Raw genomic sequence first — 122134 nt, forward strand, 5'->3', positions numbered from 1 at the left:
TTAGGAGACAAAATTATAAAACTTGAATTCCCACACTTTCCCCCAAACCTACAAAGAACACTTGAGGAATTGTAAGCAAGTCAGGTTTGCATTTGCAAAAGATTACTCTGGTGAGCAGGGTTGTTGAGTGTGAATGAGAGGGAGCATTGCTGGCAAAAAGGAGTGCAGTTACAAAGTATTGAAGACAGGATGAGTTTGAGATATTCGAGAGATGGAAATGGTAGATTTGGCTAGTGTTTGATGAGGGTGGTGAGAAGAAGTTATCTAGAATGACTTCCAAATTTTTCAACTGAGTGGCTGGAGAATGTTGGGGCCATTTCTAGATAATGGAATAGCAAAGGAGAAGATTTGCTGGAATACTGCTGAATCCACTTTTGAATAAGCTCAGCTTATGATAGAAACATCCAGAGGGGAGTTAGAAGGAGCTGGAGCTTGGAAGAGTATTACTTGGGTTGGCAATTGCAGTCATCTACGTATATGTAATTAGCTAAGAACATGATGCCTTATGTGGGTCTCATGTGGGATGCATTTTCTCAACCTCAGTGGAACAGGAAGTCATGAGATCATCTTAGAATGGACATCAGCCCCATTGAGGATGTTATCACCAATTTTAAGATGCCACAGATTCACAGACTTTCTAAATTATGAAAGGAGCTGGAGGAGCTTTGAAAGGATAAAGGGATAGGACAATGGCCCAACTTTGTCACGTTCTTCTTAGAAGGGCTATTTGGTGTTTGACGGAGGCTCAGTAGGCAGGTAGAAGCCAGAAATAATAGAGCACTAGTGAGAACATTTCAATTTAGAAATCAGTGTGTGAAGAAAAATGAGGGATGGCATCTATGGTCTGGAATTTCAGCCTTTAAGACAAGTGTAGCCTTGATATTTTAAGGGTCAAGCATCATTCTAAAAACCCTGTAAATATTAAGTCATGTAATGCTCTCCACAATCTAATGAGGTGAGTACTATGATTAGTTTGATAGGTGAGTAGACAAAGATCTTGCCAAGGCTGTACAGCTGGTATACAGCAGACTCAGGTTTCACCCCTAGGCAGTGTGGTTTCAGAGCCTGTGCTGTAACCATCACATGAAGAAAATTTTAATGTAAAGACAGATGCAAGGTATTTAGAAAAGCAAACATGTCAACTCCACAGGTTGTATTTTCTTTAGATTAAGTAGCAGCAGCTGGAGATCAGGAGAAAATGATGGGCGTTCAGAATAAATGAAAGATGACAGAAACCTTGGGTAAGCAAACTTTTAATGTAGAGAATAACTTAAGCTGACACGTATGGGGGAGGAAAGGATAAAATTACTCTTAAATAGTCACTTGTTCTTAAAGTATAGCTTAAACTCAGCTGAGTTCAGTATTCATTTGTGGTTTAAACTCATCACTTTGTAAAAACCTGGGACTGCCACCAAATAAGGTAAGTATCAGGGTGGGTAAGGAGAACTCCTCCAGGGGATTCAAGGGACCTCAAACATTTTAAATGTTTAACCACTTTAGACCTTTTGTTTTCCCAAACCATAAAAAAAGATGCAACTCATTTTATAACACTTATGGAAACCTGGTAACAATGCCTGACAAAGACGGCACTAAAACAGTGAATACATCAATATCATTTGTAAACAACAAAATAATAGCTAATAGAGTTTTTTCAACTAGGATGCCAAGATAATTCAATGGGGGAAAGAATAATCTTTTCAGCAAATAGTGCTGGGACCACTGGATATCTATATGCAAAAAAGTGAAGTTGGGTCCCTACCTCACTCCGTATGTAAACATTAAAATGAAAAAGACCTAAATGTAGCAGTTAAAACTATAAAGCTCTTACAGGAAGACAAAGGTATAAATTTCTACAATGTTGGGTCAGGCAATAGTCTCTTAGATATGAGACCAAAGCACAAGGAAACAGAAAAATATAAATTTTTATTTAATATCCTGGAAATTAAAGTCAATAAAAGCATGAACATAAATAAGGGACAAAAAATCTCCATTTTTGGAAGAAGACAATATAGTTACCTTGTAAGTGCAAATGAATTAACTTGAGATCATTAAAGGTAAAGGGCTGAGACACAAAGTGGATATCGAAAGCTTTCTTGTGAATTAGGTGTGGCTAATTAGGAAATAACATAGACAATGCTCCATTCACTAGGTAGGCAGATATTAATGTTAAGTGTTGTGAAATGTCAATGTGATTACCTCTAGTTGATAATTATTGATAAATTTTGTTTTCTCTGTAATGCACATTTTTTTTTTTAAGGTTTTCTAGATGGGGAAGTGTGGCTTTTGTAGTAAAAGGAAACATTTAATCATTTAAATTAAATGTGATTGAATTTAAATGTAATTAAAAAAATTACTTCAGGTGAGAAGTGACCTTGGGGGCCTCCCCGTTCACATTTGTGGTCTACAAGCTTGAAGAACCCCAACTTCTAACATCACACTCCTTGGTCCTTGCAAATGACATTAGCTTTCATTCTAAGACTAACTTGTAATGGAGAAGGACCCAGCCAACTCCCTGAGTTATGTTACAAAGCTCTTTTTTTGGTATGTCCTTATGACTTATGGTAGTTGATGAAAGCTCTGAGTGAGAGGGAGATCTTGAAAGAGAACCAGGGTGGGAGCTCAGTTGAAGGAAGGAGTAAACAGTGAAGCTGGGAAAGGAATCAAGGGCCCTACAAACAGGGCCCTGAAGGGAGACCCAAAGGCTGTGCAAGAGGACAAAGGGAAAAAGAAGTTGGGGAAGGGAGACAAAAGGGTAGAGAAAGAGGAATGGCAGATATTAAGGAATACATTGACTGTGGAATGTGACATCACAAAGGGGGTCCAGGTCAGAGGCTGGTGGAAAAGGATGGAGGTCCCATCAAAGATGGCGCTGAGGTGCTCAGTGATGGATGCTATTATGGGCTGAATTGTGTACCACCCATTTTCATGTGTTGAAGTCCTAACCCCCAGAACCTCATGATGTGACCTTATTTGGAGATAAGGTCTTTAAGGAGGTAATTACAGTAAAATAAAGTTACAAGTGTGGGTTCTAATCCAATCTGACTGCTGTCTTTTAAAAAGAGTAGATTAAAACACAGATGTAAGAGCATGTGAGGAAGACACAGGGAGAAGATGGTCATCTAGAAGCCAAGCAGAGAGTTTCAGAAATACTGGTCCTACAGGCACTTTGATCTCAGACTTCTGGCCTCCAGAATTTTAAGAAAAGTAGTATATTGTTAGGCAGACCTAGGAAATAATTCAGATGCTGATGAGGAGGAATTAGAGACAGGAAGGCAGAAGCCAGAAAAGTCCATGTTTCCAGCGGGGAGCCTTCTGCGTCCCAGGTCCTTAGAAGAGCAAGCACAGAATGCGTGGTTAATCAAGGTTTATTGATTTAAATGCCCAGAAAGGCATAAATACATTTGGGAAAAAACCAGTTGACTTTGGACAAACACAGAGTGTCCTACCAGTCCCTAGGACTCTGAGGGCTTTGGGCATCTGTCAGAGGGTTTGGCAGAATGAATCTGGTGCATGAGTGCACAGTGGTGTGGGAATTAAGAGAGCCCAGTGTGTTTTCTCTGATTTTCTTCTATGCCTCTAATGTTTCCCCACCCAGTGTAATGGAGCTGAGGCCCCACCAGCAGATGGGCTGGGCACAGGGAAAATGGGGTCTTGGGTGTGCTGAGCTGTAGGGAAGATGGAATAAGCAGTTTATGAAAATACTATATCTAGAGCTCAGGAGCCAGACTCTGTGTGTCCATGCACACATGCGTGTGGGTATGAGCTTGTGAGTGTGTGAGCCTGTGGTGCATGCCACTCAGCCCTGGGCCCTGCTGTACTGGGCTCGGAGCAGAGCACAAGGACCTGGAGAGAAGGTCAGGGGACAGGGTGGGATGGAAACCATGAACATTAGGTTCTGTCAGCCTTCTTGACGCGCCTCCCAGTGCTCACCCAGCACCGCAGACTGAGCTGCCTTCGGTCTTAGGAGAAGGGAGTGAGAATGCCCCATTGCAGTGTTTTCTCCAACTTGAGTAGTTTCCTTGCAAAGCACAGAACCTTCTTACACATCCGTGTTGGCTTAAATTATGGCCGCTGAAAAAATTCACTCATGTAAACATTCAGATTGATAGTTGTTTACAAGTATAAAATAAGCATGCATTTATAAATTAAATACAGTGACAACAGCCATAAAAACTCAAACTAACAGCACTGATTTTATGTGACTGTTGAGCTGAGTGTTTGTAAAATCCACTTGCCTATGGGACTCAATGGGAGGCTGACTCCTCTGTGGGAGACGGGTTCTCACTGTCATGGGCAGAGATGACACGGTCTCCCAGTGTGGACACTATGGATACATAAACTCATCCACTTGAGGTGGTCCTGATTGCCAGCCTAATGCGAACTAGGGCATAAGACTCGTGTGCCACCTGGGGTTTATAAGGTACCCAGATTATCCACATGCTTTAAAATTTTTTATAGATCTTCCTAAAGTTTCAAGAATTCAATGACAGTAAAAGCCCTGGGGTTGCTCATGTTTTTCCCAGGAGAAAAACCAGAGAGCACTCATGTAGAATGTCCTTCATTCCATAGACATTCACCGGTTACTCCCACTCAGGCCCCAGAGCTGGGCTCAAGCAACAGGGACGTAGAGATGACTGAGAACCAGTGTCTGGCCTTGGGGATCAAACAGGGACATTCACTTAAGTATTAATGATGTTGCACATAGAGGTTTGTATAGGAAACCATAGGGGCTTGGAAGAGAAGATCCAACAGACTTTGGGGGCTTGGAGAGCTTCCTGGAGGAGGTGATGGATGCCCAGCAAAGGAGCTGAGCACAGGGACAATGAGGACTTGGATATGCTGAGAATCTTGAAAGTCCAGTTGTGTCCTTGAGGGGCAATTATTCCAGACATCCCAAGTTAAACTAAGACTGGGACTCTGCATTTCTAGAACAAAGGCTATCCTAATGAACAGAGAAAGAGGGTCCCCCCACCCCGAGACCTCACCACTTGTTCCCACAAGCTCTTCTGAGAGGCTGGTTAACGAGTCAGCAATTTCATCATCAGAGTCATTCATCGACTTAAAATTTTTCCTTCTGTACTACAATAAAAATATCCTTGCAAAGCTCACATAGTAAGACAAAAACAGCATGAAGTAATTCGTCAGTTTGCTACAGGGTCAGAGAAACTTCCTGAGGGCATGGAAATGCAGTTGGGTAGAACTGTGGAAGAGGAGTGGGGCCAGATGTTGGCCCTCACCTGCTGCGGACTGGGGGCCAGGAAGAGGGGCATGTTCTCTGGAGAGTTCTCAGCCCCCATCCATCCATGTGTGGGATGAGGTACATGTATATGTGCAGGTAGGGGAGTAAAAGGGCGGGAAAGATGGGCTGTCTTCTCGCTCACTGGGTAGCCTCAGCTTTCTCTGCCTCGGCAAGTTACCACAGTTGCTGCACAAAGAACTAGCTCCTTGTATCCTACCCTCCTCCAGCCGGGAAACCTGAGCCGAGCAACCTGGCTTACCTGAGATGGAGACCAGAGCTTTCTGTCCAGCAGTTGCCTGGGCTCCTCCTGTAGCTACCCGCCCGGTTTCCCCCTTGTTCAACCCTGGTGCTCTGAGTGAGCCAGTGTTTGGGAGGAACATGAGCAATCTGAATCTGATTTTCCTGGTTGGTTCTCCGTCAAGGTCGAGGGTAGCTAAGAGCAGCACTTAGCCAGCCCTGCTGACTCCCAAGGGACGTAGCCTCCCTCTGCAGAGGCAGAGTAGGTGTGAGGGCAAAGCCAGGCTGGCGGTGGGAGTCTGGGCTGACAGATGCCTAACCTGAGAGCTGCATGCAAGGTGGGTGCCGAAGAGCATGCTGTCCTGGAGTTGGCATAAGACAATCAATGGCCATTTTGTATTTGGACAGGATTCTGGATCTTGTCAACCTTCCTCTCACAAAATCCCAGAAGGCATCGATTGCCCCAGAGTACTGTATCAGCAACTTCCTTTCCCCTTGTCTCTCAATCTCTTGGCGAGGATACCACTAGTATTTTGTGCAGACTGGTACCTGGGTGCAGGATGGCCTATTACCCTTTAAGGCATTGTATCAGAGCCCAGTTCCCTGATGTCAGTTGTGGCCGCACCCCAAGATTGTTGTAACAGTCAAAAATGCCCCACACGTGCCCAAAGCACTCCTGGGGGGTCACACTGCCCCGTGACTGGAGCCACAGGTCATGTCCCTTAGGACAGGCTCTACTAAGCTCCACTGAGACTTCTTTCATTGGCCAGTCCGAAGCACGAGGGGGCATAATGCCAACGCAGCAGGAAGAGCGGGACCGGTGTGAACACTGTGGGGTATGACAGAAGGCTCAGGGGCTCGGTGGAGACCTCTTGGCAGGGTTCTGGCATGAAAGCTGCTCCCCACTCCAGATCCCCCTGGCCCAGTAAAGCCTGTTATTTACAAACACCGGGACGTGCCAAAGAGATATCTCTTCCGGAACTACTCTTTGTTAATTCCAGGTCAGCATGAGAAGATTAGAGATTTTTCTTGATTCTCCTGTTGCCGTTTGTTTTGGGATTAGTTGCCTCTCTCTGATAGTCGAGACTATCAGACTCTCAGAGACTGGGCCTGGTGGTGGGAGTGGGAGACCACAGCACAATCTGCTGGCTTCCCCCCATCTCTCTTTGCCAGCTCTCCTATTAGCTTCCTGTTTGGCGGCTCTCTCAAAAAAATCACCTGCCCTTCCTATCTCCGCTCTCCCTCTCTCCTTCCTTTATGTTAGGAGCCAAACTGTGGTCCTCAAAATTTGTATATCGATGTCCGAGACCCCAATACCTTGGAAATTGACTGTATTTGGAGATAGGGTCTTTATGAGGTAATTAAGTTAAAATGAGGTCATTAGGGTGGGTCCCAATCCTATATGTGTAAGAAGAGGAGGTTAGGACACAGACACACATACAGAGAGGACACCATGGGAAGACACAGGCCATCTACAAGCCGGGAAAAGAGGCCTGGTGCACCCCTGAAATAATGATCAATGACTTACCACGTGTTGTGCACTGCACAGGACTGCGTTTCTAAGAGCTCAGTACTCGGAGCTCCCCTTATCTCAGAGAACTAACCCTTTGGCAGTGGCATTTATTCCCAAGACATCCCGTGTAGGCTCGAGGATGAATCAGTTGTCTTTCCCTGCTTCTACTTTCATTGTGTTAGAGATCCTAGAATTCAGTATTTCTCATGGATCTCCTATCAGTGGTATTGGACATATTAGGCTCCATATAGCCCCTTCCTCCAAACCTGCTCTTCCCTAGCAGTCCCTTGCTCTGTGGTTCCAGGGGACCCTTGTGACATCTCCTCTCCTTCAGTGGGAACCACCACTATTGATTTGAAGTTCAAACTCCTGGGTCTACATCTCACTTCCCAGACACAACTGCTTTTCTAGATCCCCAGAAACCATCTATGAACTTTGAAAGTCCTGTGTCCTTTAGCCTCTGTGCTTTGACACACATTGCTCCCTCACCTGGAACAAGCCCCTCACCCCCTTCTTGGAGGACTCTCCCAGTGTCCTTCCAAGTTCAGTTCAAGGGCTACCTTCATTTGAATGTTTCCTGTTTCCAGCAGATAGTAAGAGGAAGTGGGCAAGGTCTCTATTGTGGTCAGAGATATAGATAACACATCTAGTTCTTTATCCCTCCCTCATTCCAGTCCTTTCCTTCTGGAGCCTTCTAGAATCTGGGTCCGCTTCTCTCTGCATCCAGCCAGCTTGCAGAGTCCCTAGTACAAAGCTCACAGTCAATGCTAAAGTCATGGAATGATCCCAGTTTATCAGGGTCACCAGTGAGATTGGTTTGCAGAAGCTCTTTCTATATAGATCTACTGTCAGGCTTACAACCTCACATTCCTTCCCTTTAGGGAATAAATACCCAGTGCGCCTCACAGCCCTTTCCAAGTCTCAAAGGGGACAAAATGCTGCAGGGTTCGTGGAAGTTCCACTGTTGCTAGTTCATGGCTTTTCCTTCTGCTTGGATGGACGCACCCCCTGTAAACATGATCTCTTCTTTCATACCCTTCCCCCAACCCCATCAGTTAGAGGTAAAACCCTTTTAATCCAAAATCCACTCCTTGTTCATTCCCTCCCTATGATAGTTCAAGTGTGCAACTGACTGCTTTTGGGGGTGAAATGCTGGCAAGCCATAAGGAGGAAATCTCAAAAATTACTCGTATAATCCCAGACTGAAAAAGCAACCCAGAAATCTGCCCAACACCATAGAAGGGGGTGTTTACTTTTCCTTGGTGCTTTAATTTAGGGATATAGTTGCTGTACACGAAATCAAGCTAATTCTTGAACCATGCCATACTCTCATCTCAGACCCAGGTTTTAGCAGACGACTGTGTAAGGAAAGAGGAGAGACCAGCTATTTGGAGGGAATTTGGATTTCTAAGATTCTTTTGGTGGTGACTGATAGAATCCAGATTAGCTGAGGAGAGCTTCCACATCGCTCAGTGTCCACAGGGACCTGTATCCACTTTAGAATAGTCTGGATCCTCATCTGGAAACTCCAGATAGGGATTCTCAAAAGAGGTAATTAAAAAAATAATTGGCTTGCAGTATTAATTCTTCTAATTCAAAACAGTATTATTCTTCTAATTCTAAGTCAGACCTGATAGAGTCAGGGACTGGACAAATACGTCAGTGGAGGATTTTTACATCTTAAGCTGGTGAGGGAGTACGCAGGTGGCAGGGTGAGGGCCTTTGCTACTGTGGTCCAGAGCCAACTGAAATATCTAGTCTCCTCTGGGTCGCTGATTGCTTCTACCATGGGAAATGGGTGTATTTTCCCATTCCTGTGCCATGCAGCACAGATCTTACCAAGATGGTCTGGTAGATTATTTGGCAAGCTGAAAAGTACTAAGAGAGCACACGGTTGAAAACAGAACAATGTCACATATCACAGTAGCACACAAAAAGCACTTTCCAGCCCCAAATCTCCAGCATAGCACCAGAGAAAGTAAAGCGAAGAGTGGGTACTTAAGTCTAATGCTGGGCTGAATATCCACTCAATCCTTTGGGGAGAGACTGATATTTAGAAAAGATCCAATAATCAAAGCAGGAATTGACTCCTTCAAGTGTGACCAACATGTATAAGGGGCTCCTTCTACTTTCCACTGACTAGAAGAGTAAATTGCAAGCACGAAGTGTGAAGGGAGGTCACAGCAGACACCGAGCAGTCCTGCCACCCCCTTAGCTCACTGTCCACATCCTGGACGGTCACGTGGACATGCCATTTTACATACGTCGCCTTCATCTGGAAAGTAAAGCGCAGAGATATTACATCGCCAAAGGACCCCACACTGTCACCCAGGGTCAGGTGCTGGTTGGCTTTCAGAGCCAACACTCTTCCTCCGACACAAAGGCAGGGTCGCATGTCAGACACTTGGAGGCCCACAAAGCCCTGGGCAGGTCTGCAGTCCTCTTTTTGAGCCTGAGTTTACTAATCTGAAAAATGAAGCCTGGGACCTCACAGGGAGGGGGAACAAGGCTTATTTACTTACGGTTTCCAAGCTCTGGTCTGGAAGCCTCCTAGGAATATTTGCCTGGGGTGATGGATCCAGTTGGACACAGAGTTCTCGTCCTTACTTCTTTCTTGTCCTTGGCTTCAGACCCAGAGACCTTGCAGCCAGCTTACCACCGACTGCTCGGGACATTTTTTCAGCAGTGGGGGGCCGCTCCCTCCAGTCTGGCTACCTTGACGGTGGGTCCAGTCACTGCAGGGGCCTGCTCTATGGAACCGTCTCCCAGCTAGAAAAGTCCTTGGGGACCAGGAGCCCCATGAAGTGTCTGGGATTTGGAAAGATCACAAAGGCTTGTACCCACTGGTCTTGTACCCACTGGGGCTGTGGATGGTCCCTCTGGGACAGGCCTTGTGGCTCAGCACCAGGGGGCACCACCACCTCTCTCTCCACACTTTCCCCATCCCTCTTCTGTCCTTACAGGGAAGGAGTGGGGACCCTGTTCTTCTGTAGGGGTCCACTGCCAAGCAGGACTCACCTTTTCCCCACAAAGACCGCCCTTGACAGACACATAGAGAACATAGCTAATATATACTGTTCTTGCTCTAGAGATACTGGACTAAACATACCAGTTGGGCTCAGACCCCAAGTTTAGAACCACGGTGAGGAGACTGGTATTGGCTCAGAGTGACCTGGGCTGAGGGACCTTGTCCCCACTCCCTCGCTGTGTGACTGAGTCAGCTCTTTCGTCTTTCTGACTCAGCTTCGTTATCTATAATGACAATTGCAGTGATAACTGACATTCATGGGCCAGGGGCCAGGGGCTGTGCCTTAACTGGAGCTGTCTCACTTGATATCAAACACCCCATGATGGATGTGCCTATTTCCCCACTGCACAGATGGAACAAATGGAGGCATGGAGATTAAGGAACTGTCCCCGGGTCTTACAGTGCCAGGATTCAGTAACATGGCACTAAGTACTTAGCCCAGGGGCGCCTGGGTGGCTCAGTGGATTAAGCCGCTGCCTTCCGCTCAGGTCACCATCTCAGTGTCCTGGGATCGAGCCCCACATCGGGCTCTCTGCTCAGCAGGGAGCCTGCTTCCCCCTCTGTCTCTGCCTGCCTCTCTGCCTACTTGTGATCTCTCTCTCTGTCAAATAAAATAAATAAAATCTTAAAAAAAAAAAAAAAAAGTACTTAGCCCAGGCTGTGGCTGAGTGGACTCTGAGTGGTCATTGGTTTTAACAGTGTCCACACACACTCTGAACTTACCTGTTGTGGACCCTCTCAGTTCCCCAGGATTTTCCAGCTCATTCCTGACACCCCCCACACCCAGTTCAGGGCAGCGGAAGAGGGCTTTTTCCTCCCTTAGCTGCTCCTTGACTCGCTGTGGAGAGACGCTGGGAATCCGGTTAGCCTCAGGTTCCAGCAGCCACCTCATTTGGTGGCCGCAACCCCCCACCCCCCCGTCCCAACAGCCCCAAACTCCAAGCATCTTTCCCTGTAGCAATAACCGTGGGTGATGCAAAGGGGCCGCGAAGCCCACTCCATCTGTGCCTTCCCGGGTCCAGCGATCCCCTCTCAGAACCTCAGTTTTCTCATCTGTGAAGTGGGGGTGGCGACAAGGAGCCGGCCACAGGTCGCTGGGCAAGCCGATGGCAGGGGGGACCTCCTGGCCCCCTGTGTCACGCGGCACCCAACAGCCAGGGGCCAGCGGGAGGGGCGGGCCGGGGCCCGGGCCGGGGGCGGGCGCGGCACGGGGCGGGCTAGCGGAGGGGCCGGGCGGGCGGCGGCGCTGCTGGGGCGTCACAGCGCCGGGCGGCGGCGGGGAGATGCGGCTCCTGGCGCTGGCGGCGGCCGTGCTGCTGGCGCGGGCTCCGGCCCCGGGTAAGCGCGGCGGGGCCGGGGAGCGCGGGTGGGGCGAGGGCAGCCCGCGCCGGGGAGGCCGGAGCTCTGGGCCGGGGGCCTGGCGGGGAGGCCCTGCCGCCTCCCAGGCCGCCCCCTCCCCGTCCGCGCCCGGCGGGGCCAGGGTTCCGCGGGTAGCTGTAGCCGCGCCAGCCCCGCGGAGCGCGGCGGCGCCTTCCCGGCTCCCAGCGGCCGCCGTGCGGGGCCCCTTCCTGCCTCCGCCAGGGCCCCGGGGCTACGCGGGCACTCGCCACAGCCCCCGCGCCCTCCCGGGGCCGGGCCTTAGGGGGCTAGACTGAACCAGGGGCGCGCCGGCCCTAGCTGTTAGTTTGCTTGCTTGCTTTCTCCAGGACAGCCAGGACCAACAAGAGTTGGCAGGTTGGACTAGCAGCAACTTTCCTCTACTTCTGCGGAGAGTTTTCAGAGGGGCTGGATGGGCCCCGGCAACGCGGGGCTTGTCCGCGCGCGGCTTGTGAGAGCAGGCCGAGCGAGACACCGTGTCGGCGCCTGGAAGAAGTGGGACCCTTTCCCGGAGCACCCTGCTTTAGGAAAGCCCCTACCTGTACTGCCGGCTCTCTTGGGGTTGCTGCCCTCGTTTCTAAGTTGATTCCCCGAGCCCTGCCCGCCTGCCTCGGAGCTGGAAAGTCCACGTAGGCTAGAATAATAGTTAACAATGACTGTTTCGATGGCTCTTACATTTCCTGGGTGCCTGTTGGGTGCCAGGTGTCCCGCTACACATGATCTCATTTAATCACAGCAGCACTTTAAATTAATCACGACAAAAATCAAATATATATATCCAGCTGCTTTGAAAACATTAACTCAATTTGCCAGTAATCTGAAGGAGATGCTGTTAGTATGCCCATTTTATAAATGAGGAAACTGAGGCCCAGGCCCAGAAATCGGCTTGGCTTAAGTTACAGGTCTTTTGAGTTGTGGAGCAGGGATTTGAACCCCGGGAGCCTGGTGCTAGCCTTTGCTCATTCCGTCGAAGGTGTGTTTTGTCAATAAGGAAGCTGATGCTCAGAATTAAGTGATTTTCCAAGGGTGACACAGCTACCAAGTGGAGGAGCTGGCATCTGACCCAGCATAGGTCAGAGTCTGAGCAGGAAGAACTTGGATCACAGTGGGCAGAAATTCACCCGTCGGCCCCTGGCGTCCAGAGCAGCCCGGTTTTCTGGGGAATCTGAAATCGGTGCTGTGGGAAATGCTTTTGTCATCCTTGTCATTGTCTTGACCAGCTGTGACTGGAGGTTTGACTGGGGCGTTGATTGGGGTGGCTGGACCAGAACAGCTCTGGTGGAGTAGCCAGCAGCAAACAGGAGGCCCACGGTCCCCAATCTCAGCCCTCCAGGCTCCCCGACCACCTTGATCACGGGTGTTATCAAGGAGGCATCCCCAGAGAGTGACTTTGCGGGGTGGTGGGGTAGTCAAGGACATTTTTATGGTTTCAGGAGACGTCAAGAGGCTTGAGAGCTGCGGTTTGGGGTCCTTTAGAGTCTGCCCTGGCTGTGTCCAAGGCCATGTGGTAGCTCATCACGACAGTCCTGCTTGTGTGGCACAGGCTGAATGCCTCCCCCTGCTGAGCATTTGCCCACGACCCCTGGGCACGAACCCCCACGGCGGACCTGGCAGAGAGCCGCCTTACACATAGGTCCCGACTCTTAGCCGCTGCCCTTTCCTACTTCTTGTTTTGGGGGCAAAGGGGGGCCTTAGCCATCACCTGGTCCAACCCCTCATTTTACAGGAAAGGAAACGGAGGGGCAAAATATTTCCTAAAGGCCAAGCTGTGGTCCGGAGTGGTGGTTGAGAATTGCTTTGAAGCCAGATGGCCTGTGTTCAAATTCCAGCTCTGCTGAGTTCTGTGTGCTTGACCAGTGGGCTTAGTGTCTTCAGAAAATGAGGATAAACATGATATAAGGATCAATCGGCCAGATAAACCTAAAGTGTTTGGAACAACGCCTGACCTGGAGTTCACACGCAGCTCATGGTAGCTTTTGTCATTGGTCAGGGTCCTGTGTTTGTCCCCGATGACAGCTATTTTCAGGTGATGGGTTAATGTGAGTGCCACAGCCCATAGGCTAGGTCTGGTAGCGCCTCTGCTTGGTGCATGATATGTACAGGCTCCCAGTGCCATGCGCTTTTAAATAATACAATTGTATTTCTTTCAAAGATCTATTTGCCAGGAGTTCAGGCTATCTTTTTGATAAGAATGAGATTTTTGCTGCTGATCGGTACCTACCGTTTGCATTATTTTTGTTTGTTTGTTTGTTTTAAATTTTTTTCAGTGTTCCAAAATTCATTGTTTATGCACCACACCCAGTGCTCCAAATACAGAAACTTCTGGCCGAGTGGGGTCAGGGAAGAAGGAGACCCTGGGGCCCTGAAGGCTGAGTTGGAGTTAAAGGCATAAAATTCAGGGCAGCAGCGAGAGGAATGATCTGAGCGAGTGGGAGCCGTTTCTCCAGGACAGAGAAGGAGCGCGGGGCACAGAGTCACCAACACATTGCTGGTGGCCCTACCCCTGTCTGGGTCCCAGGCCATGTGGGCGCCTTGTTTCTGTTAGAAGTCCTACAATTCCCTGCAGCTGGAAATTGCCCTCCTCCACTGCGTGGCCAGGGCTGGAGGGAGAGGCCCAGGCTTTATACTAGATGAGTAGGTTGTATACTGTTTGTTGGAGGGATGTACTTTTAAGCTGTTTTCAGCGCTGCATTAGTCCTTCTCACGACGGTATACAAAAGGGAGCAAGAGGGTTAGACCCCAGAAATCCTCTCTGCAGGAATTTAATTCTTAGATTGTGGAATTCAGTGCAACATGAAAATGCGCGGTCCCTGATTCAAAACTTCTAGAGAGTGACAACAGAGATGGAACCCAGCAGTGGGCCCCTGCCAGTGCAGGGTCCCGGATAACTGTGGATCTCACACACCCTGGAAGCCCGCCCTGCTCATAGGTCGCCACGTGTCGCTCTCTGTTGCCTTCTCCTGCCTGGCTTTCAGAGCTTAAGACGAATATTAGTATTTGAAGGTGTTTCCTCATTGGAGCTGACACTCACCTTGCCAGGCATCATTTTCTAGATTTTCAGAGGAGGAAACTGAGGTTCTTAGGGCCTCACACCTAATAGCACCAAGTTTCCAGCCCTGCTCTATTGAACCCCAGCTCTCCCAGCTGGGGTTGGCTGAACCCCAGCCAACCCCCAGCTCTCTGCCCAGCCCCATTAAGCCTCTGCGAAAGGCTGGGCCGTGAGAATCCCAGTGCCCAGCCCACTTGGGGGAAGGATCCTTGTGGCCAGAATCCCGTTTGCTCTGTTTCATTCAGCCTCTTCCCTGCCCATGTTGTCGTATTCCTCCTTTAAGAACTGGCCTCAGAGGGGTCCTTATTGGAGTAGAAAGTTCCCTCCTGAGATCTACCAGCAGGCCCGGTGGCTTTCTGGGCCATTGCGTAGTGCCCTTCACCAGATGACGCTGTGCTTTCTCCCTCTGCCCTGCACTACCTTCCTTGTGCCTCAGGGTCTTTGCACAGGTGGCACTCCCTCTCTCCCAGGAAGGTCACTCCTTTCTATTCTCCTGAATTTAAAAAAAAAAATTATTTATTTACTTATTTATATGACAAGGAGAGAGAGAGAGAGAGCACGCACAAGTAGGGGGAGTGGCAGGCAGAGGGAGAGGGAGAAGCAGGCAGCTGGATGTGGGGCAAGATCCCAGAAACTTGGGATCATGATCTGAGCCGAATGCACATGCTTAACTCACTGAACCACACAGGTTCCTCTGCTCTCTTGAATTTTATGTCATTAACCCCACCTCAGCATTTAGCTCACAGTCACCTCCCAAGAGTCTCCTTCTTCCCTGACCCCACAGTCTAGATTGGGACCTTGCCCTGATTTTTAAAAGCCTTGCAACTTTTCTCTGTACCATGTGACACTGTTTGTCGTTCCTCCTGTATCGTTTTTCCCTGGCATCATCTGTCTTGCCCACTGGACCCTCAGGTCCATGAGGATAGGAATGCTGTCTTCTTTGTGCAGTGACTGGCTCAAGGCTGTTGCTCAGGAAGTATTTGTTGAGTGATTAAGTGAACAAAGCATAGGCTGGGACAGAAGCTGGAGGAAGTGGGAACCCTGGGCACAGAGGAGCCTGGGGCAGGGTGGGGTGTGGGGTGGCAGGGGGGAGGGTGGGGAATCTACCTCCCATCTCAGTTCCCTGCAATGCAGGGTCACAAAGCAAGAAATTCAGTTCTTCTCTGGGTGAGAGTTTTTGACAATTCTCCATCCTAGGCCAGGGGAGGGGAGACCGCCCTGCTTGGAGGGTGACACTCATCCTCCCTTCTTGAGCTGGCTTGGTTCTTGTTTGCTTGGCTTGCCCCTCTGCCCTGCAGGGTGGGTGTATGCTCTGTCATTCAGACAGATCCAGAAGAGAAAGGCCTGGACTCCCACGGGCACTGCCTTCTGGCCAGCCCGACTCCATACGTTGGTTGGTGTTGCCCTTGCTTCCTACCCTCCTGGCTCCCACCTGCTGTGTTCTCTGCTGAGCATGGGTGGGTGGGTGGGGGGGTTGGAGGGGTGATGGCTGCAGTGAGGCAGATGCCGAGTGATGCTGTCTTTTCTAGTATTTAACTAAATATCTAGTTCAGCTGGCATCTGCTAGGCATCTGCTAGGCAGTTTTCCCCCTCCCGACTCAGGCCTGCACAGGAGCTATTTGCTGGGTTTCAACTAGCCATCTCCAGTGCCAAAGAAAGGGTGCTACTGGGACCACCTGGCTTTCAAGGAAGGCTCACCGCAGGCCTGGAGACAACTGAGAGCCTGTGTTCTCTTGCAAAGCTTTACGCCTCTGAGGGGCCCTTGGCCCTGAATTTCAGTAACTCATGCTTTTGGGCTGACAGTGGGTGTAAATATTGGTTGGTGACAGGCGTGTGGCCAAAACGAGCCTTCCTATCAACAACGTTGTATGGCTTGCTAGGGCTGTCAGAACAAAGTGCCACGAACCTCATATATTTGTTCCCTGCAGTCCTGGAGGCCTGAAGTGTGAGTTCAAGGTGTCGGGAGGGTTGGTTTCTCTTGAGGCTCCCTATTTGGCTTGCAGATGGCCATGTGCTCCCTCTGTCCTCACATGGGCAGACTTCTGTGCATCCACGTGTCTGTGTCCAGAGTTCTTCTTATAAGGACATCGTGCATGTTGGATTAAGGCTCTCTCTAATAGCTTCATTTTAACTTAATCACCCCTAGAAAGCTCTTATCTTCAAAGACAGTCACATTCTGAGGAGTAGGGATTTGGGCTTCCAACATATGAATTCGGGAGCACATTAGGGTCTTTGCACTTTGCTGGGAGAAGCCTGCTTGGCCCATTTGTAAGAGGATATAGGGCTAAATGAAGGTGGAGAGGTGCCTTGGTAAAGAGAAAAGGAGGGGTCCTTTTAGGCAGACGGTTCATCCACTGGCTTTCCAGGGAGCTCCTGACTCCTGGTCTGAGCTGCAGAAGTGGAAGGGTTACTCATTTGCCTCCAGGATGGAATCTGGCCTCCCATGGGGACGGAGCACTTGGCACATTCTCCTGGTTTCAGTCACTATAAATAATCCCTCCTTCACCCAGCGTTAATGGGAGGAGACTGGGGTGTGGGGTCTGGGCTCGCTCATCCCACCCATCTTGTTTCAATTTCCTGCCTTCCCCAGTTCTCCGCTTGACTCCAGTGGGGGCCCTTGGGGGTGGGTAAAGCTGGGCTTTAGTTCTGGAAGCCAGCTGCCACTAGCTCTCTGCTGCTCTCTGTCTGCCGATCCCCGATCCCCGGGGCAGCTGCTGGAGTGGGTCAGCCTGGTGTCCCTGCTGTGGCCCATGGGGACGTCAGACAGGGCCTTAGCAGTCTGGAGGGACTTGGACTAATTTAATACCATGTCTGGGCTCAGTGTAGGGCAGATATAAGAGATGCAGGGGAGACAGCGAGAGCATTTCCTCTTCTTTTGTCCTACATGAGCACTTTCTGTCACAGGAAGATAGTTACTAGAGAACCCGCACTTGCCTTAGTTGCTGATGCTCTTTGTTCCCCAAGTATGTCCCAGGGCTGGCTTTGTCGTTTGTGGCCGTAGACAGAGACAGTCTCATTCTTTTCCACAAGGACAGTCCAGCCCAGCACCAACCTTTTTCTTGTGAGTTTATAACCGTCTGTTTTTCAAGGTAACAAGAGATTATCAGGATGTGGGAAAACTGAATGATGGCCCCCGATGAGGTCTGTGTCCTAACTCCTGGAACCTGTGAATGTTACCTTACCGTGGCAAGAGGTACTTAATGGAGGTGATTAAGGATGGACCTTGGAGTGTGCTTGAGTGTCCTGGTGGGCCTGGTTTCTGAGAGCTGGGAAAGAAAATGAGAGGAAGTGGACGCTTCCGTCCTCTCTCTGAACATATGCAATTTATGAACTCAACAGTGGAAGCCATTTAGGAGGATGAGATTGTTGCCTGGACTTCTACTGTGAAGAATATTTTTCTTGGGAGCCTTTCCCACCCAGACAGACATAGGGCCTCACCTTGTTGACTCACGGCCTCTTCTCAGTGGAAGGTTCCGGACTTTCCTGATCACTTTTTCATCCTTCCTCCTTGCTCACCTGCAGCGTTGGCCAGAGTTCAAAGCTTTTGCTGACCCTCACATCAGGACCCAAGCCCCTTCATGTGATCAGAGGTGACATTTGGGGCTGAGAGCCGTGGCTCAAGATGACCCCAGGGCCCCCTGCTGGTGTGGTGGGGCAGGCAGGGGTTTGGCAGCTGGCAGTGCAGAGGGAGGATGGGGGACCCGGGGTAAAGACGCACTGGCCGTCAGGTTCTGTGCATCCTCTGGGTTCCATCTGCCAGCTGATGGCTCCAGCGGTGAGCTCCAAGGCAGGATGGCCACATGGCTCAGTCCCTGTTGTCACCATGTAGTGAGTCTTCCGGGGGGAGGCCTCTGTGTGAGGTCTGCTGGTCTGGCTGCTTGGGGTGGGTGTTGGGGTGGCTCCCTCCAAAATCACCTTGGGGGGCAGAAGGGCAATTCAGGAGGGGCAGACATTGGAGTGGATCTAAAGCAAAAAACAAGGAAGGAGTAGACAGGTCTGGAATTTTGGAGCATCTTCTGAGTTGCTGGGGGGGTTCTTTCCCTCCTCCCTGTTCCTGGGTTCCTTCATTCTTTGTTCCTACACTGTAGCTCTGAGACCGTGGACCCTAAGTCTACAAAAGACTTAGAGTAAGACACCGAGAAACCTCTGCTGTTCCAGCTCTTTGGTCCTAGTTCAATGTCTGCCTGACCAGCACTGATGCTCTGCCTTGGTTACAGTGGAAATCACTGAGACAGGGCAAGGGACTTGGAAGGGCAGCTCCTGGACCCACAGCATTGCTGTCTCAGGCAGGCGATGAAACTGATCGGAAGTGGACCCTGGGAGGCAGGCTGGTGGATGGCATGTGCGCTGGAAATGTTTAAGGGATTCCCAAACCCCAAATCTTTATGTGAGATTTCCCAAGTGTTGAATGTCACCAACTAATTGAAGAACATTTTCAACTATGTCTGGGCCAAGTGGTCGGGGGCTTTTCATGTGGTGGGACTGTCCCATGGATGAGCTTGTGGAAGCCCACAGAAACCCCCTGTCCCTGCCATGCTCCAGAAGGGCTCCTCCTGTCCACCACAAAGGCACAGAGGGAGCGTGGAGGGGATCAGGGTGGCCTGCCCCTCTGGCCATACAGATGGCTCCTGGAGAAAAGACGGACAGTGTGTCCTTTCCAGAGAAAGGCGGCGTTCATGCTCATCATCTTCCTTTTTTCTCTGCAGAGGTGTGTGGGGCCCTCAATGTCACCGTGTCCCCGGGGCCTGTGGTTGACTACCTGGAGGGGGAAAATGCCACTCTTCTCTGCCATGTCTCCCAGAAGAGACGAAAGGACAGCTTGCTGGCCGTGCGCTGGTTCTTCGCACGCCCCAATGCCCAGGAAGCCTTGATGGTTAAGATGACCAAACTCCGGGTGGTGCAGTACTACGGGAATTACAGCCGTAGTGCCTTCCGGCAGAGGCTGTGCCTCCTGGAGGAGAGGCGCGGGGCACTGTACACGCTCTCTGTTTTGACCCTCCGGCCAGCAGATCAAGGGCATTACGTCTGCAAAGTCCAGGAAATCAGCAAGCACAGGAATAAGTGGACCGCCTGGTCCAACGGTTCCTCAGCGACGGAAATGAGAGGTAAGGGCCCCTCTGCTCTTTGGGGAGACAAGGGGGGCACAGATCAGTGGTCCTTCCTCTAATTGGTGAGATAGGGGCCCCCAGATGGCTCTGCTGGGCTAGAATGCATCTTCCTGGCCTCTGTGGGCCACAGCCACGTGAGCTAGGCTTGGGGATGAGGACAGATCTTTTTTTGGACACTGGGGCTACCAAGTGCCTGGCCCCATCCTGCCCAGCATGGCCCTGGGCAAAACCTTTATGTCTAAAAGATTGGACTGGCTGTGTGTGTGCTTTGCCTCCAGCTCAGATCCGTGTGGCCTCGGTTGCTCGGGCTGGAGTGGGAGGCCTGCGTGGGGAAATCCTGATGTCAGTTTCCAGGCCTGGGAGCAGGGCATGCTGGTGGCTCTGATCTGTTGCCCAGAGGAACAGATCCAAGTCCCTGGCAACATCTCACTGAGAAATTCATCCAAAAGTGGGCAAAGGACCAGAGGTAGCCCACTCTTCCTGGAGAAAGATAGGAGGTATCGGCTGTGTTCTGGAACATCTTATCTACCAAGCCCCACATTTGAAGGTTATCATTATTTTATCACAAATGTCCTACTGTTTTAGTAAGACTAGTTATGGTGTGCTAAATATTACATTTTTGATTGCTTTGAACTTGAATTTGGTCTGGTACAGGATTAAGAGGATCACAAACTAAAGCTGATGGTCTCAAGTGTGAGAAAGAATCTAATTTTATTATATACATGTAATATAATAGTAAAGGCATTAGTGATGTGGCTTTGATAAGCTTTTTTTTTTTTGAAAGGATAAAACTCAGTTGTGAAGGTTTTTTTTTTTTTAATGGAAGAAGAAGTATTTTTAATATCCTGTATGAATAAGGGATGTGTTAAAGCAGATAATTTATGGAGAGAGTGGTTAGTACAACTTTATTTGCCTTTGGAGTTTCCTCATTATAGTGTTCTTAAGCAGGGAATGATGCATTATCTGAAATGTGTATTTTTTTTCCCTAAGCAAATTCATTCAAGAAAACAAATGACTATTCGTATAAATATATCTTTTGGCACAGAAAACAGAAAAATGCATCAGATAACCGAGGGCCAAGGAGGGAATTCACTCTGAATATCACTTGGCTCTGAAACATAAGATTTTATACGTGTCCTTTTTATGTTTATGTCACAGTATATTCTGGAACTGTACATTACATCTCTTGGTAGTAAGGTCTCTGTGCCAATTAGAATAGATGAAAAGTTCCTTGCCTTCAAGTGCCGTCATCTGCACTTTTCACATTTAATGTGGATCTGCTTTCGTGGAGTGAAGATGGGTTCCTTCTAGAACATTTACTTAGGTACTTGCTCCCCAAACCTGAGGTGGTTCATAAGGTTTCACTCGAAATGTCCTCCTTCTCCCCCCTCCCCCAAGCCCCTTCCTCTCTCCCTCCTTCCTGTTCCCACTCTCTGAACCTCTTTTTTCTTCTTCCTCTCCTTTTTCTTTCCATCTCCCGGACCTTGCATTTCTGATTCTTCCTTCCCCTCCTGCTTCCCCTTCCCTTCACTTCCTCTTTCCCTTGTCTCTCTGTCGGTCTCACGCGCGTCCCCCACAGGCCCTGGAAGTGGTTCTAATCTCACAGCACAGCTGGACCTCCCGGGCTGCCTCTGCCCTAACTCAGAGCCTCCTGCTTCTCACACTGTCTCAGCCTCTGGGAAAGGCTGTGGTTTTTCAACGGGACGATCGGAAACCTTAGAAAGTGATGACCATACCTTCTAGAATATTCCACGTAGGCTTCAAGGGGACTACACCAGGAAGGTTAAGGAAAGACGACTCTACATAAATGACCTGAAAGCAGACTGGCTTGTTTAGGTTGGAACATGTCTGTCCCAGGCTGGGGGGAGAGTGCGGAAGCTTGGCTCACTGTCCTTCTCCCCAAGGCCCAAGGCAGGGAAGAGACCCCTGGCTCCAACTTCCCGGGGCACCATTTCCCCAGGCCCTTTTCCTTGCTCATTTCCAGGAGCTTTATTTTCTTAAATCTTCACTTCATATTAATAATTGTTATATGGAAAACCAGAACAAAAACAAACACAATGAAAAGTCCTGTGGGCAAATACTTTTGGGCTATAACACTGAATAGCAATTCTCACAAGTGTTTTTGGAGTGAGCGCCTTTCCTCCTCTGGGCTCCGGAGTCCCTCTGTTCTAAGGAACTCACTTTGCTCTCCTTCCTGAAGGCTTCTCAAGCCATTCACAGGAGCAGGACAATTTTCTTGGAAATACTTTTATTTATTTATTTGGCAGAGAGACATCACAAGTAGGCAGAGAAGCAGGCAGGGGGTGGGGGAAGCAGGCTCCCCGCTGAGCAGAGAACCCGATGTGGGGCTTGATCCCAGGACCCTGAGCTGAAATCAGAGGCTTAATCCACTGAGCCACCCAAGTACCCCTCGGGAATGCTTTTAACACTACCCCTGTCCCCTGCCCTTGACCGCGGACTGTCACACTCTTTCTTGCATTGTTCTCAATGTGAGATAAAATTGCTGGTCTTCCACTGTAAAGTCCCAGGAAGAATGGTTGACATGCCATGTCTTCTCATCTCACTGTTGCAAAAGGAGGTTGGCTTGTGAATGAATGAAATGCCCTTTGATAGCACTTGTTGCTACCAGTACATGAGGGAGGCAAGACTTGGTCGATAATGTCACCTTCTCTGGGAGAAGTCAGATATCTCTTTTTCCTTGGCGTATTCCAATTGTACATCTCGTTCGAGGCGCTTGTCTATCCTTCCTCCTCTTTGTGCATGCTAGCCCACTGAGATTACATCCTAACATCCTCAGGGGCACTGCTGTCCCCAGAGGTAATCATTGTCCATGGTGTGGTCTGCCTCCATCAGGTCCCTCTTCTGTGGGCATTCGTGCCTGCCCCCACACATATATTCCAATGACACCACAATTCATGCCTTATAAGTATTGCTGATGATGTTATTTGTGCTCTTTTTTGTAAGTGGTATTACATAGTCAGACAACACCAAACTGTATGCCATCATCCCTCTAGTGATGAAGTCTCAGAAACGCCCAATTTTTCATTAACATAACAAGTGCTTCAGTGAACATCCTTCTACACATTTTCAAGTGTGTCTTTTGAATTCCTGGAAAGAGAATTGCTAGGCCTAAGGCCATGCATATTTAAATTTTTAATAGACAATGCCCATATAGTCTCCAAAAAGATTTTACAAATTTATACTCTGACCATCATTGCATGATAGGGTCTATTTCCCTGAAGCCTCATTATCGATGGATATTATTAATCTTTTTCATTATTTATCCTGGTAATGGGAAAAAGAATATTTCATTGTTTTAATTTCCATTATTATATTCAATACAATTTAATTTTAATTATTGTATTCAATTATTAGTGAGGTTGAACATCTCATCATATGTTTATTGACTGTTTAAGAAAATTTCTTCTGTTGGGGTTCCTGGTGCCACAGCCAGTCAAGTGTCTGACTCTTGGTTTTGTCTCAGGTTGTGGGGTTGAGCCCCTTGTTTGTCTCAGGTTGTGGGCTCTGCGCTCAGCATGGAGTCTGCTTGGGATTCTCTTTCTCCCTCTCTCTGTGTCCCTTCCACTCGTGCTCTCTCTCACTCTCTCTGTTTCTCTCTTTAAAAATAAATACATAAACCTTTAAAAAAAAGTTTTCTGTCAATTGCCTGTCCCTAACCTTTGCCTATTTTTCACTTGCTTGCTGTCTTTTTCATACATATATATATTTTTCTGATCATTAATTCTTTAGCTGTTATGTATGGTACAAAATTTTCTTCCTATTTGTTACTTATCTTTACGCTTTATTTTTTTCAACCACATGGATATTTTACATTTTCAAGATATTTATTTTGTCAAATTTACCAGGTTTCTTTTTCCCTTTACGGTATTCCTATTTTCAGGTTTTTTTTTTTTTTTACTGAGATATAATTTATTCAATAAATTGCACATGGTACCTTGATTTCATATATTATCTGGGAAGGTATTTCCCACCCATGCTGACAAAAGTATTTTCTGTAATTTTCTTTAATATTTTTAAAGGATTAAAAGAAAGTTTTACTCCTTTAACTCTTTAGAATCCATTTTTTTTAAAAGATTTTATTTATTTATTTGACAGAGAGAGATCACAGGTAGGTAGAGAGACTGGCAGAGAGAGAGAGAGCAGGAAGCAGGCTCCCTGCTGAGCAGAGAGCCAGATGTGGGACTCGATCCCAGGACCCTGAGATCATGACCTGAGCCGAAGGCAGCGGCTTAACCCACTGAGCCACCCAGGCGCCCCTGGAATCCATTTTTTTGAAAGATTTTATTTATTTGTCAGAGAGACAGCGAGAGAGGGAACACAAGCAGGGAGAATGTGAGAGGGAGAAGCAGGCTTCCCACTGAGCAGGGAGCCCAATGCGGAGCTCGATCCCGGGACCCTGGGATCATGAGCTGAGTGGAAGGCACATGCTCAATGATCATTCATTCAGGCACCCCTGAAATCCATTTTTGTATAATTAACTATTTGTGGAATAATTAACTAACTTTTTGTTTCCAAATGGCTGTCTTTTTGTCCCTACATTATCTATTGAACAGATAAAATTTCCCTGTTTTGAAATGCTACGATGTCATGAGCAAAATTCCTACATTTTTTTTTTTTTTTTTTTTTTGTTTTTTTGTTTTTTTGGCGTCCCTGGGTGGGCAAATTCCTACATTTAAATGCAAACTCCTTACTCACAGATAAAGCACTATTTTAATTATTAGAGAATAGGGCAAGTCTCATTATTTTTTTAAATAAATGTTTTCCCTAGTCTCATTTAGTTTTTCCATCAGCTGATCTTACATAGTTTTGTAGAAATTATGTTGGGGTTTGATTTTATTGGAATTTAATTGACTTTATAAATTACTTTGGCATGGTCTTTATGATTTTTTCTTTTTCATTTTTTTTTAGAAAGGGGGGGGGCAAAGGGGAGGGAGAAAGAGAGAGAATCTTAATCAGGTTCCGCTCCCAGTGTAGAGCCCAGTGTGGGGCTTAAGACCTGAGATCATGACCTAAGCCAAAATCAGAAGTCTGATGCTGAACCTACTTAGCTACTCAGATGCCCAATGTCTTTATGATTTTAAATGTTCCTATCCACAGAACTAGTATATTCCGTCATGCATGCAGGGTGGGGTTTTTTTTTTTTTTTTTAAGTCTTTCAGTAAAAGATATCTTAACATGAGTCTGGAATATTTTTAGTATGTTTATTTCTAGGTATTGCCCACTTGTAAATAGGATCTATCCCTTCTCCTTTCATGCATACACACACACACACACACACACACACACACACCCCTCTTTTAAATTGGTTATTACTGATGTATAGAAAAGTTGTTGGCTTGCATTTGGCAACATAATGACTTACTTTTTTTGAATATAGACATTTTCAGTTGCTTCTCAAGAATGTCTGCAAATTGATATGTCACTGTTTTAGCTCACCTTATTGCATTGACCAGGACTTTGGGGGAAGTGAGTCATCTACCTGTACTCTTTTTGTTAACAGCGCTAGGAATTTTAATTTTACCATCTGGGCTTTTATCTTGACCATATTTTCCCGTATAGCTCACATGGCCACTGCTAGGGATGGTCAGTTCTCTACTGAAAAACCAGCTTTGAGGTGTCTGTGACTTTTTCATGATCCCCGCTAGTAAACCTATCAGAAAAGCAAGTGGGATTGACCTGCCAATGGCTCTTAGTAACTTACCTTTTCCTTTTTAAATTTCTTAAAACACTTTAAAAAATCCATTCTAAAGAAATGAGCTATCGAGCCATGAAGACATGGAGGGACCTGAAATGCTTTTTGTGCAGTGAATGAAGCCAGTCTGAGAAGCTGCATACTGTGTGATTCCAACCATATGTCATTCTGGAAAAGGCAAAACTATGGAGACAGTACAAAGATCCGTGGTTGCCAGAGGTTTGGGGAGGGAGGGATGAACAGGTGGAACCCAGAGAATTTTTGCAGCAATGAAAACATTCTGTATGAAACGATAATGGTGGACACATGTCATTACTAATTGGTCCAAACCTGTAGAACATACCACACCAAGAGTGAACCCTAAGGTAAATGATGTACTCTGGATCATTATGATGTGTCATTGTAGTTTCATCTGTTGTACCGAATGTATCCCTCTGGTGGGGGTGTTCACAGTGGGGGAGGCTGTGTGTATGTAGGGGCTGGAGGTATAGGAGATCTCTGTACCCTCCCCTCAGTTTTGCTCTGAACCTAAAACTGCTCCAAAAAAAAATTAGTCTTTTTTTTTTCTTAAGATTTTATTTATTTATTTGACAGAGAGAGATCGCAAGTAGGCAGAGCGGCAGGCAGAGGCAGAGAGAGGGGGAAGCAGGCTCCCCCACCAAGCAGACAGCCTGACACAGGGCTCAATCCCAGGACTCCGGGATCATGACCCGATCCGAAGGCAGAGACCCAACCCACTGAGCCACCCAGGCGCCCCTAAAAAAATTAGTCTTAATAATAATAATAATAATAATAATAACAACAATAAAATCCATCCTAGAAACTTGTCAGAGATAGCCTAAAGTTTTAAAAGCCAACTTTCCTATTCATTTTTTTTTTTTCTAGCCAAGCTGTTACTGACTTTAGGATTCTCTGACCCTCCCAGGTAGAAGCAGACACAGGCCAAGGTTGATGTGGATAGCCTTTACTGTAAGCTCAGGCCTGGGCATGAGGGAGACAGCCTTAGTGAAAGGGCTACCAGACTCCTCCCTGAGCAAGGGCTGGGCAAGTATCTGAAGGAGTTGGGGCAGGAAAGGAGTGACGTCATGTATATATGTCGCAGGTAAAGGTAGGGAAATGCAGGGACTTGGGTGCGCAGGTGCAGTTGGCAACATTTTATTTGCATGTTAAGTCTCTATCCCTGGCCATGATTTTTAGCATTATAACAAGAGGAAAAAATCGAAAGGTCAGGGCTGGCGTCCACTGTGGCTCTGATTGGTCTGGTCTGGTGTTTGTAGGAGCAAACTTGTTATAAATTGCAACCTGGAGCTTGTTTCAAGTTTGTGGCTTCTGGCTTCCCGATTCAGTGCAGCACCTTCGAAGTAGGTCAGAGAAAGAGATTATCAGACGGGGCTGAGGTTTTCTGCAAGTGCCTGGTCTGTAAAAGTCGTGCCTCAGAGAAGAGATGAACAAACCGGCAGGTGGATATTCAAAGAGCTTTTCGTTTTGAAATACCGCAGTTGTAAGGAGATTAGGTTCTAGGGCAATTTCATCCCATCATATGCTTTTCTAGGCAGGTGCCTCAGAATTCCTGTCTCAAAGCCTCTAGCGTTCTCTAGGACATCAGATTTTTCCTTAGTTGGAGTTCTTTCTGACCTGGGAGTGATCACCACGTACAAAAGGTCACATGTTGCTGTCCTCTGAGGAGGAAAGGGATGGAAATATGGCTAGTGGGCCTACCGGTTGGAAAGGTCATTCCTGGGAAAGTTCACTTGCCAGCTTGCTGAATACATGAAACTCCTGGATATCATGGTGGCACCACAACTAAATTTTCATGAATGCTGATTGAAGTCTAGCATCTTTAAATTGTTTATATGTGTTATAGTGGAGTCAAGGGTGTGATCATACATCAGTCCATATCACTTATGCTTTGATCTAATTTGCTGAAGGGGAGGAGGGATGCACTTACAAGGGGTGTTCAGGGATTTGTTCATAAACCACAACCTGTCACATCCCTGCTGTGTCCCTGACATGGTGGCTCCTTACAAAGTCTGGCTTGCTATCCGTGTGCTTATAAAATGCTTTATAAATGTGATACCAAGTAATAAAAGGAACAAAAAGCCCAAGACCAAACCAAACCAGTGCATCCCAGTAGCTGCGGTGTTATTTGTTTATTTTGCTCTCTAGTTTTTTGAGTTTTCCCCAATTTGGGGTGAGTCCTTGAGTATGTGTATGTGCTGAAAAAAAAAATAGCAAGTTATTGGGAAAAAATCTGCACTAACACAAGGATTTGTCATGGCAATTTCCCTCGGAGACATCGCTGAAAATGTGCGGCTAAGAAATGTAAGTTGTATGAATTTGAGGCAAAGCACAACTTGCCATTTTATGTTTTAACTGTGAGTGTCAGTAAAACATGATGGAGAAGTGTGGATTTTGAAGAATAGGGAATTGACAAATCGGGGCTTATCTGCAAATCATGTCTGTGTGAGATCATGGGAGGGAGGGCTTCTGACTGTAGGGTTGGGTACTGAGTGGCACAAAATGAAATGACAAATAATGAAAATTGAAAATGTATGACCCTCTAGAGGACCGTGGAGCCATGCTCAGTTTATTTTGGAGAAGTTGTCCTATCAGATGAGCCTGATGGTGTTATTTTTATTACACGGAGGTGGAAGGAAAGGTAAGGAATGTTGTGCATGAAGACTTGCCTGCAGAGAAAACGGATCAAAAAGTCCTAAGTGACACAGGGAACTGGAACCCTTTGGAGAAGCTTTCAGTGGAAATCAGGAGGGCCAATGTTAGGTCTGATTTCATTTAATCGTTTAATCAACGACATTGAAAAAGGCGCACACAGCACCCTAATGAACTTTACAGAAGATGCAAAATTGGGAAATGTTTTTCATGTCAGCGAGGAGTAAAAATATAATAAAAACGAATCCGGAGAGGTCAGAAATACAGGCGGGAAGTAACAGCGTGAGATTCCGTTTGGAAAACCGCAGAGCAATGCATGCGGGGAAAGCGCAGCCCCGGCATGGTGGGTTGGTCCACGAGAGGCCGAGAGGCTGTCTCTGCGAAAGGACCTTGGTGACAGGGGCCGTGAATGAGCCCCGTTTCTGCAGGGCCACACTGCAGGGCTGACACCGCCTGATGTCCGTCCACGTGCAGACTGGCCCGGTGCCCCCGAGAAGGAAGGCGGCTGTGTCGTGTGCGCTGCGCTGGTGAGACTAATGGGGACTCCAACAGAACGTTTGGGGAACCTCATTTTCAGAAGGATCGACTCAAACTAGAGGAGAGGGGCGAGTGTGATGAGGACATGAGTGGCGGCCTCCAGAGATGCGATCCGTTCGGCGGAGGAAGCTTTGCAGGTCTCAGTGAACACACTGCCTCGGGGAATCACGCGTGGGCGGCGGTGCTCAGCGGCGCTGTGTGGGCTCCTTTATCCCTTCCCTCCGTGGGCATTTTATTGAGTCCCTGCCCTGCTGGAAACTTGGGACACATATGGTAGATCTGTCTGTAGGGGTGGCTGATACACAAACAGGATGTTAGAGGGTAATGTATGTGCAATAAACACGGTGTGCACCGGGCATTCATTCAACACATGGGAGCGCCCCCAAGGATGGGGGAGAAGGCAGGGCCATTTCTGCAGTGGTAAACGGGAGGGGGCGGCATCTCAGCGTGTGGGCCGGCTATCACTGTGGGTCTGGAGTCTGAGCTGGGGAGAGGAGGCAGCTGTGGATAACTGGGGGAGTCAGGCAGGGCTGAAGGTGGAGGGGCTTGTCCTGAATATTAAGGAATTTACACTTGATTTTGTAGGCTGTTCTTCTCAATCTCCTCTAAATGATAAGAATCACCAACCCCAGAAAGTATTAGAATCTTCTGACAGATCCCTGTGTTGGCTGGTCAGGGCATGGATTTGAGAACCAGACTAGAGGAGGAGGAGGCAGCCTTCTGTAGCTGCCCAGGCTTGGAATGATAGAGGATGACATTTGGCACGAGGCACAGAGGGACGTGGAGAGGTCAGATGGGAAGTCTTTAGTAACCGACTGGGTGTGGGCAAGAAAGAGAGCTTGGGATGGCACGCAGAGGTCTGTCTCAGTAGTATGAGCAGGGTGGTGCCCAGCTGGTCCATAGGAGGCATTTAGGTTTGAGAGTAAGATGGCTGGAGGCCACCCTGTCTGGTAAGTACACAAGCATGAGGAGCTGACGTCCCTATCTGATCTGGCTAGTGAGAACTGATTTCTGAGTCAGGCAGCTGAAACCATGGGGGGTGGGGAGGAGGGAGAATATCTAAAGGCAGGGGTGGGATGGAGTCAACATTTGGGGCAACAGAAAGAGCTAGTTTGGGTCGGTGTTGATTCAAACACCTCCAGACCAGCCCGTCTAGACAAAGCAGAATATTCTTAGTAGAAGGCAGCACTGGAGGGAGAAAGTACAGTAGCTTTCTGCCCGGAGCCTCAGAAGGTCAGTATGTGGGATATTCAGAGAAGCACAGTGTCTAGGTGAGGACCAGCTGCAGTCACCTCGATCCCCAGGGGCCCTGTGAGCCTTGTGTCTTCTGCTCCAATGACAGTCATGTGTAGGTAACATCTTCTTGCTCATTCATCATGAGCAGGTGAGATGCAGATGCGGGCCTCAGTGTGGGTGAGACACCATGAAGTGAAGAACAAGGTAAGGTCCTGCCTGACCCCAGGGATAGCAGGGAGGTGGAGTCCTGAGTGCCTTGTACCCAGCACTATGATTTAAAAATGTTGCAGTTGGCCAAACAACTGATCAGAATGGAAATGAAAGAGTATGAGTAGAAGTTTGGGGGTACTACCCAATGGGGAGATGAAGCTGCCCGGTGAGGTCTTAAGGGACAGCAAATTTAATTCCCCAGACCTCATAAAAAGTTACCCTGGATGGCTTTTCAGCCCAGTCCTGCAACCCACAGACTCAGAGGCAGACTGATACTCTGAGCCAAAATGAATCTGCATACTTTCAGATGGAGATGTCTTCATTAACAGTGAAAACGCTAATAATAGAAGCAATTTGCAAAGGCTGTCCCCTGCAATTTAATCAGTATCTCAGTCTGACCCCAAACAACATATTTTAATAAGCCAAATGGCTATGTGACTCAAGATTATATAAATAAGCTTTAAATGTAGGGAGTGAACAAAGCAAATGGAAAACTCTGTTACCCTAAAAGTGTTTGGGGGCAAAGATGAAATTACAATTTCTTATTTGACTACTTAACCCCAAAATGTTAGAGGGAATTTAATAATTGGATCTGAAAGTACTACCCCAGGGAACCCATATTTCAAGTTTCAGGGGAAGAAATTAAATAATTCCTTTTTCACTGGAGACACGGAGCAGATAATTAGGAGTGAGATTTACTAAACATTTAGTGTTACTGCTTAATTAAGCAAGCACATATCAAGATGTTGAAAGTGTCAACAGGTCCAGATCCTCAAAGGGGACAAATTGACAACAGGAGTGTAATTTAAACTACGCTTGAAACAATTCTTCAGTGTGCCTACCCTCACTCCGACTGCCATGGTCTTGGAAGAATTTAAGAGACTGAAATCAAACTGAACACACATGTATTAAGTCCCGGGTTACAAGCCCATTATCGTTGTGCCTACCTTAAAGAGAGGAATGGGTGGGGAGGTCTGATCCCCTTCTCTGGGCCCAGCCTCGCCATCTGGAGGGGGAACACGTAGATAAGAGTATGGATCTGAGAGATGTTATGGAGATAGCTAAGAAAAAGTGTGAACAGGCCATAGACGAGGGTGACACTGACATGTGAGTAAAGGAGAGACAAGGATATATTCTCAGGGGAAATGAGAAAGTCACCTGGAGGTTGTAGGATTCTACTGTGCCACAGGGTGAGGGGGACCAGGACAGCTGTGGTCCATGCCATGTCAAGAGAAAAAACAGGCTGAGCAAAGGTTAGACCAGAGGGAAGAGGAGTATGCAGACGACTTGCTAGAGCTGGCTGCATGTTTGTGGTTGGTGAGGGCCAGACCGGGGGTGGGGGGTGGGGTGGGGGGGGTCATGGTAGGAGCTGAGGTCGGCATGGTGCACCTAGCTAGGGATAACCTCGATTCCAGGGACCCTGCCAGATTCTTCTGAAATGCATCCTCATACCTGACACAGGTCATGGTTCATAGAAGGGCTCCGTGATTGTATTTTGGTGGGGGATGGGGGTGGGGGGAGGGTGGGGAAGAAAGAAAGAATGAGTGACCCAGGCTCTTTGGTAAAATGCCATTTTAATTAAAGGCAACAAGGAGTGGAAGGTGGAAGCAAGCAAGTATGTAGACCCGGACTTGTATCTGGAGCGCCCATTCCCAAGCCCTACATTTCAGCGTTTCCTAATGGCTTTTGGGGTCATACACTGGGCCTTTGTATTCTGTAGCAGATTCCATCTCCCAAGGCGTCCTTCTTTTCCAACTGCCTTGTCATAATGGGAAGTCTATTTAATCCGGGTCTTCATTTGTTGGCTTGTTTGCTCTTTTGCTTTCCTTTGTGTTTTAAAATTTGTCTTACAGTGGATGCGAAAGAAAAGCGTGACCTGAAATAGATGCACTGGAACTTTTCCGTTTCTCATCAGCTGCTCCCTGTAGGTCACTCGGAGGTCTTACTCGCATGCATGGCTTTGTCTGAGCCCCAAGAGAGACTGCCTTTAGCCTGAATCTTGGAGACACAAGGGGGAAGTGAAGCAATAGGCGAACTTCCGAAGGTCAGAGACAGAGAAAGTCTCTGTGTGTCCCTGGGGCTGCCCCTGCCTTCCCTGAGAATGCTGATCCAGTTATAAAGAGTGGCGACACAGCTACATTTTTAACAGTTTTTTCCTTGGGAAACTGTCCCTCGTTGAATAAGAAGGAACTGTGAACTGAGTGTATGCATTTTTGAATTTGCAGCAAAAGTGTTGCCGCCTCTTTATTTTCTTTAAGGATTTTCTTTCTTTCTTTTTTTTAGATTTTGTTTATTTATTTGACAGAGATCATAAGTAGGCAGAGAGGCAGGCAGAGAGAGAGGGGAGGGGTAAGCAGGCTCCCTCCTGAGCAGAGAGCCTGATGTGGGGCTTGATCCCAGGACCCTGGGATCATGACCTGAGCCGAAGGCAGAAACTTTAACCCACTGAGCCACCTAGGTGCTCCTAAGGATCTTTCTTTGTGCGTATTTCATATCACCAACCTTTTCTGGTCTCCTCTGATTTTCCCTCTTACTGATCTGTGCAAGATGCTGCTTAAGGAAACTGAGGCAGGGCAGTGTCTGCTGTGTGGATTCCTGCAGCCCCTGGGTGCCAGTCAGTGAGATCTACATGCCAGGGACCAGGGTTGGCTGTCCCTCCTTTCAGTTTCCGTGAGCTTAAGAATTGCCTTCTGCTTAAGATCTTGGGTCTTTCTGCCTCCATTCTGTAATGAACTAAGAACTCAAAGGCCATAGGATTAATCATAGCAGACACACAGTACGTAACTCCTGGGCCCAAACTTTGCAGAGAAGTCAGGCTTAATGGCCCGGTGTACTGGTGCATTCCCACTGCTTTGGGGGCAGGGCTTCCAGACGAAGGGAGGTGACTGGCTAGGATGGGTCCCTCCCTGGCCTCTCTTCCCAGCCTTCCAGAATGTAACAGTGTCATCATCCCAGGACCAAGTTCCTTTCAGGCGGTCTTGACCCACTGATACCAATGCTCATGCTCATTCCATTCATTTGTTTGTTCAAAGTAACCGTGACTTACAGTGGGCCCAGAAGGATTCTGAGAAGTGAGGAAGACAGGTGCAGTCCAGCTGGGGGTGGTGGATAACAAGATGAAGGCGTGGGGCACAGTGATGCTTTCTAAGGCAACACAGTGTGCAGGGAGGGAGAGCATGAAATACCAGGTCACCGTTGGAGCACGGTGTCCCTCGCTCACATTCTCTCCAATTTCCAAGTTTGAGTCAGACATTTGGGGAGACACATCAGTCGTTACAGACGGTCTGTTCTTTAGAAAGTAACTTCCTTAAAAACGGTGTTCTTTTGTCCTGAGACATGCTATTTAAAGGGGCCTGTTTGGAGTTTTTTGTAAACAACACTCATGTGATAGGCTTACTCCTTAGGTTTTGCTGTTACTTTTCTTTTTCCTGGATGAAAGGGAGAGAGGCATTATTTGAATTTTGAGCTCCAGACCCTGCCCTGGACTGGACAAGCGACGGAGGCCCCGGGTCTGGCTCCTGGTGACTTGAATCCTGTCTCCCATGTCTCCTTGCACTCTGTGCTCACCTCTCTACTCAGAGCGTGCTAGGCCGGGCTTCTCTAAGCGGAATCCCGAGACCCCGAGCCTCGGGCTTTCTTGAATGTCGTGCTCCCCAATTGTGCACATTCCTAAGCCTGCCCCAAATTTCTCATCAGAAGCTTAGGGGTGATGCTTGGGAATGTTCATTCTAGCAAGAGTCCCAGTGAATTCCCCTACACACCAAAGTTTTAGAAATCTTGGTCTTTGGGCACTAAATAAAGGTAACATTCTCTATGATTAAAATCTGTGTATGTAATCCGAGAGAATGCTTAAGCCCAGCCTAAAGAACAGTGGGACTAGAAAGGCGAAGGTACGTCTCTTGAACTCAGGCTGGCCTGTGCGATGTCCCTGCAGCCTTCTCAGACCTCTGGCTGAGCCGGGGACCCTTCTACGCTCCTCTCCATCAATATCTGCATTCCAGAAGGCCTTCCCTATCAGAAATGTGCTGTGCACCTTCCTTTGGATGTAACCCATGGTTCCAATTTAAGCTGCTTTAATTGTAGGATCTTTTGTTAAAGGAACTGGGGACACAGAGAGAGCCGATGAGAAAGAGTTTTGGAAGAAAGGGAGCCTTTCCAAGGCCCCTAAAAATTGTCAGTGACCTGTTCTGTGGATGATGGGGTCAGCGCAGGTCCAGAGAAGGGTATCAGTATGATCTGTGGAAAGAAGACCAGGAGGGGAATGGGAGCCCCTCAGCCAGGAGGGCATTGTCTCAGGGGCTCGGGGACACAGTCTGCCACAGCCTGTGAAACTGTCCTCCCCAGGGGAGTTGGCAGGACATTCTGTCCAAGTTAGCAATCAAGGCTCTCAGTTTTCACACCTCTTTGAGTGATGGTTTCCCCACGGGTCTCATCGCAGGGGGCTTGACTAAGATTCTTTCTTTCCAACCTGCTTTTTCCAGACAGGAGGCTGATAGGATCAGTTTGGGTGCCTCTGGGCTGCGTTCTTCCAGACCGTTTGATCCGGTGGCCACTTCCAACCAGTTCTTCCCAGAGCGGCCAAGATAGGGTGAATCTCACGACTTGCTCCTTTTGAGATTCATCTGATTTCTGCCGTCTTGGCTAGAGGCCCCCAGACAGTCTGCAGCTCCGTCATCCCTGCCCACACCTCACGGGGAGGTCGCACAGGCTCTGTCCACTGGGCACCGGGGTCCCTAAAATTGTAAAGCAGTCAGTAGGTCAGTGGATGACCTATCTTTGAGTGCTCTTGTTTTCTCTACTGTGAACCCAAACCGATCGAAAAATGAGCCCAAATCAGACAGAGATAAAAATGCTCACTTTATCCTAAGAAAAGTGGTCTGCTGCTAAGGTCTAATTGGACTTCCTTTTGCTTTCCTGATCAGTTGCACTGCTCCTCGGGAGCCTCGCCCAGGCCCAGCAGGGTGGCCCGGGGCCCCCCACCTCATGGCTGGAGGTGGTCCTTGCAGGTAGGATGAAAGAGGAGCGTGCACCTGAGTGGCCACAGACAGAACTCCCCGGGAAGCAGGGTTGGCATCACTCCCAGCAGCCGGGATAATGAGACCTTCCCGAGGGGGCGCACACTGCCCATCCCCTCGTCAGCTGTTTGCTGAGAGCACAGTCTCAGAACGTGTACAAGACCGAGACTGCCTTCAGCAGGGGCTTGACCTCATTCCTCCACCCAGAGAGGGGCAGTGTGTCAGAAGCTCGCCTGAATTAGGGACTCCTCCCCAGCTCCCTTGCCTGGGGAAGTAGGAGGTTGAGTGGATGTAGGAGGGAAGAGAAGGCCAGGCAGGAATACTCAAGTAACACGCTCCATTCTGGGAAGGGACGGAAGTGCTATTCCTCCTCCGGACCTCAGAATCCCAGCACAGAGGATGAACACCCCATTCCCTTTCATGACCCTATAAGACAACCCATTGGTTAAAAGGCTGATTGAATGCATGTGAATTCTTATCTTGGAGGGATTGAGCTGGGAACTCCCCCAATCTTAGGTAACTATCAGGATGTGTGAGGACATTCAGCTCCCCTGAGCTGATTGATACTTAGAAAAAGCCAGCACTTTGGGTATGAAAGCATGCTTGTTGCCTTCTTCCCAGTTGTCTGGGAGTCCAGCTGGGATCACCAGGTGAGGCAAACGCAGTTGAAAGTGATAGATTTATTGAATCTTGTTTGAAAGTCTGAAGCCTTCTGATGGCTTAATTCATCCAAAGCCATTACAAGTGTTGGATGATCAAGAAGCGGTCATTTTATTTCTAAAAGTCTTTGATCAGAGTAAATAACCTGTGTTTAGAAAATTTGCCACTCTGCTTGGTGAAGCAGAATGTTTCCTTGAAGCATTTTATCCTCCTCTGTAGCTACCCTGCAGTGGCCTCTTCCACTCAGTGTCTCCAGGCTCGCTTCTGTAAATCTGTGCCTGCCCCGTGCAGCCATGCTGTGAAGGAGGTGCACTGCTCAAGTTGCAGACCTGCTTCTTGTCCACTGCAAAGCCCTTCACCCACCCATCCTGCACTCTGTTTCCTTACAGTGTCTGGGCTCAGACACAAAGTTTGACAATGTATCAAATTCACTTTGAGATAGCAGGGGATTAGCAGCTGAAACAAGATCATTATGGCAAAACCTTGGACAAATTTCTGAAGCTCAGAAGGAGTCTATGGAACAGATAAAGTTATGATCCGTGTTGCTAATCATATGCAAATAGATTTGCTGTATTTTCCCATAAAACAGTTGCGCTGCAGGGAAATGAGGAACATGCATTAATTCATTGCTTAGAGCCCTGTTAGCTTAGAATCCCAGTTTTTTGGCTTTTTCAGTGCAGGTCTCTGTAAATTGGTTAGGGAGACCTTGTTATCTTGTATCCTAAGTAAGGCAAAGCCATTGTTATTGACTGCAGCAAGGACCCATAATTTCTGTGGAAAAAAAAGAAAAAGAAAAAGAAAAATGAAGAAAAAGTTGTCCGAAGATGCCTGCCTTTGCTAGGACAGTAGCAGCCCTTTTGAGCTGTAGGCACTTAGTGACAAGGACAAGGAACCTTTTCTTGGGGACCATTTGGGCGACTGAAGATTCACACAGTGAAACAAAGGACTGACAACAAAGGATGGTGCTGGAATCAGGTGCAGGAATTTGAGCCAGGAAAAAAAAAAAAAAAAAACAGACAAAAATCCCTTTTCTAATGGAGCTAACACTGTTGCAGATAAAAATGGCTCACTCCATCTTGGGCCCTGTTCTAAGCACTTCACATATATTAACGTGTTTGACTCACATGTCCTTTAAGAGCAGGCATTTGTCATCCCTATTTGTGAAACTGAGGCACTGGGAAATCGAGCACCTTGCCCAAGGTTACACAACCAGTAAATGGCAACTTGTTTTGTTTTGTTTTTTGTTTGTTTTTTAACCCGAGGTTTATTAGTGCATCTCAAACTTTAAAGTTCATATGATTGATCCAGGGTATCTGGTTTAAAAGCAGATTCTGGTCCAGTAGGTCTGGCTTGAGGACCCTGGGATTCTGCACTTTTAACAAGACCCCAGGTGACACCGCCCTGCTTGGCTGTGGGCCACATTTGGAGGGGCAAGGCTCTGGAAGATCATGGGCATGCTGGATCTCCTGAAAACTCAGGTCCTTGGAGATCATCTCTCTTTCCTTTCGGCTTTCTTTGTGTCTCTTTAGGGTACTCCTAGCCTCTGCTCAATTTGTTGAAGTTATGAAAGCCCTTTCAAGCTAATTCAGAAGAAAAGCAGGGATAGATTTAAGGATATGGAGCTCATAAAATGCAAGGATAGCAGCCACATTACATCAGCCTTCTTGGGGCCTAGAGCTCCAGCAAGATCAAGCCCTCAGCCCCACGAGTCCTCTCACTTTGTGTCCCCTTGCAGGTTCTGCCCCCGCTCTGTTCCACTTGCCTGTGTTTCCAACATGGCTGCCGCCCCGAAGTCCACAGGCTCCTTCAACCCAGGGCCCACAACAACCATTATATACGATGTTTCTTAGTTTAACTTCTTGAAGGAAGAATTGATTGATTGCACTGGCAGTCAGCTGTGGGTGGGGAAATTAAGCAGGATGATGATGGGCAAATTATGTGACTTGTTGAATATTATATACAAGACCAAGAAATCATTCCTGGAGGGCCAGAATGCTTACTTCGTGGACTCAGAAAGAAATGGATTATCCATTTATTTACTAGGCACTAACTAGCTGCCAGGCAGTCTACCAAGTGATGGGGATATAGAGATAGAAGATACATTTTAAGGAATTTAGGTTCTAATGGGAGAGTTCTTCAGTAGTGGCAGACTAGCTTATAGCAGATCAAAGTCTGCCTTCTGAGAGCAATTAGAAAGTAGGAAAAAAGAAATGTAGATTTCTGTAGCAATTACACCCTTATTTATCATAAATACATTTGCGGTACAAGCCTTTCTCAAGAAACAAGAAAGGTCTCAGGTACACAACCTAACCCTACACCTAAAGGAGCTGGAGAAAGAACAAGAAAGAAACCCTAAGCCCAGCAGGAGAAGAGAAATCATAAAGATCAGAGCAGAAATCAATGAAATAGAAACCAAAAAAACAATAGAACAAATCAACGAAACTAGGAGCTGGTTCTTTGAAAGAATTAATAAAATTGATAAACCCTTGGCCCGACTTACCAAAAAGAAAAGAGAAAGGACCCAAATAAATAAAATCATGAATGAAAGAGGAGAGATCACAACTAACACCAAAGAAATACAAACTATTATAAGAACATACTATGAGCAACTCTACGGCAATAAATTTGACAATCTGGAAGAAATGGATGCATTCCTAGAAACATATAAACTACCACAACTGAACCATGAAGAAATAGAAAGCCTGAACAGACCCATAACCAGTAAGGAGATTGAAACAGTCATTAAAAATCTCCAAACAAACAAAAGCCCAGGGCCAGACGGCTTCCCGGGGGAATTCTACCAAACATTTAAAGAAGAACTAATTCCTATTCTCCTGAAACTGTTCCAAAAAATAGAAATGGAAGGAAAACTTCCAAACTCATTTTATGAGGCCAGCATCACCTTGATCCCAAAACCAGACAAGGATCCCACCAAAAAAGAGAGCTATAGACCAATATCCTTGATGAACACAGATGCGAAAATACTCAACAAAATACTAGCCAATAGGATTCAACAGTACATTAAAAAGATTATTCACCACGACCAAGTGGGATTTATTCCAGGGCTGCAAGGTTGGTTCAACATCCGCAAATCAGTCAATGTGATACAACACATCAATAAAAGTAAGAACAAGAACCATATGATACTCTCAATAGATGCTGAAAAAGCATTTGACAAAGTACAACATCCCTTCCTGATCAAAACTCTTCAAAGTGTAGGGATAGAGGGCACATACCTCAATATCATCAAAGCCATCTATGAAAAACCCACCGCAAATATCATTCTCAATGGAGAAAAACTGAAAGCTTTTCCGCTAAGGTCAGGAACACGGCAGGGATGTCCATTATCACCACTGCTATTCAACATCGTACTAGAGGTCCTAGCCTCAGCAATCAGACAACAAAAGGAAATTAAAGGCATCCAAATCGGCAAAGAAGAAGTCAAATTATCACTCTTCGCAGATGATATGATACTATATGTGGAAAATCATAAATACATTTGTATTGCACAATTATATGCATTTCAGCTACCCTTATTTGTCTCTGAAGGACTATCTAAATAGAGCATAGGGAAGAGTAGTTAGTGACCCCAAATGTTGGAGACACCTAACTCTTTGAGAAATTCTGTCATACTTAAGCAGTTAAGAGAAGCTATACAGAGAGTGTCAGTCAGGATGCTTGAGAGGCAAGCATAACTTTTGGCAATTTTAACAATTGGAAGGGCCCTGGTTGATACTCTAGGCTTCTCACTGAGGATCCCTTAAGTAAGGGCAAGCCAAAGATAGTCTAGACTATATAAAACTGAAACCCAGACTCCAGGCAGTTAAAATCCTGATTGGATTAGATGTTCTCTCCACTTTTACCAATTACCAGGAAAATTTAAAAAGTGTTTAAGATTTTATTTTTAAGTAAAAAATGTCTAAGATCTTATTTTTAAGTAAGCTTTACACCCAATGTGGAACTTGAACTCACAACCCTGAGATCAAGAGTTGCACACTCTATCCACTGAGCCTGCCAGAGACCCCGGAAGATAAAATCTTGCTTAGTTTTCTAAAGTTTTCTATATAAAATATCTGGCATTTAACTAAAAGAAAGTGCTAAGATACAGCAAGGGACATGATCAAAAGCAAAGATAGATAACGGAAATACGTCTACGGGTGATGCAGATATGAAAGTTATCAGGCACATGCATTAAAGTAATGTGATTAATATGGTTGCAAAATTAGGTGACAAGCTGGAGAAATTTGTCGGGAGCTGGGATTTATAAACATGAATAAATTAATTAAATATAAAAATGAGTTAATAGACGATTTTATCACATGGGAAGACTGGCGATCTGCAAGATGGGTCAATAAGAAATACCCAGTATAAGGCCTAGAGAAGTAAAAAGGTGAAAATTCAGATTGAAATTCATGACAATATAATACAAAAGTTTTTTGGAGGGACAGTAAATAGAGTTTCAGACGATCTCTGCCATAGGCCTTACCTCTCTGATTCAATCTCCATTCCAACCTCCTTTGTCTTTCTATTCAGGTGCTAGATTTTCTTCTCTAGAACTCTCCAGTGAGGTAGCCACAGGCCTTTTTATTTTAATTAAAATAAAATTAAAAATTCAATTCCTCAGGCCCATGTGGACCAGCCACACTTCACATTCTCAATTAGCCATGGGCGGCCATTTCCTTCATCCTGGAAAGTTCTATCGGACAGTGATCTCATTCCTTCACATTTTGCTTTTTTTGGTCAGCTTAATTTTTTTACCCATGATTAAATTACCCTTATGCATGGAACCCTTCAGTGCTTCCAGCCTCTTTTGTGGAATATTCAAAGTTTTACACTGTATAGCTCAGTTCTGTTTCCTGACTGTTGGGAGCAGGCTCAGTAAGTTCAGTGACCAACTATAACTAAAAGTGAACAAAATAATCTCAATCAGATGCCGCCTGCTGTGCATGACTGTCTGGTACAGAGTGATGCTCAGAACCCAGACCCTGGGCCATCAGATGACTTCAGGCTCCTCTGTCTAGGAGGAGTCAAGTGCATCATACTTAGAAAGATGTCCACTAATATGGTCAAATAAACGTTTTGGTTCTTAGAATTCCAACTGGGGAACTCTGTAGTTGACAAGTATGTGGGGCAAGTGGGACTTCTACTGTGTTCAGTCCCAGCTTTGTCATTTATTGGCTTTTAAACAAAGACAACCTACTTTCCCCCCGCTGGAGCCTCCAGTGTGGTGTGTCAGGCGTTGTACCTCTCCCTCATGTGTGAGTTGTGATAATTAAATGTGGTTCTGCAAATGGGAAAATGGCTTTGTAAATGTCAGGGCCGCTCACACCATATGGTATTATTTTGGATCACAGTGTGGGCCGGGTCCGTAAACTACTGCACTTCACGCTGTGCCGTTTCTCTTTTTGTCTTACAGTGATTTCCCTCAAAGCTTCTGAAGATTCATCCTTTGAGAAAAAGAAAGAGACCTGGGCATTTTTTGAAGGTAGACCTTGCATGTTTCTTTATTATAAGATGCCCCTCTCTTTTAGAGAATAAGAAAGGAATAAAATGGGAAGAAAGCATCACCAAACTCAAGGAGGGGTCACCACTTGGGGTACATACACCAAATTGAACACAACCAATATTGGAAGCGAAGGACTTTTTATTTCTTGTTACAAGTTAGGGGACAGGGAGATAGTTCTCAAAGCCCCATCTCCCCACGGGGTTAGTACAAGAACCTTTTATTCAGTGTGTTAGGGCCTGGGGCAAGGAGCTGCCATTGGTACGGTTGGATGAGTCGTGCATGTCTAGCACGTCAGCACGCTACTATGTGCCTCGTACGTTCTAAAAAATGGCAGAACATTCTGCCCATAGGATGTGATGTTAGCATAATGAGCTAAAGGTAACTTGAGGTCCTCAGCCTCAGCCTGGCTCACCTGGCTCCCATGCGGGCTGTTAGTGGAGACACCCCGAGCAGGTGAGTCTCTGGTGAAATACCTCATTGGGCGTCTCCTAGGCTGGAACTGTTGGTTCTGTGAAACAAAACACATTTCTTCCCTGCTTTTGTCCCTTCTCTTCCCACCTTCTGCTGAGAGCTTCCATCCCTCTTATTTGAGTAGCTTCCTATTGCATTTAACCAACAAAAAGGATCCTGACTTCTTAGTTGTGCTATGACATCAAGTTGTTTTCTTTATTTTTTAAATTAATTTATTTGAGAGAGAGAGAGAGAGAACATGAGCAGAGGGAGAGGGAGAAGCAGACTCCCCACCGAGCAGGGAGCCTGATGCAGCACTTGAACTCAGGACTCCAGGATCATGATAACCGAGTGAGCCACTCAGGTGTCCCTTAAGTTGTTTTCTTATCTTAAATTTACTCAAGAGAAGGGTAGGAGGGGACCCCTGGGTGGCTCAGTCGGTTAAGTGTCGACTCTTGACTCTTTATTTCTGCTCAGGGTCGTGAGATCGAGCCCCACATTAAATTCAGCTCAGAGTCTGCTTGTCCCTCTCCCTTTCCCTCTGCCCCTCACCCACTCATGCGCTCTCTCTAAAAAAAGTAAGTAGAATCTTTTGAAAAAACCCCAAAACTATATATATATATATATATATATAGAGAGAGAGAGAGAGAGAGAGAGAGAACGAGGGTAAGGTGGGAATCCTGTTGGTATCAGCCCATGGGTTTTGAAAGAGTAGAGAGAAAGCCCCAAGCTCCAGAATTCTTACTCCTAAGTGATTTTAGGGAGGGATCTTCAAGTACTGTACAAATGAAATGTACCCCTACCGTGGCAAATTTTATCTCCAGTTTCTTACAGAGTTTGGGATTCTAGAAATAGGTTGAGAACCTTCAGCAAGTGGTTTTCAACCTATGTTAGAGTCCCCTGGGGAGCTTTAAAAACACTGATGCCTGGACCGCGTCTCTGGACATTCTGATTGAACTGGAACTGGTTCAAAGCTCTCCAGGTGCTCCCAGCAGGAGCCCTGGCTGGTCCCAGGCCAGCAGCAGCAGCATTACCTGGGAGCCTGATACAAAGGCACAGTGTCGGGTCCTCCCTTCATGCGCAAGATCAGAAACACTAGGGGTGGTGCCCAGGAGTCTCGGTTTTCACAAGACCTCCGGGGGGGATTCTGCTGCACTGGGGTTCGAGGGGGTTGGGCCCCTCCAGGGTACATTTGCCAGTTATGGATATATTTTTAGTTGCCACAAGTAGGCTTTCGATGCACTTGGCTTCTACGGGGTAGAGGCCAGAGGTGCTGCTAAACGTCCTAGGAATGCCCACGTAGGTCAGCTCCCCACAACAAGGAAGTCTCTGGCCCCAAATGTCAAGAGTGCCGAGGCTGAGAAACCTTGCCTTACTGAGAGTGAGGAGAGTTCACAGGAATTATGATCACAAAGTGAGGGGGAGGATTATGACCAGAAGCAATGAAGGAATGTCCTTTGTGAGTTCTGGGCAGAGCCTTTGGTCAGTGAAAAACTGATGAATGTCAAAAGGTGATCAGGAACTCCCGAAGGATTACATTTAGGGAAGGCATGGCATTTATAGGTGATGAATCCCCTAGCTGAACAGATCTCGGGAGACGTGTGTGCCTTGGGGGTTCCCCTCACCTTTCGTTAGCTCAGAGATGTGCTGCAAGGAGATCGCGCCCCATGGGAGGGGGCACTGGGATCCAGACCCACCTCTTCCTCTTCCGATAGCCAGTTAAAAGCAGTGGATGGAGGCACTTTCTCTTTTAGAAAAATGTAATCACAGTTGTGAACATTATTTGCAACCAGGGAGTATCACCCAGATAAGAGACTGGGATTCATTGTTTTGCCATAAAACTTTTTCTTTGTGAGACTGCTCTTTCATTCAGTGGCGATTCCTTGTATTCCCTGCCTTTTCTTTTCTTTTTCTTTTTCTTTTTCTTTTTTTTAAGATTACTTATTTATTTGACAGACAGAGATCACAAGCAGGCAGAGAGAGAGGGGAGGGGTAAGCAAGGCTCCCTGTGGAGCAGAGAGCCCCATGTGGGGCTCGATCCCAGGACCCCGAGACCATGATCTGAGCCAAAGGCAGAGGCTTTAACCCACTGAGCCACCCAGGTGTCCCCCCACCCACCCCAGCTTTTCATTCAGGGAATGCCTATTTGTTAGCAAGGAGATGAAAGGATCTTTACTTCATGGAGTGAAGCAGTAGAAAAAAAAACAATTGATTTACTCCATATTTCGGGGAGATGCTCCATGACCGAGGCCCAATGGTGAGGGAGACGTATGGAGACATCCAGGGCATCCCTAAGGTAGGTCGTTGGCAGCTGTGACATCGGGAACCTTGTTTATCATCAGATGCATAAGGATCTCCTGGGGGGTTGTTAGTGACCCGGATTCTGGGCTCCCCACCGAGAATCTGATTATTGCAGTTAGGAAGGGAGCAAAACATTTGTACTGGGGCCCAGGGTGTTTCCCCAGTGCAAATGGTCTGAGGACTGTATTTAGAAATAACCAGTAGTACGGGGGTGGGGGGGAGGCTAGCTTAGTCAGTTAAGCTTTTGGCTCAGGTCATGTTTTCGGGGTCCTGGAATAGAGCCCCGTATTGGGCTCAGCAGGGAGTCTGCTTCTCCCTCTGCCTCTGCCCCTGCTCACACACACACACACACACACACACACACACATACACACACACTCTCTCTCTTTCTCTCCCTCAAACAAATGAATAAAATCTAAAAAAAAAAAAATCTGTGGTACAAAAAACAAGACTCCTTATATCTGGGAAGATTGCAGCACGTGGTCCCAACCTGCCTTGCAGCATCCTCAACATGTCTAAAACGAGCGTGTAATTGATGGTACTTGGTAATTCACATGTAGCTCTTGACTCTTAGGGTCACTCTTAACCTAGCTCTCTACACAAAATCCGTAGCCCAGGGTGGGCTTCCTTTTCCACACAGAGAATTAGGTCCCTTCAGAAAAGAGCTAGAGTCCTTGCACTGTCTAATGCCGCAGAGCAGCTGTTTCTAGAACCTTCTTTCCCTGTGATTCCAGCAGCAGTGGCCTTGTGTTTTGCTTTCTTAACCCAGCCATGGTGTCAGTGAGGCCAGGGGTACAGATGAAACTCCCTGGTGCCTGATGCCGGGCCTTTGCCCTTTTGTTCCTGGATGGGAGAGCTGATGAGGGATGGCCGTCTCCTGGGGCTCCGCTCAATGGGCCACATGCCCGCAGGACAAAACCCAGCATTGTCAGACCGCTTGGTGAAATGCGGCAGTGAGTTAAAATCCCTCAGGCCTGTTGCTCAGGTTGCCTGCACAGATCCGAGATCCTGGCGTTTGCATTTTCCCTGGAAGAGTAGGGACGGACATGGACTTTCTGGAGTCAGCGGTCTGGGAGAGTGGCGTCCTTCACTGCGCGGAGACATGCTGGGGCCGCCGGGTTTCAGAGAGGCCGAATATCCCAGCTGGCCTCCGCGTTGCCCAGCAACAGGTGCTGCCTGCCTGTGGCCGGGGCCTCTCTGCTGGGCCTGCCCTGCGGTGGCTTGGTGTTCTGGGAAGGGGGCTCTGGCACTAGCTCTGGCACCCCACCCTCTGCCTCCCTGCCGCGTGAGTGTCCCTCCAGCCTGCCAGCCCCACCATCTGCTTCGGGGAGGCCTGGGCTGGGGCAGGAGGGACATTTTCTGCATGGCAGCTTGCAACAGAGCTTAAAAATGACATTGGTGCCTTTGAAAGTCTAGTGGCAGAAGACAAAGCTGCACATGAGTTTGAGGGACGTAAAAGATTTTTAGAATGGTTTTGAGGGCGCAAGAAAATGTGGTGTTTGAAAAGCTAACCCCAGGTTCGGTTCAGTGCAGATGTTTTGTTCAATTTGGATCTGAAGGCTGTGGATTCAGCCTCCAGACAAGGATTGTTTGGCCCGGTCTGGTCTGGGTTTTGAAACCTTTGAGCCCACATTTATAATTAGAGAGGTGTGTAGAAGGAAGTTAAGGGAAAGTGGGAGATAAGGCAGCACAGGCTGAGCTTCCGGGCCGAGAACAGCTGTCCTGAGCAGAGTGGCCGCCACCTGTGCGGAACTCAGCCCAGCTTTGCTGTCGCTCGCTCGGTGGCAAGGCGGTGCTCCATCTACGTGTTTGTGACCCTGGCTGAAATGGCTCAGCGTTTTATCTGTTTGCAGAGACAACTGGGGGTGGTGGTTTCAGTGTTTTGAGTAGATAAAACAGGGCATTGTCTTTATGCAGCAAAAGAAACTCTTGGAAGAGAGGGAAAAACTCAGAACTCTGGGGTCTTGGGTGCTACCCCATCCAGAGAAACTCAGATGTTCTGTTTGAGCTTTTCTCCTCCTGCAAGGGGACACTTGCTCAGGTTCCTGGAGCTTCAGGAATGCAACAGAGAGAAGGTGTGATTGCTCCTGAGGCTATGGGGACACACACACAGGAGGCCGGTGCCTGCGGGCCAGTGTCCCCAGCCCCTGGGTCTGAGTGTTTGGCGGTGTAGCTGAGCCTTCCGGACTGGCCAGATGTTTTATGTCTGCAGCCAGGGCTGCCTGGGGAGAGCCTCCTCCGTGCCACGTGGTAGAGGCTGTGATCTGAAACCAGAACTCGGGCCTCTCAGAGCCCCTCGCCTCCTGCCGGGGCAGAGCGGGCCACAGATGTCTACAGCGTGCTTCTGGGGACGCTTGTGGGAGATTCTCACCACGACCTTGTCCCTGCTTGATTGCTACAGTTTCCAAACAAAAGAAGGGGCTCCAGTGAAGGGGGAGCTCGTGGTGGACGCTGCCCTGCTCCAGTGATCCAGAAACTTCATTCAGTGGGACGGTTTGTCTCTCCAATGAAGGATGAGACTGAAGCCTGATCGCCCTTGCCCTTTTGGTCCTGAGGCCCTCATCTTTGGAGTCTGTCGAGGTGGATGCTGTGTCCTTTTGCCCCACGTCTGTGTGCCTGGCAATGGGGCTGAATTGTTTGTCATCCTCTCATGCCAGAAATGACTACACAGTCCTGGTCCCTGAGCAGTTTGCTTAACCCCTGTAAATCCGGGACTGGCCGTGTGCTCTCCGTGTTCTGGCCCACCCTGCATCCTGTCGTGAATCCTGGTCTGTGACCCCTGCTCTAGCTCTCAGAATTTCATTGTTTGTACGGAGACCTGAGCCCCTAACTCTGACCACTCAGAGCTCTCACCGAGTGAATCTGCAGAGCCCACGTGTCTGAGACAAGATGTCTATACAGAAAGGCAGTTTTGATTTTTGTTGTAGGAGAGGGTTTCTGCTATCTCTGTCTCAAACTCCTCACATGCCACTGAACTCCTCGACCCTTGTCATCAGGCACAGCCCGCACCATCCCACTGAACTGGCTTTCCCCCAGGACTTTTCCAGTAACTTCCAAGGAGGAAAACCTAGTGGATGTTTTCCAGCAGCACCTGCTGCTATTAAAGAATCTTTAACATCTACTCTCTTGGCTTCCAGAACTCTCAACTTCAGTTTTCCTCTGCTTCTGTGACTGGCTCCCAGCTCCCTCTGTAGCAAACTCTTCCTACCCAACTTCCTGCTCCCTTAAATGTTAGGGCAGGTGTTCCCTTCCCTTGAAGCCTTATCCTACTGTGCTTTCTACTTCTTTTGCTTTTAGTTCAGGCTCCTAAGTTCCATGAAGAGAAACCTTCTCAGACTAGCTTAGGCAAAAATGTTGAGTGAACCTAAGACCACGGGAGGACCTTGTGGACTCTGGCTCAGAGACTACACTGAGCCTCCTGGGCTGTAGGCCAGGGAAGAGAGAGTCAAAAGGAGGCTGAGATGTTTGATTCCATCCCATCCTCCCGCTTCCTCTCTCACTGACCATGGCCGTACCTGCATCTCCAGCTCTCTGTGGAAGGCAGCGTTCCCCCCTGCCACTCCCAGCATGCTTGCTTTTTCCATTTGGACACTTAACTACCTGCTTCTCCAGGTCCCAAGGGCTTTACAAAGGTGCATTCCTTTTGACTCAGCAATTCCACTTCTAGGAACTTCATCTTAAAAACCTAATTTGATTTTCTTGACTGTTTCCTTGGCTGTGCAGAAGCTTTTGATTTTGATGAAGTCCCAAAAGTTCATCTTCGCTTTTGTTTCCTTTGCCTTTGGAGACATATCTTGAAAGAAGTTGCTGTGGCTGATATCAAAGAGATTACTGCCTATGTTCTCCTCTAGGATTCTGATGGATTCCTGTCTCACGTTGAGGTCTTTTATCCATTTTGAGTTTATCTTTGTGTACAGTGTAAGAGACTGGTCGAGTTTCATTCTTCTACATATAGCTGCCCAGTTTTCCCAGCACCATTTATTGAAGAGACTGTCTTTTTTCCACTGTATATTTTTTCCTGTTTTGTCGAAGATTATATGACCATAGAGTTGAGGGTCCATATCTGGGCTCTCTACTCTGTTCCACTGGTCTATGTGTCTGTTTTTATGCCAGTACCATGCTGTCTTGGTGATCACAGCTTTGTAGTAAAGCTTGAAATCAGGTAACGTGATACCCCCCATTTTATTTTTGTTTTTCAACATTTCCTTAGCGATTTGGGGTCTCTTCTGATTCCATACAAATTTTAGGATTATTTGCTCCAGCTCTTTGAAGAATACTGGTGGAATTTTGATCGGAATAGCATTAAAAGTATAGATTGCTCTAGACAGTATAGACATTTTAACAATGTTTATTCTTCCGATCCAAGAGCATAGAATGGTCTTCCATCTTTTTGTGTCTTCTTCAATTTCTTTCATGAGTGTTCTGTAGTTCAAGGAAACAGTCAAGAAAACAAAGAGGCAACCCACGGAATGGGAGAAGATATTTGCAAATGACAGTACAGACAAAAGGGTGATATCCAGGATCTATAATGAACTCCTCAAACTCAACACACACAAAACAGAAAATCATATCAAAAAATGGGCAGAAGATATGGACAGACACTTCTCCAATAAAGACATACAAATGGCTATCAGACACATGAAAAAATGTTCATCACTAGCCGTCAGGGAGATTCAAATTAAAACTACATTGAGATATCACCTTACACCAGTTAGAATGGCCAAAATTAGCAAGACAGGAAACAACATGTGTTGGAGGGGATGTGGAGAAAGGGGAACCCTCTTCCACTGTTGGTGGGAATGCAAGTTGGTGCAGCCTCTTTGGAGAAGAACAGTGTGGAGATTCCTCAAGAAATTAAAAATAGAACTCCCCTATGACCCTGCCATTGCACTCCTGGGTATTTACCCCAAAGATACAGATGTAGTGAAAAGAAGGGCCATCTGTACCCCAATGTTTATAGCAGCAATGGCCACAGTTGCCAAACTGTGGAAAGAACCAAGATGCCCTTCAATGGATGAATGGATAAGGAAGATGTGGTCCATATACACTATGGAGTATTATGCCTCCATCAGAAAGGATGAATACCCAACTTTTGTAGCAACTTAGACGGGACTGGAAGAGATTATGCTGAGTGAAATAAGTCAAGCAGAGAGAGTCGATTATCATATGGTTTCACTTATTTGTGGAGCATAACAAATAGCATGGAGGACATGGGGAGTTAGAGAGGAGAAGGGAGTTGGGGGAAATTGGAAGGGGAGGTGAACCATGAGAGACTATGGACTCTGAAACACAATCTGACGGTTTTGAAGGGGCGGGGGGTGGGAGGTTGGGGTACCAGGTGGTGGGTATTATAGAGGGCACGGATTGCATGAAGCACTGGGTATGGTGCAAAAATAATGAATACTGTTATATTGAAAATTAAAAAAATAAAAAAAAAACTAATTTGAGTGGTGTGTTAAGGGTTGAGTCTGTAAATGTTCATCCTCCTCATTTATTATAGGGAGCAGTTAGAAACACTTTGTGTGATCAGTAATAAGTTCCCATGAAGCCACTTCTATTAATCTAATACATTTTTTTCACTCTGTTTCTCTCTGTATTTTTATCCTTTCTATACATTTTTGCATTTTCTGTGTTTTTTTTTTTTAAGATTTTATTTATTTACTTGACAGAGAGAAACACACTGAGAAAGGAAACACAAGCAGGAGGAGTGGGAGAGGGAGAGGGAGAAGCAGGCTTCCTGCTGAGCAGGGAGCCTGATGCGAGGCTCGATCCCAGGACCCCAGGACCATGACCTGAAGCAAAGGCATACGCTTAACAACTGAGCCACTCAGGCGCCTCTTCTGTGTTTTCTTAAATATGACTCAGCACAGAGCTCCAGTCCTCTTTGAAGTTCCGTGTGACCTCCTCAGACTGGTTGAGTTCCTTCTCTGTGTGTTTCTGGCACTGGGCACACCCTTCTGTTGTTACAAATGCCATGGAATTCTCTGATTTCTTGATGAGACTTTAAAATGTCCATTGTTCTATTTCTTGTACTTAGGAGAGTGCTGAACATGGCTGATAATGAACATCTGTTGGCTCAAGACATTTAAGTGGGTAGGGAAACATTTTGCTGAGTTCAAACGTCTGTAGCTTTTTGCGGCAGAGAAGGGTTAAACGATGCTTTTGGCTTCTCTTTGCCTTTCTGAGCAGTCGGCATTTGATCAATCAGATTGGTGATGAAGTTGATCATAGGAGTTTAGGAAATGAGGATGTATGTTATTAAGGGCTCAAGGTTGGTGTTCACCCCAAATTCACATGTTGAAATCCTAGCCCCTAATAAAACCGTATTAGGAAGTGGGGCCTTTGGGAAGTGATGATGTCATGAGAGTGGAGCCTTCTGAATAGGATTATTTGCCCTTCTAAGACAAGACCTCATAAGAGCTTGCTTGGTGTCTCTCTGTTCTCTGCCATGTGAGGACACCAAGAAGAAATGTCTACAAACCAGAAAGGGAACTCTTACCAGTTACCAGTTCTGCCAGCATCTTGCTCCTGTGGGAAGTGTATGTTTATTGTTTAAACTGCTCAGTCGGGGGTACCTGGGTGGCTCAGTGGGTTAAAGCCTCTGCCTTCGGCTGCGGTCATGATCCCAGGGTCCTGGGATTGAGTCCCGCATTGGGCTCACGGCTTAGTGGGGAGCCTGCTTCCTCCTCTCTCTCTGCCTGCTTCTGATCTCTGTCTGTCAAATAAATAAATAAAATCTTAAAGAACAAAAACAAAAAACTGCTCAGTCGATGGTATTTTGTTATAATGGCAAAAGTGACTGAGACAAAGATGATCATGAAAAAGAATGGACATAATTGTAGAGTAGCATGTATTTCTAAAAAACGATACAGGGATCCCCTGTACCCATTTGTGCCCTTAACCTAGTTTCTCCCAATGGTAACATCGTGCAAAACTCTAGTAAAACCCGGCAACCAGGATGTTGACATTGATACACCCAAAATACAGAACATTCCCCTCCCCACAAATATTTCTTAGAGCCAAACCCAGGTTCCTCCCATCAGCTACTTGCTGCTTAACCTCTGGCAATCATTAATCTGTTCTCCATTTCTGTAATTTTGCCATTATATAAATAAAATCATACAGCATGTAGCCTTCTGGGATTTCTGCCCCCCAACCTGCACCCCTGCATTTAGCATCATTCTCCGGAAGTTCCAGATTGCTGCATCCCTTAGTAGCCCGTGGTGTGTATGAGCACAGTTTGTTGAGCCGTTCACCTCCTGAAGGACATCTGGGCAGGTGCCAGTTTCGGGTTAATGCAAATAAAGCTGCGATTTTGTGTGAACTGAAGTTTTCATTTCTCTGAGGGCATTTGTCCCAGAGCAGTTGCTGAGTTGAAGGGAATTTGTAGGTGTATCTTTTATGAAACTGTTTTCTGGAGTGGCTGTGCCATTTTATATTCTCACCAGCAAACTGGTCTCCAGTGACCCAGTTTATTCATAGCCTTCCCGACATTTAGTATTGTCGCTATTTTTTATTTTATTGGTTTTGATGGGTGTGTGAGATATCTCGGCGTGGTTTAAATTTGTACTTCTCAAATGACTGAGGAAGTTGAACATCTTCTCATGAACTTATTTGCCTCCTGTATGTTCTCTTTAATGAAATGTCTCTGGTTCTGCTCATTTCCTAATAGGATTGGTTGTTCATTTTTTTACTGTTGTGTTTTGAGAGTTCTTTATATTTTACATACTAGTCCTTTGTTGGATATACAGTTACAAATGTTTCCTCCCAGTCCATAGCTTGTCTTTTCATCCTCTTCATACGGGTGTTTACAAAAGAGAAGTTTTTAATTATGATGAAATCAAGTTGATCAAATTTTCTCTATATACATGATGTTAGTGTGAAGTGTAAAAATTCTCGGCTTATGGACGCCTGGGGAGCTCAGTCGGTTAAGTGTCTGCCTTCGGCTCAGGTCATGATCCCAGGGTCCTGGGATCGAGTCCCATATCGGGTCCCTTGCTCAGCAGGGAGTCTGTCTCTCCCTCGGCCTCCCACTTGCTTGTGCTCTCTCTCTCTCTCTCTCTCTGACAAACAAATGAAGTCCTTAAAAAATACATTTATAAAAAAATTTCTCTGGGGCACCTGGGTGGCTCAGTGGGTTAAGGCCTCTGTCTTCGACTCAGGTCATGATCCCCAGGGTCCTGGGATCGAGCCCCACATCAGGCTTTCTGCTCAGCGGGGAGCCTGCTTCCTCCTCTCTTTGGGCCTGCTTCTCTGCCTGCTTGTGATCTCTGTCTGTCAAATAAATAAATAAAATCTTTAAAAAAAAAAAAAATTCTCTGCTTAGTCCTAGATCCCAAAGATTTTCCTCCTATTTTCTCCCCTAAATTTTCTAGGTTGTATTTTCTGTGTAGGCTTGTGATTTATTTTGGACTGATTTTTGGTAACGTATGAAGTTGATCTTATCTGATACCACTGTGTCTTTGCCTTCAGATCTCTACATCTACGCTGTTCTCGTGTGCTGCGTGGGGATCCTCAGTGTCCTCCTCTTCACCCTGACCATCATCTGGCAGTCTGTGTTTAGCAAGAGGAAAGCCAGAGGTAAGAGGACCGATAAGGTCATGTCTGGAACAGGAGCACAACCAAACCACAGACGGGGGAAGATGCTGGGCAAAGTATAACCTTGTTTGAAAAATGCATCGTGAGTCAGGGATTATGTCCCTGTGATGGGTGAGTACAGCGAGTGAGGAGATGTGTCCCCCTTACTCTGCTAAAATCAGTTGTGCCCGCGTTGAAATTTCTTTTTCTCAAATCCCTTCCTTCCGCGGTCTCCGAGGCGGTGGCCCTTCTCTCTGTCATTGGCCCAGACGGGACTATGGAGTCAGACGAACCGGGATTTGACTGGTTTTAGACGTGTTCCTTAACCACGTTGAGCTTCACTGTCTTCATCTATGAAACGAACTGGGGTGGACACTGCCTTCCTCAGACGACGTGCGGTTTTGAGTGTTCATTATTTAATTATAGTACTGGCCCAGGGCCTGGCGCCCGGCATGCAGGTGGGGTCAGGAAGGCTCCGCCCAGCCTGGGGGGGCGGTCACTTCCATCTCCTTCCCTGTCAGCATCCCTACTGGCCTGGGATCTGTCCTCAGCCCCGTCCTGCTCTGCTCTTTCTCTCTTAATGATTATAGTTCTGGGGACTCCGACTCTTACCTCCCTATGCAGGCTGCCCGGGCTGCTTTTCCACTGCAGTCCCCACCTCTCAGCAAGCCTTAATGTCTCGTTTCCGCTGGAGCCTGTATGCTTCCTCCGAAATACCCTCCCTGCACACCGTCTGCATTTCCAAAGCAGGTGTGGACGCTGTAGCTCCCCGAGATGATGTGGATGACAGCTGGGCTCTGGAATTAGACCGGCTCTGGTTCAGATGGCTGCTCTTCACTTACCAGTGGATGACTTACCCGCTGAGCCTCACCTTTCCCATCTGAGTAATGGGAAAGCAGTAATGTGTCCAGTCCCATGGGATTATTGAGAGGCTAAAGTTCAACAACAACAGCAACAAAACCTTTAACACATTCCAACTCTTGTCAGTGTCAATGACACATGGTTAGCATTATGCATCAGCCTGAGGTCACAAAGCTGGGAAGTGTTAGACTGGGTGGTCACAGTGTATGGGAACACTTGCACAGGGAGACGGAGCCATGCTTCCAGAGGACCTCTCCGCCAAGGTGCAGGCAAAGCTCAGGGAGGGTGGGGGTGCACTCGGGGACCAGCCTGCAGGAAGCTGTTGCCATTGCAGAGTTAGGAGACGAGGGCAGGAGAGGCTCCTGGGACTTGCAAGAGCTACCGCTGTGGGACAAGTGTCACCAGCAGGAGCCTTAGGAGAGGGACCCAGGCAACGCCATACCAGGAGGCAGCAGGGAGGGAGCCGGGAGCACTCATTCCTCTGCTCTCCTTTCTCCCCTCTCCTCTGCATGTCCTGCTGCTGCTTTGCTGTGCTCTCACCAACCAGGAGCCAGAGGGCAGGGTGTGGAGGTCAGCCTCCTGGCTAGTCACGGTGGAGAGGGACACAGAGACACCCAGCACACCCAGGCCTATGGCGGATCTTTCATAAGCCATACCCTTCCCACAGTGCTCTCTGCGGTCTCTCAGCTGAGCCGGAGAGACTTCCTCTGCAGCCTCCACCTACCACATCATGAGTGCCCAAGCTTTCCTCCTGTTGCAAACCCTTGCCTACGCCTGTGAGCTTGTGGGACATGTTGTACAGATGCCTTCGCTGCCCTTCAAGAGAATAACGAGGAAGGTACAGGCCCGTCATCTGATCCATTCTCCTTGGAATTTGGCTTATGACAGCTGCTCAGCAAGTGGGGGACAAATGTGTTTGTTTCCCAGATGCTTTGCTCCCAGCTGTTGGAGTTTGGAAGCCCCATAAGCAGTCTCTAAGCCTGTTTTGCTCCAAAGGCACCTCTGCCTGGGTTTGGGAGCAGGACAGAGCAGCGTGCCTTGAGCTGCTGGCTCTGGTAGTTGGTAGGTAGGATCGGGGAAACAAAGCAAAGTAGTTAGTTCAGGAGACATCCACCTCCTCCAGAGCCAACGAAGCAGACTGCCAAAGTACGTGCCGTGCCTCACATGGAGCCCCCGAGAACCTGATCCCAGTCGCCCTTGCCCCCCTACCCCCAGAGCGAGCCCAGACAGCCTTGTGTGCACCTGTGCAGTGTCCCAAAGTGCCACTGAGCTTCCAGGAGCTTCGCGGGGTCCACACTGCTCAGTGGCTCCTCCACAATCCTGTGTAATCCTCACCACCAGTCCCTACTGCTTCCGTTTGCGAGAAAGGACTCAGCGGAGAAGCTTGAGAAAGTCCTGAAAGGGGTATGGCAGAGCCCAAGCTCAGCCTGATTCTGAGGAAATTTCTATGGAGGAGAGCTTCACCATCTGGGAGCCAGGCTTGCCAAGGAATTTTCTTTCAGCCTTCACGGCGGTTCCTGCCAAGGTCCTTTCCAAACAGCAGGTATCGCTCCGTAGTCCCTAGGGAGCTCTGCTTTATTCCAGCAGGCTGGCCTTCTGTGGCCCTGGCTGGGTGGGTCCTGCCCTGTGGGACGCTAGCAGCCAGGTGCCTCCCAGCCACCATAGGGCCGGGGACAGGGACTGTGCAGGGTGGGGCCAGGGTTACCCCTCACCTGGACCTCGGAGCCTTAGCACAGCGCTGCCCGAACCTCAAGGAGCAGAGTGTTCACCAGGAAGCCTGCTCAAATGAACATTCTGACTGAGTACTTCTAATGAGATCATGGCGGGGCCATGGTTACCTGTGAGACGCCATGCTTCGAGTGGCAAGGCCTTAGAGCTGGTTCTTCTGAACCCTGTCCTCCTCTGTACCCGTCTTTTATACGAAATATTTTGAAAGGATCCCATTACCATCTTGAAATGAAACTCAGAGATGAGATGAGCTGCCTGTGCCCACAAAAATACAATCGGGCCCAGACCCCCTTGTTATGTGGACAGTTTCTGGGTTTTCTGTGTCACTGTGTGTGGGTTGGGCCTTCTGCGTTCTGGCCACATGGAGGAAAGCCAAGCTCTCTTGCCCAGCTAAGAACCTCAGAGCATCCTGGCTGCTCACAGACATAAGGAAAGTGGAGGGGAGCCCGCACCGGCTCTCCCGCTCCTTTCCCTGGATCTTCCTCAAAGGGGGTATCAGAGTAGCTGTCCCCACTCCCGGTGCCATCCCTTGGAGGCTGCCTGAGGTAAACAAAGCCCAGCCTGGAAGCTGGGGGGCCAGCAGCCAGTGTCCTTCTCTCTCTCCATTCCCGCTACTTGGCCCTCCCCCCGCCTCGCGCTGCCTTGTTTTCCTGGGGTGCTCCTTGTTCTCGTGAGCTGCTGTTAATTGCACCCATGGGTTCCTTGCTTTGCACTTTCCTCCTGAGCTGTGACTCTTTGTCTTGGCTCTTAGTGCCTGGGTGCTTGCAGCTTTGTCCCAGGGGCTCTGCGGCTCTGAATCACCGTGGAAAACACGAGTCCTGGTGGCCCAGGACCAGTCCCTGAGTTACTCCTCAAGCACAGTGCTTTCCTGTGACTTTTACTTGTTTGGAAATGAGCCCAGACTTGCTGCTTTGAGAGGGCTCTAGCAATCCCCCAGCCTTCCCTGTCTGAAATCTTACAAGGGCAGTTTGAAGGCACTGTAGGACCAGACGGAAGGAGATGGCCTTAACACCTTTGTCGCTACTCTCTGTGACATCTTGGTCTAGTTGACACTGCTGTGCTAGAACCCTAGCCCTGGAGCCAGGGCTTCCTAGAGTTTGCGAGACCCCCACGTTCCCCTGCTGCAGGCTTGTTCTCCCGGCTTCCCCAGGGGATGGGGCCAGAGAGCCTATGAACTGTATCCCCAGGAAGAAGGTGGTGGGGGTGTATGTCCCTGTCACAGCCACGCTCAGTGAAGGGAGGAGGCTCAAAGCATGGAATCGGGGGTGGCTGTGGGTGAGCAGCAGAGAGGTGACCCTGGGGCCTTGGAGAAGTTGATTGGCTCACCTGCCTGCTGTCGCGGACACTTGGACAATCCCCAGCATGAGCTCTCCTCGCCGTACACTTCTTAGATGCAGAGTTGGTCTTCAGAGCATGTGGGAAGGTTGGCTGGCTCTTGTGGGCCCACTGCCTTCTTGGGAAGGGGACCCATCCTCCCTGTGCAGGTGCTTGTCAGCCTCCCCAGGAGCCTAATGCCAAGAGCATGGGACCCAGAGCCTGGATTCAAGCTCCTTTACTTTCAGAGTGGGTCTTCTTAGGCCCCGAGTAGACATCCTGTGTCCCCAAGGGTCTTCACTATAAAATAGGGATAAGAATTTCTCTTACTTGCGTGGCTCCTGGGGATGCTTTTCCCAGGGTGGTGTGGCCGCCGGTCCTGGCGCGGGCAGTTCTGGAGAGCACCTTCCAAAGCCTGCAGCTCAGTTTCCAAACTACATCCTTCCATCACGGTCACAGTGACTGTGGGATCAGCCATCCTGGCTGTGAGGGCAAGCAGAGCTCCCAAATATTGTCTCCAGCAATGCCCCAGGCTTCCCTGTCTGAGCTCGCACAACGGCAGCTTGAAGGCACGGTAGGACCAGACGAAGGAGATGGCCTTAATGCCTTTGTCACTGGTCTTTGATGTCCCAGTCTAGCCGGCACTTGCTGTGTTAGAACCCTAGCACACACATGTCGTCGGACATTTTCTTAGTAGTCGCATTAACAGGGTAAAGAGGTTAAAAAAAAAAAAAGCCCAACTCTTTTATTTAAAATATATCTAAAATAGCATTTCAACAAGTATCAATATAAAGATTCAGAATGAGATATTTACCTTCCTTTGTTCATGCTGAGGCTGAAATCCAGCATGATCTCATACTTCCAGCACATCTTCCTCGGGACTAGGCGTATTTCGAGTGCTAGGTAGCCACCTGGGGCCCACGGCTTCCAAATGAGACCAGTTTCTAGACCCACAACTTTATGTGCTGGTGTTTTCCATCAGTGCTTTTCACGTGGTCATGAAATAGCTCCCTGTAGCAAGAGGACAGGCAATAGGAAACCCCATTCTCCTTCTCAGCTTACCACTTGGTGCCTGAGGGAAATGGCTTCACCTGGCCTTGTGACTGAGCCAGCCCCGAAACACTGTTAGGGCAGGTCTGCTTCCTGGCAGGGGCTGGGGTTTTGGATGTGACGTGATGGGAGCACAGTCCCGTGTAAAGGGAAGGGCTGGCAGGAAGCAGGCACAACCCTGGGCTTATCTCTCCCCACAGGGAAGTGCAGATGTCCTTTTCCAGGCTGCTGGGCTGTCTGTCCCTGCTGGAGCTGGGCGGGGGGGCGGGGTGCTGGGAGAGCACTGTGCTCAGTCACTCTTGCTCCTTCGGCAGATGCATGGGACCTTTTGTAGGGGCTGTTACAGTCCTTGCATGGTGCAAGAGATGCTTGGGGAGCAGAGCAGAATTATCTACAGGTCCTACCTCAGTGTCTCTGCAAGGCCTGGGTTGGGAGAGGGTGTAGGCAAATTAGAGGAAAGTTAGGGGAGGGTCAGGCCTTGACCTTGAGGCTTCAACACTGGTACAGAGCCTGATAGGATGGGGGAGCGTGGCTACTTCCACTCCAAATCACCCGTCTGGGGGTGGTAGTGGTGGCAGAGATGGGCCCAGATGGGGATGACAGGCTTTAGCCTGAACAGGTCATCTGGGAAATTTGGCCACGAGGTTGGGGCTGGGAGCAGTGTGGCTCAGGCTGAGGTGGCAGAGAAAGGGTAGCCCCAACTCACACACACATTTCTGCCAGGAGGTGAGAAAAACAATCTTTTCCTTTCAGTCGTCCAAGTCCTAAAGATCACAAGATCACCACTGAAAAAGAACACTGTCCTGAGTTTTCATTTCTGTGCAGTCTGTTGCCTTTGTGTGGGGCTAGGAGCCCCTGGTCAAGTACGCTGGGTGCAAGGTCATGGCCCATGATGGCGACGGGCTCCAGGACCCCCCTTATTGGCTTCCTCTCTTGCTGGTCTCACTTCCCCACTCTCCAGTGGGTTTGCTGGCATCCCATCCCACAGACACTCTGTCCTGAAATGCTTATCTTACAGGCTCTGCTTCCTAGGAGTCAGTGCTGATGAAGTTACATATATTTAAAGGTGACTCTGTGCCATGGCTATGTCTCCGATGTGTATAGGTCTTATGTTTGGTATGGATTACTTTTGGTTCCCTGGCAGTCCCTCAGCCTTAAAGGAGCATCAGCCATGTCTGAGACATCATAAGCATCAGTCAGCAAGTGCTGGCCGAGGGGCATATTTTGTGCCAGGCACTAACCATCCTCTCTGGGCCCCTGGTCTTTCTGAATCAGCCCGTTCTCCTGCAGCCAACGATTACAAGTCGCCCTGGCCTGCCCTCCGGCTCCCTGGCTTCCTGATCTCCAGGCTGCTCACCTCACTGTCCCTGGACTGGATTTCCCAAAGTAGAGGCCAATGCATGGATTCCCTAAGACTCCAGCCCCAGCTCTTCCCTGCCCAGCTGTGGCACAGTGGGCCAGCCATCTCTCCTGAGACTGACTCTCTACGTCTATAAGGAGCTCTGATACCAGCCACCCAGTATCTCTGAGAATGGTGAGGAGTAGTTACAAGAGGGCTCTAGAGTCAGGCTGCCCAGTGTTGCCCTTTCCTAGGTGTGTTAGTTTGCTTGGCTGCCATAGTAAAGCTTGTAGGTGGCTATCTTCTCCCAGTATCTTCACACAGTCTTTCCTCTGCACCTGTTTCCTAATCTCGTCTTAGAAGGACATCAGTCATTTTAGATTAGGGCCCACCCCCAGTGACCTCATCTTAACTGAATCACCTGTTTAAAGGCCTCACCTCCAACTACAGTCACATTCTGATGTGTTGGGTTTTAGGCTTCAGCATAGTAAGGATGCAGCTCAGCCCCTAACATTAGCTGTGTGATCTTAGGCAAGGTCATTAACCTTTCTGTGTCTCAGTGCCCTCCACCATAGAATTAGGTGCATAACAAAGTTTTTGTGAAGATTAAATTCAAGTGCAAAATTCGTGGTCTTCAAACATTTTTGCTTGCATAGCACCTATAAGCATTTCAAAAACTATGCACTCTTGAACATTTTTTGTTGGTGTCTAAACTTTTTGATCATAAGTGTAAATTGTTGCAAAGGAGGTAATTTCTAGGGCATCACAAATATGGACATCTTAAAACAAAGTGTTTCAATCTCTTTCACATCTAAATGTTATGAATTTCATAACTACCTCTCTTTATTTAAAAAGACTGTGAACATGCTTCAGCTATTAGAAATTGGATATTGTTCCTTTTTCTCCTTGAACTTTTATTTTCACTCTACTTTTCCCACAAAATTTTATCCCACTTTAATGGAGTTATTTTTGTTTACACTTCTCTGTAAAGATAATGTGTATAAAAATTTAAATTAAGAGTTTTTAAATTTCCTTATTCCATAAGTTTCTAGGTATTAAATTTTTTTGTGTTGTTATTAATATTGAACAATCAATAAGATTTGGAAAATGAATATAAAATTAATCAAAACCCCATAGATATTATCAATTTAGATAATCAGTCATAGCAGATCATTTTATTGGAAATGTATTTTTATTAAAGTAAATTTTTATTTTAGTTCATATTCCCTTTGTGTGAATCTGCTTAATAACAGAATTCAACATCACTTCTAATTCCTACTTTTTAAAGTAGAGAATTGAGGCTGAATTCCATTACTAAGAATAGAAATGATGTTGAATCCTGTTATTAGGCAGATTCACACAAGGGTATATGATCTGTCATTGAAAATTATTTTTAATACTTGACCAGCTGACAACTGGATTAGGTCATTATTTAATCCTTGTCGAAAGCAAAATATTGGAAGACTCTCTGCTGGTGAAAGCTTTAGTCGCCCAGTCCTTAGTCATTTGCTTTCTCAACACTGGCACCAACTTTTCAAATCATTTCTCATTTGGTGCCTCCTGTGTTTTACCTCCATAGCACAAGTCAGGATGGGTGAGAGGTATGCCTTGATTTTGTGAAGAGAAACAGTGATGTGATGGGGAGGGAGGAAAGGAATGCAGCCAGAGCTCGGGCATGTTCTGGGAGAATGAATTCTGGAAGAAAGAACACTGTGCTAGGTGAGGATCTAGAAAGCGATTTCCTTAACACTGCCCTTCCTAGGATTGCCCACCGGTTTGCAAACCGCAGACACATGATCACGGATTTATTTAATAAGCCTAGAGTCAGGCCAGGAACATGAAATGTTCCGTAAAACTAATTATGGTTTTATTATTGCCACGACTGTAAATTATCCAGCACAGAGTAGGTGCTCGGTAAATAGGCTATAGAAAGAGTTTATGCACTAAAAGGGAGTAGTAACAGGTAAACCTAAAAAGCCTTTTTTTTTTTTCTTTTTGAATTAGTGTTTTTATTTATTTATTTATTTATTTATTTATTTATTTATTTTCAGTGTAACAAAATTCATTGTTTACGCACCACACCCAGTGTTCCATGCAATACGTGCCCTCCGTAATACCCACCACCACGCTCACCTAACCTCCCACCCCCCGCCCCTTCAAAACCCTCAGATTGTTTTTCAGAGTCCATAGTCTCCTGTGGTTCATCTCCCCCTCCAGTTTCCCCCAACTCCCTTCTCTCCATCTCCCCATGTCCTCCGTGTTATTTCTTATGCTCCATAAGTAAGTGAAACCATATGATAACTGACTCTCTCTGTTTGACTTATTTCACTCAGCATAATCTCTTCCAGTCCCCTCCATGTTGATACAAAAGTTGGGTTTTCATTTCTGATGGAGGCATAATACTCCATAGTGTATATGGACCAAATCTTCCTTATCCATTCGTCAGTTGAAAGGCATCTTGGTTCTTTCCACAGTTTGGTGACCATGGACATTGCAAAAAGCCCTTTCTAAAGCAGAGCCCCTGTCATGCTGGTCTGGAACCAGCCCTGGTCACCTGCAGGACAGATCATGCCAAGTGTAGCAGCTTAAAAGTAAAAGGATTTTATTTGCTCACAATTCCATCGGTCAGCAGTTTCGGCTGGGCTTAGCTGAACATTTTTTCTGGTCTTCGCTGAAGTCCCTCCTTTGCTGCAGCCTGCTGGTGGATGAGCTGTGGCCTGGCTGCTCTGGGGCCTCAGCTGGGGTGACTTGTGCCTGTTCAATATGGTCTCATCTCTCAGTAGGCTAGCCAGGCTTCTTTACGTGGTAGCAGAAGAGTTCCCTGCAATGAAACAACAAATGAGCAAACCTCAGAGCACAGGGGCCGGTTAGGCCTTTGCTTGCGACATATTGGTTATTATTTCATTGACCAAAGCACGTCTGGCAGTCAAGCAGTTTCACAGCGGTGTGGACAGACACAGGGAGGTGCGATTCATTGGGACCATCAATGTAATGATCCACCACCCACCTCCGGAGCCCATGGCTTTGCTTCTATTTGAAGTGAACTCAATTGTGAGATTAGATTGTCCACTTATTAGGATAACTGCCTAGTTCTTCTTGTTTTTCCTCTGCTGCTAGAATATTTTTTTTTCACTATGAGACCTACTGTGGAGGATGTCTTGCTCTAAGACTGTCTTTCCAACACACCCCCCCTGCCCCCAGAAGAGTGTTGATCAGAGAACAAAATGCCAGTTTGCAGAGAGGAGCATCTAAGTGGAAACAGGTTGTCCCCAAAGGCTTTCTCATGACTAAGGCAGAGCTTCCAAGTTGGGTGATTGTTACTCTAAGACCTTCCAGATCAGAACCACCTCAACCTGGCTTGGGAAAAAAAAAAAAAAAAAAAAAAAGACTGTTTTAGGTCATCAAACTAAGAGATCTGGGATATATGGTTCATGCCTGGCTCAGTCTAGGTGTGGAACAGTATTAAGTCAATGTGGTATCCATGCTATGGTTATGCTTACTCATCCAAAAAGAAGTATGAAAGCCCCAAGAAGTGGCTTGTACAAACATCTGGGCAACGCCTGGGTACCTACGTTCCCTGGTGATTCCTGGAGCACAGGCTTCTAAAGTAATATTTATTTACATTTATTTATTTATCTATTTCTTTTCATTTTACAGCGAGACATTATTTGGTGAAATGTCCCCAGAACAGGTAGGAATACTTTCTTTCTTTTTTCAAATGAAACTCTTTGATATTTTCCTTTCTATTGATATTACCACGAAATTGGCTTAATTTGTATCTTTACCTAGCTGCAAACTACCTGCATGGTAGTTTGCAGTTTGGCCTAAAAATGTGTGTTCTTCATGCACTTGCGTGCTTCTAGATTCCGTGCTCTGGTTTTTACACCCAGATTCCAGAGAAAATATAACTCATGCTGGTTCAACATGGCGGCTGGAGGAGCCTTGGCACCTGCTCTTGGACAGCTGTTTCCCCTGTGTAGGAGGAAGCTAGCAGCTAGACTGAAGCACTTTGATGCTTTCTGGCCACAAATCCTCCTAATTCCCTTCCACCAGTGCCTGCTTGCCCTATGCCCTTCTCTGTAGAATGTGGCCATTAGAAATACATGTGCTGAGATGCTAGCCTTCTAACTGGTGGAACACACCTCACAGGTAACATAACAGTTACAGCAGACATTGCAAATTCATAGTGTGTAGAAATTTGAGACTTCTGGTTCAGGCACAATGGCATAGGTCAGTTTCTCCCTGCTCTTCCCTGCTAAGCACAACCATAAACCCTGAAAATAATGCCAGAGACAACCAAAGGAGGACTCTGAAAGGGGGTAAGAAGAAAAATGATGAAAGGCAAAGAAAAACAAATCTTAAAAGCAATGAGAGTGAAACAATCCATTACTTATGGGGAACACAAATTGGAATGACAGTGCAGTTTTCATTGGAATTGATGGAAAGCAGAAAGAAGTAGTACATTTTCTCTTTAAAGTATTTAATTAATTAATTAATTAATTAATTAATTTTAGGGGGAGAGCAAAGGAGAGAGAGAGCACGAGCAGGGTAAGGGGTGGAGGGGGAGAGGGAGAGAGAGAATCGCAAGTGGACTCCTCGTTAAGCACAGAGCCTGATGTGGGGCTTGATCTCACGACCCTGAGATCCTGAGCTGAGCCCAAATTAAGAGCTGGGCATTTAACTGACTGAGTCACCCAGGCAGCCCAAGAAGTGGCACATTTTCAAATATCAAAAGAGAAGAACTGTCAACTACGAATTCTATATCCAGCCCAACTGTCCTTTAGGAATAAAGGGGAAATAAGGACATTCTCAGATGAAGGAGAACTGAAAGAATTTGTCACTATGGGTCCTACATTAAAAGAAAGGCCAAAATAAATTTTTGAAATAGAAGAGAAAGACTTGATGCATTAGGGAAGAAGATCAACAGTAGAGCAGAAATATGGGGACATAAGTAAGCTATTCTATTCCTCATGAGTTTTAAAAATAATATCTTGTGGAACGCCTGGGTGGCTCAGCTGGTTGGGCGGCTGCCTTCGGCTCAGGTCATGATCCCAGCGTCCTGGAATCGAGTCCCACATCGGGCTCCTTGCTCGGCAGGGAGCCTGCTTCTCCCTCTGCCTCTGCCTGCCACTCTGTCTGCTTGTGCTCACTCTCACTCCTCTCTCTCTCTCTCTGACAAATAAATAAATAAAATCTTAAAAAAAATAATATCTTGTAATCAAAACAAAAATTATAAAACCATCTGATACTCAGGAAAAGCATTAAGATATTTAGAAGTGGGGAGGGGAAAGTCACCTAAATAGAAGTGAGGTTTTTACACTTCCCTCAAAGTGATAGAAATTTGGTAAGTCACACATTTATTTATCACGCTCAAAGCAACCATTAAAGTGACTATGAAAAAAATACACCCCAAAACAGTATAGAGAAATAAAGACAGAATCCTAAAATATGTTTCAGTAACATAAAGGGACAGATGAATGAAAAACACAGGAAATAAACAGAAAACAGATCATAAAATGACAGACTTAATTGCTAACATACTGTTTCTCTTACCTGGTTTAAAACTTAAACAGTTTAAATACATTAGTCAAATGACAGAGATTGACAGAGTGGATTAAACACACACACACACACACACACAACATGTGTATATGCTCTTTACAAGAAACTCACTACAAACCCGGTGAATTAGGTAGGTTGAAATAAAAGGATGGAAAAAGTTCTACCTTATAAACAAAACCAAAAAAAATCTGGAGTGGGTAGACTAATAATATGATAAAATAGACTTTAGAGTAGAGATACTTACTAGAAACAAAGAGGGACATTTGATAATGATGACAGGATCAATCCACCAGGATAAAGACCCTAAATATATGTATACACACCAAACAGGAGAACTACCAAGTATATAAAGCAAAGAAAAAAGAGCTGAAAGAAGAAAGAGATAAATCCACAGTTACAGAGGGCAGCTCCAGTACCCCTTCTCAGCAGCCAGGAGACCTTCTGAACAGAAGTTCGTAAGGGTATAGAAGATCTAAACACCGCAATCAAGGACAGGCCCAAATTGATACAGATTGAACACTCGGACCACCACCGGCAGAACACGTGTATTTCCAGCCCCCGCAGAACATTCGCCATAAGATCTAGCCTATCTTAGACCAAATGTTGGGCTTTAAAACAAACCTCAGCAACCTTAAAGCAATGGAACTCATACAAACACACGGAAATGAAACAGCACACTTTAAAAATAATGCATGGATCAAAGAGGAAGTCTCAGAGGAAATAAAAAAAAAATACAGAGTATTGACCAAAAATAAGAATAAATGCAACAAAACGTGTGTGATGCCTTTAAAGCAGTGCTGATGGGGAGATGTATGGCCTTAAATGCTTGCATTAGGAATTAGGAAAGCCCTCAAATCAACAATCTGAAGTCTCACCTCAGAAAATTAGGAAAGGAGCAAAATAAACCCAAAGCAGGCAGAAAAGAATGAAATGATAAAGGTCAAAGAAGAAACCGATGAAACTGAAAAGAGCAAAACAATAGAGAAAAATCAGTGAATCAAATATCTGGTTCTTAGGAGACTGACTGCTGGGAGGAAATGGGTAAAGTGTACCCAAGATCTCTCTGCTTTATTTCTTATGACTGTATGTGAATCTGCAGTTATCTTCATAAATACTTCAGTTGGATGTGAATTTGGATGTCTCTGGAGGATCTCTCTATAGCCCCAGCAGTCCGTATACCTGACTGCTGTGCATTTCTGCTGCTGAGTTTGGGATCCAGAGAAACCCTATTACTAAAATCAAAATATAAACTTCTTTTATTGAGAGTTCACCACCTTCCAGGTTGTTGTTTGGAGTAGACCAACAGTGAAGAAGAGAGATAGAAATCCCTGCTTTGTGGAACTTATAGGCACTGAATGCAAATGCTCGTGTCCCTGGGAGAGATGTCTGACTATGGCTAAGTGAAGACATCAGCAAAGCCTCTCCCCACAAAGGCAGCTTTTAATTGAACCAAATCAACAAAAATAATTATTCTAACACTCTGGGAAGACCACAGGTGTATGCTAAACGGAGAGCCTTTTATACTGAAAAAACTGCTAAGCTGCTGCTGACAGTGGGGTCTGGTGGGGTTTTGGCCTCTGTTTGCTCTGAAACCCTTCCCTCTTCCTTTGTTGGTGAGCTTCTTTCAGAGCAGGGAGTGCTGCGAGGACCACCAGATGCTCTGTTGTTAGAAGGGGGCTCATGTGGCTTAGAGCAGTGTGCAGTGCTCACGTTCAGCAGCAGTATCCCGGGAGGTGACCTTCTTAGGGGAGTTGAGCAAGGAGGGCCAACAATGCTGCTAGTCTGAGCTTTTGGTCACAGTTAGGGCAATTATATTTCTCACTGAGACAACACACATGGGGAGTGGGTATGGAGAACACCCAAAGGAGAGAATAACACTGTGCAAATAGTAGCAAGAGACATGGTAGCTGAATTAATATCAGATAAGATATAATTTTAAGACAAGAAATAGGATGAGAGACCAAGAAGGAAATTACAAATTGTGAAGGATTAATACCACCAGGAAGGTACAACAATTATAAAGGAACGTGGGCCTAACAACAGAGCCTCAGCATCCATGAAGAAAAAAAGAAAAAGGAAAGATGAAATTGGTGATTCTAGAATGATAGTTGGAGATTGCAAATGGTCCACTCTCAGAAATTGATAGAATACCAAGACAGAAAATCAACAAGGGCATAGAACATCAAGCAATTTTACTTGACATGGAATGCTCTACCCAATGACCACATACCATACTTGTCAAGTGCACTGGGAATATCCACCAGGACAGACCATATATCTACGCCACAAAACAAATCCACATAAATTTACCAATTTTATGTATGTAAGAAATCATACAAAGGTTGTTCTCTGAGCAACAGAATTGAATAGAAATTAATGACAGAAGGAATCTGGGAGATTTCCAAACATTTCAAAATTTAAAACAACACACTTCTAAATAATACAAAGAAGAAATTACAAGAGAAATTAGAAAATATTTTGAATTAAATACAAATGAAAACAAAACACATCAAAACTTACAAGATGCTGCTAAAGCAGTGCTTCAAGAAAAAATTATGGCTTTAAATGCCTATATTAGACAAGAAGAAAGACTTCAAATCAATAACCTAAGCTTTCACCATAGTTAACCAGAAAAATAAGACCAAGTGAAATCCACAGTAAGCAGAAGAAAGGGTATAACAAAGATCACAACAGAAATCTATGACATGGAAAAAACACACACGTGCACAGAGAAAAATCAATAAAGCCAAACTTTGTTCTTTGAAAAGATCAATAAAATTGACAGATCTTAAGTAGACTATACAGGAAAATAAAAAAGAGGAAAAACCAATTACCAAATCAGGAAGCAAAAAAGAAATAGCTGGAGCTCTGGGGTGGCTCAGTCGATTAAACATTTGGCTCTTATCTAAGCTCAATTCTTGATCTCAGGGTTGTGAGTTCAAGCCCTGCATTGACCTCCATGCTGGCCTTGGAGCCTATTTAAAGTTAAAAAAAAAAAAAAAAAAAAGAAAAGAAAAAGAAGGAATCACTACAGACTCAACCAAAGTTAAAAGGATTATAAGAAAATATTATGAACACATTGGTTCTAACAAATTAAACAACATAGATAAAATGGAAAAATTCCTAGAAAGACACAAACTACCAAAATTGATTTAAAAAGGAATCTATAAAGTGAATAAACCTGCAGTAAGTCAAGAAATTGAATTGTTAGCTAAAATCTTTCCAACCAGGAAAAGCCCAGGCCCACACTGCTTTACTGGTGAGATATATCAAGAATTAAAGGAAAATATAATACCAGCCCCTCACAAAGTAATTCAGAAAATTTTGAGAAGGCATGATCTTTTCAACAAATAATGCTGGGATAAAATACAGAAAGATCTCTTGCAACTCAATAATAAGATGCCAAATAACACAATTTAAAATGGACAAAACAAATTTGAGTACATACGTCCCTAAAGAAGATACGCAAAAGGGCTAACAAGTTCATGAAAATATGTTCATTATTCATACCCGCTCTAAGAGCGATAAAAAGACAATGTCCAGTGTTGGTGAGGATGTAGAGAAACTGGAACCCTGTTTGTTGCAGGTGGAAATGTGAAAGGGTGTAGCCGCTTTGGAAATCAATTTGGTAGTTTCTTAAAGCATTAAACACATACTCACCATAGGACCCAGAAAATCGGTCCCAGAGAAACGAAAGCATCTGTCCATGCACACACAAACATACTGTTGTTCATAGCTGTTTTGTTCATAATAACCAGAAGCTGGAAACAGTCTGAATACAGCCAAGAACTGGTGAATGGTTAAACACCATTGAGGAATCCATTCACTAAAATACAGTTTGCTAATAAAAAGGAACAGAGTGCTGATACATGCGGCACACGGATGAACCTCAGAAACGTTATACCAAGCAAACTAGACCAGATGCAAAAAATTATGTATGGCATGATATCATCTATTTGGAATGTCCAGAAAAGGTAAATTTATAGGAACAGAAAACAGTTGCTTAAGGCTGACGGTGGGAGTAGGAATTAACTATAAATGGGCAAAAGGGCAAGGGGGAATAGAAATGTTCCAGAAGTGTAGTGTAGTTTTGTTTGCACCCCTTGATAAATCTACCCTAAATTATTGAATTGTATACTTAAGATCAATGAATTTTATGATGACTAAATTATCTCTCCATAAAGGTACTTGTTTCTTTCCAAAAGCATGTGCTCCGCAGGGCCTGGCATTTCAGATGTGGGGGGCTGGGGAGGTTATGGCTGGGGAGCTCAGAGGCTGTGCAGGGCCAGCCTGCCAGTGCTTCTCAGGGTTTGCTTGCTATGGCCTCCTGTTTGGCTTTTCATGGTTAGCAAGCAGTGCTGGTGTTTGGGCTCCTCCCTGTCCCTCCTAAGTCTGACCTGTAGGAGGCCCCTCTCCTGAGCTGGTGCTAAGACTGGAGTATAGTGAGGCGCTACCGCAGCCTGGTGGGCAGGAGAGTCTGGTCTTCTCCAGGCCCGGGATACCTACCGGGCTGCCCCTCTGCTAGCTGGTGCTCTCAGTGAGTCTGTTTCAGTGCCTGAGTCAAGCTCTCTCCATGGGCATGCCTCTTGGGGGACCAGCCAATAGATCAACCTCTACAAAGCTGCCTCTACTGCACTGCACCCCAGGACCATGCAGATGAACACAAGTCGACAGTGTTCATCTTCCTGATCAGAGTCTCAGGCCTATCTGACTTCGTGCAGCCCAGATTCCCTGCCACGATGCCTCGCAAGTGAACCGGTCAGTCCTTGCCTTCCAGCAGGTTCTGGCCGGCTCTCTGCTCTGCTTCTGCAGCCCAGGCAGTTTCTCTTGTCCCTGTCGTGCCGGGGGCTCCCAGATCCCAGCCCCATGTGTGCTGTGGCAGTGGGCGGCTGGGCCTGGAGATTTCTCAAGCTGTTATCCAGCATCAGTGCTCTTCTCTGTCCTCTGACCACTTCCTCCTTAGGGAAAATGGGCAGAAAGCGCAGGGCCAGGGCGAGATGCCAGGAACGGAAACCCTCAGGCAGGGGAGGGACCCTCAGGATGGGGCCATGCTGGCGCTGAGACTGCGGTCACCAAGAGAAGGCCTGCTGAGTGACTGGGCAAGAATTTGGAGACCCTAGGGCTTTCAATGACTTTTTGCGAGAAGTTCATACAGAAGGAAAACAAGTCTCATCTTGAATGTGTGTCGTTCCCAGAGTCGGAAGTTGCCATCTCCTGCGGGGGCGGGCATTGACTTTGGGGCTGGGAGGCTGTTTCTTTCCCATGGCTAAGTGTTCTTCTGGAGCAGAAGGCTGGGCTAGAGGGAGCCTGTCAAGATTTTGCAGGATTGTAAATGGGCCTTCCCCGGGGATGGCCGCTCCCTGACAGCAGCTCAATGGGTAAGCATGGAACTGCCCCTAAAGGTCCCAGAAAGTCACATTTGAAACGAAATGCCACCATTCACATAGAGATGTGGTAGGTCCCCACACCATGATACCTCTTCCATGGATCCAGATGCCTTCCTTCCTATAGGTCAAGTTCAAGAAAGTTGCCAAGAAGGTGGACATGGACAAAAAGGCAATTTCCAGTAGATTTCCTGACCTGTTGCTTGACCTCTCCTTATGGGTTTGAGGTAATAAAGTATTTGCAAATGGGAGAAATTGAAGCAGACAGCATGTTCCCTGTGCCAACGGCAGTTAGGAGACCGAAGTAATCCAAGCCTTCTTCATGTGTTCTGGTTCCTACGCCTTCTTGTGGATAAGCAGGGGTGTAGACCATTTATATGTTGGATAAATTACAGGCACAGGCTTACTGTGGTTTGTGAGCTTAATTTAAAACATTTTCCGTTTTTTTCCCTGAACCATCAGAGGTTTTGTTTTTGTTTTTGTTTTTTTAAACACACTCCTATAGCTGGAGTATGGGATTTAATTAATAATTGATTTGTTCAGGATCTTAGCGTGAAGGCAGAAATGATTTCAGAACGAATGTGAACACGTCGATTCCAAACTTAGATAGGTTCCCACTTGCTTTATTTTCACAATATTGCAGAGCGGTAGTATTACAGAATTTGTTTCTTTTTTGAAAGGTAATCCACTGGGATGTTTAAAGATTCTGAGGCCAGGCTGCCTCAGTTCAAATCTGGACTTGGGTACTGATTGCTGTGTGACTTTGGCTAGTTCTTCAACCTCTCTGATGAAATGGGGGCAGAGAAAGTCCTAGCGCATAGTGGGGCTGGGAGGATTGAATTAGTTAGTCTGTAAAAAGTTCTTCCAATGGTCCTGGTATATGGTGAGCTTTATGCAAGTGGTTCTGTTATTATTCAGTCATACTTATGGGTGATTCTTCTATAGAGGACTTTTTATAAGGCCTGGAGGGCAGGGATGAAATAACACACAGCCCATGCCCTTGAGGTCCACACTGAATGGGAGAACTAGAGAAGCAAAACCATGTGCTACCCACAAAGCTGACGTGGGCACAGCAAAGAGGCCCTGCTAACCCCATCTTCCCAGTCGGTGGGTGGTAGGGAAAGCTTCCTGGAGATGGGATTTGGGCCAAGTATTGAAAGAGGGGTAAGAGTGTTCCAGAAGAGAGTTGGGAAAGCACAGCACACAGAAGTGGGGAGAGAGGGGTACAGAGGGTAGGAGGCTGGGGGGCTGGCGGCACTTGGTCCACAGCAGTGAGGTTCTATGGAGATTCCGGGCAGAGCACCAGGAAATAGAGGCTGGAGGAGAAGGCCAGGGATGGGCACAGGGCTAAGCCTTGCCACACACCATCTTCATTCTTCACAGCATCGTGTGAGCGGGTGCTGTGATTGTCCCATTCTACAGATGGAAAGTGATGCACAAGGAGTGTGGATGGTGGTGAGGTCTTTGCTGGGCAGGGATGGGGCAGCGAGGGATGCCAGCCTGGGAAGCTCAGACTTGCTTGTGAGGGCTTCCGTCCTGGCATTCGCTCAGATGAACAAGGAGGAGAAGCTCCAGGAAGTCAGGGCCGTGGAAGGAGAAGTGGGAAGGGTTCAGCCACAGAGGCTGGCTGCAGCTGCAGCTGCGCTCCACGCCCCTGACTTTGAAAGGTCAACGCGCTCTGGTCTAGGCACCCATTTACGAAAGTTCCAACCATTGTTGTTGTCGTTGGTTGGCTTGAGCCCACACACTAAACGCCTTCCCTGCTGGCCACGTTCACCGGAGCATGGAAGGTGGCGAGCGCAGGGATGGCAGACGCAGGTGCTGTGTCTCCCGGCCCCCACCCTGCATCCCCGACATCCTTGCTGGCCCTCTCATCCTCACCCCCTCTCCTGCCTCAGCTCTCCAGCTCAGTGCCCTTCCGTAGCCCCCAGGCCGAAGCAGGCATGAGGAGGGCTGGCCTGTGAGATGGACCCTGGTGGTTGTTCCTCACGTAATGTGAAGGACATTCCACCTGGATTTGGTGTCCGCTGGAGCCATGCCACCCGGCAGCTTGGTGACCTTGGGCCACTTGGCTTCTTTGGGAATTTTCACTCTTCACAAAATGGGTACAAATTTGCCTCTGTCCCTATCGCTCAGGGTCGCTCTGAGGATTCAAGGAGCTCTCAGTGGCTGTTGGGCTAATTCCTCATAATGACTCACCGTGTGCCCCTGCACCTCCACTTCTGAACACTTTATGGGATTTATTTCTAATCCCCATAAAACCCTGTAAGGCACAAATTAGTCTCCCCAGACTAAGAACAGGAATAAAACTGCCAACTATTAGATAAATAGCTAGTCCTCTGTACTATTTACAAACCTCTTGATTCCAGGTGACAGGAAAGCTAGCACAGATGCTATTACCCTGGAAGGGACTTGGCTGACTCATCTAACTAGGGATGCCGTGGTGGGTGGGCCTCGAGGAAGCTCTATCTAGGAGACACGCTGTCATCATGATGGTGGCTTCCATTCCCAGCCTGTCTCTGGGCAGTGCTGCCTCAAGGCTTGGTCTGTCCTCAGGTCAGGCTGCCTCCCCTCGGGAAGAGAAAGGTGGTGGCAGGTGCATTCCCTACTGGCCTAACGAAGGAGCTGTCTTCCTTCCTGACAGAAAACACAGTCACCCCTTAGGGCTAGGGGACCAGCCCGAACGAAGCACGGTGGCCAGAGGGAGCTGGGGTAGATTCCCCCCCCCAAACATATACCCTCAGCCCTAGGGGTTCAGATGCTAGATCCTGGCCATATGCCCCCAGTGACCTCTCTCTGCCGTTATTCTTACAACTCAAGATGAGAGAACCCTGCATGGAACCGCTAAATATTAATGAAGCCCCTCCCGATCTCTCCAGTCTGTGTTCAGAGATTTTACAATCACAGACAAAAGCCGTGGCCTGTGGAATGTGTACTCATGATCACAAAGCTGGCAGGGACTGCAGAGGAACAGCCTTAACAAAGAGGCCCCAGCAGAGCCTCTCGGGCTGTGTAAAGCATTTACGATGAAAGGCCACGGAGGCTGTGGACCAGGAGACGCCTTGGCAACTCCGTCACAAAGGAATAGCTTTCCTCTGCTGCTGCTTGGAATGCGCACACCAAGACATCACAGAGGGAAAGCAGCAGAAGTAACACACCGTGACTGCCGAGGGTCTGCCGGGCTTTGCGAAGGGCACCGGTGCTGGCTGGAGGCACAGAGAGCTCTGTCATGTCTGGCTCCCTACTCCAGGACTCCGAGAGGAGATTCCACAGTAATGATGACAGCAATCCCAGTAAGGTAATAGCACGTGAGACCCATTTCACTCTCATGGCACACCAGACATGGTTCTAGGTTCTTGGCATGTGTGAAATGCCATTTATGAAAAGAGTCATTTCAAGGAAGTCATGGGAGTGGGTGGTGCCCTTCGTCCATCTTGAGCGGGGAGTCCTACAACTTCCAAGCTGCTCCTGGCATGAGTAGTCCAGTGGCGCAGGAGGCCTGCAGAGCACGTCCCAAAGCCTCGAGCGAGATGTCGGGAAATTTGCCCCCTTGCCGGAACCATTGGCCTTTCTCAGTGGCAGCCATCCTGGGGGTGGAGGACTGTAATCGCTCTTCTCCCTATAGCTTACTGAGATTTAATTGACCATAACTGGTAATGACAGTGAGTTGCCTCTGCAGTGTTCCTCCTTCAAGACGGCGCACTTGATGTTGTAGGGTGCAGGGTTAACAGTTCATGAGTGTGCTGCAGGGAATCTTGGCAAGGAGAGCTCAGAGCTGTTTGGCAAGGAGTTCATGGTCCTCTGGGGACCCTTCTTGGGCACTGCCGCTGTCACAACTGAGCTCCGTGGGCAGGAGGAAAGGAAGCACGTGGACATTTCTGCAAAAGCAATGATTTTCCAAAGACGGCGTGGAGCAAGAAGTGCTGGGGTGGGGGGCGATGGCTCCAAGAAGCAGGCCTGGGGGAAGGTCGGCAGGATCTGAACCAGCGCGTTGTCCTCAGCCTTGTTCCCGAATGGCTTTCTGACTGACAGACAACACTTGGCATCTCTGGCCATCCCAGTTCAAACCACAGCAAATCCCCTTGCAGCATGTGACCGACTGCTGTGTGCCCAGCGACGAGGGCGCCTGCTTATTCTATGGGAAACAAGATTAGACAGACCTCAAGGAGGCATTCTGATTCACAGTGGTTGTGCTGAGACGCAAAGATTGCCCTGCACCAAGGGAAAAGCTTGGCATCTGGGGGGCTCGGGTCGGATGTATTAAAGCCCCTTGGCATGAATGGTTGGTTAGCCGCACCTCTAGTATGATCCCAGGGAGAGGCAGGCATTAGGACGGGCACGGATGATTGGGCGAGGATGCCTATGCCACAGGCACCGTGCTTCAGTATGAGGGTGCTTTGATCTCACATTTAGTTGTGGAGGCAAGATGTGGCTGGATCTGTGGATCTTTCTTACAGTTATGTTCTTTGTTTGGGGGGGTTCAGTTCCGCTTGTGCTGTTTTATTGTTGTTGTTTTTTCCTGTTTCTGAACACTTCAGAGGCACCAAATTTCCACATGGCCAGACTACCCCCTCCCACCTCCATTTTGACAGCTGACATCACTTATTCCAGATCATTCCAGGTATAAGTACATACTCCCCTGCTCCTCTGCCTAATTTCGGACCAGGATAATCCTTGGTTTTGGGCACCAGCCCCAGCTCCTGCCTCCAAGTGTCCAGCACTCAGGTTGGCCCCCTCTTCCCCCAACCCAGGCAAGGTTTAGCAGCTGTAAGAGGCCCAGATTTAGTACACACTTGGATGCAGTGGAATGCTGATCTCGCCTTTCAGTGCTTTCTGTTTAGGGAGCTGGTTTAAGCCCAGAGCAGCCATTGTGGATCTGGCTGGATCTACCCTCTTCCTGTCCTAGTTTTCTTATTCTCTGCTGTCTGGGGCTGGACCCAGCATCCTTGCTTCAGGGCCAGGGAGACAGGCCAACCTGGATCAGATCCCACGTCTCCTGCCTGGACTTCTCTGAGGTTTCATTTTCCCCATCGGGGAGTGTCCAGGACTGTGGATATCACGCACTTCTCATGGTGCTTTGCACAGGCTAGAGGCAAATATCACTCTTAATCATTTAAATTCGGCAAAATATAGTTGCTCCCAGTGTGCTCAGGACCTAGAAATCCAGGTGGCCTGCTGCCTCCAGCGTGTTGGGGCAACTCCCACTGCTCAGGCTGTAGCCTCTTCCTCTTCCTCGTTATCCGCAGGCTGTGTGCTGGTGCTGATTCTTAGCTGACACCGCTCTCTCTGTGGCAATAGGAAGGCATGCTGGACCATCTCAGGAGGAAAGACTTTCTGATCGAAGTTTAATTTCTAACTCGTAGCCCTCCCCTCAAGGCAAAGACATGATGCCAGGAGGTACCCAGGGGAAAACTTTGTTCTCCTGCAGCACGCCATGAAGCATTTCCCCCTGCACCACACACCAGGGTTGCAGGTCAGCGCTACTAGCCCTTCTGACCTTCATGATAACTCTTTGTGATAGATGCCAAGTGTGGGTCTCCCCATTTTACAGATGGGCAGATGAGGCCCAGGAAGCGAGAGACTCATCCAGGGTCACCCCTCTAATCAGAGTGGAACCTGCTTTGGTGCTGACCCAACCCCCTTGTCCACTGCCAATTCACTAGACCTAGACCCAACCACCGTGTGTCACAGAGCAGACATGCCCCACGCACGTGGGAGGGAGACGCCCACGAGCGGTGGCCAGCCTGGAACCTTATACTTGTCACACACGTGCCAGCCACGAGGCCCCGGGTGGAGCCAGAAAAGCAGCCCTGTTTTCCACAAATAGCCCTGCTTTCCAATCACACAGCTCTCTCATTTAGACCAAGTTTCCGGCCTCTTCTCTATCTTTTCGGGTTTGACTGGCTCCAGCAACACTCACTCCCCTTGTGTCAGAGACAAAACACAGTCTTGTTCCAATCTAAGATATAGAGTAACTTTCTGGTCAGTGAAGCAAAATGTGGAGTTTCTTTGTCAAAAATATCTGCCAGTCTTGCTGGCTCAATGGGAAACATAATATTCTGTGAGCAAAATAATCTGTCATGTCATGGGGGTGACTCATTGTATATGGAATTCTCATTGTTGAAGTATGAATTAGAGCTAAATTTAGTTTAGTGCAGTTTTTCTGTTTTGAAGGAAAACAGTGATGACAAAGCAGATCTTTTTTAGCTTTCTGAATGCCCTGGACCTGAGACCACGCATCTGTACAAATGATCGTCCCAAAGCTTTCATTTTGTGTTGCAGAGCTAAAGAACGAAGTCCATGAAAAGGGGAGAGGAAGGAGAAATCCTGGTTTCTGCAGCGTGTGAGATGCAGCTGGGGAGGACGATCCAAGCTCAGTGGCAACACTGAGCTTGGAAAACTGCATGATTTTAGCAAAAGAAACAAGTCACCGTGCATTTAACAAGAAGCCACAATTTGCGGGGGGTGGGAGGTTGGGGGAACCAGGTGGTGGGTATTAGAGAGGGCACGGATTGCATGGAGCACTGGGTGTGGTGCAAAAACGATGAATACTGTTACGCTGAAAATAAATTTAAAAAGTTAAATAAAAAACAAACAAAAACAAAGGGAATTGGGGGAAATGTTTGTAATAAATACGTCAGACTGATGGGAAAGGTGCATGCAAACCTGTAAGAAAAACTCAGAACCCTTGCAAATGACAACAGATGTCCATACGGCATTTGTAAAAGCAGAAACACGATTAGACACATGCTGGAAATGCTCCTTCTCACTGGCAGTCAGAGAAATGCAAGGAAAGGGAGATTACAGTTTTATTCATTAAGCGAGTGGTTTTTTTAAAGCTGCTAGACCTGGTGTTAAAAAGGCTGAAAACAGAAATACCCTTGTCCATTGACTGAGTGACTGCGATGTAGGACTAACTTGTTGGCGATCCTTTTGACGCAGGGAGTTAGATACCCTTTCGAATGGTCCTCCTCCATGAACTTGTAATCCCAGCTCTAAGACTTTAACCCAAAACACAAGTCTAAGAGTGGAAAACCATGATTCACAAATACATGTATGGCAATATCACTCATGCGTCAAATATTACTTAGATGTTGGGGAATGGCTGAGGAAGCCATGGCATAGCTTCTCATCAGAATAGTATGAGGACGTAACAATATGGAAAATAGAGATTAAGTAAAAAGAAGGGCATGAAATTATAAGTAGATTATGACAAAAAAAATACAATGTATGAAAATCAAGGAGGAGTTGAAACAATGTCCACTTGATGTCCAAACTTAATGTCCAAAAGCTTGGACATGGTTATGGCAGTGTAACTCATAATGGCCCAAGCTTGGAAGCAACCAACATCTTCTACAGTAGAGGAATGCATAATAAAGCTGTGGTACATCCAGACAGTGGAATATCATTCAGGGATAAAAAGAAATGAGCTCTTAAGCCATGAGAAGACTTGGAGGAAACTTAAATGCCTTTTAGTAAGTGAAAGAAGCCATTCTGAAAAGGCTACCTATTGTATAATTGCACCTGTGTAAGATTCCCGAGAAGGCAGAACTATGGAGACAGCAAATAGATCAGTGGTTGCCAGGGGGTGGGGGACAGGAGGGATGAATGGGTGGAGCCCAGAGGGTTTTGGGGCAGTTCAGCTCTTTGGTCTGATACATTATGTGTTTGTCTAAACCAATGGAACTCACCCAAAGGGAGCCCTAATGTAAATTATGGACTTTGGGTGCTAATGACATCTTGAAGTAGGTGCATCAGTTATAACAAATGTCCCACCATGGTGGGAAGTTGTACACGTCGAGGGGAGAGTGGGCGGGCATATGAAAAATCTCTCCTTTTGCTCCATTTTGCTGTGAACCTAAACTACTCTTGAAAAAAAAAAAAAAAAAGAAGTCCATTAAAAAAAAAATAAACAAGAAAGAGGAAAAAGACTGGAAATATTTTAAAAGGCTGTGTTTTGGTTAGGATAGATTTATTTATTTTCCTTTTTCTTCCTGCCTGTAATTACCATTTGAAAACATGAATGTGTGTTAATTTATAATGGAAAGAAAAAAATAAACACTTGAAGAGTTTAAAGCTATGAGATGAAGCTATGCTTGCAGTTGTGTGTTGAAGCAATTCTGAGAGTTTTGGATCCCTTGTTTCTTCTTAGTGGTCAGCGTTTTGTAAACGCACATTCCTTTGGCCGGTTTGTGAGTTTACACAATTGACCCTGTACTCTAAACCTATGGCCATTTGGAGTTTCAGTTCCCAGTAAAAATAAGCCGTCTTTGGGGAGTCTCAGCATGATCCGTATCCTTGGAATTTTTCCCACGATGCGTGAGTCATTCTTTGTTCATTTTAAAAACCCTAGGAGTCTGTTAAAACAGCGTACATTCTCTTACATGTATGCAGATATTTATTTGTGTTTAATTTACTGTTTTGCAATGGTTATGTTTTTCAATGATTATACAAACACACGGTTTAATAGTTAAAATTAAAAAGTTCAATAATTGGGGCACCTGGGTGGCCCAGTGGATTAAGTGTCTGCCTTAGGCTCAGGTCATGATCCTGGGGTCCTGGGATTGAGTCTCACGTTGGGCTCTCTGTTCAGCAGAAAGCCTGCTTCCCCCTCTCCTACTCTCCCTGCTTGTGCTCTTCCTCTGTCAAATAAATAAAATCATTTTTTAAAAAAAGTTAAATAATTGACTAAAAATATATATGGTGATAATTCTTCCTGCCTGGTCTCCCATTGGCTAGTTTCTCAGCATCCCCATTCTAAGGAACAACTATTTTATTTTGTTTTTTAAATTGTATTTATTTATTTATTTATTATTTGAGAAAGAGAGAGTGTGTACATAGGTGAATGGGGAGAGGGAAGGAGGGAGTGGGAAAGGGGGAGGCAGAGAATCGCTAGCAGACATTGTGCTGAGCGTACAGCCAGATGTGGGACTCTATTTCACGACCCTGAGATCATGACCTGAGCTGAAACCAACACTTGGACGCTTAACCCACTGAGCCACCCAGGCGCCCCGGGAACCACTATTTTTAAAATTTCTTGTGACTGCTTCCAGAATTTCTCTATGCATATACATGCAAACAGTAATATGTATTTCTATTTTCCCCTATTTTCATACAAGAAGGGGGCACATTTTGTACATTGTCCAACACCCAGCTTTTCTACTTAGCAATGTATCTTTCCTCATCAGCACATAAATAGCTTCTTACTCCTCTTTGCAGCTACAGAGAACCCCGCATATGTATTTGTGGACTCACCACCACTTCCTTAGCCAGTCCCCTGCTGATGGACAGTTGGATTCTTTCTGATCCATTGCTATCAACAACAGCACCGTAAGGACGAATCTCACACGCACATTTCATACACGTGCAGGGATATCCACAGAGTAAACTCCCGGAAGTGAAATTGCTGGGTCAGAGTATAAGCGTCTGTAGTTCTGATTGCCAAGTTCTTTTGATTGCCAAGTTCTTCTCCTTTCGGAAGGGTTTTCGCTTGTACCAGCCATACTTCTGCATGTCCGATTCTCTAAGTCCTTGGCAAAAGAGTGCTTTGCTTCCAGTGTGACTGTTGTCACTCCATATGAGGAGAATGGAAGTGCAGTATGTTTTAATTTGGCTTCCTTTCGTGAGGGAGCTCTGGTGTGTTTTCAGTGGTAAGAGCCTTTCCTCTCGTGTGGTAACTGTTACTGCCTTCCTTCATTTTGATTATTAAGCAGTTGATTATAGTTTTATGGATTTCTAGAAATTCTTTATGTATTAGGGAGAGATCCTCTCTTGGTAACCACACCTACCCGGCTGGAGCGTGTGTCTCAGGACAAGAGGTTCTAGAAGGGGTCTTTGCTGGAGTCACTCCGATGCATTTGAGATAAGAGTGTTAGCCATTCAAGGAAGCACGTGGACTCTATCCCACATGTGGCATCAAGGTTTGCCATCAAGCTGGTCTTTGTAACTTTTGTCACTTTAGCACCTGCGTGTCCTTGTTTTTTTACCCCCAGTATAAGGCTTATCAGTACCATCATTCTGGGTAAAACATAGAAAGAACCTGATAGCACAGTGATTACACAGAGCCAGATAACTGAAAACAGCCCTCTTCAGGGTGAAGCCACTTGCCCTCTCAAGATAAAGGTACAGTGGGAGAAAAAGGCGTGACCAATCTCGGGGGACCCTGGAGATTTCTGGGTACAGGTCCCAAGGTCCTTTCTCCCTTGCACAGGAGGAGCTCTGTGGATTGTGCACCACAAAAATACGTGCAAAGAATCTTGGTTTTAGGGTAGTTCAAGTAGAAGTTTCTGATAGTATCTTAATACCCTACTGGTGATGTGGCCAAGCCAGACTGTGTAACTGATGCACCTAGTAAGAACCGTCCATCTCTCCATCTGTAAGGGCAGACAAGCTGGCCCCAGATCTCCCCAGGGATCTTTGAACATTAAACAGCACATCATAAATCACTAACTAGCTCATCTCGCCATCCTTATCTTAGCCACAGGTCAGAACTAGACCTCCCGACATCCCTGGGGATCTCCCTAGAGTCCCAGTCCAGCTGTAAGAAAACTTCACCTTATGTAGGTACTCAGGAAGCACACAGAAACTATTGCTTCCTTTCCCTTTCCCTGGAACAAATCTGCTTTTGCCTTCACCAGGACTCTTTTCTTGTATAGCTCCGGGGAGACTGTGACCAGTGTGACCAGCTTGGCCCCCCTGCAACCCAAGAAGGGCAAGAGGCGGAAGGAGAAGGCTGACGTTCCTCCTGCAGTCCCTGCCAAAGGTAGGAGGCTAGCCCATGGTTACCCATGTGGGAACCAGCACAACTGATCTAGAAGTGGGTCTTGGGTTTGCAGTGGGATTGGGACAGGGTGAGTAGACAGATGGAGGACATCTGGTGACGATAGGCCTGCAGAACCCCATCTTCATTTTGATAATCACTGAGGCCTGTCACTGGAGTGGGGCTGGTGCTGGTGCACTGGCCCAGCATGATGTTAGTGGGGAGTTGGGAGAGGGGATGTCAACAGGCACAGATTGATTCCACAATGCATTTCACCTTCAGCTATTAACATGCTCACACATAGTGGGGTGGGACAAAGGGGTATCAACATCTTCTTGGTTTATTCAAGGGAATGGAACCTCTGATTTTTCTAAGGATGTAAGTCAGGTATGTAGTTTATTTTGGATTTGTTCTGGGGATAAAATCAAGGTTGGTCTTTGATTCCAACTGTAATGTAGAGCAACATAGGTGAGGTTCCAATGTAGTTGGTAGTACTAGGTCTGTCCCTTACAGATCCTTGGGGTCCTGTGCTGAAAGCCACTGGTGCTCAGGCCGAGTGCATGTTGGGTGGATAGAGGGACTGGAAGGCCTGGGCATTCTGGGAGGCATGACGAATATAGATCTGGGGAGGGAAGGGGGCAGAGAACCCTGCTGTAATGTCTCATTCAATCGGAGTGATTAGTACCCTACCTTACAAAAGATGAAAGTGAGCCTCAGAGAGCTAAGTGGTAGAACCTGGCTTGGAGATGAGGTCTGCCTGAATTTCAAGGTCAAGTTCAAATTCCAAAACATTGAAGTACTCATTACATGATATTGGGGGGAAGAGCCTTAGTTTTCTCCTCTGTTACATGGGGACAATAAAGACCCACCTCCCTGATGACTTCTGAGGGTTGTTTTCAAGGTCACAGCTTTAATTGGAAGTGTGTAGTTTGGATGAAGCCCCAGGGAAGTTTCTGGCCTCAGGCTTAACCAAACATACCTGGTTCTCACCTGCACGCCTCACCTCTTGGTAGCTGGCAGTGTTTTATGTAAACTTGTTTCATTGACCTTGCTGCTGGGAGAGGATGACTTGTCCAAAGATTCGGGGAGGGTTGCTCTCCATGGAGGAGCATCCAGTGGTACCTAGATCAGAAACCAAACTTCTTCCTTGGGGGCAGGAAAGGGACTGTGAGTCTCCACAGAGTATGTCTGGGATGCTCATGTTATGTGGGCATTGGGAATCCTGGAGGAAATCCAAGCTAAACCCTTGACATGCTTCCACAGCTCCCATAGCTGCCACATTCCATAAACCGAAGCTGCTGAAACCACAGAGGAAAGTCGCCCTGGTGAGTAACCATAGTCGGTGTTGTTATTGTCCCCTTAAGCCTTAAATCCACTTGAGGTCCAAGTAGTACCTTGACTGACTCAAAATATGCTGAAACTTCTCGGTGCTTTGGTCCCCAAGCAAAGACGTTCTCTCTTCTTGGGTCAGCTTTTGAGCTGTCTTTTCTCCACATCTTGTTCCCAGAGTGGCTTTTTAAAAGTCCAAGGAGAACCATGTTCTATTATAAATGTTATTTTTCAAAAAGAAGGGGGGGGGGAAAACCACACTCTGGAAGATATAAATAGGATATGAACCTGCTTATACAAATTTCCCTGATAACTACTCTAAAGAGACTGCTGAAGAATGTTCCAGAAAATATGCTGTAGCAATTTATTTCGAAATAACTGTAGACTTACAGAAGAGTTGTAAAGACACAGCAAGTTCCTGTCTGCCTTTCACCCAGCGTCTCCTAGGGTCAGCCTCTCACATAGCCCTGGTGTCTTTGTCAAAAGTGAGGTTACCATTAGCACATTGCTGCAAGCCATGCTCCAGACTCTGGCCAGATTTCAGCAGTTTTTCCATTCATGCTCTTCTCTTGTTCCAGGATCCAGTCCAAGCTGTCACATAGCTCTTAGTTGTCGTGCGTCCTCCAGTCTGTGACATTCCCTTGCCTTTCTTTTTCTTTTGTGGCCTTGACACTTCTGAAGAGAAGCAGCCAGTTATTATTATTTTTTTATAGTGTCCCTTAATTTGGCTTTCTCTGAGGTTTTCTGATGAGTAGAGATGAGGTCCCAGATTTGAGAAGAATACAGAGGTGACACTTCCTCCTCATGGCCTGTTTTTGGGGATGTATGATGTCAATATGTCTTATTAATGGTGACGTTAATCACAGTCACTTGGTTAGGCTGGTGTTGACTAGACTTCCTCCATACAGAATTCCTGTTTTTCCTTTGCTATACCTGTTAGGCGGAAGCCAGTCACTAGGAGCACCTGGGTGGCTCTGTTGGTTAAGTGTCTGCCTTCATTGAGCTCAGGGCCTGATCCCAGCGTCCTTGGATCGAGTCCTGCATCGGGCTCCTTGCTCAGTGGCGAGCCTCCTTCTTCTGCCTGCTGCTCCCTCTTCTCCTGCTCAATCTGTCTCTCTCTCTCTGACAAACAAATTAAAAAAAAAAAAAAAAAAAAAAAAAGAAGGCCATCACTAAGTCCAGTTCACACCCTGAGGGAGCGGAGAAGCTCCCTATCCTGAAGGAGTATTAAACAATTTGTGGACATCTGTTAGCCACCGCAGTAATGAATAAATATTTTGGGGGAGATATGTCAAGTCTAAGCAAATATCTTATTTTTCATGAACTTTTTAGCATTCATCAATGGATTTTGCCTGTAGCAGTTATTACTATGGTGTACTAATGGGTATTTTCCTTAATCCTTCTGTATTTACTACTTGCAATTCTTCTGTAAGGAAGCGCAGGACACCTTCCCTCATTTATTTACACTAACTTGTATTGGTATGGGTGCATAGATATGAAAAATTTTAAGGCTCTAATTGTTATTTATTTTGTCGCTAACATTGCTTAGCGGCTGTGTATTTGTTTGTGAGAGAAAGAGGCAGAGAGAGACGGACAGGCAGAGAGGGAGGGAGAGAGAGAGAGAGACCGAGAGGGAGAGATATTGGAAGCCCTATTCTAAAATGTGGATGTACTGGGAAGGGCCGTGATAACCTTGAAGGAAAAGAACAAAGTGGAGAATTTATATGCCAGTTCTCAAGATTCACCTTAAAGCCACAATAATTGATAAACTGTGGTATTAGCACAGAGATTGATAAATAGAGCAAAAGAATAGAATAAAGAGCCCCGAAGAGATCTACATATGTATTGTCACTTGATTTATGACAGAAGTGATATGACAAGGCAGGGGAGGAATTACTTATCAATATAGGGTGGCGGGTCTGTTGGATATCCATATGAAAAACAAGGATCCATTACTCCTGCTTTATGCCATTGACAAAAATTAGAGAGGGATCATAGACTTAAATAGGAAAGATAAGTAAATATAAATCTTCCTAAAGATTGTGTATCTCCCCAACCTCAGCATAGGCGAAGACTTTTTAAAAACAAGACTCGCTAAGTAGCAAGCAGAAAGGAAAAGATTAAAAATTTGGGTTACCTTAAAATTTAGAATGTTGGTTGTTGGGGTGCCCGGGTGGCTGGGTCGGGTGAGTATCCAACTCTTGATTCCTGCTCTGGCTGTGGTCTCGGGGTCATGGGATGGAGCCCCCTTTGGACTCCGTACTCAGTGAGGAGTTGCCTTGAGATTTTCTCTCTTCCTCTGCCTCTGCCCCTTGCCCTGTTCTCTCTCTCCTTCTCTAAAAATAAAAATCAATAAATAAATCAATGTTAAAATTTAGAATGTCGATTGTGATTGAAAGGCACCAAGAAAAAAATGCAAATGAAAACCACAGGTTGGAAGAACATGATGGCGTGCATGCGTCTAACAAAGGATTCTTACCTAGAATGTCTGAGCACCCACATATCAATAGGAAATAAAAGGACAACTCTACGAAAAAACTAAATAAATAAGCAGAAGTCTTCAACATGTACTTCACAGAACGAGATACACCAAGAGTAAGCACATGAAAAATATCTAACCTCATTGGCATCATGGCAATGCAAGTTAAAAAGCATAAAATTTACAGGTAGGAAGATGGCTAAAATGAAATGTGTGTTTCTTTTCTTTTTCTTTCTTTCCTTGGGCATGTATCCAGTTTTATCTGTTTGTCAGATTCTCTTTATGTTACTTTATGTTTCATATTTCAATAATTATTCCTTGCCAATTTTGTTAAACTTCATCCCTACGTCCTAAACAGTTTGAACTAAATATTTACTAGTTTTATTATTATTCTTTCTTGATCTAATGTCTTCCCCCCCAAATATCTTTATTGGCCTTTATATTTGAGCAATTTGCTTGGGAATGGAATTCTGGTTTTATAAACTTCTTCCAGTGTGTTCTGGGAAATATGCTGAGCCCCTCATGTGCATTTCCATTTACTTCCCATATTGCTCAGTGTAAATGCCAGATTCCATACTGTGGCCTATAATGCCCTATATCCATACAGGCCACATACGTCATTAATTTTTTAGTAGCCCCATTAAAGAAGTAAAAAGAAACAGGTGAAACCAATTTTAACCGTATGGTTTATTTAACCCAAATAGCAAACAGATTATCATTTAAACATATAATCTATGCAAAAATTATTAATGAGATATTTTACATTTTTTTTTGTTCTCCAAAGCCTTCAAAATCCAGTGTATATTTTACCCTTACTGCACATCTTGTTTCAGAGTCATGTTTTCAGGGCTTAAAAGCCACAATTGACTAGTGGCTACCACATTGGAAAGCTCAGCTGTATATGGTCCAGCTCTCATTACCTCTTTCACATCATTTTTGCCACTGTCTCCCTTCTTAGTTCCCCTCTGGCCACCCTGGCCTCCTTGCTGGTCCTTAAACATACCAAGCATGTTCTGGAAGGGCCTTTGCACCAGGTGTTCACTCTGCCTGGACCATTATCCCTAGGTTGTGCTTGTGGCTTGTCGCTCATGCCGTAGGTCTCTACGCAGACGTCACCTTGATGGAGAAACTTTCCTGAAATCCTACATAGAACACTGCTCACCCTCTAATGCAGTCCCCCATGACAGGCACCCGACATATTCTATATTTATCTGTTAACTGCCTGTTAACTTGCATCACCGCGATGTCCTCCGTGCCCAGAGCAGGGTCCAGCATGAGGGAGACGTGTTAATGACGGCACACCTGCTCCAAGGAGTAGTTTCTGTCATTCTGCTTTTACAGATGGGCAGAGGGAGATGCACATTCAGTGAGGGGCACTTCCCCAACTGTGCATCCCTGCACGTCTGTGTGAGTAAGTGTCTGTCTTTTTCAGATCTTTCCTTCTTGTTCTTATATTTATCAGCAAACTCAGGAAAGGATCTGCCTTGTAAATTTTCCCACCGTACTTTGTCTCCAAGTTGCTCAGGAGCTGTTGCTTCTAATCCAAAATTTTAGCCCTGGTAACAGCAGAAACAGCTATTTACTGACACTCTGTGGATCTGAGAGAGAGAGAGAGCCAAAAAGTGCTTTTGGCATGTTGTTGTGGTTAATCCTCACAATAAGGTCCCCTCTCTTGATCTCCGGTTTTGCATATGAGGACACACTCTCTGTTTAAGAAAAGCGAGTTCCTACAACTCATAGGAGTAGCAATCCATTTCCCGTGACGACGGTGCTGCTGCCCCAGTGGACGGCCCCTTGGCAGTGTCGCCGATCCTAAATGGACAATTTCTCTAGTCCACAGCCTGAGCAGGGGACATCTCTCATTTATCCATTAAACAAAAATCAGTTGTGCACTTTTCGGGGACAGAATGCTTCATTAAGCACTTTGGGACCACCAGTAAGCAGATTGGAGTCAACAGCGTTTTCAAACACGACTCCGGTCTTAGTCACAAGTCTGAGTTGCTGAGTTTTGTTTGCAGGTGCGTTCGAGCTGGGGTGCTCCTCTCGGGGCTGATGCAACCTCGGTCATTCTTCGTCGTCATGGAAAGCAAGTTGGGGCAGTTATATGCGTTTCAGAGGGGATCGTTGTTTTATGGAAGTATCTCCAATAAGAACTGCTAGTTGCTAAATTATATGTGGATCATTTATGAGGTGAAAAGACCTAAAATTTTCTATATCAGAATTTTCCAAAAATGAGACCATTTGGAAACCAGTTTCTACCCATAATAATAGACAATAAAGAAAAGAGCTGACTTTGAATGGGACTCTGTCTAACCAGCAGTTTAGAGTCAAAAATACCAGGCCTAGCATCTGCAGGTTTTAGTTAATATTAAGATTTATTTTCCCAGGCAGGGGACAACACTGACCTTCGTCTCAATTGGGTCGATATTAAGCTCTCAGATCAATAAGTCTTGATGGGAGCTGAAACAAAAGTTGATAGATACTTGTTGACTCACAGAGGCCTTGGTGTGTGTTTTAGGAAATAACTTGGAGACATTTCTTTTTCGGGGCTTGGTACTAGTTGGGGCATTTTTTTTCTGTCGCTGTTCCCTTTTGCCACCATCTGTGTAAAACAGTGCTTCCTGGAGTGGTCGTGAGCTGCAGAGCCCCCCAGCCCTGTTTCTAGAGGGACGTTAGCACACACTCGCCCTGAGAAGCCACGCTGCCCGCTGCCTCCAGCGACTCCTGGACAACAAGGGAGAATCTGTATTTACTGAGCACCTACTATGTGCCGGCTACTCTGTGAGGAGCTCACAGTCTCCTTCTCACTCATGTTAAGTGCCCACATGAGCTCCTGGTGGGAACCTCTGGACACTGGTGGACAAAAATGACCGATGCCTTTCCTTGTGTTTTCTCCCTCAAAGCATGAAAGCAGGAGTCTTTTTGTATGTTTTCAAGACAACGTGACATTTTGTAGAAAATACGGATGCTGGACCCTAATAGTGGTTGGAAAGTCTAAAAGGTAGGATTCAAGAAGGAAACAAAGAGATGAGGAAGGTACTTTAGGCATTTTATAATCAGGATACCAAAACTAATCCTCTTTTTCTTATAATAAAACAAACCCAGAAGCCAGCTTTCGAGGTGATCTCATCTGAGAGGGAGGCTGTGCGCGATCACACAGCGTCTCTCTGACTGACCATGGGATCGGTTGTTTTCTAACACTAAACACTGACCATGAGGCATTGTTCTTACATCAGAGGTTCTTCGTCCTTTTGGGGACAAGGGAGTACTTGCACAACCCTCCAAAAGTGTAGTTCTCCTTTCAGCTAGGGGAGAGGGATTGGCACTAGCTCAAGACCCCCTGAAGCCTTCTGGGGACCCCTGCCTCCAGAGCCCGCCAGTACTCACTGAGCGAATGCAGATGCTTCCAGGAAAAGCTGTCCCGGCTCCCTGGTTTCTGAAGAGACAGAGGAAGCCAGAAGTGCTCTTGACTGATTTTTATTGTGCTGGGTCAGTTATAACTTGGAGGCCGAGAGGAGGAGGAGGAAACCATTTCGGTGATGTGGAGGCAAAAGCTCAGTGCTTCACGGATAGCCACAGAAGGACGGATCTGAGGGGAGAGCAATCAGCACCCCAGAACGAACCACAAGAGAAGAGAAAGAGGTCCTTTGGGCTCAGCGGACCTTCACACACTCCTACCTCTGAGCCTGCGCCCTCCTCGCTGAGATTGGCTCCGTGCCTCACCCCTGCACCTCTGTAATGAAGGCACTGGGATAGCACTCGGGAGCTGGAAGGCTCAGGCCACCTCTCTTCTCTGAGGAAGAAATGACCCATTGTGAGCAGAAGACTGAAGCCACAGAGAAATCAGGCACATCACGGCTTCCTTCTCACACGTTCCCCTGCGGGTCTCCTGTATCCTGCCTGTCCCACTCAGATCCATCCTCCACGCTGCTGCCCAGAGATCCTTCTCGACCACAGCTCCAACCATGTCATCACCCTGTTGAAAATGCTCTCGGAGCTCCCTCCTTCCTTCCAGGATGAAACGTGGCTTCCTGTGTGGGCTGTCTCCCGTTGGCCCCAGGACCCCGGGGGCCCCGCCAGTCCTGTCCTGCACCACTCACCTCCGGACTCACTTCTTGTGGAGCCCTTCTTCCCTCAGAGTCCCACTTACCCCTGACCCGGAGAACATCAGTGACGCCCCTGCATGTCAGGGAGCTCCCCATCACCTACCCTCGTGGCACTTTTCAATGAAACTCTCATTTCGGACCCTTCGAGGCATTAGTGTCCTTGTCCCTGGAGGTAAACATGGGTTGTCTGCCACCAGCCCAGCTGACTGCTTTGCTTCCTGGTGGTGACCCTGCCCCAGGTGGTTAGGCTGCGTCTCCTCCTCCACCTCTCCGGGATATTAGCTGTCTCTGGGCTGCTCTTTTTCTTGAACAGATGACCCAGGAGAGTGAACACCTGCACGGGTGCAGCCGCTACGTGGCAGCCTGCCCCTTCCCTCACTTGGGTCTTGAAGGCAGTGCCTGACTAGTCCTTCTGGCTGTTTACAGTACAGTCCCTTGGAGGCTCCACCTGCTCCCCCAAATTAACTACAGCGCACACTGGTGACTCACCCCCAGCCCTGCTCCACCTGGATATGCCTGCGCCCAGGAATGGCTGTCCCATCCAGAATCTGGGTGCCTTTGCCCCCTCCCCATCCCCACCACGTGCGGTGGTGAGAACTACTTCTCAGTATGCCCAGGCTTCTCCCTGTCCCCCTACTCACTGCCGTAACTGGCTCACATGCCCACTGCCTCCCCATCCATCTGACCTCAGGGCCTCTCCGTGGGACCCCCACAGCACCTGACCTGTATTTTAGCACTTCGCACACCACTCTGAAGCTTCCCCATTTCACTTTCTCCTCCACTAGCATCATGTGGCTCCTTTTACAAAGTGACTTCTGCATTTCTTACACTACAGTTCTCCACACTGTGGACACCTTAGATGGTGGAGACAGGATGGGCTGCTTTTTTAAAAATTGTGCTCAAATGTACATGATATAAAATTCACCTTAACCATTTTTTAGTATATAGTTCAGTAGTGTTAAGTGTCTCCACATTGCTGTACAGATCATCTCCAGAACTCTTTTCATCTTGCAAAGCTCTGTACTCATTAAATAATACTCACTGTCCCCTTGTTCCTGGAACCTATCCTTCTCTCTGTCCCTATAAATTTGGCGACGCTAGGTACCTCGTGCAAGTGGAATCACATAGTCTTTTTTTTTTCTCTTTTTGAGATCACATTTTTCTTTTTGTGACTGGCTGATCTCACTTAGCACAACACTGTCAAGGACCATCCGTGTTGCAACATGTGTCAGAATTTCTTTCTTTTTTGCTTTTTAGTAAGTTGGAATAATATTTCCTTGAATGTATATACCACAGTTTGCCTATCCATTCCTCTGTCCATAGACATTTGAGTGGCTATTAGCTGTTAGCTATTGTGAATAACACTGCTGTGAACGTGAATGTACCAATACATTTCTGAGTTCTTGATTTCAGTTCTTTTGGATACATACCTAGAAGTAGAGTTGCCGAGTCATATGGTAATTATATTTTTAATTTTTTTGAGGAGCTGCCCTACTGGTTTCCACAGCAGCTGTGCCATTTTATATTCCCATTAACAGTGCGCAAGGATTCAATTTCTCTACATCTTTGCCAACACTGCTATCTTCTGTTTATTGGGGGTTGTTGTTATTGTTGTTCTGCTAGTAGCCATTTTAGTGGGTGTGGGATGGTATCTCATAGTGGTTTTCTTTAACACTTCCCTGACAATTAGTGATGTTGAGCATCTTTTTGGCCATTTGTATATCTTCTTTGGAGAAATGTCTGTTTGAGTCATTCCCCTGTTTGTTTTTTTTTATTTTAAAACCAAGTTGTTTGTTTTGTTGTTGTTGTTGAGTTATAGAAGCTCTTTATATATTCTAGATATTAATCTTTTAACAGATATATAATTTGCAAATATTTTTATCCATTCTGTAGATTGCCTTATTCCTCTCTTATGTTCTTTGATGCACAGGAATTTTAAATTAGCACTAGTTTCAAAATCATCAAGGACTTGTCCTCCTCATCACTGTGTCCCCAGTAGAGGAGCTGGAGCTTGTAGAACATGAGTGGAATGAATGAACGATTGAGGACAGAGATCTGTAATTGGAGCTCTGAGTCCTCACTGCTCAAAGTGTTGTCTATGGTCTAGCAGTCCGGGCATCCTCTGGAAGCTAGTTGAAAAGTTGAAACTCACACTCTACTGTAGACCTACTGAATGAGAATCTGCAGTTCTACAAGATCCCAGATGAATCTGATGAACATGAAGGTTTGAAAGTTGCTCTGAATAACTATCAAACTCAGTAGTCAGCTCTGGTTGGGTCATGGCCAATAAGACAGAGTCTGTCACATCTGGACTGACTTTATATTTTAGTAAAGAGTTCAGCCCACTGCGTGGGTTTTCTTATTTACCAACAGAGAGAAAATTAAATGCGAGAATCTGCTTCTAAAGGGTACGGTGAGTTTCCTTCATTCCTGAGGACCTTTCCTGGACAGCTTATCTCTGCGTCAGCCAGGGGTAGCTCTGCCCTGTGATCTCCGAGGGCCTCTCACAGGCAGAGTGTTCTGACACGTAGAGAGAGTGTGACCGAACCTGCCCGCCTGGGGTTCCCTCGAGCTCACTATCTGCAGTACACCTGCCTCCTCTCATGGATTCTTAAAGATCAGAGCACTCCCAGTGGACACACAGAGGTTGTGGTTCATTCCAGCAGAGCTGAGAGGGAACCTGTCTGAAGAACCGCCTTCCACTAAGTGGTCAGCCCAGGACCCAGATACCTCACCTTGTCCCACGTTTTCCCGGTCTCAGGAAAGAAGCCCCTTCTCCCAGCCCCGTTTCACTATCGAGAACATCCTGCCAAGACCAGAAAGAGTTTCTCTCTGATCCGTAGCAGAATAGGGCTTGGAGGCACATTAGGCACCAGTGATAGAATTCTGAGAGGATTTTAATAATAACCCAAATCCCAGCAAAATTATTTCCAGAGGACACGCATTTCAGGTTTCTTGAAGGATGTTTATAATAAGCCAGAGAATTTCTCTTGTTGTCGTTAATGGGCTAGAACGGGTTTCAGTTAAATTTTACATGAAAAGGATATATTAACCTGCATAAAATATGTTCATAATCTCGATTTAAAATTAAAAAGAAGAAAAAAACCCACAACCACATGTACAATATATTGCCCCAAGTAAAAGCCTTGGGAAAAAAACAAAAACTTTGCTGGTACCACGCTAGTACCATTTTTACAGAGATAAAAATTCTATGCTCCCCTCGGTACACATGCATATCCCATTATTGTCACAGGGAGTTATGTATGTTGACTGGAGGGAAGAATAGATGCTGAGCTTCGGAAGGGATGAGAGGAAGGAAACAGAAGTCATTTGGTTTCACGGGTTTGCTCCAGTCCGGAGAGAGCAGGCCGCGGGGCCCCGGGTAAGCACAAGGCGGTCCTCAAGGAGGTGAAGCAGGCCCCCGCACTGGCCCCAAGTGGAGGTGGAATCTGATTAGTCTCCTGTTAGGGACTGTCAACTCTGTCACAGGGATGTCACCTCCCAGGCCCTCTGCTGCTTGGCATTGACCAGAGACAGCCACCTGGCTGGATGCTTCTCAGCTATGTCAGAGGCCAGTGGAGGTCGCTGGAGGCTCTGATTTTATTCATGGTGGGCCAAGCGACGACGCTCTTCCTCTCCAGGAAGACTGGTAGCATCTTAAGCACTCGTGAGGAACCCCCTTTTGGGAGATGGTAGGGATCCTACTCCACAAGTGAGTGCTGTAGGAGAAGCCCGCCTCACCTCATCTGAGGAGAATAATGTGACCTTGTGCTCTGAGGAGGAAGGTGACTCGGGACTGACCGCCTCAGGACTGTGGTCCCTGTTTACTGTGTCATTAGGCGGTCCTGTCACATTGCAGTCTTCCATATACCTGTTCATTCCTCACACATTTATTGAGTGCCGGCACACAGTGTGCAAGGAGCTGTGGGGACAGGTGCAATGAGCCTTAGAACCTCCTGACCGAGGGGAACAGGTGGCAGAGAGGGAAGCTGGGCTAGAGGTTGACCGAGGCTGGGGGGAGGCCTGAAGGTCCTGCAGGTCCAGCCCCATGAGTGGCCCCACCATGTGGCACAGGCCCATCTTGCTCCTGGGGGTCCTGGAGAGGCCCACTCTGGGAAGACCCAGCCCTGTGTGTCTGCAGGGACCGTCCCTTCAGAGCGGTGGCTTGTTTTCCGGCTCAGCTCAGCTGATTTGCCGCTTTTATTGGGCACTTCGTTGTTGGGATCATTGCACTGCTGGGAAATTTTTTTTAAACCTTTTTACTCTATTTTATTTTTGTAATCTCGTGAAACAATATCATTTGTACTCACATCTGATTTTTTTTTAATTGAAAAAGCTGATTTCATTTAAAACCTCAGTTTTGAGTGCAAAACATTTCAGAATTGTTATTGAAAGACTTTTTCAATCTCAAATAGAGAATACTTAAAAAAAAAAAGTGCCATTTTGGGGGAAAAAAAAAGAAAAGAAAAAAAAATCATGGTATTTGTGACATCAAGCTAAGTATTCAGAATATCCAGAAGGAAATCTGGATGTGAAATTCTGAGTTCCTGAAGATCTAATAGAGCACTGACGGGATTTTATGGCCCTGGAGCCGGATTTAATTCTAATTTATTATTATAACTTCCAAAAGCTGAATTCATACATTCCAACAAGCCTGTGTGATGTCCAGAAGCCCCGTGCATGTGTGATTCGGGCACACACAGAAAGTTGAAGATTGCAAACTGCGAATTCAATCGTGTGGACCCATTGCTCACATTACATATGAATTCAACAAATGGGCCAGCATACCTGCTTTTATTTTATGTCTGGTCTTACTGCTCGGTTTGTGTCCTGTGCACTGTGCCCTTGACATAATGCTAGTGGTGGCGATGGTGATGGTGACGGTGGTGACGTGATGAAGATGATGATGGCGATGACTGTGATGACTCAGACCCTTCCCTTCCATGGCACTCTCCGCTATCCCCGTGCTTGTCCCTAGGAACGCTGGCACAACCTGACCTAAGATTGCTGTTGGCTCCATCTCCCCGATGAGGCAGGGAGCTCAGGGAGGTAAGGACTGGCACAAGATCACCCACTGGGAAGTGACAGTACAGGGTCTGGTTGGGCACTTGGCCTCGGGTCCCTGTCCGTCCCCTCCCCGGGCTCCGTGGCCTCTCATTGAGAGCACTCAAGAAAGTTCTAGTCCATGTTTTGGAGTGGTTTCTGTCTTGGCCTCACTATCTGGGTTTTTATATGATGAAAGTTGCGATAGTGATCCTACTTGGGGGCACTGGACTGGGGCTGGTAGTTCGGAATATCCATTTGTTAAGGTTAGAAAGTGAAGTTCCTCCCGTAGGCTCTCATTTCTCTGTAGTTGCCAGATTTTTATTTGGCTTGCATTCTTGAAGCCGTTTTCTGTGTATGTACACACTTATTATATCCATCTTTCTCTATATATATTCCCAAAGTGTATACACAGTCAGCCCACAAGCAGTGTAGGTCATGGTTACAGATTATGACAAAGGATTAACGTGTGCCAACTTCCCTAAAAATGAGAATGATCTGAAACAAAATGATTACACATTGAAATGTTTTCTCACTAATAATATATGTCAGGTTCGTATTTCCATGTCAGTACATATGTAGACCCATACTGTTCTTTTAATAACTGCAAAGTGTCATGATATCATTTCTTTCATCTATGTACCTGATAGCATCATATGTCAATATTTTAACTTATGAAGTTGATAGCCATGCAGATTTATATGATTCCAGGAAGTAGAACCTACGTATCCTTCTTCTTGGTAGAATGTGCTCACGGAAACCCTAAATAGGCTGAAAGAGAAAAAAAATCCCATGGGTCTGCTCATGATTTCCAAAAGCATCCCCTCGCTGTACTCTTAAGGCCCAGGATATTCAGAGAAAGGTTTTTCCCGCAGCGTCAGACTGATTTTCTTTCATTTCATCTTAAACTCATTCAGTCAATCCTGTAAAAATGTGCACTGACTCTCCCCTGTGTGCCAAGGAGCACCTGAATCAGGCACCTTCCGGGAAGCTAAGTTTCAGCCAGTGGCGTGCTCCAGCCCACGTCTGTCCACAAGAGAAAACAAATTCCTTTGGCATCATGAAATTTACACCTGTAAGTCAGCCAGTGCCATAAATCAGAACATTTTTCTTGAAGAATGAGTTGCTCACAGTTTCCCAGCACACTCTTGGATGCAGCAGTGAAGGGTGGACAGAGTCCGTGCTTTTGCGGAGCTGGGCAGCGTGCTTGGAGACTAGCTCTAGCACCAGTGCCCCTGCTTCCTAGCTGGTGACCTCAAGCCTGCCATTTCTGTGACTTTGTTTCTACCTGGGTAAAATGATGACGATGATAAGAGTGCTTCCTGTGTAGAGTTAGGTGCTATGATTACATTCTGGTGGGAGAAGGCAGATGAACAGGACTTTATAATTCCAAGGAGTGATATGTGGTCTGCAGAGCTGTACTGCAGAGCAAATGAGCCAGGAAGGACAGCGTTTGATGGAGAAAGTGCCTCCTTGGAACAAAGGCCCAGTAAAGTAAGGGAGCAAGCCACACTGCTATTTGGGGAAGAAATTCCAGACAGAGAGTGCAGCCCGGGCAGGGGCCCTGAGGTGGGCTCTGGACGAGGAGTAGTGTGTGGGTGTGTCTGACACACACCAGGAGGCCAGTCTGGCTGGAGCATTGGTCAGCAAGGCGGATGTGTGGTGTGAACTGAGGTCAGAGGATTCCTGGGACAAAATCATGAAGGATCAGTATCCTGATAGGGACTCTAGATTTTATTCTATGTATAATAAGAAACCACTGGAGAATTTTGTGCAGAGAAGTGAGTGGTTTGACTTATTGTTTTAGATGGATCAACTTTACCACTATGCATTATAGATATAAATAAATATATATATAATATATTTAATATATAATATAAAAATATATATAATATATATAATATAAAAATTATATATATATATATATATATATATATATATATATATATATATATATCTTACTGGATGTATTTGGCACTGACCTGAGGTCCAGTGGCATCCATCAGAATCTGGCAGGTGGCGTTTTCCAAATGATTTTTGAGTGTCTTCTTCTCTCTGCCTCTAAGTATTTCAAAGGGACCAACTGTCAAAACAACACTTGTCTGTACTCTATAATAAAAATTATCGGAATAATAATAAGCGAGCCCTTGTGTAGTATTTATTATTTCCCGACAAGGTCATTTTCTAAGTACATTACACATATTAATGCATTTAATCTTCAAAATAACCCTGTGGGATAGATACTATCATGAGTCTCACTTTATAGATAAGGAAATGGAGGCATAGGGAAGCCGAGAAACTCACCTAGGGTCACAGAGCAGGAAAACAGCAGCCTTTCTGTCCCTGAGAATCTATGCTATTATGTACCACCACATAGACCCTGGAAGCCCAGACACTCTGTGAGTCAGAGCGTTAAGGATTCCAGTTGACTGGAAGACGGAGGGTTCAAAATTGAAGATTCTCATAGTGGGCTCCTACGTAGAAGGAGATAATCAAACACTCTCTTTTTCTAAACATAAATATTCTTTTGAACAATACTGCCAGTAAAAGTACTTTTGGAAGGAAGCTGGGAAAACATACATCTATGGTCCATGGGGAAAAGAAAATGAGTGTCTGTATTAGATCATGGAGCTAATCACCGCTATAACTGTGCCACTATGAAAAGTTTCATGTGTCAGGACCCTCCCCAAGAGCTTTATCTATAATCACATTTTAGCTTCCAAACATACATTGGTGAAATCTAGAGACCTCCATCTGTCTGATGACTTGTAAAGCCTTGGGCCTTTTCTGTGCGTGGCTTTAGCGTTCTATAGCTGGTCACCTCTGAGCGTCCTCAGAGCAATTAGCCAGGGGCATGTGACTTTCCATCATGTCATAGTCATTCTGGGAATGCGCTTTGCTAAACATCCTTTGAATTCTCCAGAGTCAAGAGCATGATGCGAATTTGCTCTGCTCAAGAGTTCCAAGTGACTTCATCCAACCCTCGGTGCCAAAAACCTGGATACAACTTTGAAATCTTAATCTCCTTCCAAAACTTCTCTCCTAAGTTCCAGAGCCTTTCAAATCCTTCCAAAGCCATAGAGAACACTGGTTCATTGGCTATCAATTCTGAATAATCATGTGAAAGCCAGGCATAGGGAGGGAATTTGGGCAGATACAATCCCGAGGTTTATGGAAGTCTGAAGCAACAGACGAAGGAGGCATTATGTGCCTGTGTGCCGCTGTGTGACGACCAAGGCTCCTGGTCTCTAGACCCTGGCTCAGAATGTCAAGAGGCACCCATCCGTGTCAGCAGTCACAGCTGCATGCTGAATTTGGGGAGTGTGGCTGAATCCCAACCCTCCTCTCAGAGTGAGGATTCTGGTATCAGTTATGTTGCTGAAGTCAGAGGTCCTAGTGGACCAGTGATCTCACCTCCAAGGAGATGGTGAGTAGACCTGGCATGTGACTCCAGGAGTTCCCTCATAAAATTCCCCTGGCCTTCTCCAGTGCTACCCTTTCACTGCTTAGCTTCCTAGTTCCACCTGTGCAGTGGACTTCTCTACTAAAAGGTCTGTTGCCAGGGGCGCCTGGGTGGCTCAGTTGGTTAAGCCTCTGACTCTTGATTTCGGCTCAGGTCATGATCTCAGGGTCTTGAGATTGAGCCCCACTTCAGGCTCTGTCCTCGATGCAGAGTCTCTCTCTCTCTCTCTCTCCCTCTGCTCCTCCCTGTCCTCACTCTCTATCCCTAAAATAAATAGATAAATAAAATCTTAAAAAAAAAAAAAAAAAGTCTGCTGCCACCTGACACAGAGCGTGGCCAAAGCAGAGTACGCCAGTCGGCTCACCTGTGGAATTCAAAATTAAGTCAAGTTCATATCCAAGGCATGCCAGTTCTAACTGGACCAGTGAGAACAATGGCATAGTTTTCTTTCCAGAGGTTGGACCTACGGCTACCTGTCCGGGGCCCGCCATCAAATAGAGCCTCGCCCACAGCACTGCCTCCACATCTTTGGTGGCTGGAGTCCTGTGTGTGGGCGTCGTGAGGGGAGCATTTGTTTTACTAGGTATTCCTCTGTTGAATAAAAAATGAGCACTTATCTTGAAGGGGGAAGAGGAAGTCTGCCCTTGATAATATGTAATTCTCTCTTGGGCAAATAGATTCCTGATAGTGCAAGTCGGTAGAACTGCAATCACATTTTTTAACTCTAAGGTGACGTTAGCATAAACATCCCCATGTCCTAGTTATTGATCTTTTGCTCAGATAATGCTATTACCCAATTGAACTTCTGACATTGGAGAACTTGCAGTGGCTGCAATTCCATTTTTCTTTTATTCCTGCAACTTAATTCAACGTGCACATCCAGCTGTGATCTCTAGGAAAAAAAATGTTGTTTTGCAGGAGTCTGCGTGGAATGTTCAATCAGCCTTTCTCTCTCTCTCCCTCTCTCTCTTATTTTTCTCTGTCTCAATCCTGGTAAGAATGTTAAGTTTTGGTTTGAATCCTGGAATGAAATACTCAGAAACTACCAGTTAGGAGCTTGAAGTGTGCTGTGTCCCCAAGAGATGCACGACTTCTGAATTCTTGGGGGTTGACTTCTCTAGTGTGAAGTGAGCCATGTCCAGTAAATCCTTCCCCATAGACCCACTTTCCATAATCAATACTCTAAAACCAGGGGAAAGAAGAGCTTAATTTAGAAGTGGGAAATCCAGCCTGGGGACTATCATCTGCTGTTGAGTGTCTCACCACTGGCAGCACAGAAGGATGGGCCATGGAAGACTTGGCATTTCACTGCACACTGACCTCATTACACCTAGAGTCCAGAAGGTTCCATCACTGCGTGAGAAAACTGGTTTGTGTGATGATGCTTTCCGAAGCCTTCCGAGGGAAGTTGTGCTATGTGAGAATGTAATCTGGCTCAGTGGTGGTCAGTGTGCTATTGAGTACAAGCCTAGGATCTGTGAGGTCCTTAGGGACAGTGGAAGGGTCACACATCTGATATCTGAGCCCAGGTCCAAAGTGGTCCTATAGCCATTCTCTGCTGGCAGCCCCAAGATGCTGACCTCAGGGCTGGTCTCCTTGCCTCCTCTCCATGAACATTTCCACCAACCTAGAGAAGAAGTTTTCAGAATTCCATGCAGACCTTTCTTTGATGCATCAACACATGTCTGTGTGTGAACTTCCATCCCCTCTTGCTTATTGAGTCCCCTTCCGGAAAAAGGAATGGATTCTCCCTTGGCTGGGAGAAAATGTATCCCAAGTGAGATTACAGGTACATAAAGCAAAGAAGAGGTTTAGAACAGGCAAGATCCCAAGCAGTGGAACAGAAATCCCAAGCCCTTATTGGAGGAATAGAGAACTGGCCAGGGGTCTCTATAGGCTGAGAGGGAAAAGAAAATAAAACCAAACAGTCCTGATGAAGAGAAAATGGAACAGATGCTTCTCTCATGTTTGGAAAGTTCTAGGGCCTTTTCTCAAGGATCCCGTCAGACCTGCTCAGCAGTTGGTCCACGTTCCCTCCTTCCTGTTTCTTCCCTCTCCTGCTTTCCAGTGAATATAGCAGCATCAGACCCAAGTGTCCGGGGCCTGGAAATCCTGCTTCTAGGAGTTTCTTTTGTGTCTGAGAGAAGTTTAAAGCAGCTGGGTGGGTGTGGACAGCCCACTGGAGAGCACTGAAGGTTGTGCTCTGGAGTGCATATACATTTCTGTGTGAGTAGGAAGGGGTCTAGAAGACGGGCTGCAGGGTCCTCACCCCAGCTGGGCCCTCTTGCATCACTCACCTTAACCTTCACTTGCTGCCCCTGGCTCCTGGCTTTCCTACCAGTTCTACAGTTTCACTGGTAATGACTCTCATCATTTGCTCCAAGTTGCTTCTCCCCTGAACCTTCCACGGAAGCATCCGGGCAAAAACAAGGTGGCTTGGTGAGAACTGGTAAAGAGTTTGCATTTACAGCCTTCCGTTGGCCATCAGGAATTTGTTTCCAGTTAAACAAGCTGGGAAGTGTAATTAAGCACATGGTTGATGGTGACAGCCAAGTGTGAATGCCAGAAAAACAAAAGGATCTTTAAAGGTGCCAAGGACCGACATTACGCATCTTCTGTGGGAAACTGTATACACTTCACGTCGTGGAGCCTCCTGTGTGCTGCCTCATAGCTTCAATCAAATTATTATATCCCAGAAATATGCATAAGGGAAATGATTCTACACATTTTATGGTGGGTTGTTGCTTGTAGCGGTAATTGAAGTACCTTTCCACTTATGAAAGTACTAATTTTATTTGTTTTTATTGCTTTTCTAGATGCAATTATTTATTTAGTGTGCTTTGGCTTTATTGAATTATGTTTACTATAGAAACATCATAAAAATGTATGAAAACAACACATCAGCCCAGCCAGCCTGGTGACCTGTATTGAGAAAGCTAGTGTTATTTTTCATATCCAAACGTAATGGAATAACTTAAGAATAAACAGATAATCCACACTAGAAAACAATGCAATTTCAAAGTAATGTGATAAAACCCCTGGACAATGTGATTTCCTAAATCCGGGTTCTAAAATTTACATGAGTTAGGTTTTTGCGTGCTTCTTGGAGGACACATGGCATTTCTAAATGGAATCATTATAATGTGAAATGTAATTAAAAGAAAAGCAAGATGTAAACGGGATTTTCGTTGGCTTGGAATCTATGGACAACTAGGAAGCCATGTAAAGACTGTTGATGTCCAAAGACCAGCAGGATGCTCTCATCCCTATAAATGTCCTTGGAAATTTAAAAATGGCCGACCTGTGAAGGTCGCTTGGCATTCGTACTGGCTGTAGGAGTTTAGGAACTCTCCTTGTCTCTTGCTTCCTGTCTCTGTTAGGATGCTCCATTTCAGAAGAAAAGAGGCTTTTTGCTTTCGGCATTCTTTTTAAGAAACTTAAATCGAATGCGAATGATTTACTTGTCCTGAATCTTGGCTCGATAACCAAGGTGGAAGCATGAAAAATCAAAAATCTAAACAAAACAACACAACCAAAGCCAAGAAACCAAAATGACAAACAGGTTGCTTAAAAGCAAGTCATGTGTCTTTTTATGACTGTAAATTAGTGACTGACTCTTATTTTTCTGATTATGACTTAAAAACTAATTAATGTGCTGCTTATGTACATGTGCCTACTAGAAGATGTGAGAAGCTTCAACAAATTGCACACTAACTTGTGGGTCTGCCTTCGGCCATCTAGATTACATCAGTGGAGGGCATCATGGATTCGTACCAGGTGTTTGATTTCCAAGCAGGTTCCAAGGACTTTCTAAGCATGTAGAATAGAAGCACACGTGTTTGCCCAAATGATAGTAAAACATATAGTACATGTATGGTTCCAGCATTCTTTTTTTTTTTTTTTAAGATTTTATTTATTTGTTTGACAGGCAGAGATCACTAGTAGGCAGAGAGGCAGACAGAGAGAGAGAGGAGGAAGCAGGCTTCCCCCTGAGCAGAGAGCCCGATGCAGGGCTCAATCCCAGGACCCCGAGATCCACGACCCAAGCCGAAGGCAGAGGCTTTAACCCCTGAGCCACCCAGGCACCCCTCCATCATTCTTTTTAAAGACTGCACCATATACCCCCTGTATGAACACAGTGGACGTCCTGCTGACGTCCATTGAAGTGTTTCCAGATTCTTGTTTGTACCAACAAACACCTCCACTAACGATATACAGGACCCATTTCTTCTGTTTCTTTGGGCAATCTTTCTTCTTTAATGTTTGTTAACACACAAGACAAAAAGTGATGTCTGATTTTAAATCGTGATTCTCTTACTACCTCTCAATGAGAGGTTGAGTCTCATTTGTATGTGTAAGAGCCTTGTAATTTCCTTTCCTGTGAACTATCTGGTCTGTCTGTTGTACTTTTGTTTAATTTTCTGATGGATTATTGACTATAATCTTTGTTGAATTGTATGGTCTTTTGATATGAGTTGCAACTATTTTCTTCTTCATTATTTAATGGTCCTTTTGCTTTATTTAGGAAATATTTTGCCGTCTATGGCATGAAGATGTGCATATCTATTTTGTACTGATCCTGGAGTATTGTGTAAAATACCTTCTATACACTGAAGTTATTTTTAAAAAATGTCCCCACACATTCTTCTAGCACTTCTTATGAATTTATTTTCCACATTAAAATTTTAAATTTTTCTGGGATTTGTCTGGTGTAAAGAATGATGTAGGGATTTTTTTTTTTAAATGACTACCCAAGTGTCTTAACACTATTTATTGAAAAATAATAATTTATTTTATAATTCCGGGTTCATTTCTAGACTTTCTCATCAGTTTCATTGATGTATAGGTGTATTCCTTTGCCAGTACCACAGTATTTTACTTATTACAGCCTTAGATTTTAATATCACTAGAATTGGATTACTAGTATTCTTTACATATTTTTTAATAAATATATTTATAATTTACAATTATTTAATGAATATATTTATATAATATAACATATTTATTATATATAGAAATATATTTATCTTTAATAAAAATGCTTATTTATTATTAAGTTTGATATGTAACATGGTATAAGTTTAAGGTATACCTGTGCTATTTTGATACCTTTATATATTGTAATATGATTGCCAATGTAGCGATGTTTATCACATTATATAATTATACATGTACATACACGTGTGCATAATCATAGCACAGTATTATTGTCTACATGGATTTCCCTGTGCATTAGATCTCAGTGCCTTATTACTGCTCATTACAAGTTTGTACCCTTATGCACTATCACTCTGATTTGACTCCTCTCATTCCCCAGATTACCACCATTTTACTCTCTGCTTTTTATAAGTTTAACTTTGGGAGATTCCACATATAAGTAATATCATACAGAACTTGTCTTTCTCTGTCTCACTTATCTTACTCACGGCCCACCCATGTTGTCACAAAGGGGAGAACATCTTCCTTTCTCATGGCTGAATAATATTCCATTGTGTATATATATAGTGTATCTTTTTTATCCATTCATTCATTGATGGACATTTGGGCTGTGTCCATATCTTGGCTTTGTGAATAATGCTGCGATAAAATGGAGTAGCATACATCTCATTAAAATTCTGTTTTTTGTTTTCTTTGGGGATATACCCAGAAGTGGAATTGCTGGATTATATGATACATCTATTTTTAATTTTTTGAGGGACCTCCATATTGTTTCCATAGTGGTTGGACCAATTTACATTCTTCCCAACAATGTTTTAAGGGTTCCCTTTTTACCACATCCTTACCAACTCCTGTGGTCTTATCTTCTTGATGATAGCCATTCTGACAAGTGTGAAGTGATATCTTACTGTGGTTTTGATTTGTATATCCCTTATGATGAGTGATGCTGAGCATCTTATGTGTCTGTTGGCCATTTTGATGTCCTCTTTGGAGAAATGTCTAATTCTTTTGCCCATTTTTAAATTGGATTTTTTTGTTTTGTTATTGGGTTGATGGAGCTCTGTATACATTTTGAATATTATTTGAATATTTCAACCCCTTATCCATTAATACAGTTTGAAAAAAGTTCTCCCTTTCTATAGGTTGCCTTTTCATTTTGTTAATTGTTTGCTATCCCCTGTAGGGGCTTTTCAGTTTTATGTAGTACTATTTGTTAATTTTTTCTTTTGTTGTTTGTATCTTTACTGTTATTTCCAAAAAAATTATTTCCAAGATCAATATCAATGAGCTTTGTTCACGTGTTTTCTTCTAGGACTTCTATGGTATCAGATCTTTTGTTTAGGTCTTTGATCCTTTTCAAGTTAATTTTTGTGAGTGATTTGAGGTAGTGGTCCAATTTCATTATTCTGCATGTGTTTCTCCAATTTTCCAGCACCCTTTATTAAAGAGACTATCCTTTCACTATTGGGTGTTTTGGGCTCCCTTGTCAAATATTAGTTGACCATATATGCTAGGGTTTTTCAGTTGTCTGATATGTCTATATTTGTGCCAGTACCATAGTTTTTATTACTGTGGCTTTATGCTGTAGTTTCAAATCTGGAAGCATAATACCACTGGCTTTGTTCTTTTATCTCAGGATTGCTTTGGCTATTTGGGGTCTTTTGTGGTTCTTCATAAATTTTGGGATTGTTTCTTTTATTTCTGTGAAGAATGCCTTTGGTATTTTGATGGGAATTATGTTGAATCTGTAGGTGGCCTTGGATAGTATGGTCATTTTAGCAATACGAATTCTTCCAATCCATGAATATGGAATATCTTTCTATTTGTTTGTGTTTTCTTCAATTTCTTTCAGCAAAGTTTTTTAGTTTTCATTGTACAGATCTTTCACTTCTTTGGTTAAATTTATTCCTAAGTATATATTTTTCTGATGTCCCATTATGAACGAGTTCATTTTTTTTACTTGTTTTTCAGGTGCTTCATCTTTAGTGTAAGGGAGTGCAGATAATTTCTATATGTTGTTTTGTATCCTGCCACTTTACCGAAATAGGTTTTTTACTAATTCTTTGGGATTTTCTATATGTAGGGATTATATCAGCTGCAAATAATAATTGTACTTCTTCCTTTCTGATTTGAATGACTTTTATTTTTTGTTTTACTTAATTGCCTTAACTAGGACTTCCAGTATTATATTGCATAAGAATAATGAACGTGGGCATCCTTGCCTTGTTCCTGATCTTGGGGAAAACGCTTTCAGTTTCTCTCCATTAAGTAAAATGTTAGCTGTGGATTTGTCATATATGGCCCTTTGTATGTTATTTCTATATCTAGTCTGTTAAAGGTTTTTATCATGAGAGGATACTGTGTTTTGTCAGATGCTTTTTTCTGTATTTATTGAGATGATCATGTGATTTTTATCTTTCATTTTATTGATGTGGTGAATTACATTTATTTATTTGTGTACTTTGAATCATTTTTGCACCTCAAGGATAAATTCTACCTGGTCATGCTGTATAATCTTTTTAATATGTTCACAAATTTGATTTGCTAACACTGTTTTGAGAATTTTTGCATTGATATTCATCAGGAATATTGGTCTAGAGTTTTCTCTTCTTGTGGTACCCCTGTCTGGTTTTTGAATCAAAGTGATGATGGCCTCATAGAATGAGGTGGAAGCATTCCCTTCTTCGTAATACTTTAGAGGAGTTTGAAGAGAATTGGTATTAATTGTTCTTTACATGTTTGGTAGAATTTTCCAATGAAGCTATCTGCTCTTGAAAATTTTTGTGTTGGGAGATTTTTTGTTTGTTTGTTTGTTTTGTTTTGTTTTTTACTGATTCAATCTCTTTACAGTTAGTTAAGCTACTCTTCAGATTTTCTATTTCTTCCTGATTCAGTCTTCTTAGGCTGTGAGTTTCTAGAAATGTAGACATTTTTTCTTCAGTTATATTACTTGTTGGTATATAATTGTTCATAGTAGTCTCATGATTTTGTGCATTTCTATGGTATCTGTTCTAAGTTCTTCTCTTTGATTTCTAAATTTTTATTATTTGAGTTTTCTCTATTTTTTAAATTAGTCTAACTTAAGGTTTTCCAATTTTGTTTATCTTTTTGAAAAACCAGCTCTTAGTTTCACTGATCCTTTCTATTATTTTTCTGGTTTCTATTTCATTTATTTCCATTCTTATGCTTGCTTTTTCCTTCTTTCTATTAACTTTGGGCTCAGTTTGTTTTCTTTTATATAAAATTTGTTGTTCAAGATCTTCCTAATTTCTTAGTATATGCACTTAATGTTATAAATAGTCCTCTCAGAACTGCTTTTGATATATCTCACAGTATTCGATGTTATGTTTTCATCCTCATTTGTTTTGAGATAATTTTTTATTTCCCTTTCGATTTCTTCTTTGATCCAGTGGTTGTTTAGAAATGTGTTGTTTAGTTTCCACATATTTTTAGATTTTTCCTCTTGTTAATTTCTGGTTTTATACCATGTGGTCAGAGAAGATAGTTGTTATGATTCAGTCTTCTTAAATTTCCTGAGATAAGTTTTGTGGACTAAGATAATCTATCCTGGAGAATGTTTCAGGTGCACTTGAGAAAGTGTGTATTCTGTCACTATTGGGTGGAATGTTCTGTATATGTCTGTTAAGTCCATTTGTTCTAAAATATGTTCCGAGTTGTAGTAACTATAGTTCTCTTTAATGCTCTTCTCCTTTAACCTTTATGCTGTAAAGAGGTTAATATACTATTCTAAAGAAGAGTTATTGTATTATAATTCTATGTATAGCCTTAATCAAAGTTTTGAGTACATTTCCTCTTTTTCTTTCAGCCTGAGGAGCTCTTTTCAGCATTTCTTAAAGGGCAGGTCTAGTAGTAGTGAACTCTCTCAGCTTTTGTTTGTCTGGGAAAACCTTTATTTCTCCTTCATTTCTGAGGGATGACTTTGCCAGATATTCTTAGCTGATGGTTTTTATCTTCCAGGACTTTGAATATGTCATTCCTCTCTCTCCTGGCCTGTGGAGTTTCGGCTGAGAAATCTACAGTTAGCCTAACAAGGACACTTTTGTAGATTACTGTCTTTTCCCCCACTTCACTGTCTTTAAAATTCTTTCTTTCTTGTTGGCTTTTGACAGTTTTAATATAATGTGTCTTGCAGAGGGTCTTTTTGCATTGAGATAATAAGTTGTTCTGCTAGTTTTGTGAACTTGTTTGTATGTCCAGTTCCTCCCCCAGGAGTGGGAAGTTCTCAGCTCATTTCTCTAAACAGTCTCTCTTCCCTCCCCCCCTTCCTCCTTCTGGGATACCCATTTTTCTTATGTTGGCTTTTCTCATAGAGTCAGATGAGTCACATGATTTCTTCACTATTTAAGCATTTCAGTTCTCTTGTCTCTTATGCTAGAATATTTTCTATATTTCTGTCTTAGAACTCTCTTCCATTTGATCTGCTGTATTTCCAGTACATTCTAATGCATTCTTCATCTCATTTATTGAGTTCTTCAGCTCCAGAATTTCTGTTCTGTCCTGTTCTGGAATTTCAGTCTCTTTGGTAAAGCATTGCTTCTGTTTATTAGTTTTATTGCTGAGATCACTGTATCATCTAACTGAGTTTTCTTGGGGCTTGGTGAACTTCTTTACAACAAGTATTTCAAATTATCAGTTAGGTTACAATATTCCGTATCTTTGGGTTTGGTTGCTGGAAAATTGTCATTTTGTATTACCATGTTACTGTGATTGTTTTCATATTACTGTGATTTTTCACAGTGTTTGAAGAGAAGTGGTTCTGCCACTGCATTTGAAGTAGTGAACACCTTTTTTATGTAGGCAAGGTTTTGTTTACTTGGATTCTAACAGTTCAATTCAACAGGTCCATAGTTAGGAACCTTCCTCTTGTTTTCCAGAAGGTGGCGCTATAGCACAAGTTTTTGGCTTCTGGTAAGGGATCTGCAGGTCTACTCAGGTTGGGAGCACTATGCCTTTTTAGAAAAGGAAAAGGTTGGGGCAGAGCAAGGGTGAGTAGGAAAGGTGTGTACTCAGTGCTTGGGGCTTTGGGTGTGCCAGCTGCTCCATAGGGGGATCCTGAAGTGGGGATGGTCCTCCTTCAGTCTCTCTTCCTCTCCCCCATCCCTGTGGTCTCCTCAGAGACCTCCAGCTGGGAGGCACATAGCCAGGCAGACCACCACTCACTGCCTTCCCCCTCCACCCCTCTGCCAGAAAGGTGGTGCTGGCTGCTTGTTGGGGCAGCCCACCCCTTCTCTGCCACCACCCCTTCCCTCTGCAGTCGGGTCCACTCATCTTCAGGTGCACAGATGGACAGATCTCTGGGCTGTCCTGGTATGCTCTGTTGTGGATGTCCAATTAGTTGTACATGGAAGGGGAGAGAAAAAAGGAATGACACATGCTGCTGTCATGCTGATGTCACTCCATAACAACCCCCCAATTTTTCTTTATTTTGGTTATGTTCCTTAATCATGGCAGGAAAATAAACACCTCTATGTCCTTCATTCAAAAGTTGGTTTTAATAAAAATGTTTCTTTTTAATTTTACTAAATGCTTTTCCAGCATTTATAGTGATAACCATATTATTGTTTGCCTCTATAGCTATTGTGGATTGTATTGGTAGATTTTTTCTGATATTGAACCATCTTTGCATTCCAGGAACACAGTTATCTGCCTTTTAATGTGCTTTTTAATTCTGAGTAAATATGATTTAAACAGTACATTAATAAGTGAGTTTGTTTTTAAATAAATGAAGTTTTTCTTCTTTTAATGTTCTGGATCAGTTTAATTACATTGGAATTATCTTTTCCTTAAAGGAATTTCTTGTAGAAAGTTTCCTGTAAAGCTGCCTGGGCCTGGTGTTTTTAAGAAAGAGCTCGTTGACACTATTTCCTCCCATTCTCCCTCCCACCCCTCCTTCCCTTCTTTTCTTTTCCTTTTTCTTTTAAAATGATAATTAGTACATTCATTTTGCTGGAGTTAATGTTTATAATTCACATATTTTTGAAACGTTACCCATTTTATCCTGTATTTTGAAATGTGGGACAATAAATTGAGCAAAGAAGTTTTTCTTTAAATTAAAAAAAAATTTACTTACATTATATCCCCTTCCTCATTACTTATTCTATTCATTTGGGCTTCCCTCCCTTTTTATCTTGATTAATTTATTTTTCAGTTTATTTGTTTTACTGGTGTTTTCCAAACACACACTTTTGAGTGTTTTTATAATACTCTTGCTCTGCTTTCTGATTCATATTATCTGGTTTTAATTTTATTGGTCTTTCTTTCTTACTTTTTTTTTCATTTATTTTGCTCTTCCCTAACTTCTTTAATTGGTTGCTTGATACACTTAATTCATATTATTAATATAAATATTTAAGACTATGATTTTTCAGTGAGTACTGAATTCTTTGGGTTCTTGCAAGTAATACTTTATTTTTCATCATTATCAAGATATTCCAGAACTTTAGTTTTGTATAGATTAAGTCATTCAAAAAAAATGTGTAGATGGTACCATTCAAATTTTATTAATTTCTAGAATTTTTTGTTTCTGTTTCTATCATTTCCCTCCCCTTTTTTTTTCTTTCAAAGATTTTATTTATTTATTTGACAGAGAGAAATTACAAGTACACTGAGAGGCAGGCAGAGAGAGAGAAGGAAGCAGGCTCCCCGCTGAGCAGAGAGCCCGATGTGGGACTCGATCCCAGGACCCTGAGATCATGACCTGAGCCGAAGGCAGTGGCTTAACCCACTGAGCCATCCAGGTGCCCCTTTTTTTCCCCTTTTGATCAGACATTGTTAGTGGGGTGCCTGGGTGGTTAAGCATCTGACTCTTGATTTCCATTTAGATCATGATCTTAGGGTCATGGGATCAAGTCCCAAGTTGGGCTTCACACTTAGCGGGAAGTCTGCTTAAGATTCTCTCCCTCTGGGGCACCTGGGTGGCTCAGTGGGTTGAGCCTCTGCCTTCGGCTCAGGTCGTGGTCCCAGGATCCTGGGATCGAGTCCCGCATCGGGCTCTCTGCTCCGCGGGGAGCCTGCTTACTCCTCTCTCTCTCTCTCTCTCTCTCTCTGCCTGCTTCCTCCTCTCTCTCTCTCTCTCTCTCTCTGCCTGCCTCTCTGCCTACTTGTGGTTTCTGGCTGTCAAATAGATAAATGAAATCTAAAAAAAAAAAAAAGATTCTCTCCCTCTGCCCCTCCCCCTTCTCATGCTCTCTCTTTATCAAATAAATGAATAAACGAAACATTTCTTAAAAAAAAAAAGAGAGAGAGAGAGATAGAAACTGTTAACACTTTCAGGATTAAAGTTTACTTTGCAGCCTAATGTTTATTTTTTAATTTTTAATTTTTTAAAAAGAATTTATTCATTTATTTATTTATTTATTTATTTAACACAGCGATACACAGGGAGAGAAGGAACACTAGCAGGGGGAACGGGAGAGGGAGAAGCAGGCTTCCTGCCAAGCAGGGAGCTTGACTCGGGGCCGGATCCCAGGACCCTGGGATTATGATCTGAGCCAAAGGCAGATGCCCAATGACTGAGCCATCTAGGCGCCCTTGTAGCCTAATGTTTAATCATTTTTTGTTAGTGTTCTTTGTCGAGTTAAGAATAATTCATGCTGGGGCGCCTGGGTGGCTCAGTGGTTTGGGCTGCTGCCTTCGGCTCGGGTCATGATCTCAGGGTCCTGGGATCGAGCCCCGCATCGGGCTCCCTGCTCCGCAGGAAGTCTGCTTCTCTCTCTCTCTCTCTCTCTGCCTGCCTCTCTGCCTACTTGTGATCTCTGTCTGTCAAATAAATAAATAAAATCTTTAAAAAAAAAAAAGAATAATTCGTGCTGTCTCTTTGCAGGGCATAATGTTCTTTAGAAGACAGATCTGTATTATTATGTTATTGAGGTTTTATCTATCCTTGGAAAACTTATGTCCATCTGTTCCCCCTTGGATCCCAGAATGCAGTGAAAGTGCACACCCAGTGAAAGAAGGTATGATGTGGAACTCCCTGTGGTCAGCTAGAGTTGTGTTGTGTTCTGTCTTCTAGCCGAAGATCGCAGAGGAGAGCCTGACCTACGCTGAGTTGGAGCTGGTCAAACCCCACCGGGCTGCCAAAGGCCTCCCCACCAGCACCGTCTACGCCCAGATCCTCTTTGAGGAGAACAAGCTGTAACGTGGCGTCCTCTTCCGTGGTCCTATTTAATACATGCCACCCCAGTTATTTATGATACCTTGGAAACAAAACCCTTATTTTTGTATTTTCCCTCGTGTCTCCTGTGTGGTGGGGTACAAGGCTCCTCTCCGTAAAAAAGTAGGGGCCGCAGCCCTTGGACGAATCTCCCAAGACGAATCTCCCAGGACGGGACGTGTCTGGGTCTGAGCCCCGAGCAGTATGGACTCTGATTCGGAGAGCACCCAAGGAGATTTTCTGCTGAGCCAAACCCCTTCATATTTTCCTCTCCTTTCTTTGGGTTTTAATCTTTTTTAAAATCTTATTTTAATCTTCTACTCTTCCTGTATTTGTGATATCAAGCTCATAGTATACAGCTAGAGGAAATGCCATTATAGGCGCAAGTGTGAGATGGTAGATACGTACTAATTGTTTTTTCAGAAAGTCAGAGAGCATTTCTAGGGCACCTCGAGTGGAGCAAACTGCTTACTGCAAACGGTCACTCAAGAAAGCATCTCTTGTTCTAAACAGATGCACTGACCCTGGAGATTTAAGGGCAGTGGCAGATTGTGGGGAACCTTGCTGTCTAAGCTAACAGCCCAGTATCTCCAAATACGCCAGAGCCCATTTCCCCACCCGGGATCCCCCAAGGCTGCAGGGCGAGTAGCACACCATTCAAAAGGACTTCAGCACGGTGGACCCGCATTGCTATAGAAACTCTTGTTCTCCAGAAAGTTCTTACTGTTTTCCAAAGGAGCAAGGGAGGGAGCCAGCCATCCATGGACACACTGCTGGAAGTGGGCCTCTTAGAAGTGTACAGAGTTACTGCTCTGATTGTATGTCTGCTTCTGTGTGAGCAGAGCTTTCTGCCTGGTTCCCCTGGGCTAGGAGAGTAGGAGGTGCAAGCCGAGCTGGACAAACGTGTTTTAAAGACCCTACTGTTGTAGAGCACCTCTCCCAAGCCAACTTCACATGGGCTTTCTCACGTGTCTGGCCTGGGCTCAGACAGGGATGCCGGTTGAGGAGATCTGTGCGGAAGTTGCCCTGTGTGGACTGCTACAACACCCAGGATCTCCCTGAAGACGGAGACCTTCTAGAAGAGAGACATCCTGTTGACTGTATTGTTAAGGACACTTTTTTGTGGGGTGTGCTCTGGGTGCTCACTTATAGCACACTGTAGAAATTGTTCGGCTTTGTAATGGACCATGTATATATGGTAAATTATATATTTTAAACACAACCTTGAGTGTGAGCTGTGCCCCTCTGTATAGCCAAGTGAACTCGGTCAAGTGTCTTATTCCCTAATTACCTCAGACTCATGTTTGTAGTAAGGTGACCTAACCTGCCATAGAGTTCATGTAATGGAATAAGGACTACTCCCAGATTCTGGGTAGAATACATTGATGCCCACTATACTAGGTTAACGCTCATGCGACAGCCAGTACATATCTTCAGAATGAAATTTCTTTTCAGTGTAAGGCTCTCCTTACCATAGCTTCAAAAAATAAATGTTTGTCCCTGAACTTAGCTCTACAGTAATAACACTCCTGAAGACCCATGATAGCTTATGAGTATCTCCTGTGGCTTATTGGAAAGGGTCCAGATTAAGAGCAGGTAGATTTTCTAGAAGCAGAAATAGCCTGACTTTACAAAGAGGAAGTCATTCTCTTCGGCCTCTATCTGTATCTCCTTCCCTTCCCCTCTGCCAAATTCCAAAGATAGTGAATAAACCACACAGCTTTTGAAGAAGAAATACCACTTGGAAGAATTCACTAGAACTTTCCAGATCATCCTTTAGGGGATCAGAATGTATGGTTGGTGTACAATTCCTATCATAATTATCTTATTTTATCATAGTGGTGTTCCTGCAGAATATGGTTCTGTGGTGTTTTGAGGAAGGAGGGTGACTTCTTCATTTGCACGAGGAGCCATACAGGCTAGTAGGACCCTGGGGTGCCCGGTGGGGATGGAGAGTGGGGCACATGAAGAGAAGATTGTGGGGACAGGCAAGAGGGTAGGGAGCCCCCAGGCTTCCACAGAACTGAATTGAACTTCAGTCACCCTCAAACCTTCTTAAATTCAGAGGGAGCGTAGGACCATCATAGATGGAAATAACGCATGCCATGAAGAAGGGCACAAGTTAGAGCTGGTAGCTGCAAGTTAGTCGAACAGGTCATCAGTATAGAGTCAAACTCAGACGTTTCCTCCAACATTCTGGTAACAGTGGCACAAATCCACCCTGGGCTATGGGACTGGGGGGCCAGCTGGACAGAGAGGATGACAGGATCCTGCGCAGACCATCTCCCTTACTGAAAATGCTTCCCGAGGGAATCTTGGAAGGTACCATCCACATCCAAGCAGAGCTCATCCCACCATCATCTCCAGAAGCAAACCATCCCACTAGCTCAGAAGCTAACCATCCATTCTAGCTCACAACTAGAAGCAATGGATGATCTGTCCCTGGAGTTTCTTTGGGGAGATAAATCTCGACTTCATTATCATAGTAAACTTAGAAAATGGGTCTACTCATTATTCTCTATCAAATATGGTTGGCATACTTACCATATTTAGACATGACGATAACCATGCCTTAACATTTCTAATGATATGAAAGGGAAAGCATATCAAATAGAAATTAGGAAGAGCTCTTCATCTTGCTTTTATTCTCAAGCGTCTATTGAAACAACTGTATTAAAGCAGTCTACAAAGGGGACAATCGCTTATACATTTAAGTGAACTCAAAACAAGAACCCATCGCTCATAGGTTCTCTAAAATTTGGTGGTGAACTTTGACCTAGGCCAGGCATTACATGGAAACGTGGAAACATGGAAACATGGCAGGAGGCAAGGTCTCCTGAATGGAAAAACAGCATCCCCATGCTCTGAATTTAAGCAGATATGGTGGGGGTTGGAGGAAGGATTGGGATTTCTTTGGGATCATGTCTTCATTAAAGCATCATGATTTTGTTAGCTCACAGGGTGAGTCAGAAAAAGCCAGCAGCCCCGTTCCCACCCTTCCTGATACTTGCTGGAGTGAAAATGACATGGGGCCCTTGGTATTTCTCAGTCCATAGTCATCTGGGTCATCCCACACATCGATAAGCCCAAACACTCACTTGGGATAAGAACACTAAACCCGTTGATGCTTTTAGGGACGATTCACGCCCCTGTTCATCATCCAGCCTTTGATATGCATGACGACAACCTAGGCTGGGCCAACCATGAACTGGAACTCATGCTCCAGGCCACAAAAAAAGAAAAAAAAAATCCAAATCTTGAAAGAGGCCTGGTCTGGACTAACCAGAATCCTTGGGAGAAACAAACCATCTTTCCCTTGGGAAGCGAAGCCAGGATGCCATGTACCAGATCTGCCTCCAGCCATGTCTCTGATGAGTAGAGAAGCCTTCAAGAATGAAGGAGACTTTGAGAGAGAAGCAGGGAGGAAAGCACAGAATCCTACCCCAAGGAATTTCCCAGACTTCTCTTTCCTTTAGATCTTCTTTTGATTCAGTCAACTACCCCATTCTCCTACCTTCTAAGTCCTAGTTTTTTTCAACCTCATCCAGTTACAATGGTGAAAATTCTGATTACTATAGTATGTATCCGAGTTACTTCCCAGGTTGGGCAGCAAAAGAGTTGCCCTGAGCTTCACTAGCCAAGGGGTCCACTTACATTATGTCCTATGAGGGACTTGGAGCCATGATCTCTGCTGTGCTCAGTACCTTTCCACTGAGCCTGCATTCTCAGGACCCTGAAGACACTCTTCTTGAGGGAGAGGGACTGTCAGGTTTCGGACTGATCATCTCCTGATGGAGGTACCCTCTGGCTTGGAGTATGGATACCAGCAGGCCTGGCGTAGTACTAAGCAGCACTGGAAACAATAGGGGAAGGACAAAGGGTGGAGATTCAAAGGAGCCACATCACTGGGATACTGGAAGGAGTCTTTTGTGTGGCTGTGAAGTTTAGGGTGGCTTCCGTATAGAACATGATGACTTTCAGTATCCCTGTATTTCCTGGGGGAGAAGGTGGGACCCAGTTCTGTGTCATTCTTAGCTATTGAGGCTATTGAAGGATGGTGGGATATTGACTCTCCATCACATCCCACCCCCTAACCCTACCCCATACTGAACAGAAGCTAATCACTGGTGGGAAAACAAAGAAGACATTCGTGGTTTGGAGGAAGGGCCTGCCTTCTGCATGGATAGGTTGAATGTGAGCTACGGTGGAGTGTCCAGATGGGTAGGATAGATGAGGACTCCCTACACTTTACCACATCACTGGTTCTCGTTAAGCTGTGGATCGTGGTTCAGGAAGTCCCTGTGGGGTCCCGGAGTCTGTGTTTTTGACCAGCCCCCAAGGAATGCCCATGCTTCTAAATCTGGACCATGTTTTGAGTGGCATCAAAGCAAACTGTTGAGAAATGTGGATCTGGAACCCCTGGAGATTTGGGGGCTGTCCCCCGAGTATAGGTCATAGCCAAAGCCTGAGAGTGAGCAAAATCCCCAGGGAGAGGCAGCCCAGTGTGGAGAGATGGTGCCTGAGTGATGGGGAGCTCCCTGCTGGCAGCTCCAGGAGCTGGTGAGGAGCCTAAAGCAGGCCAGGGGAAACCAAGTGATCAGAGGAGTGGGAGAGGGCTGGTGAAAACCATGTCTGGGAGTTTCTCAAAGAAGGAAGCCCTCAGCAGTGTGCACTCTGCAGAGGTCGAATAGAATAGAAGTTGAGCCTTTGCTCTTTGTGAATTAATTGTACATTTTGCATTTTTAAAAATGATTTGTTTTGCTGAGGAAAGTGATTCCCCCAAGTGCATAGGGCTGACAGACACTAGCACTGAGCCCCGTGTTATCTGCTAGCGGATTTTCCCTGAAATAATCAGTGTCTTTCCATAGGATGGTGATTTGGGGAAGACTCTTAATTAAAGCCTGGGTGGGGTGGGGGGGACGGGGGCCACTGCAGTTTTCTGCTCCTTCTGTTGTCATTGATAAAAGATGACTCGGCCTCCACTTTCTAATAAACACAGCTCGATTAGCTTCACATCAATTTCGTGTCTGATTGTTAAACATTAATGTACTGGACCCTATAGTTTTAAATAGAATTAGAGATGTTTACAGCTTTGGTTAAATGCACCTTGTTCTTCCACATTAAACTTTATTACAAGTGTCCTCCATCAGCAAACAGGAGAAAAACTCATTAGCAGCTGGTGTGGGGGTGTGTGGGCGTGGCCATGGCTGGTAGAACCAGCATTTCATTTTCCTTTATTACAGCTTGCTAGCAGGTAGCTGGGGATGCTCCCTCCCTATGCATGAGGATGATTAGGACCCCAGACTCCCGGGTCTATGGGGGGTGGGATCTGAGATAATCCACGGACACCCAGGAATTTTTATGTAGAAGTTTGTGTTGCTTATGTGAGCGCCTGATGCACTCGTCAGTTTTCTAAAGGAGTCCACGCTCCACGTAAGATGGGACCTTTAGAGACTCTTTGCCAGGGTCCTAATGACAACGTCCCCTAGGAGCATCATGATGAAATCTGTTGTTTTACAGCTGGGGAAGGTAAGGATGGGAAGGGAGATGCTAGTTGGCAGCAGAACCCAGTGGGAATCAAACCTGGTGATTGTCCCCCCTCAATATCCTCACACAAACCTTCCAATTCCACCCTCAAGCTCTGGCCCCAGGCAGCCTACCAGTTGGAGCGCTGGACCTGGGGTCCCTGGCCCTTCTCCTGAGCTCCAAGTCTACCCACTAGCCCTTTCCCCCCAGCAACACCCGCGTCTCTCAGAAGCTGGTGTCCATGGCTGACCACATCACGAGCATCCCAGGCCCCTCCCCAGCTAGCCAGTGCTGCTTAAGAACACCACTGTTCCTCTTCTCAGACTGGAAACTAAACCAGGAAATGGTCAGTGGAGATGTGGGTCATAAGCAGCAGCTGCAGACTTGTTGCTGACTTTTAGAGACAAATACTAGGGGCCGGGCACCCTACTGAGCACATCTTCTGTATTACCTCATTAAATCAAGACTGTCCCGCCTGCCTCTGCAGACAAAGAAGCTGAGCACAGAGAGCTCAGCTAGCCTGCTCAAGAGGGCAGAGCTGGAGTCACGTTATCTCCTGTGGGCGCTCCTCATGTTGCCGGCACCTGTCCCTCCATTCGGGCCACATGGCTCCCGCCTTCAGACAGCTCTGAGTGCAGACTGGGAGGAATGAGGTTCAGAGCATCTACGTAGCTTGCCCAAGGCTGCACCGTGCATTGCAGAGCTCGCTTAACCGTCACGGTTGTACAGTGTCAATCCTGTGCTCTTTCTATTGTCATCTGACACGGAAAAAGGAAATAATCCCCAAGTACCCTGGCAACCAGAAGGAGGAAAGGGTCAGGACTGGCTTTTTGCAAAAAGTGTCCACGGGAGCAGAGCTCTGTAGAGGGGTGAGAATCTGCCCGGAGGCAGAGGACAGGGGGTTCCCTGTGAATATCCTGCTGCATGCAGAGTTCCTGGTGGGAAGGTGCATGGCAGGAGAGCAGGGGGTGTGGGGCTCCTTGTCTGCCTCACCTGGGCCACCACAGTGCACAGGAGCCCAGGGTGCCTGGGAAGGGGGATGGGCCACAGGCCTTTCAAATGGGATTGTAAACAGTGCACAGGCTGAGGGACACTGGGCATTGTGCTTCCCCTCACAGCCAGCAGCAGGGATCACCTTATCATCACGCAGAAACTGAGGCCAGGGGCCTGGGTGGCTCAGTTGTTAGGTGTCTGCCTCAGGGTCCTGGGATCAAGCCCCGCACTGGGGCTGAGCTTGAAGCCTGTTTTTCCCTCTCCCACTCCCCTTGCTTGTGCTCCATCTCTCACTGTGTCTCTCTGTCAAATAAATTAAATCTAAGAAAGAAAGAGAGAAAGAAAGGAACTGAGGCCATTCTGCTTAGGAAAAAAGCTGCAGTAAAAAGATAATTTGGTACACCTGACAGATGGCAGAAAGACCAAAAAGATGACACTGCAGAGAAAAGTCTTTACTGAAAGTCCCTAAAATTCTAGAATTCTGCCCACTCCCATCGCCAATGAAGGGAGCTTGGTGGCCTTGTTCCTTTTAGCTTTAGTGTGTTCTCTTATTTTGATAGGTTTGGAATTTATGCCCATAACTGGCCACAGGCTTGTTCCAGATAGGTGAGTAAAAAGGAGACCTTTGCTAATTGGCAAGCTCCTTCCTTTTACAGCCCATGTAATCATGAGTGGTAGGAAGGGGATCATGAAGCATCCATCCCGGGCTTGGGACTTCCTGAGTTAAGAGACTGGGAGGTAGTGGGGACACGCCGTTTCCTCGCCCCTCCCCCAGCTTTTCCGGGCCAGGTGCTTCTCCCACCTCTGTCCGGCTTTGGCCAAATCTGGACCACAGCCCTGCCGGTCGGGGGTTGGCAGCGCCCCCTGGTGGCCAGAGCTGAAAACTTGCGGACCTCCCTTCCTCCCCACTGTCCTTGGCCAGAGACCAGATCAGAGCCTATAAATGGAGTTCTGGTCTGGGGTTTTCGTTTGCTGGTGTCCTGGCTTTTCTCACTCAATAACACGAGCACAGGATTCAGTCAGAAGTCCAAATTTGGACCAGAGCTTCTGACTGAATCCTGTGCTCCATGTTATTGAGTCTCTAAAAGTTATGTTTTAGAGACATATGAGTTAAGACTCATAGAGTCTTAACTTTAGAGACATATGAGTTAAGACTCATGTTATTGAGTCTCTAAAAGTCTGCGTTTTAACTGCTGTGTGTCTTTGAGAAGCTATTCGAGCTCTCTGGCCTTCAGTGCCCTCATGTGAAAAATGACCAGGGCTGATAACATTTAAAGAGTTACCTTCCCATATGGAAGGAGTCGGCCTCTGGAGGGGAGGGGAGGCTGGGTTTATCGTCACTACCTCCTTGCTGTGAGCCTCAGAAGACAGCAGGGAGGGACAGGCGTGTAGAGGGCTCCCGGAGGGGCTACACCCCAGGGAGGAGCTGCCCTAAGGCCCAGGACGGGAGTGTTGGTGCAGGGAGCCTGGTTCTCCCATCAGCTTGTTGTCACTTAGACTGAGGATGAAAACATCTACTGGTAGTTATTTGACCCACATGAACACAGCGCTAGGCCTGGGCACAGAGTCACCTCCTTTTCCTGCTTCCAGAACCTTCCACGAGATGCCAGCAACTGGCCTCCAGCTCCTGGCTCTGCTTCCTTAACATGTCCTCCTCTTCAGAGTGCTCATGGTTGGGGGACAGGACAAGGAAATGATGGCTTTCTTCTCCCCAGGGCGCAGTGAGTCCCACTAAGGGCAGCCCCTATCTGCTTTGTCACTACACTGTCCTTGAGGCCTGTCACAGAGCCCAGCACCCACTGGCTTCATGATATCTAGAAAGGGGACACAGGATGGAAAAGGACAGTGAAGATATTTTGAAAACTAAAAAATACAACCCAAACCCAGGGAAATTTTTCCTATAGATTTTATTCCTCCCGAAGGCATCCAAACCTTGTGCCCCAAACCACATTATCCAGAGCTTCCACAACTCAGCAAAAAGACAGTTATATTTGTCCTGTTGGCAGCCCCTTCCACCACTTTCCATCAAAGACCAACCTGCAATCACATGCTTGTCAGGGGTTGGGGAGGGTGGCGATGAGGCAGTCGTGGCTGGCTGCGCTGGGGCTGTGGTCAGTCCCGGCAGGGTGGGGGGCTTGGCGGAAACCTGGGGGTGTAGACAGCCTCAGAGGCCCATGGAGGCCCCTCTTCTGTGGGTATGAAGGAGGTGGTGCTTCTTCCCTGGAAAACATTGGATCATGAGGGCGAGGAGGCTGGCTCGGGGCTGGCCCCACAATTCAGAAACATCTGGAGTCAGAAGACCAGAGCTGAAGACTTGGGTCTGGGGGAAGAGACCTCGCCTGCCTAGGGAGATACCTGTTTTCAGTATCTTGACGGGGTCGGGCTAATGTGTAGAGGTTTAGGCAATATTTTATTTTTCCAGAAGAAATCCCAACTGTGGGACCACGTAGTGAGAGGAGGTTAGGTTGTAAATTGCTTACACTTTCCAAAGGGTCTTCGGGTGTGTTGTTTTTCTCTCCCATATTCGACACTCCGTTTTCTAGTACTCTCTCTCGCCCTCTCTCTAGTACTCTAGTACTCTCTCTAGTACTCTGTCTGGGGAAGGGCCAGGGTTGGTCGAGTTTCCCACCACTCTAGCTCTTTCCTGCTCCTTGGCTGAAGCAGGCGTGTCAGCTGCTGCCTCCCTGCACCCTGGCCCGGCCCATCGTCTTGGGTTCCTCGACCTTGTGGGGTAGCCTTTCATGCCCCGCAGGGACGCCACAGCCCCGTGCACCCCGCTGCTCGTGCTGCTCAGCCAGGCTCCCTTCTCCTCTGTGGAACCCAGTGTGACCTTACAGCTCTCCAGCTGTCATCAAGTAGCAAAGAGAACTAGAACTTGTAACCACCAATGAGCCCAAGTAAAACAGATGTAAAACAGACTGCTCTGTCTCCTGTCACTTGAGCCTTCCCCCATGCTGTCACACCCGCCACACATCACTGGCCATGTCAATGGCCCCACTAGGATGCTTGTTTCTTTACTTTTTACTTTTATATGTTTTATATATATAATATATACCTAACATTAAATGGATCGTCTTAGCGGTTTGTCGTGAATGAGGGCACTCACAAGGCAGTCAGTCCTCTCTGCCACGCGTCTCCAGAGCTTTCTTCGTCTTCCCAAACTGAAATTCTGTTCCCCATAAACAATAATTCCCAATACGCCCCTATCCTGAGTCCCCGGCCCCACCATTCTGCTTTCTGTCTCTATTTGACCCTTCGAGGGGTGTCACGTCAGTGGCATCATTCAGTATTTGTCTTTTTGTGACCGGCTTGCTCTACTGACCATAACGTCTTCAAGGTTCAGCCATAGAGTGCCAGGCTTTGGAATTTCCCATCTTTCGAAGGCGGAATACTACTGCGTCACACCTGTCTCCCATGTCTTGCTTATTTGTTCATCCATCGATGGGCACGTGAGTTGTTCCTACTCTCTGGCTTCCGTGAATAGTGCTGCCATGAGCATGGGGGTACAGATACCAGTTAGAGTCCCTGCTTTCAGAGAGCGAGTGCTGTTTCTGAAGCTTTTCCCCATTGCGCAGCACAGGGCCTCACGCAGGTGGAGTGCTGACTTGTTGCCGCTTATCTTTTTCCCAGAGCAGTGGACCTCACACTGTTGAGTTGAAGATGCCTTTGGAAGTCAAGATTCCCTTTGAGGGACATTTGGAGATTGTGATATATTATATCAGTGATAACCAAGAATATAATTTAGTACTTAATTAGGTGTCTCATTTCTAGTTAAGAGCATTCTATTTATTGAACTTAACCATCGGGGGTGGGGGTGGTGAGGGGCTCGAATGCGAATGGGAGAAGAGCTGTGATGTTTAGTTTTTATGGAGGAACGTTCCAGGAGCCGTGCTTGCAGAGTTTGTTTGAGATGTGCACCTGATCTGGATGCTCTCAGGAACACCATGCGACTGATGAGGCCTGGCAAGGGCGCCCGTACCCGTACCAGTATGTGTCCCCTGGTACCCAGCTCTCCTGCAAGCCAGCGCCCTGGGTCAGCAGAGTCTCCCTCCCAGGAACCGCTGGTCCAAGTTTGCGGGGCCGAGTAGTCCAGCTGAGACCACTCTTGTTTCTGTTCTTTGCAAGGAGCCCTTAAGGCACAAGGGACATAGGCTGGGGGAGGGGCAGGTCATGGTGTAGAGAGGCCAGGGCTGTCTGAGCTACAGGTAGTGGGGTTGGGCCCTGAGCAATACTCTTCCCATTCCTGAGTCTTCCAACATTTCCGGCCACTTTCTTGCTGTTTCCAGCTTCTCAACTGCCCTGAGGATAAGTTTTCTCATCTTTGAAATGGGCACATTTCCTCTAGGGATGATGACAAACCTTGAAGAAGCCAGAACAGTAAAGGGCTGGCAGACTTCCAGAGCATGCCAAGTGCTCGGTGCATGGTGGCCAGCGCTTGCCACCCTGCCGGTCCCCAGCGGCACCTGCCACTGCTCCGTCACTGCCGGTGGCCTCAACTCCCTTCTGCAGCCTTGCCAAAGTGCCAGCGTCCTTGCAGTCCCCGTGAGGGTGGGACCAACTGCACAGGAAGTGCCCGTGAAAGCCCCAAGCATGGAGGGTGGGGTCCACGGCCACTGACGGAGACTCTCCTCCGCTCCCTCCTGCTCCGTGTGTCCTAGCGGCTGCCTGGGCTCTGGCGGGGGCTGTGGCTGGGGGTCCCCCAGCAGGCCGCTGCTCAAGCGACACTAATTGCGCCAGGGAGAACGGCTCACTAGAGTGGAAAATAGTCCTCATATATCTAGCTGAAGACGATAATGACCTTTTAAATAACAGAAGCAATTTTATTTCAATACCTCAATTACTCTGAACTCTGAAATGTCAAAGTGCTCGGCACTTTCAAAATAGCTTAATATAGACATTTATAGCACTTAGACACAGCTAGTTTCTTATCTAACCTAATTATGTGTTGTACAGGAAATGGCGAGGCTTGCCATCTGTGTTATTTTTCACAGCGATCCCCACGCACGGCCCTGGGCTCTGCCTGGAGTCCGGCGGCTGGATTCCCGGCCAGCCCAGACACGCTGTTCCGGGAGCAGATGTGAGCGGAGGATCGGGGCCCGGCCTCAGCCAAGTGGGGAGAGGCAGTTGACGTGGGCCTCCCAGTTTAGGTAATGCCCACAGCGTTGTGGCCAGACTCCAGAGATGGCTCCCGGGATGTGAGATGCTGCGGCCACAGGAACAGGAAGGAGTGGCCCATGAGAGCTGGTGGCGGTGGGTGAGCCCTCTGCATCTTCGGGTGGAGCTGGGAGGCACGGTCCCAGGATGTGGGACGGTCAGGGTCTGGAACCCTGGAACCTTTTGCCCTCCCTTCGTGTCTGCTGCGCAGTGACCTCTGGCCATTCTGGGTGCTCCCTGGGACCCTCCCCTCATTTTTACTCTGCCCCTGTCCCTGCTTCTCTTCATCACTCCGCCCCAATTCAAAGTCACCCCCTCCCCCACCCCTGTTGTTTCTGGAAGCAGCATGCTCCTACTTCGGACACTGGCACTGGCTCATCTCTGTGCTGGAATGTTCTCCTGCAACACCTACCTGGCTCACTATCTTGCTTGCTTCAGGTCTTACTTTCCTGGGGCAGATGCCACCTTCCTGGGGCAGCGATCCCTGGGAGCCCTGTCACACTCCCA

At 46.1% G+C, this 122134-nt stretch overlaps 1 protein-coding gene across 4 annotated transcripts; it reads left to right on the top strand.

Annotated features, from left to right (window-relative positions):
* The first annotated feature begins 11249 nt into the window (after window positions 1-11249).
* Window positions 11250-111176, top strand: VSTM4 (V-set and transmembrane domain containing 4). 4 transcript variants are annotated; one of them, XM_059169635.1, is made up of 9 exons: window positions 11250-11355; window positions 19150-19548; window positions 41009-41077; window positions 52322-52429; window positions 62376-62409; window positions 78884-78994; window positions 80320-80426; window positions 81687-81748; window positions 109814-111176. In XM_059169635.1, the coding sequence occupies exons 1-9, from the start codon at window positions 11301-11303 to the stop codon at window positions 109937-109939; spliced, it is 1071 nt and encodes a 356-aa protein (XP_059025618.1). In that variant the 5' UTR covers window positions 11250-11300; the 3' UTR covers window positions 109940-111176. The 4 variants fall into 4 exon arrangements, with proteins under 4 accessions (XP_059025618.1, XP_059025620.1, XP_059025621.1 ...); XM_059169637.1 differs by lacking the exon at window positions 109814-111176 and adding an exon at window positions 82331-82499; XM_059169638.1 differs by lacking the exon at window positions 78884-78994.
* The last annotated feature ends 10958 nt before the right edge of the window (window positions 111177-122134 follow it).

Source organism: Mustela lutreola, chromosome 4 (genome assembly GCF_030435805.1).
Source record: "Mustela lutreola isolate mMusLut2 chromosome 4, mMusLut2.pri, whole genome shotgun sequence".
NCBI lineage: Eukaryota > Metazoa > Chordata > Mammalia > Carnivora > Mustelidae > Mustela > Mustela lutreola.

What these genes read in the sequence shown, in the direction of transcription:
- VSTM4 (XM_059169635.1), top strand. Translation starts at nt 11,301, where the DNA reads ATGCGGCTCCTGGCGCTGGCGGCGGCCGTGCTGCTGGCGCGGGCTCCG. An exon ending in GGCGCGGGCTCCGGCCCCGG is followed by an intron (nt 11,356 to 19,149) that starts GTAAGCGCGGCG and finishes TTTTCTCTGCAG; the next exon opens with AGGTGTGTGGGGCCCTCAAT. An exon ending in CACAGAGGAAAGTCGCCCTG is followed by an intron (nt 81,749 to 109,813) that starts GTGAGTAACCAT and finishes TCTGTCTTCTAG; the next exon opens with CCGAAGATCGCAGAGGAGAG.